Source organism: Synchiropus splendidus, chromosome 6 (assembly GCF_027744825.2).
Source record: "Synchiropus splendidus isolate RoL2022-P1 chromosome 6, RoL_Sspl_1.0, whole genome shotgun sequence".
Classification (NCBI taxonomy): Eukaryota; Metazoa; Chordata; class Actinopteri; order Syngnathiformes; family Callionymidae; genus Synchiropus; species Synchiropus splendidus.
The window spans coordinates 17,584,041-17,692,982 of NC_071339.1; the positions used below are offsets into that span (position 1 = coordinate 17,584,041).

The following is a 108,942-nucleotide window of genomic DNA, read 5'->3' on the forward strand; positions in this document are numbered from 1 at the left end:
CATGAACAACTGAAGGAGAAGAGAGAGTACTACTTTGAGTTTGGATCTCCAAATTATTAGATAGAATTTTTGTTTTTTTTAGGAGTTGACAGAATGAGGTTTTTGGAGCTGCACTTTGAGATGGAGGGGGCGCTGCGGAGACGCTTTGGGCCATCGCCAAAGTCCAGGCACAGACTCCAGGTGGCCAGCAGGACATGTGACCCCCCTGAAAGTGTCCAGGCTGCGCGGTCCCTAGTCTTCTGGGGCACAGGAACTGTCTTCCCCTGGCTGAAATGATTTGTGACATCTGATTGTCATGTGTAAGTGAAAAAAAAAAAAACGCCTGTGGCATATCCTGCATTTTTATGTAATTGTTATATAACTGAGTTGTTTTGCAAATTTTTGAAAATGGCTCTTTATATTTGCATTCTAATCTATCAACATGGTTCGTTGCACATTTTTGTGGTTTTCACAGAAAGCCAAGCTTATTTCTCAGACTTGGAGTTGATGGTTTTTGTGGGATTTTCGGTCTAAAGTTTTGAAAACGTTACTCTTCAGTCACCCTGCAGAATGGACTGGTCAACCATTTTGAGGTGTGATGCAAAGGTAAAGTCAAAAGTAATCGAGGGTAAACGCTGGATCCTGGAAGGATCAGGTTTGTTGAGTTACTGCGCTTCAAAAGAGCACCTCACTTTGGAAGTTGTCAGGAGACACAATGACGTAACTGTTGAAAATAAACTGCTAAATAAACAAAATGACTTGTCGCTTTCACGTCGAAGAGAAGGTTTCATGCCGTCAGCGGCTGCAGAATGTAACTAAACAAAGTAATCGAGTACTTTATAGGGAGTAGTCAGATGACTTTTTCAGGATAATACGTTTCGAACTCTCCAAGGGTTAAATCGAGCAAGGTTTGTTCAGTTGCAGATGAAGACGGAGACAGGGAACATCTGGATGCCGCCCTCCCCTCGGTGGCGCTCGGACTCAGCCCAGTGACATAACGTGAAGCATCTGTCTTTTCTCAAGGTGTTTTCTAGAACTTTGTGAAGCTTTGCAGGGAAGTTTAAAACAGCAGCGAGGAGTGTGGAAGCGACCATGTGACTGGCAGGATGACGTCAGCCTGAGGAGACTTATCTTATCATGACGCTCTCCAGCAACCACTGAGTGCAGTGAGATTCAATTAGAAGGAAGCAGCGGCTGCATGAGGGGAGACACAAGTCTGCAGTGGCGTCAGACGTCAGGTGGAGACTCTGAAGTGGAGTTCACCAGGAAGTCTGGTTCACATTTGGAGTCCATCCTGGGCATAATCTGACCTCTTTACACCCCCTTCCACTCAGACCCCGCCTCCGGTCCAAACCCCCCCTGCATGTCTTCATTATCAAGCGTAGGGAAAGGTAGAGCTACTTAAGCATCGATAAAAGCAGCAGAGAGTCAAAGCAGAGAGACACGTGCCGAGGAGGACACTCTTCATCAGGAGCTCTTCTGAAAAACAGGTCCCGAGCTGGTTAGATAAACCCGACAGCCGGTGCAGGAACATCAGGTGAGTCCAGCTGAGATTCACTCGTCCTGCTCTCAGGACATCATCTTGTTCTGCCTGTCAGGCGACTGCTGCTCATCATGCGGTCTGTGTCAGTGCCATCACTCCTCGTCGTAAATCTGCTCTCTGCATCTCTCAGCACTCTCCTGGAAAAGAGAGCCACTCTGTTATGATTTCTCGCTGCGTAAATAAGTCCACGGGGTCAAGAGTGAGTTGGCCGTGGTGACGCTCCACTGTTCACCACTTTCTCACGTCTCTGGTGAACGAAAGGTCGGAGCCATTGATGCTTGGCGAGCTGGTGGCTCATTGAGGCGCCGCTCGGAGGGGAGTCGCTCTGCTGCACTGGGCGGAGAGAGAAGTGTTTATTAACAACGGCAGATGCCACAGCAGAATTACGACCTGGAGTTGAAGACTTGCCGTGGTGGTTCAGAGTCATGTGTAATTTTCTGTTTGAAGGAGCACCGATTTTATATGAAAGCTCTTCCTCCTCAGGAGTTATTGAAACAGAACTCTGGGCCTTTGAAGCGTTTTACTGGCTCAGTGAGAACTTAATGAGCTGCTTCATAATAAACATGTTTGTTTGGAGACAACAAAACTTTCCAGGGAGAATGAACTTTAATCTTCACTAGTAGTTATTTAATGGGATTTACTTCATCTGAATTTCTAATTCGTTTAACATGGTGCTTGTGTGTTTATTAAAAATGTTGTTTTTAATTTAAATCAGATTTTTTTTCTGGAATACCGTCCCACTTTGGGACTGGACCATGGCTTGACTTCTTCCGCTATTTTTGTGAACGTTGTTTTGACTTAAGAGTCTCTGGGACCAGAGTGTTGTTTAGAAGTTGTTGTTGTCTGGTGAGAAAATCACCAGTTGAGCAGCAAGTCGACAGAAAAGGGAGCGCTTGAAGAAGAGAAGAAGATCGGTCGTAAACTACTGAAGACATTTTCACTTTGTTGACTTGAGAGCCAGCGCCGAATCCGAGCCGATAATCCCTGCATCAGGTGTTGCTGTAACGTCCCGCAGCGACAGATCGGATGTTTATTTCGAATTAAACCCCGACTTCATAAGAGCGTCAGTCTGCACTACCTCAGACATTTGTTCTGCAGATTCATTTATATTTGAAGAGGCAACTCTGAGCTCAGTATCATGATATGAGATGAATAATCTGACCGAATGAGCACCGTCTACTGTCCGATCTACCAATTTTAAACAAAAAAAAAAATTACATTCCAGCCCCTGGGGCTGTATCTAATCTAGTTTTTTTTTTCAATCTCTTTGTTTTTTAATGTGATAATTTAGAACGGTAAGAGAATCTTCTTCATCTTCCATTTACGCATTAAAAAGGCATTAAAGAGAGCAACGGATCCATGATCCCACTCATGTTTTATTGACACAATTAAAGTGCAGCAGCTGCTCTGTAAGTGACATGTTGCTTTTATGTATTTCTTCTGGCTGACATTAATAAGTACTATCAAGTACTAAAACCACTAGCTAATAAGAAGCAAGTATTTTTTTGTTCTCGCTAAAATGCTTGAGTCAGGAATTATCATTTCAAATTTTGTGATATATTTAAACAAAATTGTGAGTCGGAGGCCAGGAATAATAAAGCAAGGATCCGACAGCTGCATCGCATTTTGTCGGGTCTTTAACATTTAAATGCATGGAGAAGCTTGAAAGGAAAAGGCTTCAGTTTTTAAGACAGTTTTTGTCTCCGATTCGGAATAGATTTTACTGCACTTTCTAAATGAGCTGCACCACATTTCCCCTGTTGACAACTTCGACCCAGCTAGTGTGAGTTTGTTCTTGTACTTCTATCTTTGCGAGAACCTGTATGAATTTTTAATCAACAAAGTGAGGACATTTTTGCAAAGTGAGAACATTTTGGCCAGTCTTCACTTTGTCAAGTCTCATTCTGAGGGTTAAAAGTACAAAATACCTAGGTTATTATAATTGAGTTTGGTTAAGAGTGAAGTTTAGCCGTTTGTTTTAGACGGTTAGGTTTAGGGTCAGAGGCTGGAGAAAGCATGATATCAATGTATGTCACTACGATAGGAAGACAAGCATGTGTGTGTGTCTCTTCACTTTTCACCTTGTGAAAGTGTGTCATCACATTCTCACTCGTGAGTTGATGTTGGTGTATTTAGTGGTGTTTTTTCAGGTGACTTCTATTATTACTGTTATCTTTTTCATCTGTTCAGGGATGTGTGTGAGTGTACCTAAAAAGTGTTCGGCCGTGCTATTGTGTGTGTGCACGTGCTCACAGCTTGTTGTGTGTGGTGCAGTGCCCTGTGCGTTTGCATTTACCACACAAGTGCGTTCACCCTCTTGACTGCCTGCGTTGGTGTGTTGGTCTGTAACTGAGGCGTGTGTGTATTTGCCGCTTACCATATCATATTTATTTACAAAGCACCTGAAAAACAACAACACAAAATTGTCGCTAAGTGCTGTATGGAGGGTGAAAAAACATGGCCACATTAATAGGTGCAGCCTGATGTTTGTGGGTCTGCGCGTGTGATTTTAGATGAATTTTCAATTCAGTTTTGTATTTTATTTTACCCCTCCTGTCACATGTTCCAGCCAGTTTGAGCTCAAAGAACATTAGCCCAACTCATCTGTCGCGAGCCTGTGGATGAAATGGAAATATCAAAATATATAAAATATATAAAAACATTTTTAAAAATCCCGGTTCTGTAGTTTAAATGATTTATGTCCTAGGATGTTTTCAGATACATATCTTGTTTATGTCAACTTGAACATGGAGTCAAAATGACCGACCACAAAACATGTCACTTGTTTTCAGTGGTTTGAGTCTTAAAGTCTTTATTCCATGCAGAATGAAGGGCAGCGATCAACACACAGCGCTGGTGATGAGCACCGTGGAGGAGAGGGAGAACCCGGCTCCACCACCCCACCGCCGGGACGGTTTCATAGAACCGGATCTGGACTTGGTCCTGGAGAAATCTGATCCTTCACACTCTGCAGTTTATCGATCCCTCTGGGTGGAACGGAACACAGATCTGCAGCTCATGTAGAAGCGCCTGCAGAGTCAAATTCGATTTGGTCATATGAAAGAACGTGTGACCTTCGATAAGCGCAGTTGAGCCGCTCTGTGATCGCGGAGCTCCATCTGACACACACACACCGGTTTAGTCTCACAGTTGATGGTTGATAGAAGCCTGGCATCCTCCTCAGAAAGTTCATCCGGCTCTCAGATCCGCCGCTTTACAATTCCCGCTGGGCATGCACACACTTGCGCACACAATTAATGTACAACAGATTGGCTTTGCAGCTGTGTGTGGCGATGTTGTTTGGCAAGAAAGAAATTGCAACTCAGTTACTCCTCATTTCATCTGGTTGACTTGACTTGGATCCCTCCACCTGGTTCTCGTCTCCTCCCAGCCATCTCCTTCATTATGGGACAGAAGCTCAACTCCAAGTCTCACATCGGCGACAGAGCTCCTTTTTGAGCTTTGACCTTGAATATTGCTGTGAAGGTCAGGACAGGATCAGGAAGGAGAGACTCGCCTTCTGGCTCAGCTCGATCTCACCTCAATGAGGCTTGTCTTGCTTGCGCTCCCAGCCAAAAACAAGAAACCTTCATTTGTGGATGACACGAGGAGAACCAGTGTGATAAAGGAGCCTGAGCCGAAGATGGAGGAGATGGAGGAGGCATGCTGGCTCTGGCCACCCTAGATGAGAAAGTACAGTGGCGAATTACAAGTGACGGGGATTTACAACACCAAAAACCTGTTCTCACCCTGCAGATGTGACGACAAGAATCTCAGTTTCATTTTTTGCCCCCGGTTTGCGATGAGAACAAGTAAATGTGAAACAGAACCACCTTGGTTAAGTTGTGCCAGATGGGTGTCAAAAGTCTGCAGTGTCATGTAGTGGTCCAGCAACAAGACTGGAGTCATCCCTGGCCCAAGTCTCCCGGATGTTGGATCCTTCCTCTGAAACAGCTATCAGCCACTGAAGGGCTGTTATCATGGTTCTCCCATTTGTATGGGCCGGGACAACAGTGGGCCGAGAGCATTGGATGGACTATTACTCTCCGTCTCTACCTCACACAGTTCCGCCTGATGATATCTGCTCGACAACAGCTAGAACCAAGTCTTGCGGGCTCTCATATGACTCGATCATCGTTTAGTGATGCACAGCATTTAGCTAGATAGAATTGTGCCGCTAGTGACTAGATTCAAGACTCTCGGAGTCCGATCTGGCCCGCTGCTTGAATGACGCTGAAATAGAGGGATAGCAACATGGCAGCCCCTAAGCTGTGGTACGGTGAAATTCTTGTCGCAGAAATACTTTATCGCTATGAAAGATGAAATCTATTTGGACTTCAGTCGGCGAGGCTGAGCGATGAGTCCATATGTGAGTTTCCCTTTCCTTCACATGCTTCATAACTGCAGCACATACAGAATTCTAGCAGAACCATGACCCACTTGCAGACGGTAATGGACCATTTCGGGTGTGAAGCAGCTCCAGATGCCGGTCGCAGAGTCGCAGTCACCAGAGAGAACCCAGCCCTCCGCCACTGAGCCTGCAAATAAACCAAGGCCGGTTCTGATCCGCGTTTGACCCAGCGACCTCGGCTAACTCCAGCATGATGCGGAGCTTTGTCAGCGTGTCTAAAGGATCAGAGTTTCACTTTCACAAGCAGATCTGCAGGATAAGAGTTTATATTATAACAAACAAACCCATGACATCACAACCAGGTGCCCAAGCTGCAGTTTGAACCGTCGGCACACTCTAGATACCGCAGGACTCCACGCAACAGATAAGTTTACTTCCGGGACAATAGAATAAACAATAAAACAATTTTGTTTTTCAAAATCACACAATTTTAAAAGAAATGAAGACAAAGACAACTTGCTTGACAGGTATTTCAATATTTAGATATATTTTTTTAAGAATAACGGAAAAGCAAAAATATTGCTTTTAAATTGAATTAAAAATAGAATAGAATTAAAACACAATAGAATAGTACATTTGCAACTCAAAAATGTATTTCTATCTCATATAAAGAGAAAAAAAATACAATGCAAGTGTGTGTAAGTGTGTGTGTGTGAGACAGAGAGAGTAATACAGTATTGCTTAAACCTAAAGCAAGCAACATTATCTATAGATAGATAGATAGATAGATCGATAGATAGATAGCTAGATAGCTAGATGTGTAGATGTGTCTTGGTGATTTTTTTCCAGCGTCACCACATTCTCACCGGCGTGTTGCAGTGTTTGTGTATTTTGTGTGTGTTCTCCGGAGTGTGTGGCGCAGTAATGTATGTACGTTAACTTGCATTTACCACATGAATGTTTCCATCCTTTGTATGTGATTGGTGTGCAGCCTGCTTCCATTTTGTGTGTGTGTGTGTCACGTTGTGCGTTTGCTGTGTTGCTTGCACGACATGAAAAGGCGCAGTATTTTGATGAATCGATTGGATGAACTGTGAACCCTGTGGCTGCTTCATCACCAGCCCGGGTCAAAAGTTCTGACCCACTAAACGGCGACGTCATGGCGAAGACATCCAAAACAAGCGTCTTCTCCTCCCATTTGACTGGAAGCTGGAGACATCTGTGTGAGGCCAAATAGCCCAGTTTTCCACTTGTGTCAGCTCTAATGAGAGTTAAGATCCATTACTGATTGGATCTGATCTTTCCCAGGTCTGGCCCAATTTGTACTGATCACACACAGACACATGCTGTCAGAATCAGTTCTGCTGCTCAGTTCTTCACCTTGTGGTTCGAGGACGCCGCTGACCGGTTGTGCTGCGGCAGCTGTGGACCTGGTCTGCTGCTCCAGTCCGCACACTCTCTTGTCATGGTGGAGCAGAACGACAGACTTCTGGGCCTCAGATGTTGGCGGGTCGGCTGATGTTGTTAAAGCCTCATCATCATTTTGGAACTGACCAAGCTCTGGATCCAAAGAGTCGTAGGAATGTACCACCTGGTTATCTTACTCACCAGAAAGAAGAGCGGGTGACAGTGAGATGTGACCTTTGGCCACCAGGACGGGCTGTTAGACAACTAGAGAGCGTTCAGAACACTGACACGACTTGTGAGTCAGATGTGTGATCCTGGTTGTTGGTGACTGGTTTGAGACAGAAACCAGTCTCTTTAATAGAATTGCGATGTTCGACCTTTCACTTGTGAAGAGCCACGAGTCATCGGAGAGTTGTTTGTTCACTCAGTGAACAGAGAAGGTCCAACATGTTTTCAAAGGGTCCGATATTGTTTTCTGTTTCAGTCCCAGTGGCCTCAGTGATGGCATGAAGCGGTTTGTGGTTTCACACTGAAGAGAGGCAGCGGTCGGATGGGATCACTGATGCGTTCTCACTGTCTATGCTTCAGAAAGCAGTTGAGGGAAGAGGCACAAGCTCTTTTCTATGTTACGATGACCCTCACACCTGAGGTCCAAATCACCAGTGGAAGCGGAGGTTATGTTCCTGCAGATGTGGGGCAACTAGTGAGTCTGTGAATGAACCTGCTCTGTTGTGGAAAACATCCAGACAGATTTGGAGGACCAGAGGAAGATTGAGATCATCACTTCTAGGGCTCACGTCCAAGTTGTTGGTGTAAAATGAAGATGTTTGGAGGCAAGTTCTGTGAGAGAACTGGGACGTATCCAAGTTCTGACAAGACATGTTATCGTTTCAGACCGGAACCAGGAAGATTCATTTCCAGCGCCAAACTTTTCAGGCAGTTGCGTAATGATAGTGGCGTTGTAGTCGATACCACTCGGAGACCTGACTAAGAGCTGAGTACAGAAAACAACAGAGTACTGTCAGTCACATCAACACAGTTGTTTATTTCTTCTGAAAAAATCAAGAACTGGTTACGACACTGTCTCAGTCCATCAGAGTCTTGGACTTGGACTCGGTGTGCTCTGGTCTCGGTCTCCATTACAAGATTAAAGGACCAGGATCTGGAGGGCAGGAACATCAGGACCCGACAAAACGATATTACGAACTCATGACTTGCGCCTGTCCAGCTTGACAATATTAAAGATATTAAGCTCATGAAACATCCCGTCCCGGGTTAGTTTGACTCTCGGATTTCCAGACAAGCAAACACCAACCAAAACACAAACACCCACTTGAATCTTTGTTTTGGTCCAGATTCCCTCACATTCCCTGAGTCAAAGTAGCGGCTCATCCCGCCAGCGCCAGGATCCCACATGCGATCCGAGTAAGCCGCCCGGAGCGGCGCCAGTCCAGCTGAAAAAACCTTTTAATAGCCGTATGAGATAGACAACCTCCAACCTGAATCCCATTAGACTGGCCGGAGACGTGAAGCTCAAGTCACGTCTGACGCCGCAGAGTTTAGACGGAAATTGTTTAGTCTCACCAGCGAGTATAAATTGATAAAGCAAGTGAAGGTCTACAGTTACTAACAGACTTCAGGACTAGAAGACAGTGAACTTTTGTTAAACTTTCAGATAAACTCGATAAAGAAATGACAAGAGTCAATCAGAAAAACAATCAACCTTTCAAGAAAACAAAAGATTCTCTTTTGGCCTCAGTATTCTGTCACTTCAGAGAAATCTTCACACCACGAGTGGCCTCCAGTCCAGGAGCACCTCGGCCCGGTCCGCGTGTCCACATCAGGGACCACTTAACAAGCTGGTGTTTGTTATTATTAGAGGAGAGGAGCCCAGCACTGGAACTGCAGGAAGTCCACAGAAGCAGCTTCACACCCGCAGTGCCGACACACACCGGCCCAGTGGTCCGGGGGAAGTTCTCGGAACATCACGCACCGAGGAAGTGATCGGACTCGGGGAAGCGTTTGTGAGACTGCGGCGCAATTCAGGAGAGATCTCTGGCTCAGCTGCTCTCAGAAAACCTGATGAGAGGAGAAAGAGGAAGAAAAGTGTAGACCAAAAACAGACTTCATAAATAAGGCCTGTCGACAGAATAACTGCGGAGTGTGTTTGTTTGGATTTACATGCTGTAGTTTGATGTGTTGGCCGGGAGAGAAAGCAAGTGTGAAATTCCTCTCCTTCAGCTTCGTGATTCTCTGTGATGGAGAGCAGACTCGGCGGTGTGTGTGAGAGTCTGAGCGCCAGGTCATGTCAGTGAGACTAAACTGAGAAGTCTCCGAACGTCGGGTGCAGGAGGTGCTGGTGCGGAGGACAGAGCTGGAGCGATGAGGTGATGTGCCTGGCTCGGAATGTGGAGCGCAGCGAGACTCGCGCTCTGTGTGGCTGCTGACCAGACATGGTGACCACATGGAGCTCAGTGTTTAATTCCCTAGTTATTTTTCTTCTTCATATTGACTCAGCACTTTTTGTTTCCTTCTCTAGCCCTGACGATACATCTTTCCTTTTGTTCTTCACGATGTTCTTTTTCTTTCAGCGCTGCAGCTTTTATTGTTATTATTTCATTTTCTGTCAGGTGCTTTTACTTTGTATATTTGATCACTTCAAATTCCTGACATTGAAATCTTAATTTCTTTTTCTGGTGATGATTTTCTCCTTTGAAAAAAGTATAGATAATTGCGGATTCTTCTTCTCTGGGTTCTCAGTTCACGCTGTGGCCTTCAGTTCAGAGCTGATGTTCTGCTGTCCAAATCCATTGATTTTACGACTTCACGGATCAGCGCGGCGGTTTTGACGCCCTCTCCCTTCTATCGTGTCTTGACTCTGACTCAGCAAGTGGTCTTTTTTTATCTGGGTCGTAAATGATGCCCTGTCAATCCATGTCTGAATCCACAATTGGATCTCCTCTGTCACTGTAGTCGCACTTCGAATCGATAGCGCTGAAGAAGCGTGAAGCCGCCTCTCACATAAAACGTCCGCGTGTGCTTGTGGCTGCAGAAACCATGCACGCCGCCCTGCTGCTGGGCTGCCTGGTTCTGGCTGAGACGGGACTCTTCGTCGGCTCCGCTCACATGATTCCGGACGAGCGACTGGCCACCAACCGAGTGGTGGCGTCTGGCGCTGTGTCACAGAGTCTGGACACTCGTCAGCCGGCGGTGCTCATCGTTGGTGAGTCCCGCACTCTGACCCCATTCTCGCTCCCCGCTCGGCTCTGACTCCACCGTGACCCGTCTCATCTACCGGGGGCCAACTGTATTTTTAACCGTCTTTTGATGTGAATTCAATTGAAATTAAATTAAATTTTATTTTTTCCAGATTTAATCAAGTCTATTTTCAGACGGTTGGGTCTCGGTTCTGTTGTGTGATGGACATTACTTTCGTCTCCAGACCCGAGCGTTAGTTGAGTTTTGCCTTTTTCAAATTTGGGAAATTACCTGCAATGAGCAATAACTTTGTCTTGTGAAGAAAATTCATATGAATCATGCTATTATTATTAATGTGACTCACACTGAAATATGTCACACTCACATGTCATCTTTTCCCACACTGGATTCCATCAGAATAGATTTTTTTTTTTTTATCCTGTTCTGTTTTCTTTCAGGAGTTGGCGCACAAAGTCGTGTGTGTTTGTATGTTCCTTCCTTGTGGTAAATGCAACTAGTAAATCAACATTTTAAAAAGCTATGTACCGTTGTGCTGAAATGCAGAGGTGAACCTCAGATGTGAAAAAAGAAAGTTAAAGATTTCCTTTTGACAGTAAATTCTCTTTCATATACTTTTTGATGTTTCAATTTTCCAAGTGATTTTAATAAACACACAAAATCATTCTCATAATTCTCTCATGAAACTTTTTTACCTTGAGTTTTCCACTTGTCGGGAAAATGTTATATTTTGGAGCTTTTCCTCTTTCAGATCGCCCCCTGCTGGGCACTAAATTGTTTCAGTCATTTACAAGACTTTTTTTCCTCCAGAGCTGCCAAAGCCGGAGAAGAAGAAAAGGAAGAAACAGAAGAAGGTTTGTGTCAATGCCAAAAAAACAACCTGGTTTCCGCCGACTGTGTTTGCTGACTGACCCGTCGCTCTGGTGTCCAGAACAAGTCGGGCTCCAACAAGCGGCCTCTTCCTCCCGCTGACTGTGTGCCGCTGTGGGGGAGCTGCAGGTCCACCAGCAACGTCTGCTGCGACTATTGCGCCTTCTGCCACTGCCGGCTCTTCCGGACCGTCTGCTACTGTCGGATGGGGAATCCTCGCTGCTGAGCCCGGCCCGGGGAGGACCGGCGCGCCACCAGAGAACTCTTGCTTGTCGGTTTGTAACTTCCCAGAAAATTCACTGCATGAAAGCACTTTACCAGCGAGCGCAGCACCGCAGTGAATCTCCTCCGGCTGACGACGACGAGCTCACGTCGCAAATTCTTTGTTGTTCTTTCGGCTTCTCGTGTTTGCATGAATCACGTTTTGTATCAGCGCTGCTGCAAAATCCGTATATTCTATTTTTGTACGCTCCGGTGGAATAAACGTGTCCTGCACTTTGTTTTTACCAAGTCTGTTCATTTCTTCACTGCTGTCCACGGCTCAGTCATCCAGAGACTCGTAGGAGAGCTGCTTCTTTAAAATGCTGCATTCCACCTCCCTACTGCCACAACAAAACATCAGTACTACGCCTGACCATCCTTTTTCATGTCGTGTGGCACAGACACACAAGTGATGCTTCAGCTTTGTCACCGTAGACTTGGAGTACAGCAGCTGCCTCCCTCTACAGTTGGTTCCTCAGCTTGTAATGTTGCCTCTTTTCCCTCAGCAGTAACCACATTACTCGCTAAGCAACTCGCATTTAACAGTGTGAAAGACCACGCGTTGATCCATCCCGTTTTGATTCAACTGACATTTTCGACAAACCTCCCTCTAGTGTTCCATCTGTGTGGTGCAGCTAATAAAACAAAACCACTGAAAATGCTATTTTCTTCATATTGTTTTGAGAATAGTTCCAACCTGAGGGGCACTGCTTATGCGTGTCTCTTGTCTTTCTCGCTGGGCTCTGCTCCCGTTGGCCAGACAGGGTGTGCCAAGGGGCACATGTGGACCGCACAGGTCCAGATCTGTTTCACCCATCCCAGAGAGTCGCGAGCTTCTTCAACGTCAAGCACAAATGCAGCAAGACATTTGATCTCAGAATCACAGAACTCTTACTGACCCACGAGGTCCGCAGTTAGAAACCATGCGTTGAGTTCACTTCCCCACAAGGACGAAGAGCCAAGGTTGGTGCTGCACAGAAGCAGCAAGAAAGTCCCGTGTGTCTCCAACATCTGCTCCGGTGTAGCGCTAACCAGAGCAGCATGTTCTTAAAGGGCTCACAGGGTCACAGGTTCCAATCCCATGATATTCTGAACCTCGCTCCACACCAGACATGCTCCGACCATCGTCCTTTAAACTCGAGTGTCATTGGAGTCGAGGGTAGCAAACCTTGATGGCCCATTCGGGGAATTGGCTGAATGTTTGTGTAAGTGGAAACATATGTCGGCGAGATGAGGAACAGCGCCAGCCGGCTGCTTCCGTGAGCCTTTGGAGCTGCAGCAGGTACACGCACGAGTGCTGAGGCTGGTCTCCCGTTCCGTCTCCTGCTGACCAGGTGAAGGTTCTGCCGTGCTGTCCTGCTGTCCTGCTGCCTGCGTGACTCAGGTCACCTCTTAGGAGTGAGATCTGGAATGCCTGCAGTGTTTGGAGAGGGAGGTAGCATCAACCATGATTCTTCCGACAATTTGACAAAAGTTTATGGAGCACAGAGGCCCCTTTAACTGGAGCATGTCTTGCAATCAGATAGCCGAACACACAAACCGCACACAGAGGCAGTTGAGATTGAACTGATATCCAATACACCAGATGTGGAAACAAAAACACTTTCACCCGGAAGTCTTGCCTCTGCAGACAGAGAAAGCTGAAAGACAAGAACAAAGGCACGAGGAGAAACCAGAGGCTCGCGCTACTGAAAGTCAGTGAGTGAGTCAAACTCTGGTAGGTTAATAATTGCCATAACTTTAATTCACCCAAGAACCATTACAAAGGAAAATGACTGTTTTAATAGGAAAACACTGGTGCCATCTTGTGACGCAGCAACGCTAACCAAAGATGTAAAGAAGCATGGCACAGAAATTCCTTGTGGACTTTCATGTCCAAGAGTGTAGCTGAGGTTTTTCAAATGGCCGACATGCTCGGCTTTGGTTAGCCATGGGTTGATGCTCCTTTTTGTTTTGTCTCTTCCCCCATACATCTAGGCGTCAACTTCGGATGCAGAAGTAGAGGAAGCAGAAATGTCCTCCTCGGGTCAGAGGTCAGCATCTAGGGCAGTGGATCCTCACAACCAATTTCTCCTCCACCTCAGTCCTTCAGTCACCGTCATCTGTTAACAAAGTGTTGATAAAAAACTGGTCCAAGGAGGAGCCTGCGGTGCCACCTGTCATCACGTTCTTCAAGACCGAACTGCTGGCTGCAGGGATAAGCCAGCTCACATGTCAGCACGGACAAAATAAGAAGTCAATCTGAGATAGCAGCGATGATGTTAATCCGTCATCGATGGTTATATCTGATGGAAGCACAAGATGTTGATGCACACATGGTCGGATGTTGCTACAACCATCGTGACACGTCAAATTGTTTTTCCAACTTTCGACACCAAACTTAGATTTTTATCTTCAAAAAAATGTGGAAACACTCAGGGATGTTTTCGTCGCGTGGCAACATGGGTTGCTGGAGCACACTGGAGCCATGACACGTGTAAACCATCCTCTCGCTTTTGTTTTACAATCTTTCTGCCGTCTCTTATCGAAAAGACGCCAAACTGTCGAAACATCGGGTTCATATCTCCATGCCGGCGATGGAGATCAAATGTTTCTCTTCTCTTCCACTTGACAAACAGCAGCAGGGAAACGGGAAACAAAGTCGCGGACACTTCTGCGAGCGACAAGTCGAGACCTCGCCGCGGAATGAGTCAGTCTCTGCTGCTAATGTGTGTTAAGTCAACATCTTGAGATAGTAATTTTGGTTTCCATTGTTTTCTTGCATTTACAATTTAAGAAAAAGTCCAAATTCTTTTTAAAAATGTATGATTTATTTTTTCTAAATCCACACAATCTAATCATAATTCAATTATACTACTTCGCTTCCCTTATTTAACATATTTGGTAGATTTTTTTTTTTTGCATCTTGTTTTATGAGGTGACCGTGAGGGTCTCTTATTATTCAGTCTTCGAGATAAGCAGTCAGCACGGTGACTCGGCACCAGTCGGCAAAGCAGAAAATCGGGTTGATTTTTCCTCCAGACTTTTAGTTTCCAGCCTGTTGAATGTTTGTCACTGTTACTCAGAAGCCACGGTGATGTCACACTTGTTGTGAGGAGCTGGAAGAGTCCAGAACAGATGTGACGCTGGACTGGAACCAAACCTGCTTGCTCCACGACAAACATCCTGGTCCAGTTCCTGATCCATGCACTCCAGTTTCTTCACTTCTGCTTCTTGTTTTTAGCATCGTTTCTGGTTAGTCCACAGTTTGATCTCCTTCATTCACTAAGGGAGAAACAGACTGGCTCATGGGTTGACGTGGAGCGGGAGCCGGGCCTCTGAAGTCACCCTTGAATACATGCGTTGGTTCTGAGTTTGACTGTAATTATCAGGGTCTTTGAAGGTGTGAGGAGGAAGTGACCCCACGCCGCCATGCTAACAGCTCCAGCATGTTCCTCTTTATAACCAAGAACGCATCACTGGAACGTCCCCCAGACAAGCAGCAGGCGACGACTTCCTGTCGTGGTCCAGATGCACGGGGGAACGGAGAGAGCAACACAGGTCAAAGGTCATTTTGCACAGACAAGCTTTGCTTCCAATGAGTCTCACAGCAGCAGGTGGACCCTCCAGAATTCTTCGACCTGGGAGGCCTTCTTAAACAAGGGCAGATGAGGAGACAGGTGGGGGCCAACTCCTCCACCTGGTGCTCTTTAAACCAAATCACTGAAATACAACTGAACTATTCAGACGCAGCTCAACATGCTCTGTTGTTTATGTTCTTGATTTACATTTTGTGCTCAACCTGCCTTTTTCATTGTGCTTCCAAAAAAAGTCAAAGCAGTCAAAGAAACAATGTATTTTACACTTGACATCACAGAGAACATAATCAAATAAAAACAAGGTGAAATGAACCAATGTTTTGGTCACATGGTTCCAACACTCTTCATCACACGAATGAGTTTGTGTTCCTCACATCCAGAGTTCGCTGCAGCTTGGTCCCGTGTTCTGCCGCAGAGAGATGCGATCCGACAGCAGCCTGATGTTAAACCGTCCCACGCGGCTCTGAAAGCAGCATCTTGCCGTCTCATCTGCAATGAGCTGAAGAGTTTATGATGCTTCTGGTGGCGGCCCGCTGTTTTAGTATCATCCTGCAGCTTGTGTTTCGGACCGTTTCCTCGCTAGGTGCTTTACAGTTGTTTGTGTGCTCACGTGTCTTTGGGTCCCGCTGTTTCATCACCCTCCTCCCCGTTGGTCAGTCAGGATCTTCCCTCCATCCGACAGTCCCTGAAACAGACGTGAAGGACAGAATACTGATCATGCTCACAAACTCAGCCGCTCCACAACCTGCAAGTTAACATTTCCCAGCAAAAAGTCATTTCTTGACCAATGAAGCCACGGTTCTTCAAGAGCAATTGTAATTGTGTGAAACTCGCTATAAGAGGGATATGATGCTCCTCACCACAGAGACTTCACTAGAAGTTTCCATCTCAGTTGGTTCCTTCTGTCAACTAAGGATGAAGATTGACTCATCGTCATCTTCCTAGAAATGCTCTTGTGGGGACTCTGACCGCCTGTCTGGCTCACGATCGGCCGCCTCTGTCATGTGTGTCCCAGCGCTCTGAAGAAGAAGAACCTTCTCATCTCGAATGACATCATCTTGTAACAACAGAATTTTTTTTTTTTTTTTAAACGTGAAGCTCAGAACTGACACCAGTTTCTCCTGAGGTCCTGTTGTGGAGCAAAGTGGATCAGTCCTGAGGTTCTGGACCAAGCTGATAATTTTCTCAGGTATTCCAGATCACCAGCTGTTCCCCAGTCAGGCGAGCGGATGGAGCGTAAATCAAACCTGTCGGCTTCCAAATATTTGAACCTCAGTCAGCGAGATTTGCACCTTCGTCCTCCAGCAAAGAGTGACGTGGACATCTCAGAGGCTGTGGTCAGGTTGGTGGTCAGGAGCGTCAGTGGTCAGGTGACTCATAGCTGGACTCACAGAGAACAGGCCTCGTGCAAGTTTGGAGGGTTGGATGTTGCTGGAAGACATCCCGGGACGGAGGGTCTGGTCAGGTCAGGAAGAGATTTGTAGGTGAGCGGGAGGATTTAACTGTTGACTTTATTAGGGGCTGGTGAAGATCTACGAGGGCCAATGGCTGCCAGCCTTCAGGCCAGGAGTGGCTCTGGTCCAAGTCTTTGCTGTGAGCCCAAATAGGACTCTGTGTTTGGATGACAGGGCTTGAGAAGGGATCTGGTGATGCAGGTCTTTGTGGGGTCAGTTCACAAGAGCTCTGGACTGTGGAGCTGGAGCAGGGCCAGTATGCAGACGCACGCAGACGCACAGACAGCACCGACTTTTTTTTTTTTGGAAATAGAGTTTTGAAAATTAATTAGAACATTTTATGGTGATACTTTCATTTACAGTTCACTTATATCTTCTTTGGAGTTTAAATAAAATATTTTTTATTTTATGATATTTACACATGGTTTTGTTATATTTATTTTATTCAGATTTTTTTCCACTGTGTATTTTTGTGTATTTTATTTTAGTGTATATTTTTTCTATTTTTTTTTTTTTTGTAAATTTGATGAATATGACTTGCACCTGGTTCTGCTGCTGGTCGCACTTTTCGACAAATAAATATCTTTGCAATGATCACATGATTTCATGTCATTTCACATGGTTTTGGTTTGTTTACGTGTAAGTCGATTAGACCAGACCTCAAACCTGAAGACCACCACGACTCAGTCAACATGTAGAATGAACTAGCAACCGGTCACAGTGGAGGTGCAGTCCGGACTCCCAGCAGTCACACCTCCACAGCCAGCCTCACAAGGAGCCAGTCTTTATTGCAGCCTACTGACTCCTGTAGTTGGGGTCACCTACACTCATCTAAGCTCAGCCTAGATGACTGAGGTCCCACTGATCTAAGAAGGAACCGCAGTCAGGAGCTCTGTGATGGAGATCTTGGTCTGAGGACTGAACTCATGTCCTCACTCGAGAACAAACCCTTAGGGCACTGGAACGACTCCAGCAGGTCATCCTTCCACTGGTGTATACCAAATGCTTTTCTGACAAAGCCCCAGAACTGGGGGAGCTGATCCCCATCCCACTGTGACCTCTTCTCTGTTTAGAACATCTCAGACTCCAGATCCTAACCTCCCTCCCAGCCCCACCTTGACCATTCACCAGACAGCTCCACAGAATCCGCACCAGCAGAGACATAAATCCTGTCTGACTGGGTGATCAAGCACCTTCACGGCAGCTGAAGCACGTCACGTTTATGTCCCGAGACGTTTGCCTGACCCGCCGGGACTCCAACCGTCACCCATGATAGAAGTTTCCCCGAAAAACTCTACAAGTTGAAATGTAGACGTCGACTGAGCGAGGACGCTGATGAGGAGGGACAGACGAATGACATCACAGACAAGTCATGTGACCTGCAGGGCCAAGCTCAACGTAAAGGCTTTCAAACACTCGACAGTGATGATGATGGAGGTTAAATGTTGCTGGGGTGCCGACGAAGACAAGGAAGTTCGGCTTCCCCCCAGAAGCATGAGCTCACAGCAAAACAAGCCGCCGGGGTCAGAAAGTTAAACTGGCTTTAAACCTGTCAGAGAGCCTTCCCATCATGACCTGAGCGCTCGTCTGATGGCGTGACTCTGAGCGCCTCTGCTAACGGCCGGCGGCCGGCGCAGCCTTCTGATTGGTGGACGGGGAAGAGACGGAGGCAGGAAGCTAGAAGATTGATTATTACTATTGAGTCATCTGCAGTTCATTATTGGGGCGGATTACTTTGGCTAGCGAAGCATGCTAGTTTCACGAAGGGAAGGGGGGCGCTGCGCTAGTATATATAGCCTGGCCCAGCAGCGTAGCTACCATTCAGACCGCGGCGAACCATCCATGCTCTCCCCGACTCCACGATTCTTATTTAACTAAACTAAATCAGTAACTTTTTAATCTTGCGTTACACTCACGAACAGAAGCGACTATAAGTGACTCGCCGCGGCACTACGGACGCAACTGAACTGGATCTACGAAGTTCGACGCCGGGATTTGGTTGCTTTGGATCGTTGAACCCGTACTGGTGGACGTAAATCGGACGACAAAAAAAACTAACAGTTTATTAATTTCTGTATTATCAGAAAATTAAAGAAACTTTTTTTTCGTACACGAACGAGGATTCAGGTTCGGACCAGGCGAAACTGACCAAGTGACGGAAGATGAATGAGCAGAGCAGAAGCTGGCCCAAGCGTTTGTTTGGGCCCAAAAGCTTTCCACCAGCAGAACAAAAGATCGGCTGATTTACAACGGACAATTTAACACGCTTCTATTTCTGTCAGTGCCTTCATATCTGTTATTGATCGTGCGTCAACTAACAGGAACCATCTTTGTTTGAGCAGCGACGGATACACACGCGCTTCTGCCGGGAGACCCGCCGGAGGGGAGACCGAGGCAGCAGCAGCTCTGACTCACACGAGTCTCTGGTCAGTGAAGTCGCTCGTGTTGTGGGTTCAACTAGTGAATGAGACACATGAATCCTCCAATAATCAATAAGGGATCACATATAACTGTGGTGTCTCAGTCCCATCCAAACATGAAGCCAAAATGTTTCATTATTCCATATAACAATGATTTTCGCACTCTCCAACTCATGCAAAACTGAAAATCTAAACTAAAACAGTTCATGACCCTCAACTTCATCACATGACTGCAGCATTTGCTTATAGTGAAGGAAACTGTGAGCTTGACGTGTATTTATTAAAATCCTTATGGTGTGATGATGATGGACATGTTCTTTAGTCCAGGCACTTCATTCATTGTATTATTGTTACAACTAAAAATATTAGATACTAATTGTATTGAAATGAACAGGAAATCAGGAAACACATTTAGTTTAAAAAATTATTATTAGTAGTAGTAGTTTGATGAATGAATTTAATGAATGACTAATGAATAAATTTAGTGTTTAAAAGAATTTAAATATGGCATTTGTACTACAATAATAATAATAATAATAATAATAACTATAACATAATATAATAATAATAACAACAATAATAATAACAATAATATAATAATAATAATAATAATAATAATAATAATAATAATAATAATAATAATAATAATAATAAACTCTCTAATAGACAAGACAAGGTAACAGTTTTATTATTATTATTATTATTATTAGTAGTAGTAGTAGTAGTAGTAGTAGTGGAAGTAGTATTATTATTATCAACAGCAATAAGACAATAAATATGAATGAAAGTGGAACTACTTAATACTTCCATCAATAACACATAAACACATCTGTCGTTACATTATGGTGTGCGGAAGCAGAAGTTCGGAAGAATGCAGAATTAAAGATTAAAACAAAACAAATAATAATAACTTAAAAAAAAACTTTTATAAAATAAATAGTTCTGAGCGAAAGTTGAAAAGTATCTCAAAAGAAACTAAAAGTAAAAGTATTCACCACTTCATAAGGCCAATCTTCTGCTAATGTGAAAGGATGTCGGGTTGCACTTCAGACTGGGGAACATATATGTCTTCTTCACATGCGCAGCTCAACATTATAGAGGAGAGATTAGCGCCTGACCCAGCGACACCATAATTACTAACTACTAACAGCAAACCAGCGAGTAGCTAGTTTATTACTGCTTATGTGTTCCACAATCTAAAGTGTTAGAGTCATATAGCTGCTTGGAATCAAGTGCTTGAGCTGTACTTTGAGGTAAAATACAGTCTTTTATGTTTTGTTGTCTTTGTTCATATGGACTATTTGTAATGACCAGTTTGTAGAGTGTGACTTCACCTGGATGGAAACATCAGACGGAGCACTGCGACAGCTACTGTCCTGAATGGTTGAAAAGCCAATGATGGAAGTGTCTGTGTTACATGTTCACTATTTGTAACAAGGAGACAGTGGTGACAGCAGGTTTCATCATCCACAGCGCACAATCGTGAACAAAATAAAAACTGACATGAGGTAAACTATGTTCGGATTCCTGTGTTTTCCACACACAACACCAACATGGACTGAAATGACAATTTTTTTATTTTTTTTTTTGAGTCAACATGTTTCCTGTTGAAGGAAGCACACTCTATACTGTTGAGTTTTTCAACACAAAAGAAGAGGGGAGCAGTGTTCAATACACAATTTAGATTAGACAGTTGTCACTTGCATTTATTGCCGCGTCCAAAAACATGATTATTGATTGTTATAAAAGGCATCTAGCATCTAAACTGCTGAGCTTGTATTGTGTTTGTGAGTAACAGAACTGCAGCTGCAGCCAACTGAGAAGAAGAAACGGCTCAGTTCTTCTGAATGCAACTGAACACTGAATCTACAGTGTAACAAATGACTTCAGCTACAGGTTCTCTAATATCACGACAACAGTAATGATTCAAATAGATATGCCTTATTATTCTTAGATTAGAATTTGTACATTTCCACTAAAGCAGACCTCTGCCAAGCAGCTCACATGCACCATCTGTGTCCAGCTCGGATCAGGACCAGCTAAAGCTGTCCTGCTAAAGCTAGGATACGATTGAATCACTTCACTAAATCAACTCTGTGACTGTGGCGACAAAATGAGTTTCTTCAACACTATGTTCACGTTGTCAGATGAGAACACTACAGTTCCGACACCATGGGAAAACTTCCAAGCCAACGTCGTGGGGACACGGCTTAAGTGGCACTCGAGCTACTTTGGTCTTGGCGAGGCCAACACAATACTTGAAATGTGGCTGAATTCTATGCTGCGTTTTTGTGCAGTCGTGGAACGAGCTGCAAAGCAGGGGCTTTTCTCATCATCAATCATAATAGTGGAGAAACCACAAATCCATTTTATTGGAATGTTCTAGATTGTATTTCAGAGTGGATTGAACCTGCTGAGTCTCAGCTCTGTCACAGTCTCTCTGGAGACGCGGGTGATGAGTCATCCAGACCACACGACAACTTGTCCGTTGACAAACCTGGTCCTCCAAAGGTCTCCAGGCCCATGAAAACACGTTTGACACTTCACTTCTTCTAAGGACCTTTGACCTTATAGGACCAAAACACACTGACTGACTCACTGGCTCATCCCCCCATTCATTCTTTACTCTCACAGTCGGAGATGTTCTCTAGTCAGAGCGGTGTTCTTTTCTCTCCCTCTCAGTCGGCCCTGACACCTCACTCACAGGAGGCATCTCAGAACCCAGGCCGGTCCTCACAAACTGCCTCATGGCTCAGCTCTTTTCCCAACACACATGGCAGCCGAGCTCAGGAGGTTCCAGGTTTCCAGCTGCTTCCATCAACACGTGTGTGTTTATTAATGATGTTGGAGAATGTGAGGATGATGATGATGATGATAATGATGAAGGTCATAGCAGCTGCTGAGAGTGAAGCAGTGGAACGTGATCTGAAGCATCTTTCTTCTGTTACGTGGTCGTCCAGCCGGTCGGGTTTAAATTAGTCGAGTCCGAGTCAATCAGCATCAAGTTTAACCTCAGAACCACGTCGCCAGTTGGAGACGAGTCTCGGCCCCACGACGGGATCCAGCCCGTGCTACGGCCGATCACAAGAGCAGGTTCAGGTTTAACTCCTTCCCCTTCTCTCACTCTCCGTTTTATCATCCTCTCTTTCATGTTTGCTGGCCAGCTGCCTCTGAAGTCCTCCTGATCTCTCACTCCTCACCCCCTGCTCCCTCCCCAAAGCCTCTCCTTCCTCCACTTTTTCACCTCTTTTGTCACATCTTGCCTGTCGCCCTCTGACCCTTCCCTCCTCACTCTCTGGTACTTCCTGTACCCTCATCTCCTCCGTCACTCTCATCTGTCACTCCACTCACTCTCAACACTTCTTCTTCACCTTTGAAAAATCAGTCTACAGTTTTTTTTAAATCTCATTCTCCTCAACACTCACCTCCTATGGACGACTGCAGTCTTCATGCGACGTGCAACAGCTCTGAAGAAACAAGAGAGTCAGATGTTACACACGACAACTGCTATGCACAAACACGCAACAACTGATGGAAGTTATCAGGTGTACAGCCAAACATGGAGGCGTGCTGTGAGTGTTTTTTCATATAGGTGGTGATGAGAAGAGTGATGGCGTGATGAAAGAGTGATGTGTTGACGGAGTCAAAAAGTGATGTGATGATGATGACGATGACGAAGGAGCAGCAGAAGGTGACTTAAGACTGACAGTGTGTTGTTGGCAGAAAAAACATCAAACTAGAGTTCACAGTGAAACAGAGTCAGAAGAAAACAGAACAATAAAAAAACAAAGAAGAACAAAGTTCTTGTCAAAAGTCTTCAACTCTCCATTAACAATCCATCAGTCTTGTCTTCACTTGACTTCAGTGTTATGTGGGGTGTTTTTTGCGTTCATGGCCGTGGTAATATGAAGTGTCACTGAGCACCAACATCCACGATTTACACTCATACACATGATGGACAGTGATGCACGCACACAAACATACACAAACACTTATGTTTGTTTTTCTGCCCCGGTGGAGACATTGTGAGGTTTCTCATTGTCATAACCCTTTCCCCAGCCTCTCACCCTGAACCTAACCATCCAAAACACATGGCTCAACCAGGCTTAACCAGGACTCTGAACCAAACGTAAACCTAATTCTAATAACCCAGTTATTTAATTATAAGTCTTCATCCTCAAATTGAGGCTTGACCTTATGAGGTCCACCCCAAATGGTCCCCACAATGTCTTACGGCCCACACAAAGATAGTGTTTTGTCAAGAATAGAAGCCTACAATGCAGAATGAAGAAGTACACACACACACTAGAGTACATTCCACGGTGGGTCTGTGCTGAACGTTTGACCCCCAAGGACGGTGTAGATGAACACTGGGTTGCAGTTGGACTAAAACTGCAACGCTTCGGGTCAGACAGAGACGATCCTCCGTGAAATGGAGTGAATTGGAGGGCAGCTGGAGCCGGCAGGATCCAGACACAAAATCCTGGCGATTGTTCTGCTGTTGTGATGCTACTGCGGACATCGGCCGGACTCATGCTTCTGCAGCAGAGGCCGAGAATGTCCACTTACAGCGTGACCTTTGGTCAAGACGGTGACCTGCGAATGACCACTCTGACCCGGCTCAGATGCAAAGGTCAACCTGAGACACAGTTGTACTCCTGTGGCTACCTCTGTGTTCTCCCGCTCTTTTGTGAAGTGAAGCTTCATTTTCTGCGTCTGTTGCCAGCGTCCTTAGCGACCGTGTGGAGCTACAACTCTCCAATCAAAGACACCGGCTACATACATCGCTGTCGTCCAGTCGGTGCCCGTCGTCGTCATCTTCGTCCTGCGTCCAGCTGCTCTCCAGGTCTGACCTTGAGGCCTTGTCGTCGTGACACGAGTGTTCACTCAGACACGCTTTGCCGTTTGCTGCCTCTGAAACAAAAAACAAACCAGTGGAACACAGATCCTCGCTGAGACCTTCTGGAGTGGACCAGCAATCCATATAAATATCAACGTGGAGTTCTTTAACACTGTAGAAAACTCAAGTCATTTTTATTCCTGACCCCCAGAGCGGTCAGCCTTGACATAGTCTCTTCTCCAGCCCTTTCTTGGGGCATCAGTACAAGCACTGCTGGTCTCTCTGAACTCGCACAAACAAGAAGCTGACATACTTCCTCTCACGAGTCAGTGGAAAACTGCTCACTGTTGAACTTCTATGACCTTCCTCGGTGCGACTCTCATAAACTGACCTTCCACCGCTTTCATACAAGCTTTTATTCCTGGTCATATGATAGTGATATGATAATAACCTTTTCATCTCCCTTTTTATGAAGATGTTTTCTAGACCAGACAATCTTCTCCACTGGCATTTGGTGCTGGTGACCCCGGCGGTCCGAGAACTTCAGGCCCTTTTACCAGACCCTACAATGTCAAGCCTGAATTTGAAGATGAAAACTACGAGGTCATTATAATTAAGTCTCAGTTTGGTTAAGAGTCCTGGTTAAGCCATATTTTTTGGATGGTGAGGTTTAGGGTGAGTGTTTAGCCATACTTGGGAGTCTTGACAAGCCACCTTCTGGAGAGGACATTCTGCTTTGTGAGGACATTTTGGCCTGTCCTCACAAGGCTTAGAGGGTTAAAACATCAGAAAAAGTAGTTTATTAAAATTGAGCGCAGGTTTGGTTCAGAGTCCGAGTTAAGGCTAGCCATTTGTCTTGGGTCTTTCAGGTAAGGGAGAGAGGCTGGGATAATGGTTATGTCAATGGGATGTCCTCACAAAAATAGCACATGTGTATGCGTGTTGGTGTTACCTGTGTCGGTGAAGCGCGTGTCTTTTGTGATCTGCTCCAGTCGATCCAGCAGGTCTTCTATGTTTGCTTTAATCTGGGTCAGCTCACTCTTGATGGCCTGCAGCTCTGTTCTTCTCCCTGAGGCGGGAGAGACAGACAGAGCAGCCATGTCAGCACGACTCCAACAGAAGGTGGTTCAAGTCTCGTCACACAGGTCGCGACCCACATGAATCCATTTCACAGCAGTGGACGAAACCGCCACCACTGAATGATTGACTGAGGATTGAGTACATGGTATAGACTTTGTCTTCGAGACCATCAAGAACCACCCAACCCAGTATAAACAGACAGACAGGGAGGCAGGGAGGCAGTAAAGGTAGCCCCATCAAACAGCCAGAGATCCGACAAGGTTCTGCTGGTCCGATGACCTGCTTCACTTTGATCAAATCATCTTTGTTGTTGGGCCGTCTGGTCAATTGGACTCACCAGAGTGGACTTCCATCATGTGTCGGGTTCTTCCACAAAGTTGCAGTACAAGTCTGATCCTACTAAAGTAGGTCCTGCGATTTAATGGGTAGATGGCAACAAGAGGCCTGCAGTGGACATGATTCCCTCAGACGTGTAGTCATTCGCTCAGCAGTGAACCGTGAGGACCCGAGGAGCGGTGCTGTTGTTGCAAGTGATTACTCCCAGTCCTCCGATCATGGCAGGGAGCAGAGGTCAACGACGACGCTCCTTCTCAGACGGCATGAATGCACGTCTCTCTCTAGCAACGGATGATTTAAGTGGCTCTGTTCCCTCACGCTAGGATGCTAAACGTCTCCAGGTGTCTCTGGTTCTCCCATGAACCACCATGAGTGACGGAGCCGGTGCTGGACGACACTGAAGGGCTTCACTGTGAGCGGACCAGCACATTTTGATCCTACTCTGCACATCAAAGCAGGTCCACAGATGAAGAACTGAAAAACACAAGTGTGATTCCACCGTGTGAAGCTCAGCAGCCACGCTTCACTGCTCTGCTCCTCATGTGCATATGTTCATATCTCACTTCTCTTCACAGCCTTAAAAAAGTCCAATGACGAGTCAGCTGAAGAGTCACCTAAAAAGTCCATTAAAAGAGTGAATTTGAGTCATCAGTTTAAGAGTCAACTGAAGAGTCCACTGCAGAGTCAGCGGAACAGTCAAAAAGACTCAACTATGGAGCCAACAGGAGTCAAGTGAAGAGCTGACTAAATAGTTAACAGTCATCTACCTAAAGAATTAGAGTCAATTGACTCGCTCACAAGCCAAGACTTGACTAATAAATAAAGGAGACGTGATCTTCACGATAAACCTCTTCTTGATAACGTCAACCTCAAATATGCATCTCCAGTTGTGCTTAACATCCAACCACAGGTGACACAAGTGGATCTTCCGGCATCTTCTGTAAGCGTGTATGAAAGCGGAGCGCGGCGGAGGCACTTCATGGATTCTAAATTGACTCATTTGTTTTTATGCGCCTCATATTTACACCCACTAAATCAACCGGATCTTTTTAGTTCTACATTTTATCACAGAATATAATTTTTTATTGTAAAATGTACTTTTATGAGACGTGGAATGGAGCGAATGACCCGCACGACATCTGCGAATCTTTTTAACGTTTGCTTTTATGATTCCTGAAACGAGGCGCTCTAAAAAAGTCCAGTGTGATACCGTCCGGCCTCATGTGTTGCCGATATCTGTGAGTGGCAGAGCAGTAAAGAATATATACGGCGAGGTGCATCTGACTGCACTGAAAGGCGTTTGACACGGTGCAGCGGCCGTCCGCCTCAGAGGGTGAATTGCTTGATTTGTTGTGTTGGCCTGTGTAGCAATTTGGGAACTTTGCCATTTGCTTCAAAGTCTCCCATAAAGCCCAATCAACCTGCCACTCAATTTATGACAACCATAAAAAGACAGAATCAGAACCGTCAGTCACTTTATAGCGCCCGTAAAATATAATCCGAACTGTCATTTGCTTTACGGCGTCCATAAAAATCAGATCTGAACTGTCAACATCAAGAGAAAAGCCGGTCGTCAGATGAAGCGGCCGCTCAGGCCCCCAGCATGTGACGTGGCCCATGAAGCTCTGAGCGTCAAGGAACACACATGAATGACTCTGACAGACCAAACTCTCAGAGGAACAGAGCTCCCTCAGCTTACCTGAGGAGCATCTCACTCTCTGTGCGCGGTTGAAACACCACAGTAAGGGACGGATTAAAAACCACAAACGCTTTCCACTGGAGGTGAGAAACCCCGGTGCTCACAAATAAAGGCACCATGAAAATGAGGCTAAAGAGGATCTTCTGGTGATTGATGAGGAGAAGGTTTGGAGGCTGATGGATGATCAGGTAGACCTCGGCCAGTCTTCTGAGGAGCAGATGTGATTGTAAAGAAGATGAAGTGCCGGTAAATAACTCACCTCTGGGCCTGGAGCTGTTGCTGCTGCTGTTTCGGGTCAGCAGAGCGACGGGCAAGGTTCTGACCCGTCGCATCACAGGCACCGTGACACGCTTGACCGGCAGGACCCCAGGCAGAGGGGACACTTGACCACGGAAGTCAAACAACCTGAGAGATGAAGACAGGTTGCAGGTGAAACGGAGTCATATAGTCTGTTGAGTCAGTGAAGCAGACCACAGCTCTGTCCGCCACGTGAGGAAAATAAGGAGTGCTGAGCTGAGTCAAAGCTGAGGCCTCATATGCAGCATTCCAAACAGTGTATCCTTAGATGTAAGAAGAACTCATGAACCCAGTGACTCCCATCTGACATCACATAAACGTAGCATTACTTATGACTTCCACCTACATCACTGCTTCAAATGAAATTCATGCTCCCTTTTGTTTGTTTGTCTTTTGCCGTACATCTGTTAGGGATGCACTGATCCTGATCCTGGTATAGGTTATCGGCCCGATCCAGTCTCTTAAAGTGGGATCAGACATCTGTGAAAAATTGCAGATCCGGGAACCGATCCTGGCGTTGAAACTCTGTTGACGTCACACCCCGTCATCATGATAACAAGGCAGCAGCTAACAGCAGATTCAGCGTTGCTGCAGTGGAGTTTTCAGTTTCCATCCGAAAATGAGTGGATCACATCAAAGTCCTGGAATGGGTATTGGAAACATAAAAGTCAGATCGGTGCATCCCTACTTCCTGTCCATGCTCGGGGTGGTGAGGATTCTCCAACTTTCGATCTGGGAAATCTTACGTCGGGCAAAACAACAGGACGCATAAATGGGAATTTGCAAGTTCCGATCACAAATGGAGCGTACCATAACATCGCAGGATAGTAGCTAACAGCTGACTCAAGTTCACCTTCTATAAACCTCATGACCATTAAAAACCATCTGCGACTTTCAGTTCAACTAAAACACAAAGTTTTAATCTCCAGCGTGAACCAGACAGTTGAAGAGAACCGTTCTGGTCCCCCACATGTGCGGCACATTGTGAACCAATAAAAAGCTCCTGGGAAAACACGATAATTGAGTCTTCAGTTGAAGCCAGCGACTACTCTTCTGCTCTCATAATCTGAGCTTTACAGACCATTGCACCTTCATTACCAGCAGATATGCTTCAGCAGCGATGTGCTCAAAACAAACCCAAATGTCTCCGTCACACCAGTCCGTCTGAAAACTGAAACTCACTCAAGAGCATGAAACAGGTGGTCATAATGTTTTGGCTCCAACTCCGGAAGACGCTCTGACCTATTGATGTCTTGATCCCAGCATGTTGAAAAGCGAGCCGCTATAGTTGATTCAGTCCCGGTTCAGTCCGGTCTGGTTCCTGAGTCAGGAACGCTCTCCAGATGAAGATTGACCACCTGAAGTGCTACTGCCAACTCTCAGCTCAACTCTGACACTGCAGTACCACCGGCTCCATCTGAGAGCTTCTCTCTCTCACCACAGAATTATTCTGAACTGAGCGTTTGGTATTTCCTGGTGTCTGGATCAATATGCTAATATCCATTTGATGACTATACATCATAAATCAGCCCGACCTGCGCTGTATTGAATCCAGACTCTCACGCACTCTGTTCCATCCACAGTGTTCTGAGGCCATGAGAGTTGGACGGGAGCTCTGACTTTGCTGACCTACATCTTCACCAGAGGTCCAGAACCACAGTTCTATCTGGTCTCCGTTGACTGATCCAAATCCAAAAGTCCCATCAGCACCTACTGATGGAGGCAACACAAGATGTTCCAGGAACGACGCAGTCCTGGTCGTCCAATGAAGGACGTTTGACCTGAATATAACTTGGTGAATACAAACTTTCACATTTTTTATTTCGATACGAAGCTACTCAGAGATGGAAAAATACACAAAGATCCCGCTCAAGATCCCCAAATTGTCTGGAGAAGAACCCAGCTGCCCAGGAGCCAACCCAGGAGTTTACACAACAGCAACGTGACGAAGCAAGTTCATTTACAAACCAAACAAAACTGTTTCTAGAGATGAACATCTGACAGTGGGGACACAAATATTTGTGTTGTGAAAAAGCACAGAACTGAGTAACCCTGCTCTGTTTATGATTCGCAAATTAAGACAGCAGATTATATTACAGAGTGGGAATCTAATAAAGTTTGCGTACAGGAAATATATCCAGGCAGATGTTGACACTCTAAAAAAGTAAGCAAGCTCAAGGTCTCGAGGGTCAAATCTGACAGCTCCATGGCCACTCCATGGTCACTCAAAACTGGCAGTTAAATAATCTCCACACTCCCTCGAGGTTCTCCACAGTTCTAAAGCTAACAAACCCATCTGAACGATGGTGTGCACACGTTGGAGTGATCTCAGGACACAAGCCTCCAGCTTGCTTTAACCAGTGTTGCAGAGGACGGGGGGGGGTGGGTCTTTGTCAACGCCCGTCAGCAAATAGACAACAGCCGACTGAGCGCATGACACAAGAAGGTTGCGTCCTGAGGGTGGAATCGGCTCAAACTGTGATGGAAGCATAAAAAACACCCATATTTTTTACATTTGTTTTGTCAATATCAACAGTTCTTATGGTGGGTCGGGACCTAAAAGTGTGTCCCAATATTATTTTTTTATTTTTAAATCAGATTTAATTTATTAAATTTCAAGTACAATAAGTTAGGTTCACACTGACCTTCTTCATCTAATGTCTATATAATGCCAATGACTACAATGTGCTGAACAAGACAGCAGTAGAGTTAAAAAGAAATTGTCAAGAAATGGTCAGGTGAGACGTAGAAATTGACAAGGCTCATTTTTACAACCACGTCAAGATCATGCAGTCCATAGTAGAATAAAACCAAACATGTGACAGTTGAAGAGTCAAAAACAATTCTCATGAAGATAACAATAATATTTTGGCTCAACCATCTCTCGGCTTGGGCCAAGAACGGTCAGACACGGTCCAACTGCACGGTGACTCCGGTCCATTAAACTGGCTCAACAAATGTGGAGATAACATCCTGGCTCTGCCCCATGGTCTCCCCCCACCACCAGAGCCAGTGTGTCATTGTTGTTCATCACAACAAAGACAAGCAGATGAACTGCTGCCACAGTGATGTTGGCGGCAGGGTAAGTGCTACAAAGCTTTTTATTATAATATTAAGAGTCTCCCTGACTTGCCCAGAACTTGGTCCAGAACTCGGTCCAGGACTGGCGACGTCCAGGAGCCCGCGGAAAGCTTTTCTGGCAAGGAGCAGCGTAGCAGGAATGCAACCGCGATAACTAGCAGACAGAGAAAACCTCGGCGGACGATGGTCTGCGATGATTCTGAGCTCCGGGCCTGATGTGCTGTGACAGCAGCTCTTTCTCCCACAACCCCGGTGTCTGCCAAGAAACATGAGCTCCATGTGCAACACGGTTGCCAGCAAGCGGAGGATCACAGCCACATTTAAGACTTTAATAGCCTTCTTATCCTAATTCTGGAACCAAGAGTCTGCGGCCACAAACAAATAGATGCTCACCACAGTGAAACCACCGACTTCAGTTCCCACATCAGCTCTACTCGACAGGACAGGCAGGCAACACCACTTCTTCTTCATTACCGTCAACTCCTTGACTTTTTATTTGGTGCTTTAATTGTGGAATGTGGCCGAACCGCAAGATTTCTGGGTTTTCTAAATTGTTTTTTCAGGGGTGAGTCTGGTCATGAGTGTTGTGTGTTCCGAGCAATTGTGTGGGAGAACAGAGGAGATCTTCCAGGCCTCCAATGAGCAAGTTCTACCGAAGCACTGCGATGTCACTTTGCTGCAACGTCTGCAGTTCATGCCTGGATTGCAGGCTTTCACAATACTTGAACAATTAACCAGCTTTGTGGGAATTGTGTTGATGATGTGTCTCAGTTGCGTCCATTCGTCCGACAGCTTGGTGCTTCACCGTCATGTTGATAGTGCAGCGCAAAATGATGTTCTAAGTCCATATCTTTTGTTTTTCTTCAAACATTTACTGGATCCGTTTGCTTTTCATTGACCGACCTCCTGCCAGAACGTTCCACTGTACTCTAGATTGACATCTCTGAAAGCAGTGGGCTACATAACCTGACATGCTGCGTATGCGTAGTGCTGCGGCATGACAAGACAGAGCTGATGTTGCCGTGGTTACAAAAGCCCTTTGGACAGTGGAAAAAGCTCAGTTCCTTGTCAGGGACTCATACAAACAACTTAACCATCACCAGCTTCCGGGAGCCAGGATGCTGGGGTCCCTAAGCCCCTCAGCAGTAGCAGAAGCAGCTTCAGACTGAAGACCCTCACCTTCACCCTCTCTCCTCCTGCTGTGTTTATCTCTGAAGATTGACCTCCCTCGACATGCGCTGCTCTCTCTACACGGAGGTTATGGAATTTGTGGGTCTTCATATCACTTGAGAACATTGGCACTAACATTCCTGGTTCCGAGTTCATTCAGAACCAACTCTGATCATAAGCCTGGCAACTGTTTCACCATCAAATGTACTGAGCTACATATTATATAACTATATAAGAACCTATATTAACCTTCATTTAAAGGTACAACTTTCATTTATTTCAACTGTTTTTCTGCCCCCTTGTGGTTGACAGAAAGTAGTAGGCTGCAGAGTCGATCAGAAAGTAGATACAGTGATTTAGGTCTCTCATTTTGTAGATTATCTGTCAACATGTGGTCCAGCTCTGCCAGACTGCGGTGGACGACTTCTACTGGGCTGACAGCGGCAGATGATGCTGACCACCAGAAAAGACTGGGCGCTGGCTTCTCTCCTCACAGTTCTCATGACCACCCTGATATCATGTGCTCACGGGAAAAAAATGGTTTAATGACTATACGACCTGAAATCATCGGGGTTTCACCTCAGGAGGTTTAACACATGCTACGTTTCCCACTTTCTGACTGGATGGCAGGAGCTTCCAGAGTCACTTCACGCGCCGCTAGAGATTTATCTATGTGACATGCAGCGACGGTCCGCGCCTCCGTCAACTGGCATCACGCTAGCCCGCGAGCTACAAATACCCATCTCGCCAGCCCACTCAAAAAAAAGTATGAGCGTCTATTTGTGCCGTTACGGTAGCGACTCCGTAAGCTCCAGTAAAGAGTAGTTGTGTGTTACGGAGATGATAAATAGACGTTATGTATTTCAAGAAAGTGTCTTCAACGTTTTTTTAAACAAAAATACAGCTTAAACACTGTAATAATATGGATATTATTAAAAAAAGACCACAAGAGGTTAGTGAAATCTTTCACTGGATTCCTGTTCAGGGAGCTCTACTCTACTATCTCTGTGAGTTTGAAGAGTTTTTACTGTAGAATTCTGAAATAAATTAACTCTATGTATTGTAATAACATGTATATTATAAAAAAATATTTATAATAAAAACTACAAGAGGTTAGTGAAATCTTTCACTGGATTCCTGTTCAGGGAGCTCTACTCTACTATCTCTGTGAGTTTGAAGAGTTTTTACTGTAGAATTCTGAAATAAATTAACTCTATGTATTGTAATAACATGTATATTATAAAAAAATATTTATAATAAAAACTACAAGAGGTTAGTGAAATCTTTCACTGGATTCCTGTTCAGGGAGCTCTACTCTACTATCTCTGTGAGTTTGAAGAGTTTTTACTGTAGAATTCTGAAATAAATTAACTCTATGTATTGTAATAACATGTATGTTATAAAAAAATATTTATAATAAAAACTACAAGAGGTTAGTGAAATCTTTCACTGGATTCCTGTTCAGGGAGCTTTACTCTACTCTTCCTGTGAGTTTGGAGTGTTTTTACTGTAGAATTATGAAATAAATTGACTTTATGTACTGTAATAACATGTATATTATAAAAGAAATTATATAAAACAAACCAAAAGAGGTTAGTGAAATCTTTCACTGGATTCCTGTTCAGGGAGCTTTACTCTACTATTCCTGTGAGTTTGGAGTGTTTTTACTGTAGAATTCTGAAATAAATTAACTCTATGTATTGTAATAACATGTATACAATGAAAAAATTATATAAAAAAAACTACAAGAGGTTAGTGAAATCTTTCACTGGATTCCTGTTCAGGGAGCTTTACTCTACTATTCCTGTTAGTTTGGAGTGTTTTTACTGTAGAATTCTGAAATAAATTAACTCTATGTATTGTAATAACATGTATACAATGAAAAAATTATATAAAAAAAACTACAAGAGGTTAGTGAAATCTTTCACTGGATTCCTGTTCAGGGAGCTCTACTCTACTATCCCTGTGAGTTTGAAGAGTTTTTACTGTAGAATTCTGAAATAAATTGACTTTATGTACTGTAATAACATGTATACAATGAAAAAATTATATTAAAAAAACTACAAGAGGTTAGTGAAATCTTTCACTGCATTCCTGTTCAGGGTGGTCTACTCTACTATCCCTGTGAGTTTGAAGAGTTTTTACTGTAGAATTATGAAATAAATTAACTATGTATTGTAATAACAAGTATATTATGAAAAAATTATATTAAAAAAACTACATGAGGTTAGTGAAATCTTTCACTGGATTCCTGTTCAGGGAGCTCTACTCTACTATCCCTATCCTGTTTGGAGCGTTTTAATTTGTAATTACAAAATAATTACACCTTATGTCATAATAACACGTGCATAAAAAAAGGGCCTAGTGAAATGTCACTGGATTCGTAAGTGAGAGGTAAGTTGTGTTTGGGAGTAGTCATTTTTCCGTTTTTTGGAACCAACAGTGAAAACAATTAAAAAAAGTCACTGCAAGAATTGCAAAGTAAAAAGTACACAAATTCCGTGGGCGAGTAGCCAAGCACTTCCTAAACATGAATCCAGTGAAAAAAAATTGACTTGCCTCTTGTGGTTTTCTTAAATGACTTTCTTTAGTGACTCTGGTTTTCTTAAATGACTCCTAATGTGCATGTTGCTACATGACATAATGTGTTTTACAAACTCTTGAAACTCACAGGGAAAGTAGAGAATAGCACCTTGAACACGAATCCAGTGACATTTCACTAAGCCCTTTTTTTATGCACGTGTTATTATGACATAAGGTGTAATTATTTTGTAATTACAAATTAAAACGCTCCAAACAGGATAGGGATAGTAGAGTAGAGCTCCCTGAACAGGAATCCAGTGAAAGATTTCACTAACCTCATGTAGTTTTTTTAATATAATTTTTTCATAATATACTTGTTATTACAATACATAGTTAATTTATTTCATAATTCTACAGTAAAAACTCTTCAAACTCACAGGGATAGTAGAGTAGACCACCCTGAACAGGAATGCAGTGAAAGATTTCACTAACCTCTTGTAGTTTTTTTTATATAATTTTTTCATTGTATACATGTTATTACATTACATAAAGTCAATTTATTTCATAATTCTACAGTAAAAACACTCCAAACTCACATGGATAGTAGAGCAGAGCTCCCTGAACAGGAATCCAGTGAAAGATTTCACTAACCTCTTGTAGTTTTTTTTATATAATTTTTTATTAATATCCATGTTGTCAGAGTACATGAAGTCCATTTATTTCATAATTCTACAGTAAAAACACTCCAAACTCACAGAGATAGTAGAGTAGACCACCCTGAACAGGAATGCAGTGAAAGATTTCACTAACCTCTTTTGGTTTATTTTATATAATTTCTTTTATAATATACATGTTATTACAGTACATAAAGTCAATTTATTTCATAATACTACAGTAAAAACTCTTCAAACTCACAGAGATAGTAGAGTAGAGCTCCCTGAACAGGAATCCAGTGAAAGATTTCACTAACCTCTTGTAGTTTTTTTTATAAATTTTTTTTATAATATACATGTTATTACAGTACATAAAGTCAATTTATTTCAGAATTCTACAGTAAAAACTCTTCAAACTCACAGGGATAGTAGAGTAGAGCTCCCTGATCAGGAATCCGGTGAAAGATTTCACTAACCTCTTTTAGTTTATTTTATATAATTTTTTTTTCATAATATACTTGTTATTACAATACATAAAGTCAATTTATTTTATAATTCTACAGTAAAAACTCTTCAAACTCACAGGTATAGTAGAGTAGACCACCATGAACAGGAATCCAGTGAAAGATTTCACTAACCTCTTGTAGTTTTTTTAATATAATTTTTTCATTGTATACATGTTATTACAGTACATAAAGTCAATTTATTTCATAATTCTACAGTAAAAACACTCCAAACTCACAGGAATAGTTGAGTAAAGCTCCCTGAACAGGAATCCAGTGAAAGATTTAACTAACCTCTTTTGGTTTATTTTATATAATTTCTTTTATAATATACATGTTATTACAGTACATAAAGTCAATTTATTTCAGAATTCTACAGTAAAAACTCTTCAAACTTACAGGGATAGTAGAGTAGAGCTCCCTGAACAGGAATCCAGTGAAAGATTTTACTAACCTCTTGTAGTTTTTTTTATATAATTTTTGTCATTATATACATATTATTACATTACATAAAGTCAATTTATTTCATAATTCTACAGTAAAAACACTCCAAACTCACATGGATAGTAGAGCAGAGCTCCCTGAACAGGAATCCAGTGAAAGATTTCACTAACCTCTTGTAGTTTTTTTTATATAATTTTTTATTAATATCCATGTTGTCAGAGTACATGAAGTCCATTTATTTCATAATTCTACAGTAAAAACACTCCAAACTCACAGGGATAGTAGAGTAGACCACCCTGAACAGGAATGCAGTGAAAGATTTCACTAACCTCTTTTGGTTTATTTTATATAATTTCTTTTATAATATACATGTTATTACAGTACATAAAGTCAATTTATTTCATAATACTACAGTAAAAACTCTTCAAACTCACAGAGATAGTAGAGTAGAGCTCCCTGAACAGGAATCCAGTGAAAGATTTCACTAACCTCTTGTAGTTTTTTTTATAAATATTTTTTTATAATATACATGTTATTACAGTACATAAAGTCAATTTATTTCAGAATTCTACAGTAAAACCTCTTCAAACTCACCTCTTGTGGTTTTTGTAATATGTGTTCTTAATCATATTTATTTATATAATATATTTTATATAATATTTAATAATATTTATCATCTCCGTAACACACAACTACCCTTTACTGGCGCTTACGGAGTCGCTACCGTATCGGCACAAATAGACGCGCATGGTTTTTTTTTTGTGGGCTGGCGAGATGGGTATTTGTAGATCGCGGGCTAGCGTGATGCCAGTCTCCGTCAGCAGGGCGCGCTCCAGTGATGCTGTGAGGACCGGGGTTGGACGCAGCAGCAGCAGCAGCAGCAGATCCGACTCCTGCGTCATGTGTAGGCGGCAATCAGAGCATGTTTAATCTCTATCAAGACAATTGAGGTCTTTAATTTTCTGCCTAAACCAGAAACGTGTGCTGGGGAGCGTAGCGGGACACGGAATCGACGTTTTCGTTTTAGCAGGACTCAGATCAGGGATCATCTGGATGCATCGTGACTGATGCATGGCAGCTGCTGCCTCCGCTGTTAGGGAAACCACTCTGTGAGTTTGAAGCCTGCGCGGCTTCAAAGCGGGAAAAAAAACTTCAGGAAAATCACTTCAGACGTCCTCCACTGGCTGCGAGGATTTCAGGACTCATGACAACAGATGCCGACTCTGCTTTTGAACACGACGTCAGCGGTGATCAGCATCACCTGGCGCTGTCGGCCCTGTAAAAGTCGCCCGCCTGAGACCGCGGATACGAAGAGACCAGCGGAGCCGGACCAGATGCGAAGGCAGCGGGCGGATCGCTTGTAAATCGCCTGACGACGATGAAAGACGACGTCGTTGAAAAACGTCCATCAACTCAATTGACCTGCTGTTCCCTGCTCAACCACAAGGAGGCGATACAGACCTGACACGCAGTGGTGAAGCTTGGGATCCGCCACATGGGAGGCTGGTTCTCTCACGAGGTGGACTAGGCATCTGGGACTTCTCTGAGATGATGCTGGTTCTTTGACTGGCATTCAAGCCACCAAAGTTTCTGAGATGACAGCGACATCCACTGCTCTTGTCATGTCATTCCGTCTCTTGATTCTCATCCCTTGTTTTTACCAGCTGAGGAAAACACTTTAATTTTAAATGTGCACAGGTTCAACCACAGGTGGACTTACCCTTAGGCAAGCAGGGACCACAATAGGTTTCATTAAATCAATTGAATCGTGTTCTTTAATTTCAAATACTTAGAATAGCAATTTAGTCCTTCTGAGCCACCTGGCTCATATCAACAGTGCAGAAGAACCAGGAGGCTCCTCAGACAGAAAACAGCCGCACTGTGCACAGTGATTCTTTGTGTACAGTGTTGGTTTACTACTTTAGTAAACAGATTCGATTGGCCCCGTTTCTGCATTCTTCTCTCTTGTTACTTGGGGTTTCACTCACACAAACACGTTCACGTCACTGCGTAAACACACAACGACACTACTATTTTGTAAATACAAGAAAAAAGGCATTGTTTATCACTCATACTGTAGATAGAAATCACTCATCTTATTTAAACATTACACTATCATGACATCATCACATTCAGTCACATGTGTGCAGCCGCTTAGTTCACCTCAATGAGGGCCACTTCAGCAAGGGGTGTACATATATGCGAGGTGCCAGGATTTGCCTTGGGCCCTGTAAGGACTCAAGGTACTGTATATTCACACCAAATGCATTAGTCTCATCAAACACTCGATAAATGGAGCCATGTCAACCAGGCAGAGAGTATGAAACAATCAGAGCTTAGATTTTACAATGACAAGAAAAACTTTTTAAACACACTCATGAGCTGTTGCTTTAGTGGCTGGAAACCAGTGACGCCCTGGTGCGGGACAAGTGCAGCCCAGCTGTGTTTGGTTGGCAGTTTAAAAAAATACGGCGAAATCTTGTCTGTTTCCACGTATGAGTCGCATTACTGTCATGCTGAGAGCACATTCTCTACCACTCAGCAAACCTTGAGACACATGTAGGGGCGGCGGCTTAGACATCTGGAGCAGGTACAAATGCGAGCACAGAGTGGCTTGAATACAGAAGGCATTGTCATGCTGAGATGTAAATGTCATTTCTATGCTCTAGGGATGCGCGATATGGACCAAAAAAATGATCATGATAAATGCTGTCATTTCAGTGATAACTATTATCACGATAAATCCATTTTCATTCTAGTCCATGTGTTGGACACATGACAGTCTCTCTTGAAACTGTTTTATGATGAAACGTATAAGTGGAGTTTGTCTCCAACATCATTATTTGTTTATGTATAAATATGATAGTTAACTAAGTTCAGACATGAGAAGTTTCCCGTCTCTGGTAGAAGCTGCTGGTGTCTGACAGACTGCTCTGCCAGCTTTATTTAGGGGTTAAATCGAGTCGTCTGTCTGCTGTACCTCATGTCTCTTAACAGTTGACTTTAACTATGGTAGTCATATTCTATTCTCAAAATCATCAGAAACTGTCAGTCCTTCGTCTTGTGTGATGAAAAACCTTTTCACAATTCTCTCTCCTAAAATGGTTGTTTTTCTTTGCCTTATTGAAGATTTCTTATTGACCGCTTTAGAATTTGTTGATGGTCCCTAACTGATGCCGGAACGTAGCATTAGCGCTGCCTGTGAGAGTGTGTCCGCGATCAGTGAACCCTAATGGGGACGCGGAAGAGGACGCCGCCGCCGATACTGGAGCGGAGCTCAGTTCAGTATCCAACTGTTTTCACTACGGTGTTTCGCAGAGGAGCCAGCGCAGCGGGAGACCTGCATGTGTTGATGTGCACCAAAGCAGATGACTGCGTCAGAGAACCTATGAGGACCACTCCATCTAATAAACTAAACATCGATCCAGAGATTCACAGTCAACCAGTGTCATTATCAAAGGTTCCCTGTATTAAAAATAAGTTTAAAACTACAATCGTGAACCGAAGTCCACCACATTCTCCATAGCTGTCACACGCCGGTGTCGGCTGTCAAACACCGGCGAGCACGGTGCACTGTCACGGTCTCGTCATGTTCCTGTATGCAAGTCCAATGCAATAATGTTTATTATCATCGCATGCTAGTTTTTAGCGGTATATCATGGACAATAAGTTAGATGAACAAGGTTAGAAAAGTTATAGCTCATCCTTACTATGCTCTATTTTTAGTTAGACCTCAACTGACGCCCCCTCGACACCACCTGCTCCACGAGCTGGAGATCCGAACAGCATATCATCTGAATCCATTTCTTGAGTTATAACCTCTTCCCCATCAGCCCAAACATTTGGGTTATTCCGGAGCAGGTCCACATTGAGAGAGGAGGAAGTACTGACACCCAAAAACAGTCAAAAACAAGCGCAGTTGCCTGCAACACAACACAGGAGTTGTTGCTATGAGTGGAACACCTGATACTTCATCTTCAGATTTGTTAGTTTGAACTTCGTTTACCAAGCAGGGAAGATGAACAACCGAAGAGAGGGAGTGTCAGTTTGGCGGGAGAAGCACACAACACATCTGCAGAGTGGCGGGTGGTTCGACGGCAGGCCAACAAGCGGCCATCCATCTTCACCCACCGCAGCTGGAGATGATCAGCGACTCACCCTGGCTACAGATCGATAGTTTTTGGAACATCAGGTTCCACCAGAACTCTCATTCATCTATCGTCACTTCTGAACACATCTCAGCTCCATCAGAACAACCGGACCAAGTGTGGAAACTGTAGATCTCTTCATGTCTATCTCCCTCTCCTCAGCCACAGGCTCCTAACAGTCGTTTCATCCAGAGCCCAGCAGCTCTGAACGTCACTTATTGTGGTCCTTTTGTGGTCACATGTGAAACTGCATCAGAAGACTTCAGCCCCAACACACACTGTCGCTACTTCATGACGCATATGCTTCTAAACTTTCTGCTCACCTTACACAAAAATAACTTAAATCCATTAAAGAATGACATAGGAATGGCAGTGACACAGAGTAAACAACAAGACTGTACGGATCGTCCTGACAAGGAAAGGTCAAAGGTCATCAGTGTTTTCTTGCTCGACCACTGACCAGAGCATGTATACTGTAGTATGACTACGAATTTTAAACAGGCCTATAGCCAGGGTCAGTTCCGTAGTCTGAAGAGTAATGCAGAAGGCATGACCTTTGAACTTTGAACTGCCACTCAGGCTCATCCTTCATTGTGTCACTGTCATCGCTCCTTCATTCTTCACATGAATCATATTCGTGTATGACGTACTGGAGACCTGTCCAGGGTGGCCCCCGTCCCTCCCCCAGGTAGCTGGGACAGACTCCTGTTCCCAAGATGAAAAGAAAGGTTGTGTGCAAAAGAAAATGTTTGGCAGAGTGAAAGCTTCAGACTTAAGTTTGACACGTACATGAGAGACTTGTTTGTCTGACTGACGTGGAATGACCTGTAATGACCTGAGCTGAGTCAGAAACATGACGGAGTGTCAACATTCCCGACAGGAAAGAAGGACGGCGAGAGGTTATCTGTTACTGTTTCTGAGGATCCTGCAGCTTCCAGCTGCTAGCCTTTGGATCCGAAGAGAAGCGGCCCTGTGCTAACCTGACGGCTGGTCGAACCCTCGCGTGGGTGCTCTTCTGCAAAGCTCTGACTTTGATGGATGACCGTGTCTTGCTTTCATCTCTTGTTCGCCTCAAGAATCCGTCTTGTCACACTTCCATCGCCTAATTTTCACGTCATGTTGCGCCGCCATAAATCTCAGAGCGGAATTCAAACCGGCTCCACCACCAGCGACACGTGGAAGCAATAACTTCCCAGAGCATCGGAGTCTATCCTGCTTTGCTTCTATGCTGAGCGACTAATGGCGTCATGTGACTTAGAGAGCGAATACAAGTGGCGGCAGGACAGGATGAACATGGACTCAACAGAGTCTCTGATGGATCTGCTGCCAAAGGAGGCGCAAGCAGGGCGCCAAGGCTCCATCTGCTCTGGCTGAGCAGCTCGTGTTGCCATTTACTCACCTGTCATAGAGCTCCTCTCTGTAGTAGTCCAGCTCGTACCCGCTGAGGGGAGAAGAGCAGGCACTTCAGGAATGATGAATAGTAAAAATTCGGATTTTTTCCAGTCAGCATATTTAATAATAACAGAAGTTAAATGTATCGGTTTCATAAAACAAATAAATTATTATTAAAATATAATCACTTATTCAGAATAAACTCTATTTTTCAGTTCTCAGTTGTGTTTTTGGAAGTCAGGAGTTTGAAGTGATGACATGCTGCAAGAGCATGTGTGTGTTCACTACGTAACTGGTTTTTACGGAATAGGCACAATCCCGACAATAAAAAGGGGTAAAATATAATATAATAATAGTATAAAATTAATTCAACACATGTTATTAGAGATGAAAGTTAGTTTTCTAATTCAAGTGTGAGTGACACTGAAGTCAGACTCTCTTAGAAATCACCTGTAGACAGAAGCCACGGGTCTCTTCAGGCTCATGGCGCGAGTCGGCCTCGGCTCTCCCGCCATGTTGACGTCTGTGAGGACAGATAAGGTGGCTATGAGTGCAGTTTGAACTTCCTCGAGCTGCCAGCTGCGCTGATACTGCGCCTCTCCACAAGATGGAAGCATCGAGCCGTCGAAGACGCACTGTGGCTTCACCTCAGAAGTGCCTTTAGAATAGCTGTTCCTCGAGTTTTACTCCAAGTTACAGCGAGACACGTTAAAAAAACGCTCAAGGACACACACAAAAACATTACACTTAACTTAAATACACACAATGATGGGCACACTTTTAAATATGCACTCATATAATGATATACTAACACACTAACTCACTGTAACACACACAAAAATTCACTTAAATAAAGACACACGGACATTTTTCTATAGAAAATCCCTATTCATTTGTGAAAAACTGTAGCTACCGACACTACCGCCAGGCTATTTGCAGAAACAAATTGCAGAAAATGTATTTGTTTCAAATGTGTCCAGAAAGCAATATGGCAAAATATATCAAGATTTATTAATTTATTTACTTACTTTGAATAACTGTTTGGATTTTATCACTTCTCTTTTGCATAATTTTATTGTAGTTTTGAGTTTCCAGACAAATCCTTAGCATTCTTTGCCTGAACTTGCTTCATAAAAACAATGACTCTTTCTCTCTTCACATTTTGAACATTGCGACAAGGATCCCTCCCTCCATGGTTCTGTGGTGAAAGTGTGTGCTCAAGTTAGAGGCGCATCAGGTTTGAAAAGAGCTGGAAGTTGCGCGTGTGACCAGCTTCTTCACTGAGAATGTGTGGGAAGAGGAGCGCCGCGCTCCACAGCAGCTGTGACAGTTTCAAACATATTCACTAAAATACGAAACAAATAAATCACACATTCAAACACCAAAACACATTCACACTCACTAACATAGACACAACACACTCAAACGCCAACACTCATACTCAAACAGGCACAGACAAAGACACACTTTTATATTCTGATACTGAATTACTGACAAAAGAAAATCAATGTGCAGGATATTGAACGGTTGTTTGGGTCTGTGAGGTGAGTCAGTATTGCATGTGTCTTTGCCATACACACACTCACTCACCCAGCGCCTGTCCGGCCAACACCCGGCCGTTCTCGCCCATCACGGCGCCACAGGCGTGCCGCTCGCTGGCGTACTGGACAAAGGCATATCCCTTGTGCACAGAGCAGCCCAGCACTCGGCCATACTTGGAGAAGACGCCCTCCACATCCGACTTGTTCACCGCCGCCGTGTTCAGGTTCCCGATGAACACCCTGGAGTTGATGGACTTGGGATCCGTCTTGTTGGTCACGTTGCTGGTCTGGACTTTGAGTGACATGATGGATGGGTGGCAGGCAGGAGAGATGAATCTGGAGAGGAGATAAGATGTTCTGTCATGTAGACAAGCTTGTATGAGTCTCATCAAGTCAGGATGAAGGTGTGAGTCACATAACCAAGTCTGGATTAACATATTCATATCATAAACCTGTTCAACTCTGACTCCAACAGTTTGATAGCTGACTGTAACTGGAAGGATGTTCATCAGCAGCTCCCTGCAGAAACATCTCAGTGACTCACTTGTGTTGAGATGAGACAAACAATGCAGGTTTCTTTTAAAACGTTGGGACCCACTCAATAAAGGTGCTATTAAAGTTTTATAATCAAATCTTTTTGTCTTTCTTCAAGTTGTTTTTTCTTCTGTGAAGTCTTTTGTGATATGTTCCCTCACTGCACCTTCAAGTTTCCATACTCAGATGAAGCTGTTTCTTGCAGCAGTTATTCTACTCAACAGCAGGAACCTTCAGGGACCTATATGGGTCGTAGAAGATGGCAAGGGAAAGTCAAACTGATCTGAGGATCTGGTGCGACTCCACACTTGAGCCTCTTTGATTTTTGAGTTCCATTTGACCAGTGATTCTTAACCATAGGGCCGGGGCCCATGGTTGGGCCGCGAGCGCCCCCTAGAGAGCTGCAAGTTTTTTGTTTCACATCTAGGGGCCGTGAGGGCACGAGATGCTCGGTTTTAATGCACATGCCACATATGGTGGCAGTAGTGAGTCACTGAATTGACTTGACAGCTGCAAATCTTTGAGTTACCTATGAAGAAAAGAAAACAATGATAAAGACAGTGACGGCGACAGTAAAAACTGTTCACCTGAAATTAATTCGACCTAACATTTTATGGAAATACTTTCATTTACACTTTATTTATCTTCTTTAGACTTTATTTATGAAATAGAAAATATTTAATATATTTTGTTCAGAATCTTTTTCATGACGTACAGTTTTTCCGAATTTTTCAAAAATTTGCATCAAGATTTTTTTTTTCCATGATCAGTATCTTTGCACTAATCACATGGTTTCATGTCATTTCACAAGGTTTTGGTCCCTGAGTTCAGAAAGGTTAAGAACCCCTGCATTAGATGACACCATATATGCGGCACTTAATAAGTCCTGAGAGTGTGTGTGACAGAGAGAGAGAGAGAGAGAGAGAGATGGGGGCTTCAGGAAACAGCTTTCTTTGGCAGAAAGGGATCAAGTCAACTGTGAACACAAGCACACACACTTCTGAGTTTTGGGCAGAACAAACTGATTAGAGCAGTAGATGCCCTGCAGCAAGACTGCAGGCGCTCACATCTACACACCACACAAGCCGTCGAGTTCAGGAGGAAGTCACACAGAAGACTTGAGAGTCAACATACCAAGTTAAACACACACACTCTGGCACACATTCACACTTCAACACACACTGGAAGCACAAGCACACACATGTTTCGCTATTTTTGTGAGGACCATAACCCTTTCCCCAGCCTCTCACCGTAAACCTAACCGTCCAGAACAAATGGCTAACCTTAACCAGGACTCTGAACCAAACTACTTTTGCTGAGGGTTTAACCCTCTATACCAATGTTTTATCAACCAGACTAGTGTGCTGAGAAACTGTCAAGTGAGCTGTGGGAAGAAGAAGCCTGGCAAATGCGCAAGTTCATGTTGACCTAAATGAGCTAACAGCTATCTCCCTTCAAAACTTTATTGACCCTCGTGGACTGTCAACGTTTGTTTTCATTGTTTAAAAGTTGGTTAAAAACTAAATGCAGAACCAAATAAATGCACTCACAAATGCAGAGAGAGAAAGAATGACTGTTGTTATCAAGCAAGTTGAGGCAAAGAATGTTAAAGATTTATCTGGAAATTCTCGAAACTAGACTAGAATCATGCAAAAGAGATTGTCATTAAATGAAAACAGTTATGTAAAATAAATAAATAAATCATGATTTTTTTTTTTTTTTTTTTGCAATATTGCTCACCCCTTTCTGGAAACACTTTAAACAATTTGTTCCTGCAAATAACATGACAAATCCAGAGTGTCAGCTCCAATTTTTTTTTTAAAAGGGATATTCTGCCAAATAACATTTGGTGGAGCGCCGTGGCTTTTAAAAGTTTGAAAAAGACACTGCTCTAAGCCTTGTGAAGACAGGCCAAAATTTTCTCACAAGAAGGTGGCTTGTCGAGATTTGGTACTCAAAAAACATGCCCATATATGCACACTTTCCAACCCACACACTAACACAGTTTTTCAACCTTTTCCGAAAAAAATCCTGAGGCATACCACCAAAGGAACCTCAGCCAAAGCACACTTTCCCATAGAAAATCCCAATTCATTTGTGAAAAACTGTAGCTACAGACACTCGGTTGTTAAGTTGCCAGGCTATTTGCATAAACAAATTGCAGAAAATGTATTTGTTTCAAATGTGTCCAGAAAGGGGTGGGCAATATTTATTTATTTACTTACTTTAAATAACTGTTTGGATTTTATCACTTCTCTTTTGCATGATGATTTCCAGAAAAATCTTCTTCTTTGCCTGAACTTCACAAAAACAATGATTCTTTCTCTCTTCACATTTTGGAGCGCGGAAGCTGAAGAGAGCCGGAGTTCCGTCCCCCATCATGTGCACCTTCTACAGAGGCACGATTGAGAGCGTTCTGACCAGCTGCATCACAGTGTGGTTCGTCTCTTGTACCTTCGCCGGCCGCAAGACCCTGCAGCGCGTGGTGAAGACTGCTGAGAAGATCATCGGGGTCCCTCTTCCATCCCTCCTGGACATCTACAAGACTCGCCTCACTCGGAGAGCCCTGAGGATCGCAGGAGACCCCACCCACCCGTCGCACCGCCTCTTCACGCTGCTACCATCAGGGCGAAGGTTCCAGAGTCACCGCGCACGAACTAGCAGACTGAGAGTCAGCTTCATCCACCAGGCTGTCATGATGCTGAACTCCCTTCCTACTCTGCCCCCGGGTCTGCACCAGGCACTTTTGGCTCCATCCACAGGGGCAGAGGATGTTGCCATGCTGCCATGAGCTAGGTGCTCCTCCCGGTGGTTGATGGACTGATGTGACGATTTTGTTGCATGTATCCTGCTGTCTGTGATCTTTATGTTCGTCTGTGATTGTATGTCGTGTCCAGGTCTGTGAGAACAGATATTTCATCCATGCTATATGTCTCGTACTGTAGCATATTTGACAATAAAGTTACCTTACCTTACCTTACCTTACCTTATTAATTTTGTTGTGTTTAGTTTTTCACCAACTTTCAAACCACATAGCAAACTTTGACAGTCCATGAGTATCAATGAAGTTTTGAAGTGAGACGTCATGTTAGCTGTTAGCTCTGTTAGCTCTGTTAGCTCTGCGGCGCAGACAGTCTTTTGCATCGCGGGTGCGACAAGGATCCCTCCCTCCATGGTTCTGAGGTGAAAGTATATGGTCAAGTTAGAGGCGGATCAGGTTTAAAAACAGCAGGAAGTTGCGCATGTGAGCGGCTTCTTCGTTCGTGTGTGGGAAGAGGAGCGCCGCGCTCCACCGCAGCGCTGCTTTGACTGACAGACAGATCAGCGCATCAACACACTGGAGCTGTCATCATATTGCCCACCTCTATCTCCGGACAGATGAGGTGAAACTGGATCATTTTCCCAGCGCACACCTGACACTCTCTGCCGCAGGACACCGGTTGAAAAACACACACAGAGACACAAGTAGCTACCGCTCTATCGTGTCAGCATCACGCTGTAATGTTTGAACTGAAGACTTGAGGGTTGTCACTGACTGGCTGAAGACTGATGCTGCTAAACGTCGAAGCCTGCTAACAGACTTTCATTGCGACGTGTGTAGCGATCATGTTCGTAAAAGCAGAGATGCAGAATCGGCTCTGTCTCAGTCAGTCGATCAAGACACCATGATTGGACGGAGTGATGGCTCCTCGAAGACATTGTGGCGGAGGAAAGTTGGTGACAGAGCACGTGAGTGCTGATCCCAGTGGACGGCGGCCTCACTGTTGACTCCCCCTCACATTAGCCCACAGCGCCACAGGTGGGCCATAAATCACGGCCACACAGACCAGCAGCCACTAATAGAGACAGATCGTCTCCCTCCAACTGCATTAATGAACTGTTGTTCTGGAGCCGGTCGATACTGTGTTCCGTTCCACAGTCACTTCTCGGGCCTGACTCATTTCCAATGACACCCGGCTTCACCTGACTCTAGAGGGACGCTGACCTCTGCAGCTATCGGATCACCTGCTCTCACTGAAGGCCCAGTGTTCTACTGTGGTGACAGACACAAGTGACAGCAGTGACCACAACACAAGTACCAACACAGAGAGTCAAAGCTCACAGTGTTGTGTTGTGAAGGTCTCGGAAGAAGAGAAGTGAAACTCTGTTTTTCTTCCAGGATCAATCAGCAAACCAACACTTCTCCACTGGCTCCGCTCCATCCTCTGCTCCACACCCACCAGAGTTCTCCAGGTCTCGAGTCGTTTCGCCTCCTTCCTCTTCCACATTTTCAATTCTTCATCATCTTCTTCCTCCTCTCCATCACACATTTTACCTCCTTGTTTACCAGATGATGAACGACTGGCTGCACCACTCATCCATCTACTGGGCAGCCTCATCTATCCTTCCACTGCCTGTACACACGCGCAAACACACACACATGCTTGTGTCTCTATCCTTATGAGGACCTCTCAATGCCGTAACCCTTTCCCCAGCCTCTCACCCTAAACCTAACCATCCAAAACAAAAGGCCAAACTTAACCAAGACTCTGAACCAAGCTTACACCCCATTATAATGACCTTCTTATTTTGAAGTCTTCAACCTCCAATTGAGTCATAACCTCGTGGGGTCCTGCAAAATGTCCCCACAAAGTCATACGGTCCATACAAGGAGGTGTCTTGTGAAGAACTGGTCCCCACAATAATTAAGTACTGTAATTTGAATTGTATGTTCTCCACAACACACTCTCCCTCACACACGCACGTACACACACACACACTGTCTCTACACTCACTGTCACACACACATAACTGCCTCTGATTAAAGATCCTCTGGAGAAAATCAATAGCTCCTTCATTACTGCCTCGTCTCTCGCTCTCTCCCATCTTTCTTGTTCCCTCTGCCTCTTCCTTCACTCCCCCCACCTTCCTTCCACGTCCCCTCAGCTCCCCGCCTCAGCTCCAGCAAGTGTTTGAGACAAGACTGAGTTCACAGGACACAGAAACACAGATCATGACTCAAGAGGGAAAACACCATCAGCGTACAAAGGCATGGATCTCTTAAAGTCACATGATCTAGTAGCGCTGAAGCAGTCAGCCCGATGATCTTCCGTTACATCTGGCTGTTATCACATGACCTCAGCTGCATCGTCCACCCACCCTTAAACTCACCCCAGGACGTTGTGTGCAACCACAGCCGAGCTGTGGCAGGAAGAGCTTATGACTTAGTTATTTATGGTGTGAGGAAACAGACAACAGCAGAAGGCCTCCTGAGACAACAGCGATATTCTTTCAGGAAGCTTTTTTTGTTGCACAATAAAGACCCTCCACTGCACTCATGACGGGAGCCATGGGAGCATTACCTGCTGCAACTGTCCCAACCGTCCGGCTAAATGGGGTGCAGGCTTTTAGCTGGGATTTTGAAACAGGGCGTTCAAAACTTCGCTCCAACCCATAACCCCCGCCCCTAATCCCACCCCCTCCCGACACACCACCACACAACGACTGACAACTAACCACTTGCTTTGTAAAAAACAAAGCTGTAAACATCTATTTGTAGCAAAATAACTTGATGAACAACAAATAAAGAAGCCTCTGAGTCAAATAACAACAGACATGAAGTCAGGAACTGTTGCCACAGTAACACTTTGAGATGCAGGGGTCCCCTGGGCAACTGTTGCTCTTGGCTGACCCTGATTAATTTTAAAAATATATAATAATAATGAACATTTTTATAATATATTTTCCCTTACTACAAGCCATTGTGTGTACATCCTTGTGTCTACATCTTTTTTCGTATATTTATGCAGGGTAAGCAGTGATGTTTTCATTCAACCAACACATATATAAAGGCTTGTTGCTTGATTCAATCAATAGAACTACTCGAATTTTGATGCCTGTTAAGCTATTTTGTTCTCATTCTGAAAGGGCTGTGTGTTCGTCCGGGATGTAGTGGCGCGGGGAGAGGAGTGCCAAACATTCCTCCCATTAGAAAGCAATGACTTAGTTTTGTGAACGATTGTTGAAAGCTTGGAACTTATCTGAGGTTTCTTCCTGTCATCAGCGTGAGACCATCAATAGCAGCGTGCTTCCATGCCGCGAGTGTTGCGACTCGCAAGATGTGGATCACAGTTGCCAAAACACAGTTGCAAAAGGTTTGAGAATCTGTGAATTTAGGGCGTCCTGCTGAGGAAACAGGTCGTCTGGTTTCAAGTGCTGGAAGGCGTCCATTTCTTCATGTTTTGGAGGTTTAGACGACGCCACACATCACACACAGCAGGACAACACAAGAAGAAACTGCAGATGTAGAGGTAATGCAGGTACGTTTCAATTGAAGCCTACACAGTCTCTCACAGGGAACAGTTCCACCAGCCATCACAGTGCTTAGCTATGATTCTCATGATGGTGTTCAAAAATGACACTCAAGGTTTCACTGGAGTTATCAATGAACACAACACAATAGACAAAACACTCTGCTCATGCATCACACACACACACACACACAGACAGGCACACACTCACACACACAGCTGCAAAGCCCAAGAACACAGACCAATCAGAAAAAGTGGGAAGATGCTGACTCAGCAGGATGAAGTTGGAGCTGAAACATGATTATCTCTCGCTACCATCCAGTGTGGCTTCTGTGTGCAGGTTATATCAGCTTTGGGCACAGAAACCTTGTAGTGCAGATACCACCTAAATCTCCCAACAAGCACCTGAGACATAAATCTGAGGAATGAGAGGAAACCAGAGTCGCAAGCTTTTAGAAACAGGGTGTCCCAATTTTGTAGTTGGTGATCATGCAAGGTGCTGCGGCAGCCATGTCCCCACGGTATAAGCCCTGTAGAGGGAAGCCCCTTCTTGCGATATGTGAATATTGGATAATCACAAGATCTTGGCCCAAAAACAAATATGGCGCCAGCAATGTCAAAGCCTTGGGTCCAGGAAGACATGAGAATCAGCCAATTTCGATCTAATTCAGCAAAATGACTGGGGAGAAACCGCCTCTTCAATGAAACCAGTATGATGGCACTACAATGGGGGCACCATACAGGCACTGATGACTGGAAATCTAGGGCATCCTGCTGAAAAAACAGGGCGTCCAATTTGTCATGTTTTTCAGTTTAAGCCATGGCCAGGACGCCCTAACACCTCTCAAGCTAAAAGCCTGCAGTGGCATGTCAGGCCAGCAGAAATGACTGTAGTGTTCAGGTTGTTGTGTCGTGCCATCACCTATCGACATCGACAAGACCCACAATGGTAAGTGCTCCTGACGCTCTCCACAGACAGCACTACTAACTTTGCCATCAGTCTAAGCACTATAAATAAGCCACAGTAAGCCATGCAGTGTAGGGAGCTGAGCTATAGAGGAGGCAGAGGAAGAGGAGGTGAAGAAGCCAGATGAGGAGAACAAGGACATAGAAGTGAAGTTCGAGGACAGACTAGGAGGAGCGAGTGGAGGACAGGGAAGAGGAGAGATAAGAGTAAGAAACAAAATACACAATGACCTCAGCGCTACAGTCGTGGAGCATGTTATCAACCATGGAAAGACCCTGAGAGAAGCGGCCACTTGGGTTCAGCCTAACTTGGGTCATTACACTATAACAAGCATGAGATGAGAACTGGTCACTTTGCACAAAGTTATTCTGCTGAGAAACACAACAGCGCATGTAGAAATACAGAAATCCTTGCATTACAGAATTGCTAGACGTCCAGATGCAGGAGGCGGAGGAAGAGCACTCACTGCAGAACAAGATGCCCATGTAGTGTGAGCGTTGCTGTATTAGCCTGGGAACTTGCCCACAACTGAATCCCAATGAAACAAATCCGCAGAGTCCCTTGTGAAATAAAAAAAAGAACAATGAAAGTGCAACAACTTGGCCCGCAACAATCATTTTAAGAATGGATTCATCGGTCGATTATTCAATATCAGAACTGATTGCAAACAAATTTGGTAACAGACTTCACAAAGTGCATTATCAAGGAGCTTCTTGAATGTAACAATTCAAAACTGAATTAAATAACTGAATTAATGAATGACTTAATAGATTAACACCATGAACATATTTGTGTGTTTCGCTTCTTCCAAATATAGACTTGTGTGCAGAAAGACGTATATTTTTGTGTATATGAGAAGAATGATGACTAAAAATATAGTGGCAGATGGACAACAGACACATACACACATACAAATCAAAAAAGGTCGTTTCATTTTATTGATTTATGATTTCGTTTTATTGGATCGAGTCATGACTGTGACTGTGCATGAGGAGAGTCACTGGTGTCTCCAAACTGATCAGCTACAGTGTGCCACACTGCTTATGCTGACAAAGATTCGACTGAGATTTCAGATCATTTAATCAAGTCAATGTAACGTGAGTTAGTTTGAATCCGAAATACAGTGTATGAAGGCGGTTGTTTGATGTATTCACCTTGATACCACACGCACACGCGGCCCGCATCAGGCTTCACAGGAATACATTTCAGAGTCAGAACTGTTGTGATATTTGCTTGTTGGGAAAGTTTAAAAAAACATTGACAATTTTGAAGTGAAAACCGCTGAGTATGAGAACAACTGCTTGAGCTCAAATGGCTCTATGAATACAGAACTCAAGAGCTAAGTCCGCTCCTGCACTTCCACCACATGTCAGCAATGAGTTCGACCTCACTGCAGGATTAAATGCATCATTAAATCAGTCAAACATGTGTTATAGCATGTTTTAGACTAGCCTCTGCAGCGGCCTTGCAACTTTGCCGCACAGTATAGTAGTCACGCCACACAACGAATCGACCAAATTTCTTGCCAACACTGACTGGAATAAGTGCACACAGTAGTGCTGAGTGTAGTGCGACCCAAATATTTCGGGGAAAAAAATGAATGAGCATCAATTCTTGAACTTTGGATCCCTGTATGTTTACAGAACTATGACAAAAGCATGACATCAAACTGCCTACACCATGTGCACAGAGAAAGCAAAAGCCAGACGTGTGTTTTATCCATACCATCAGTGTGTAGTTGGCACGTTGTGTTCTTTTTAATTTGATGGCTTGTGTCAAGTGTTGGAGACAAAAATACCAGCTGTACAGAGGTTTGAAGTAGAGATATGATTGGTGACCGATCGATCGGAGCTTTCCTAGTTTGAAGAATTCAGATAGGTTTGCGAGCATTTGAAAGAGAACTACAATGTGTTGCTGGTTAGGTGAAGGGTTTTTTGTTTGTGTGCAGAGTTTAGCAAAAATAGTTACCAGAAGTTGGCTTAAACTATATGTACCACTGGTCATGAAACGTTCCCTCCTGTCACACTGCAGAAACTTAAACTCTTGGCTTCTGTTCACTGTTTATCCCTACAGCCATGTTTACTTCCATGACAATCACAACCACCATAGAGAGAACAAGCGATGGTGTGTGTGTACATATGCGCCAGAGGATGTGCGCACGCGCGTGTAATACAGAATATACGTGTGTGCTAGTGTACATGTATTCTTGTATGGACCAATATTTGACAAGACACTGATCTCATAAGGACATTTAGGCCGGTCCACATAGTCAAAATAACTGGGTCATTATAATTGGGTTCAAGTTTGGTTCAGAGTCCTGGTTAAAGCCACTTGTTTTGGATGGTTAGGCTGAGGGTGAGAGGCTGGGAAAAGCATTACAGCAAAAGGATGTCCTCATAAGAATAGAGATACAAGGATATGTGAATGTGTGTGCATGACAAGATGTGAGTATGTGCGTGTTTGAGAGAGGATGTTAGTGTGAGTGCATGTTACTGGGTGATAGGGTGTTGTGTGTGTCACTATGTGCGTATACGTTAAAAACAACTGAGTATCTGGTCGGCCACAGCAAACGCGTTTGGACGCCTGAAGAAGGTCAGCGTTCCGGATCGTGCCGCCTGTGTCCGACTCAGTGAACAATGCGAATATCTTCTCCACATTGCAGTAAGTCAGGAGAGCAGGACACAAGGGCGTCTGAACACAGCCAGTTAAAACCAAAAAGCAAGGCGGAGACAAGCAAGACCAGGACAGTCTGATGCTCTCAGTGACTCTCACTTGGGACTAAGAGCAAACTGTTTGTGTCATTTTGTGTATCATGGAGTCATCAATCAAAACCAAAACAAGCATGATCCGGGTCGCCCCAGGGATGCTAGTGTCTGTTGTTACCAGGCAACAAATAAGCAGCTCAAGATGCACCAAACTCCTCCGTCCATAGATTTTTATACGCCTCACGTTCATTTTTCACTACTTTTTTTCTCCTGGTAAAGCGTTCATCTTCCTATTACCACTGTATCGATCCTGATAAACCCACAGCACCACCTGAGAGTGTCACCACTGCGATCATCATGTGGGTTGAGGGGCAGTATGGAGCATCTAAAGCAACAACAACATCTCACCACACTTTACCTTCTGCGTCAGTCACCAAGTCAGTGAACACTCAAGTGTTCTCTTCCTCACTCAAGTGTGTGCGCGCCTGTGCAAGTGAGCGAGTGAATGCTTGAGTGTGTTTGTGCATGTGCAAGTGTGTGTGTGTCTCAGTGTTTGTCTGCATGTTTCATCAACTCCAGCTCTCCACAGCTATAAGTGCTTTCTTATTTGCTGACATGTTGACAACGCACTTGAGTTGGCATTTGTGTGAATGCCTTCCATTTAAAGAGAACCAAACGATGCTTTTCAGTCGCTACTTTAACAGCTTCTTCAGATCTGCTGCTCAAATAGAGCCTTTGAAATAGTGAGTCCCTTTGCTAACCTGGACGTTGATTCACAGGGCTGGAGAAGGGGCATCCGTGAACAGATGAACAATGGCGATGAAGAGCAGGGCAGCACTTTGCCACATTTTGAGAGCGTCTATAACTAGAATAGAGTGACTCTGTGAAATGTTTCAAGTGCGTTTTCTTGGAACACTGGGACAGAGGCAGATGATCACATGACCTCACCCATCTTTGTCTGATGTTCAGTGTTTTGCTTCTGTCAACTGACTCATGCTCCTCTAGTCCACAGCTGCTCCAATACAAGGTCTGTTCTCATCAGCATCGCTTGAGTCGTGACCTTGACCACACAGAACAAAAGCACCACATCCGATATGAAGCTCGAGTGTTGTTTTAAACGGAGGAGCAGACTGTGACTTCGCCACCTCCTTCAGATCCGCTCATGGATCTTATGCTTGACCTCGACATGAATAATTCACCGCAGTGGCTCCTGAGAGAAGAAACCTGAAGAGTTTCAGGCTGCATCATTTTAATTGGCTCATTGATGCTCGTCATTTCAAGCGTTTTCGCTGGACGATCTTTGACCTTTGAGATGCCTCCAAACTGGTTCACTGGTCACTCGGGAGGACGACAAGCGTGTGCATTCGTGAGGGCTAAACATCGCTAACATCTTGCAGGGTGCACAGGAACACTTTGGAGCATGATGGTGCAGCAGAGGGCGAGTCCATGTCACAGGTTTGACTCGTGCACACCAGACAGCACAGTGCTTTCAAAAGTAGCTCCAAAGCCAGGACAGCACGGACCCCTGATGGTTAGTCACCAGTCTCCGACATGAGAACTTCATCAACAGCTGAAGCTCCTGCAGACAGCTTTGAGAGATGTTACACATGTACTTTCTTTCATTACATCCAGTTGGCTGCTTCACGTCAGCTCCGATCACTGCTGAGTCAGTTTTTAATTTCTTACGCTGTCAGACGTGTTTGTAAATCCACATCCCGTGTTTCAGTTGGGATTCAACCGGAGCAACCGACGAAGGAAAATGAGCTGGAGTTATTCAAGGACTACACGTTGGAATCTTTTAAAAGTAACTTTCTGGAGGCAGCTTTCACTGCAACCTGACGACCCTGTCAATAAAGTCACCAGAAGAGGAGCGCACGGTTCGGAAACTCGCTTCACTGAATTCCATTGGATGCCGCTTGCGGTATATTAGCCACATCAGTGTGGCTCTCCTCCTGACTGACCATCACCGCGACTGAAACACACAGCCGTTTGAGGAGTTTAAAAACGCAATTGAGACGTTATTACATGTAGGACGCCACAACTTCCGTTTTGTGTTCTGTTTCCTGGTTAATGGCACACGGCTGAAGTTAAGGATCTCATCGGCGTCATCCGCTCTTAAGCACCTGGACTCCAGCAACATGTGCCAGATCAACTCATCCCTGGTGCCTAACTTGGTGAGATTTTTGTTCTTGCTGTTCATTGTGTTCTGTCTCTGTTTATAGATTTAAGTTTGTTTGATCTCCTGGTTCGGAGATGCTTTCTGTTTTGACTCTTAATCTTGCCTATGGACTTCTCCTGGATTGATGACACTCTACTTTTTTGGACATTTTGAATTAGCTTTGTTTTCTCCTGGTTCTTTGACGCCTTCTCTTCTGGTCATATTGCTGTGTAATATTAAAGGTTGTACTCGCTCTGCATCTTGCCACCTGTAAATTCCTCATCACTTCCCGCTCTGCTCCTCGCCTTCTGTAACAAGAATTTTGGCTCACTATTTAGCATGGTGTCAATGACACAGACTGTGTTCGGTCAGTCTCATTTTGGGGTTCAATTGTGGCTCTTCACATTCATTCTTGAAAAAGGCGGCGTCCTCCTTGACTGACATTGTCCGTTACAGATCAATACATGACAAAAACAAAAACAGTGGGGTCCCTCTGATGCTACAGAGCTGGGGAGAACCCTGACTAGTATAACTATTACTACACAAAAAATGTAGGCCTCATCACCTATGTCCAGATGTGGAGATAGCACATGGGCTATTGCCACCACTTTGGCCAGTTACGCGCTCAGAAACACATTCTGTTGCCGATATATTGTCCTCCAAATTATTGGCGATAAATATGGGGTGGTTGACACAACATGTTTTTGAAACATGCAAAAGAAACCAGAAAATCTAAGCCAGAGAACCGCTCTGGACAGATTTTAATTTTGATAGTGACGACAATATGACTAAAAGTTCCCCATCTTCAACGTGTGGTGGAACGTGCTGGCTCCTCTGCACTCATGACAGAAGCCATGTGCCACCAGAAAGGTCGAGTCATCTCACGTTTCCTTGAAGAGTCTTCTGCTGCCTCCACGCCTCACTTTGTGGATCAAATTTAATCGTGTCATTTCCCCGCACGAACCAGATTGAGCTGTCTATATTCACAATGACCCCAGCGCTCCGTGGTGCTCATTATTCTGGGCTCTGTGGCACCTCGATTATGCACGAGTTCATGGGAGGCTGCGACCTTCAGCGAATGAAGTGCCATAGATTATGGAGCGACAAGCTGAAGCAGCAAGTCGCATTCTTAAGGACAAACCGCTGTTTTTCAACCCCGCTGACACAGTGTTTCACAGGTATTAGCGGAACAATCGCAGCGCAATCTGCATGCTTGCCAAGTGTTTCCATAAGCACACCGACAACCAGATGCTGATGATGAAAATGAACATGACCAGTTCTCCACCAAACATTGAAAAGTCAAAGAACTTTTTTTTAATAAAAGAAAAATAATCTTGTTCTTTGCAAGTTGAGCCCAGGTTGGTAATCGAGGACTTCCTGCACTGCTGGTACTCACATTCTCCACTGACAAAAATCACTGTACGGTGATCAATGATGGTGAATACACAGGATACATCATACAATTTTGGCCAAAACAACAAGCATCTTCCTGTCTTTCTTTCCTTCAAGGTTTTGTTCTCTCCTCTGCTGATTGCAAGCACAAATGCCTCGAAGACGGAGCAGTCGTGAGAATGTGACTTTCCCATGCGAACGGTACAACTCTCCTTCTTCTCTCTGGAACTTCTTTAGTTCCTGGTTTAGATTATTTATAAAACTCAGTATTAGTCTTTGTCGTTTCACATTGCCCTATTTTGAATTCGCTCTGTTCTGTCAACTGCGTATCGACCTTTTAATTCCAGTCTTCGTGTGGCACAGGCCATTCTTATATAAACCTGAACGACTTACACCCGAGGTCACAGAGGGCCACAGTCACACACTTCCATTCCAGCTCTTCACTCCTCTGACCCCAGCGAACCCATTAGCTACAGCTATCACACACTGATGAATACATCATCGCGTGTGCGCCGGTGTGTCTGTGTAATGGCCAGTGACACCTCATATGCTGTGTGATTTGTGAGGCTGGTTTCAGAGGAAGCGATTCTGGTCCAGATTAAACAGTAACTCTGGGGTGACACAGCCGTGCCTCAAGCATGGAAGAGCCACCACACACAGAAATTTCACCAGGACGTGGGTGGTGAAGGCAGGCAGCTACAAATGAGCAGCAAAGCTTGTCGACTGCAGCAAAAAAAATATTCTTCCAATGAGAATTCTCAACAATTTCCTTAAATAAAGATGTCAACCTGATGTAAGCAATGTGCTGGCAAGCATTAGCATGTTAGCACAAGCAGTATGAATGTAAAAAAAGAAGCTGAATCAAAAGACAACAAAATTATTATTGCAGGTGTAATCCAGTTGCACTAGAGTGTTTTTATTTGTGACAGTTTGAAAATTACAGGGTTCCCCCAAGCACTTCTCCCAGGAATTCTTCTCAGTGTAGCAGGTATCTCCAATCTCATTCATATTTAACACATTTAAACAAAGTGGAAGCATCGAAACAAGCAGAAAACACATGGTGGACTTGAACGTGAAAATTTCACAGAAAAATCCCAAAAGACACATCTGAATGACTGCAGTCTGTTGCTCGCGGAACTGAAGTTAAGCATTCCATCAGTACACGTGAAGAAACGGACCACATGGAGAGATGGGTTGAGCATTATGGGCCGCCACAGTTTTAAAAAGTCCTGATGGACCCTGCACTTCACTACATGTTGAATAAGACGGTGGAAAACACCTCTAACACTGGAAAATCTAAGCTTAGGGGTGAAACTTCAGAGTAGTGGGTACATACCCCACTGACGCACCGCACAGAACCCTGACTTCAGCAGTGTAGAAGCCCCTTACAAAAACCTTACACTGAGCAAGTCTGCCTCACAATAATGCGCTACCTTGTCATCAGTCGCTCAGGAGGACTGTTACGAACATCCTGTCTTCTTCTTCTGTCTTTGTTCCTCACTGAAGTGTTTGGTTTCACTTGACTCCAGTGAGGAAACTTCAGTTCTCCACAGCATCATGCCACAGTGTTGTTGGTTTGAAGCCTATTCTGATCTTCTCTCGACTCGTGAGAAGGTCTGAAGATGAAATATTAATAGTAACAAATAGCATCACATTAATTCATCCTGACAACACAAGGTCACAACCTGCTCCTTGTTTATGATTCCTGGATAGAAACAGGATCTAAAACAGCTTTGCAGAATAACATCAAGACGGAGTTGTCTGAAATGTCAATCATGTTTAACAGTTTCCAAAAATATAAGTACAGGCATGTGCAGAGAATGTTGGGCTGAAACTAAAATAGTAGTGAGGGGTTGGTGGTGATGACATGAGAATCATGGCGTATGTCTCCAACATCATCATTTGTTTATGTTTACTTTTCACAGCTAACTGAGTATAGAGATATAGAGAGTATAGAGAACCAGGTTGTGTCTGACAGACTGCAATGCCAGCTTTATTTTGGGGTTGAATTTAGCTGTCCCCCCGAGAGTTATTATTTAATCTGGACCAGAATCACGGCCCCGAATGTAAGTCATGTCTCATGTCTAACATGCTGGAGAGTGTGGCATCATGGTCTTGTCGTATTCATGTATGCAAGTCCAATAGTTACTGTAACTATGAACGCATCTGGACACATTTCCTAGATGCTATTGAAGAAATATTAGAAATATTGTGAATAAATCATTTCGTCATATTCTATTCTCGAAATCATTATCCTTTGTCTGTTATGTTCCGTTTGTTTCTCGTGCTTTTATTTTGTTGCTTCCTGTCTGGTTCTGTGTTTCCTTTTCCTTTCTTTCCTCCAGCTTCCCGAGCAACACGGCTGGCATTCATCAGATTATCAAGCTTTTCTGGATTTCAACACCTCGTTGCCAGCTCATGTTGCCAGATGGTTGCTTCACGTCCTCACGGTAAACTCCTTCGACTCTCGTGCTCCTGATTATCAAAATACTGTGCGCACTTGACGATTTATCAGCTGCCTCCTTAGTTTACTCTCGTTCCTCAGTTTTTCTGTTTATCGCTTCTTGCTGCTTGTTCTTTCCGTTTCTTCGCGTTATAGTTAGTCCTTGTGTGTGTGCGTGTGTGTGGATCCACCGCAGAGCGCTTTCCGTTATTTGGGCCTCTTGAGCAATCACCGAGTGTGTTTTCCATTGTTCCCCTTAGTCCGGCTTAATCTTAGCCACCTATTTTCTGTTTCAGGTTTTTCCCTGCCCCTGTTCGTGATCCTAACGCCGCGTTTTAGTGTTGATGCCCTTGGTTCATTGTTCCAGTTCGTCTTTTGTGTTTATTTATACATTGTCAATTGTTGAACTACCCACGCTCTCCGGAGTCATCTGTAAACCTGCACCAATGCAGCTACTGGATTCAATCTCCTTGACAAGCCATGACGCAGTGTTTCATTGGCATCTTTAAAGATTTCATTGACACTTTGACCAAATCAGAATTTGCTGATGGTCCCTAACTGATGGTTGTAGCATTAGCGCTGCCCGTGAGAGTGTGTCCACGATCAGTGAACCCTAATCAGGGACACGGAATAGGACACCGCCGCCAATACTGCGGCGGATGTCGGTTGAATATCCAACTATTTTCAACACAGTGTTTTGCCAAGCGTCAGCGCAGCGGGAGATCCAGCATGTGTTGATAGGAACTAAGGCTGACACCCGTGTCAGAAAACCTATTAGGATCACTCGATCAAATAAAACAAACACCGAACCAGAGAGTCAGAGTGGACCAATGTCATGATAAAAAGTTTCCCTGTATTAAAAATAAGTTTAAAACTACGATCAAGAACCAAAGTCTAGCGAACACTCCACACCTGTGACACACTGGTGGCGGAGTTGGAGAGTGCGGCATCATTGTCTTGTCATATTCATGTAAGCAAGTCCAATGCAGCGAATGTGCTGTGTTATTGAAATCATTGCGAGTTGCAAAATTCTGATTGCTGGGATTGTTTTTGGCCATATATCATGTACGATGAGTTATCAAACATCCCTAACGTGACACTGTCAATACCAATGTTATTAACTGTGGTCATCGTGTTGCCTTCTTCTCTCACTATTTTTTTAAAAGTTTCAAGACCATCACAAGCACCTGTTATCCACTATGCGGTAGTTATAAACTTGCTAGCAGGCTCGGAGAGTGAGGACACCCACGTGTCAACAACCAAACACTGACAGTATCTGCCCGGGTCATGACGAAGAAATACACGGCCCCTTCGGCATCTTTGGTCCTAGTAGTAGTATCACACTTTTTTCAGAGAATGTCTAAATAACTAGACAAATGAGTAGAAAAGTGGCCATTTACAAAACCACCCCAAACCAAGGCAACATATTAATCATAGCGTAGTCAACATGCGTGACTTTTTTTTTTTAGTTTCATCAAAAAATATTGCAGCTGGACGACTCTGCTTTGGCAGCCGTTTTGGAGTAGCCGGGTGTTGCAACTTAATTGTCAGTTGTTCGCCATATAAAAGAGGAAATACTTTGAGGATTCATTCAAACTAAAGGTGAGAATATCGACGGGGAAGAGACAAGGAGCATTCAGCCTGTAATTGAGGACATCGATCGTGCCTGTCTCTCACTTTCCTTGGTAGAATTTCACTGGCTCAGCGAAAGGCACTAATAATTCTGCACTGATGAAGAGCTCTCACCGGATATCACCTCAGCAATGACGGCCCTATTTCTGAACCGAGATGACGCTCAGGCACTTCATAGAAAATCTATATGATGGACCCATCACCTCACACACATACACTTGCCGTGATAGATGCTGAGCCCTCTGAGCTTTTTTTACTGAAGCAGGAAGTGTGCGAGCAGCGATGTCCACATGAATATTAACCCATTCTCTCTCATTCAGTGGAGTGAAAATGAAACTGATGCAACGTGACCTTCAGTCACAGTTAGGAGACGTGCATCAGTTTGGTGGATCATCTGGAGATAGATCAAAGAGTTGAAACACATTAGTCTGGTAGAAGTTGGATCCTCATCAGTCACATGACAACACAGACAACAGACAAGTTAGAGGGCTCTGTCTCCCACCCTTCACTGCACAGGAATAAAAGATAAATATATTTAAAAAAACACAATATTTTATCTTTTAAACTTAAAATTGTGCCTTAAAGAAACACAGTTTGCTCATCATTGGAAATAATGGTTCAAAAATACACACTTAAATGAATATATATGTGTTGATCACTAAAATTAGATTCATCATTTTTGTCAAGATATCAGCTCACATCCAATTAAATAGAGTTATGATGTCTCATTTTAAGTAGCTCTCAGTGATCTCAATGTTTGGCAGGGTATTTTAAAGATCACATCAGATTCCATTCAATTCAGTGAGAGAGTGGGGGGTACTGCCAACAACAAATTTTCAAAACTGTATTTTGGACACTCAACCAGTTGGTTCTCAGCACGATGTCTGCCCCAATTTAATCATGTGACCACATGTCTGAGATACACGTGCAGCAATGTTGGTGTCAAGTTCAGATTTCCTTGTATCAAGAGTAATTGTAAAACAACTTTGGATTGGAATACTAAAAACACTTGTAACCACAGAGATTTATCCGAAATCCAATCCTAATATCCAAGATATTTTAGTTATCGTTAAGTTATAAGATGTTAAATATGTTTTTCAAGACCTTAAAACTGCCTCATCTCTGAAATACGCTCAATATGATTGACAGTTCCTGCAGTGTGGTTGCAACAGCCTGACTGAGGGGAATCCTATCACTCCAGTTCAGTGTGACCAAGAGACAGGCGGCTCCAGATGATGAATCTACACAGTGTTTGTCATCCTGGAGGAAGTCCAGGGGTGCTGGGAGCTGGGGTGGGGGCCGTGTTTGGGAAAGAACATATGAAGACGCAGGAAACGGCGTGGAAACACATGGCCAGAGCCGAGTTGTGTGATTCTCCCTTTAGCGGGTGAGAGGGAGATACGGACGACACACACCAGGAGGTGGCAGGTCACCCAACAACCATGAGATGCTCATCAACAGTGAACCAGAAGGGAACATCTAACATGTTTGTCTGACTGGATGAGAACTCATTTTTTCTCCTCAAGTTACATTCAAACTTTCCTGAGATCAATGAAAACATCTTCACTTCGCTGATGCTCACAAAACTACACATCATTTCCTGGAGAGTCAAACTCGTCGGCCCTCTTCCATGGTGAGTACAGATTCATGGGTTTGTGAAGTTTTCATGAGCATTTTAATGCATGTTTAATTCAGCAGCAGCAGCTTCTGTCACCTGCACGCACGCTGGAAACATCTCAGAGCCCGTGAGGCTTCCACGGTGACAGCGTCTCTCCTGGTAGGTTTTTGTCAAGCCTTTCTACATGGCGCTCTTTTGCGCTCGCCATCAAAGATTTATGCTCGGCTTTAGCCTCATTCCCCGCCCACAAGCAAAACACAAGCTAGGGCGATGCAAAGACGTTGAATTATTTGTCTTCTGATGAGCAAGGAGCTGTCCCATCTTCACTGGTTGGAATCAGTCAACCAAACCTCTGAGCAGCATGCAGCTCATACAGCTGCTGACCTGGGCTTCTATCAGACCAAGTAAGGGGAAGCCGTGGTTCCACAAAGGTGTGAGCATCTGCAATATTCAGTCTAATTCAGTGAAATTACCAAAGAGAGAACACCTTTTTCACAGAAACCAATGTGATGGCGCAACAATCGGAAACTTAGGGCATCCAATTTCTCATGTTCTGAAAATAAGAGCTTTGTGTCCTCAGTCAAAACTCAGTGGCACAACGTGGTCGAGGGCGTTTGATTTGGCTGTTCCAGATGGAGAAACTATGTGTGAGGGTCGGGTGGTGGACACCCTCTGAAAAAAACCTAAACAAACGTTCCTAGTTCATGTTTCATATCTATATGTGTGTGTGTGTGTGTGTGTGTGTGTGTGTGTGTGTGTGTGTGTGTGTGTGTGTATTTTAAAGATATATATATCTATATATATGCCCGAGACTCGCCTCATCCCTGTCCCAGCTCCAGCGCACAACAGGACATCAACAGGAGAGCGAGCACCTCCCCTGTGACACTCTACCATGGTCCAGTGCGGAGACAGGAAAGGTTTTGCACCTCAATATGAAGAAAAAACACTCAGTAAATGTAGCTAACAGGACATTGGTCCGTGCACGTTATGTTTTTTCCGGCTTTTTTCGGGGGCGTTCGAGTTCTGTTTTTTTGTTCGAAATCAGAAGCAAAAAAAACGAAATTTTCGTCTGGGACGTTCGAAAACCGAGGTTCCACTGTGTGTGTGTGTGTATATATATACATACATATACATATATATACATATACATATATACATGCATATATACACACACACACATATATATATATATATATCCTTGGTCATGCTTATCCCGCAGTTCAGTGAGAAGAAGGAACCAAGACTGTCAGGAAACCAGATCGAGAGGCTTCGAGGACTCCCTGAACAGCATCTCTAAGTGTTACGCCTTGTGGGTGTTGATGTCAGCTGTAAGTGTTGCCTCAACCCCTCATCCCACATGCAGTGAATGTTCAGCATAGGATGTAAAAAGGATCTGAGGAGCTCCTGCTGTGGCTCCTGCACAGAGAGGAGAGTGAAACCTCGGGATCATCGCGCCTAAATACGGGGTCACATGACGGATTTTGGGTTGTAAATGAACAAATTAATCCCGACTTAACTCTGAAAAGCTTTCAAGAGGAGTGAGCCACTAACACGATGAGACCTGACAGCGACATGATCGGAGATAAATTAGAAATGAGACGACTCAGCAGGAGCAGTAAGAGCAGCGGAGGGTTGACGCACGGGTGTCCAGTGGTTTCTGCTGAATCAGGGCAGCAGGAGAGTTTGGAAATATAAATGACTTTCATTGCATGCACGCGTGCACACACACGTTAGTATTCTTATCCCTGTGGGGACATTGGGAGGTTTCTCATTGCCATAACCCTTTCCCCAGCCTCCCCCCCTAAACCTAACCATCCAAAACACATGGCTCACCTTCACCAGGACTGTGAACCAAACTGAAACCTAACTACTGTGACACTGGCGACCGGAAAAAGGTCATAACGTCCCCACAAGGATAGTGTTTTCTCAAGAATTGGACCCCATAAGGCAGTATAAACAAGCCCACACACATACGTTTCGCTATTTTTGTGAGGACCTCTCATTGACATTATGCTTTCCCCATGTCATCCTTGCTTTAACCATTCAAAACAAACGGCTTATCTTAACCATAACTCTAAACCGAACTTACACCCTTTGTAAGTCATTTCACTGACGTTTAAACCCTCTGAATGGTCTCTGAATATCCAGGAGCTAAACTTAATTATAATGACCGAGTTATTTTTAAGCTCTCATCCTCAAACTGAGGCTTGAGCTTGTGGGGTCCGGCAAATGGGCCGCCCGAAGGCATGAAGGCCCCACAAGGGGGTGTTTTCCCAAAATTGGACCTCACTAGGATATATATGCTTAAAGACATACACATATATGAACAGACACTGGTGAGCAGGGCGTCTGTGCAGACAATGGCATTACTGAGAGTTTACCTATTCTTATTTTTTTGGAAGATTGCGGCTGAGAAAAATGCCGACAAAGTCGACATACAAGTCATCTCATCAGTAAAAAAGCAGAGGCCCAGTGCAGCAGCAGATTCATCAGTCGTGCTTCATCTAACAAGAACAGACACAAGTGGCTGCTAAGGTTTGACAACAATGCAGATCAAGAGGTCGAGCAAGTGAGTTCATTTGTAAGTGTGATCAGTTTTCACCTTAGATGAGCTGGCACATCTATGCGAACGCCATTTTTTTCTTTTTTCTCAAGTAACTCACACACTAAAGTCACTATTTTTCAAAATTCATCCCACCAACTTCCTAAGTAATAACACTGAACAACTGTATAGAAAATACATTTAAAGCGGAATATATAACAAATAAACAATACAAAAGGCAAAGTGTTTGATATAAAATAAATAACATTTATTCCCTTTTCAATGAACAGATCAAACATACACTCTAAATTGATGACTTGTTGAAAACCAGAATGTTGCCTTATAGCCTGACAGACCGCTCCTCTTTTCATCGACTGCATGTCCTGGGAATGAGGATCTGGGCTCCAGGTGTGCTATTAGCTGCTGAAAGCTCTGGTCTTCAACAACAGAACATGGCTGCTCATCCAAAATGATAAACTCCATTAGCACTCATTATGTATGAATATAAATAGCATCTTACGATGGCCGATCGATTGGTGCAGTCCAAAACGTAATGCACTGTGGGCTTATCGATCAACAACTCTCCAGCTCTCTGCAAAGTTTGTTCGATAAAGTTGGTCTGTTGAACTCCGATCATGGGGCAAACATACTGTGTTACTGCTGCCACATGCATTCCCACAGCCGCTTCGGAGAAAACCCAGTGATTTGAATTTTCACATTTGAAAATTTGAAAAAAAGCCAAGGATTCCGGGTCTCTGAAGTGACAAAGGAGCGCCGGATTGCATGGATAGCAGCCTTCAGACACTCAAACATCACTTTTGCACTTAGCACATGTTGGTGTGTTCACAGCATTTCCAGGCTGGGAAGTTTGAAAACAACAATATGGGAATCAAATTGTGTGTTGCTGTTTCATACATACGATGTAGCAATGCCACTCTCATTTTGCTTTTTTACATGTTTCACTTTTCGCATTTGCGAGATGAGAGTAAACTAGAGAACTGCTCTTCCCTCATCATAGATCAATTTGGAGTATATTTAATGCTCTTCCCTGATTGTTTACATATCTCTTCTTTGTGACATCTCCTGAACTGTTTGTGTTTTCTGCCATCATCTTCGTGAACTCATCACAATCCTGTTTGCATATGGATGAAAATGACACTGTTAACAGTTTTAGCATCACACTGCAGCATCGCAGAGGTAAAAATGTTTTATTATCTTAATATATATCAAATGCCAAACCTTCAGAGTTGCAAATTTGCAACTTAGTTTTGAGGCTAATGTTTTTACTGTTGTCAGGAGTTCACGGTTTCCTGACTCCCCTCTGCGGTCTTGCGCTGACCTCTAGTTGCCTTCTCTAAATAATGCACAATCAACAAGGTGATAGTAAAAAAAACAGCAAACTGAGCTTTAGTATCGGGTCAAAAGAATATCGGTATCTGCAGACATCCAAATTCAAGTGTCAGGATCGGAAGTCCAAGAATGTGGATCGATGCATCCTGACATACAAACAGCCACCTGCTAACTCTCTGTCTGTGTGAAGACCAAATTATTGTGTGAAAACTCTTGAAGCTTTAGCATGACAGGGCGTCACACACAGTGAGCAGGACGTGCAGTTGTGCGCGCACACGTCTACTTGAAGTGTGTGGACTAAAAATAAAATATTTCTTTTGTTTTTTTACATATCCATACATATCGTCCAAGGCAATGGTTGTTCACCAGAGTTTTCTGTGGATACATTGCATTGAGACAACAGCAGGTACACTAGGTCTGAGCCACTCAGGTACCAACCTTGATGTTACATGAATAAGTTAATTTTATTATTTTTCTTAATCATAGCTACAGAAGACCTCTATTACAAGAAGACACTCTACAACAAACTTTTATTTTACTGAACGACATCTACCGTTGTTTACATTGACCGTTATCTTAAAATATTTTGTCGACTAAAACTAGGCGAAGACTAAATTTTGATTAGAAAATTGGGACATTAAATTAAAAATCAACCGCAATGCCTTCTGTCAGTAATGTTTTGGGGTTAAATTGTGAGAGTGATGATCCGTCAGCGCCATAAGCCCTTGGTGACTAATTTCTAGTCATGGCAACTCTACGGTGAACATAGCTATTGAGTAGCTTTATATCAAAATTCAATTTTAGTCAAGTTATTCTGAGCAAAATGGTTGCTTTGCTCAAAACGCTCTATTTCAAATAGTCAATAATGTCATGGGCAACAAAAACAGCCGACTCACTTACACACTCCAGTTAATCCCAGGGAAGTCATAACTGACACACACAGCCGAAAACACTGCGTTCCAGATATCGAAGTCGGAAAAGATGAGAGTGATGCCCACAGAAGCTGTTCTCACGGATACCGTGACTGTAGACAAGCAATGTATTGACCAATATGCACTCAGTTGCAACAATACAATTTGCCAGATGGAGAGGAAACACAAATGCACTTGTTTATTTTTGAGTTCTAATTTATTGAAAACTTTAATTTCTGTCTTACGTCAGCGGATGCCCTCAGGGATTATGGATTTATGGTGGTGAGGATTTTCCTCTACTTTCCAACATGGAAATCCTACATCTGGTGACGTCACCAGAGGGAGTAAATGAGAATATTCCCAGTTCCCAGCACAACTGGAGAACATCATGTCTTCCGACGGGAGACACTGATTTGAGGAGGGGTGTGTTCAGCATTTAAGATGTTCTTGTTGAAATCTACTTTTGATCCTCACACACACCTCCACACCTTCAATCAAGAACTCTCATCCACATGGTACAGTCACTTCAGGATGCCTTTAAAGCTCCACACTTCTGCATTTGACTCAAAGCACAGTCCCAACAGAGGAGTTCCATGACCTCACAGGTGTATAACAGACACAAACAATCACGTCTCCACACCGAGCAGAACCATTGCAACACCAACATTCAACTCGGGAGCACATGTTAGAGTCGCATGCAGAAGCACAGGTGACACGGCGGAAGGAGCAGCTGACCACGCTCTTACCTTCGATGCAGAGACGGCAGTGCAGCAGCTGGAGGAGCGCGGAGCATCGGCGCGCTCGGAGAGTGAGGAGGCGGATACTGACGCTCCAGCAGCCGGAGGTGGAGTGAACCACGGTGACCCGGCAGGGAGGGGTGAGTGACGGGGAGCGCTGGAGACTGGACGAGGCACCTGTGGATGTTTCCATTTCCAACTACCTCGAGCATCACGACCTTTTGCTTTTAGGTGTCTCTCCTCCTCATCATCAGCTCTCCTTTCCTTCTAGCTGGGTGAGGCACAAAGGTCTTTCCTCACCTTGCAACACCTCACAGGTGATGAAAATACCAACTCCAGAAATGCAATGATTTCTCGTTTTGGTAACTTCTCTGCACCGTCCTGAATTCAACAAGTGCTACGTTTTAATGTATCGTCTCGCCGAGCGCCGGGAACCTGAAAATAAAATAAATTAAACACAATCAAATAATGTTTAATGTGACTCACAATAAAACATGAATGATCCGGTGTGCATTTGCACATACTTCGCTCCGCTCAACAAGGGTGCAAACTTCTTAATAATTTTGTACGAACACTCAGCAAACAGCACTCTGATGTACTAAACAAATATAACGCATGTAATCAAAATAATACATACCAAATTACACAAACTTCACTTCCGGTTACTGCTCCCGCTCACAACTAGACACTACTGTGTCAGTGCCGGTCACTTAGAGCTTGGATCACTTAAAAACCAAGAATCAAAGACACACACATACCTCCTCAACAGGGAAAAAAATAGAAAAACCTTGGAGAATGCAGCAATCATTCTGTCAAAAGGACAACTGAAAAACATTTGATGGGACACGTCACAGTTATGTGAGTCCCTTGAGACTTTGCGAAGTCCGTGAAATATTTACATATTGGCCACTTGTAGCGGGACTCCGTGACAGAGAGCACTGCATTTATGAAAGTTTCCACTCAGGATGTTTACAAACGTTTCAGGTTCAATTCGGTAACAAATGCTGCATCCGACTCCAAAATGGATTCAGTTGTTTCTGTCTCAGTGTAAACCACACCTAAGAAAGGCTGTTCATCTAGCTCACTGAAATTAAAGATTATTTCCTGGGCATTATTTCTCAGCGTTCCGAATGTCATGCTCAGACCGGCAGGTGTTGCTAAGCGCAACTGCGCGAACAGCTGCTGAGGAACCAACGGTGTCACTTTTATGAGCCCAGAAAACTCTTTGTGCTCCATCAAGTGCTGGAGCTTTAAATGCCGTGTTTAATTTTAAGGCGCTTCCCTGTGCAGCATTCTCCAAGATGCAAATTTTACATGACCGACTGAAAGCACCTTCACAGCAGACATGCTACTGAGTGAGCAGCGAGTAGAGAGGAGTGGACGCATCACAACCACCGACCGATGGTGACCGATTGATCAGTGCATCAATCCCTACTTTAAAGTGGCACTCAAAGTTCAGGGAGCCTATGGACTCAGACACAAACTGTCCATGGGGAGAAGCTCAACCTAATCTGGGTCCAACTCCAGACACTCCACAGTGAGGAGGGAAGAAACTCAGTTGCTCTGTCAAAGTTAGGATTCTGCAGAATGTGTTGGGATGCTGGGGAGGTTTTTGGGATGAATAATGGAGTCACAGATCAGAAGAGCGATATTCTCTCTCTTCAATGAGGCTTGGGTTGCATCAGCAGGTTTTGGACTCCTGGTCATAACCATGTTTCATCAGACCGACCAAGCTCAGAGGCCTCCATCTGTTCCTGGTTCTCCAGAGACACTCAGACATCACCAAGGAGATCCTCTCTCTCACTGAAACTCTGGAACACATATCCATGATGAGGGCAGCCAACAGAAGCAGACGGCAGTAATTGCTTTGATGGAACCAGCGAGCAGCACAGTGTTGTGCGGGAGCAGCTCTGAGAGCAAAGTGACACAGATCGTATGACAGCCATTCACCAGAGGCGACCCAGTTTCACAGGTACAGGCTCGGGAAGGGCATCCAAATGTCCACCATCATCATCCTCATTGTCTTCATTGCCATCATCTTCACACATGTATCTGTGTGTTCTATCTTTGTGGGAACCTCTCATTGACACAATACTTTCCCCAGCCTGTCACCCTTAACTTAACCATCCAAAACAAATGGCTTAACTTAACCAGGACTCAAACTGAAACCCAATTAAAATGACCCAGTTATTTTGATGTCTTCACCCTCAAAACTCTATGTGGACTGCCAAAATGTCCTCATAAGATCAGTGTCCTGTCGAAGACTGGTCCACACAAGAGTGTCAAGTGTCTGTGTGTTTCTTCAACCTCCTCTCTCTCCACCAGTGGTGGCATTGGTTCCTCCTATCTCCCTCCACATATTTCATCCTCTGCTGAAGGCCGTCTGACATCGTCACATTGTAAACAGTAGCTGTTTCACCAGCGACTTATACTTATTTTTTATGTGTGTGCTGTCCAGCAACATTTGAGCTACACAGTGAGTGTGAGGCTGAAGCCTGAACCTGTAGTCAATATCGCTATGGCTTTTATGCGGTGTGAACGACTGGAGAGTGAAACTCTCCATCCTCCGAGGCCATCACATCAAGGGGCTCCTCTGCTTTATCTACTGAAGATCCCTTTTTGAAGACCTTTTACGTGACTTCTCTTCCGATGAGTCTCTCTGCATTGGAGTTCTACAAAAACATTTCAAGGTGCAGCCATATTAGTAAAAGCTGGAGCTCTGAGGACAATACAGCGTGGTGACCATCCTGGTCTTCTGTGAAGAGATCTGAAGTGTTGGTGGAGCTCATGTACGGCATCAAAAGACCTCAGATGTTTTCCCTACCTCACCTCCATGTTAGCACGGCTGCACACGTTGGTTCATCCCTGCAGTGATCAAAGTCCCAGAGAGACCAGCGAGGCTTGTTAGCACCTTGTTTTACAGTCGTCAGCTCCACTTCAAACACAGAAGGGTAATTAGCACGTTCTCACCGCTGCAGGCGACGCGCGGAGAGAGTTTGATTCTAGCTCCAGATCTGAACCGTCAGCATCTTTTTCCCCTCTGTGAATGACACGTGAATGAGGAGGGCCGGGCCCGAGCCAGGACTTTCTTGGGAGATGACCCGCAGAGGAGCTGGAGTTAGTGTGGACCTCTTTAGTTCAGCTGCTGCCCCCACGACCTGACCTCAGGGAGAAGGGGGGCGATGGAAGGATTCCTCAGTCCACTGGTGTCCCTCGGCAGGGCAGCTACTTGGGAACACAAGGCACACTCTTCAGACAGTGACAGTGGGTGCTCACATAGATGAGCTCCAGTGAAGTCAGAAGACAAATGAGAAGTTTGAGTCACTATTAGAGTGAAAATGAATTGGAACTGACTACAACTGTGTCAACACGAGCCATTTCCTGTCATTGTCTGCATGGATTCCACACCTTTTAAGCTCGGAGTCATGATCCTGCACTCCCCCCCACGCTGCTACATCAGAGCAATCCAAAGCGAATGTCCCAGAGGGGCTGATGGATCGTGTGATGGTGGCACTGAGGTTCCCTTGGAGCAATAACGTGTCCATTAATGAGGTTCAGAAGGCTACTAAAGTCTGAGCTGAGGATCAGACCAAGGGCTAGCAGGGTCGGCGAGCTGTACCGGCCACCAACAGAGACAACACAAATCCCGTTTGACTTTCTTGTGATGAACAGGAACAAAGAAAGACCAAAGAAGAGGCCAGAAAATATAGTTGAATGAGGGAGGAAACTAAGAAGCATGAAACTGAAGGCCAGTGCCACAATCATTGTTCAGAGCTCCAATTGACATTCATTGTGTTCCAGCGGCTTCTGGATCTTCTGTTCTTTGCCATACTATCTCATCAGGACACTTGTGTGATCCTAGCTTCTGAAGTGTCCATGAGCCAGACCCTTTCACATGTGGTGTTCACCTAACAGCCCCACCTGGGAGTAGATGATGCTATCATCTACCTGCTGAACCGGGTCTACACTCACCTGGACCAGCCTGCCAGCTCGGTGAGAATCATGTTCTTTGATTTCTCCACCGCCTTTGAAACCATCAGGCCAGCTCTGCTGGGAGTGAAACCGACGGAGATGCTGGTCGATGCCCCCCTTGTGTCCTGGATTATGGACTACCTGATGGGTAGACCACAGTACGTGCACCTGCAGGGCTGTGTGTCGGACACAGTAGTTAGTAATACTGGGGCACCACAGGGAACTGTTCTCTCTCCCTTCTTCTTCACTATTTACGCTACGGACTTCAACTATCGGTCGGAGACTTGCCACCTTCAGAAGTTCTCTGCCATAGTTGAATGTATCAGCAAGGGTGAGGAGACTGAGTACAGGGCTGTGGTGGAGGACTTTGCTGCTTGCTGTGAGCTGAACCATCTGCAGCTCAATGTGGCTGGTGGTGGACCTATGACCCCCGTTTCCATCCGGGGAGTCAATGTGGATATGGTCGAGGACTATAAATATTTTGGGGTCCTCATAGACAATAAACTGGACTGGGCTCAGAACACTGAGGCCCTTTACAAAAACGGACAGAGTCGTTTCAGCTTCTTGACGAGACTTAGGTCCTTCAACGTCTGCGGGACAGTACATGAGGATGTTGCATGAGTCGGTAGTGTCCAGTGCAATTCTGTTTGCTGTGGTTTGCTGGGGCAACCTTTTAACGGTGGTGGACACTAACAGACTCAACAGACTCATCTGCAAAACTGGTGATGTGGTGGGGGAGAAATGGGACTCCTTGGAGACAGTTATGGAGAGAAGGATGCACCTGAGCATCCTGGACAACATCACCTACCCCCTCCATCAGCTCCTGGTCCAATACAGTAGCACATGGACCACCAGACTGAGACTACCCATCTCAAAGACTGAGCTCCACAGGAGGTCCTTTCTTCCTGTGGCAATAAAAATGTACAATTCATCTCTGAAAAAATTACAATGAAGGATTCTTTGGCACGTTTTGCTGTTCACTCTGTCCTTGAATCTGCATTTTCTTGCACCTTGTTTCTAAGCTCTTTTGTATTGCTTTTTGCACTTTGTAATATGATTTCTTTTTCATTTTATTGTGATATGTTGTGTACAGAGCATGTTACGAACTGAATTTCCCTTGGGATTAATAAAGTTTTCTGAATTTGATTCTGATTCTGATCCTGATGAGCTGCAGCTTCAGCTTCCTGCCTGCAGATGAGAGCCAGAAAATATGTCGTAGTATTCAAGAATGAAGTTGAAAACCATTGTTGCAGCAGGACGGCGTGTTGTTCTTCATCAATGTCAGGTGAGGCTGGGACTCAGTGATTCCAATATTCCACTTTGTTCTGACCTTGTGCGCATGCAGGAGTCACAGTTGAGTCATTCTAAAATGTCCATATTTAAATGAGGATAAGTCTGCAGTGTGGTTGGACCACTCTTTTTGACGAGAGCCTGCATCTTCACCTGAAGACATTATTCAAGTCCACACAGAAGAGAAGAATTTTAGGAAAATGTCATTTTTATGCAAGTGTGTGCGTGTCCTTTTATCGCTATACTTGAAAGTTAACTGAAATGTCAGACCTGAAATGGAAGTCACCTGACATTAAGCTTCAGCTGTGACTTGTCGACTCCGGCTGCTATGACTCGTATGAGCAACAGATCAAATGCGAGAAAAGTCTAATGTGTGTCAAACTATAGCCAGTGGCAGAAATCGTGTTTCAAGGAAACGATAAAAAGAGGCAAAAAGCTCGAGACAAACGTTCAAAGAAAGTTCAGCTTCCTGGGGATGAAAGTCAAAAGGATGTGATGTCACCATGTTGACATCGATCCGTCTCAGAAGCTGCCAAACTCAGGAGACTGACAAGATGGGTGACACTGCATGGAGACACGGACGAAGCTCTTCTGGCAGGAGAGATGAGCTTGATATCTTTTCTTTTGAAGTGACGTTGAAGACTGTAGAGACAAACATGGATCGGTTTCGCAAACGTCCAGAGAAGTTAATTTGGTTTTCAACACCGATGTAGATAATAAGAGACATGAGGGCCTGCGCTGAACCTGGGAGACTTTTATTTGGACTCAATGTTTTTTTTTTTGGACAATGGTTGTAGTAGAAGTTGTGCTGTACTGTCGCGATGTCTGACCAGTTCAGTGAGTCACAGATATAAATGTGAATCTTCATTATTCAGGTGAAAACGTCATACAGACTGAATCACAAACTATATTATGGAACTCATTTTTTATCATTGGTAGCTACTAATGTGGAGGTAGTGTCATTATCCCTGAATAAGTGGCCTTGTATAGCACTTTTCAATGCAATATATCAAATAAAAATGCATAGCCTATGACACCATGACAGCACTTACAGAGGTTACAGAATGCAAAACCATTTAAAACACGCAGCAAGGAACCGAGTCTGGACTGAAGAAAGATGACATGGTATGACCGCTCTCTAGTGGTCGACTACCAGTATTGTTTCAAAAACCAAATCTCAGCGCCAGACTCTAAAACAGGTCTCTCGTCAACGCCAGCGATTCAAGACACGTGACGAGTAGAAATAGCGCAGTCACATAAGAAGAGCGCTGAACCATCATGTCAGGACCAAGTGACCGTCAGGAGCGGACCGTGACACAATCATGAACAATTTTGCCAGCTGTTATACAGCAGACCCAGGACTGGTTGATGAAAACGATTAAAGGCATGAAAGTCTTTAGGTAAGCAGCGGACCGCACATGGAAAAAGTGGACGCGAGGAGGACCCTCGAATGACAGTTTCATAACAATACCCCAGATCCGCCAGTAGATGGAGACTTTGGCCCATTTTAATTTCATTGAGCTCCGACTTTTCCGAATTGAAATGCAGAGCAAAACATAAGGTACATGCTCGGTTCTCTCGGTTGTCACGGACAGGTCGTTTTCGCAATTCTCCTTGGTTTTGTAACGAAAATAACGCAGTGTTGCGTAAAGATTCTTCTATCAAGTTCACCAGAACATCCTATCTGAATCACTTCCACTTAAGGTAAACTGTTTCCAAAATAAGATGAAGTTGCTACGGTTTGCGATTAAGCGTCGAGAGAATTCGAGAGCCCTGAAATGGTTCGATTTAATTTGCCTGAAGGAACCGAACTCTCCCATTTTATATTTTCTTTGTTTTTAATACTGCTATTTTTCAAATATCACAAAATAAATTACTCCATTCATTTACTAAATCATGTAACCCTTTCAAACCTGACACCTTGAAGTAGCGATGCGATGAATAAAACGTAGAGCTTAATATTAACAAACGTGGGACAATTAACCTTTTCAGAGAATATTGTGTGTTAATGAGTGAACAAATAGAATAAAATCGAAAGATCTTCGCAGAATTTCGCGAGATTATGAAACAGACTGTGAAGTAAATGTTTTACATCTGTAATGGTCATTAATAGCAAAGAATGTGAGAAAAACCCAAAATATTTTCATAAATTTTTTTTCAGTTTAAGGCATTTGAAAACGTTTATACTGAAGAACAGCACCGGAAGCAGGTTGTGCCGCATTTACTTACTTTTGACTTTATATCCGGTCAACAGCCTCCTCCAGTCAAAGGAAGAGAAGATGGCGGCGCTGCGAGCTGTGGCTCTGTCGGGGAGTGGGAGAGCGCTCCTCGGCGCTCCCAAAACCGTCAAGACCCCCAGGGTAGGCGGCCAGACTGAGCCCAAACGCGAGCATTGTCGCGCGGGTGTTTAAAGTCTCCGGTTTGGTCGACGTTGTGTCTCCGAGCAGCGGCTAACGTTAGCCTGTCAGTCGGTTACACAAGGTCACTCGTGTCCGGCGTTTGGTTCGAAACACGAACAGCGTTGAAACTTGTATCAGTGTTTAAGTGTCGGTTTAATGCATGTACAAATCAGTCCAATAGTGGTGTCGTGTTTTGTCGCGAAACCTTATCCGGGTCCAATAGGGTAACCATGCTAGTCGCTGGCTAACCGCGTTGTCGTGTCAACCACCCGGCACCGCTCATGTAACGTGTTTTCACTCTGGAGAAGCATCGAACCGGCTCAGGTTACTGTGTTTACAAGTGAAGTCGGGTTTGTTAGAGTTAAAGTTTGTGTCCTACAAATCTGAATGTTACCAAAGTAGCTTGTGTGTTGTTAGCCTGCTAGCTTCAAGGACTTCCTGCAGTTTGTTGGTGAACTCGTTGTCTGTGATTGTCGGTCTTGTTGGGACTTCGTGCGTGATGTTCGTTACATGAAGAGATCGTTATGCTTGCCTTGTGTATATGTTTTTTCTTTTTTGCTGCACATGACTCTTAGGTTGCAGTGTAAGATTTGAAAGATAAAAGTTGATCTTCTCACGCTCGTATACTGGAGTCAACACCTGGCAGAAGTGGTCCAAGTCTGGACCTGGACCCACTGCTTGTTGTAGCTGTTGTGTTGTCAGCTGCTGCTCCCTCACCAGTGTTACATCAATTGTTATTGGTCTTATAACTACAGGAAATAATAGATATTCAGAGGTGTCAATCAACAAAGATCAGGCCTAGCTGCTGCTCAACTTTGTTTCAATTTTGTCTCTCACTGTGGTTCCTCTGCAGGCCAACATGTCCTTCACTAGCCTGCCCCGCAGCCAGAAGGTCGCCCTCACCACACTTGGTGTGGTGGCAGCTGGAGGTGCTGGGTTGGCGCTGGCTCTTCACCAGTCTGTTAAAGCCTCTGACCTGGAGCTTCACCCCCCTCACTACCCCTGGAGCCATGCGGGACCTCTATCTTCCCTGGACCATGCCAGGTGAGGCGCCAGAGCTTTTCAAGTTCTGTCAATCGAAAACTCTTGAGCCTCGTTTTGTGAGGAGAAGTTAAATTAAATAATCCAAATAAACAGTACTTGAATTAAAGGAGAAGGTGTTGGCGGATGGCATCCTCCCTGAACAGAACACGGTCTAAATCATCCCCCGGTAAAACTCCTAATCACCCTTTCCAATCCGTCCAATTTTTACAGTAAGGGTTACGTTTGATAATTTTGTATTTATTAGGTTAGAAAATGAGTAGGAGAATTATTTGAAGGCTAGTTTCACATTCTTGGCGTCAGTCAACACTCGTAAGTGACACCACACTGCTCGGTCCTCGCTGAAACACCAGGAGCCTCACGTACAAAAGGTGCATACTCGCTAAAAGATGCTGTATAAACGAATCCACGGTGAATGTACAGAGAGTGAAAAATGTATGAAATGTTCAGTGCTTCACACCAACTTCCATGTGCACATTAGAGGCAGAAGAACAATGACCTATAATTCAAGAGCCACATGTTTGTCACCACTTTGAGATGACAAGAAACATCATGCAACTTAAATGTGATGCACAAACACAATGAACCTACATTGTGAGGTTCTTCAACAGACCATCCATCCACCCATACATGCTTTAGCATGTATAGAGTTTAGAGTGAAAGGTTTGATTTATCATCTCTTTTTGGAGAGCTCATATCTTGTTACAAAATTGAAAAATCCATCTTTTTTACATTCAGACTGGTATTGAAGAGTCCAAAACTAATGTCCACCTGTGCATACTTTGCTGACTCCACTGCAAGTCCATTGTTGAAAGAGAAGTGGACTGAAAGACTGCACTGAAAAATGAATTTCCTGATGTCCTCTTGTCTGCAGCATCCGCAGAGGTTACCAGGTCTACAAGCAGGTCTGTTCTGCCTGCCACAGTATGGAGTATTTGGCCTTCAGGAACCTGGTGGGAGTTTCACACACAGAAGAAGAAGTGAAGGCCATTGCCGAGGAGGTGACGTATCTGTGATCATACTTCAACGTCTCACCAGCTAACTCTGGACAAGCTGCAGCAAATGCCTCAGGGTCTTTGTATTGGGTCAAGAGATGATCAGTCTCACCACAGTGAGTGACCAAAAGGAAGCAGCTTTGTCCCCTCCACAAAAATGTTGAAGAATGCTATCAGCCACCAGAGACTTGTAGTCAGAGGTAGTGGTTCAGCATCTTCTGAGGTTTCCAGAGTCTCTGGCACAGTAACACCTCAGGGTTTTTCCCAAAGCGATTGGCCGGAGAAAGGTTGACTGTATAGCAGGTGATGATGTTGCTGTTCTCTGTCCAGGTGGAAGTGGTAGATGGACCTGATGAGTCTGGCGAGATGTTCACCCGTCCAGGAAAACTGTCGGACTATTTCCCCAAGCCATATCCCAACCCTGAAGCTGCTCGTGTAGCCAACAACGGCGCGCTGCCTCCTGACCTCAGCTACATCGTCAACGCCAGGTGCGTCTCCGTCCGACTCCACTGAGGTGACTCCTTCTGACACGACTCTTATTTTCTGCTAGACATGGCGGCGAAGACTATGTCTTCAGTCTACTCACTGGCTACTGTGAGCCCCCTGCTGGGGTGTCAGTCAGAGAGGGACTCTACTACAACCCCTACTTCCCTGGCCAGGCAATCGGGATGGCCCCTCCCATCTACAATGAGATCCTGGAGTATGATGACGGTAGGTCCAAACTTGTGAACCTGAAGACGAACAAGATCAGTTCAGTGTCCCTCTGGAAACCTCATTACGGTCAGTGAGGAACAGGAGGAAGCTTCACGATGAGGGCAAGAACTGTAGTGTCTTCTATAAAGGTTTGGGAGAGGAGGTCCTGGTCCATGGTGACTCTGGTCGTGTTTTTTGTTGTTTTTGGTGGGGTGGAAGAACTTGTCTAAGAGTGAGAGATGCTTCGCTAGGGATCCACCAGAACCTTATGAGAACTTGTGTCTTCATGGTGGTTTAGGGGCTTTTCACACTGTAGGTTCTGTCTCAGGTGGCCTGAGTTCGATGCGCCCCCTACCTCGCACCTCTGCGCGATGTCCCTTTTTTCCTCCTCAGCTGGTGGCGCTCTGCGCAAAATTGCTGGTTCATGACCCACGACGAAGCACGTCTCAAGGAAGTTGTCATCATGCGCGACAACCTATTTACCAACATCAGCCTGACTACTTTATTTCTGTCAATTCTTAGTACGAGTTGTCCTCACCTCCAGACCTTCGCCATGCCTGCAACAGAATGTGGCGTTTCACAGCCAAAACTAAACATGAAATAGTGTTGTCATGTTTAGCTTTCAAGGAAATAGTGGAAACAAGCTGAGTAATACGGAGCGTCTTAATTGATCCACACTGCTCTCACAACACATTGAACAGTGAGAGAGATTACTGACGATTGAGAAGGTTTTAGTCAGTTAAGTCCAGATCCAGACGTCGGAAATGATCAATGAAGAGTCTGATGATCTTCAGTAACTTGGGAAAAATCAGCATCTTTCCTCCTCGCAGTCCTGCTCATGCAGACATTCACATCACAGCAGTGAAAACAGTTAGTGTAGAGCGGGCATTATTCATTTAAGCAAATCTGTCTGTCAATAAAATCAGGTGTTTATCAGCCTAATAAAGGTGAAAACATATGAGTTATCAAACATCTGCACAGATCGTGTGTCCCCGATCTCTGCCCTGTGTTGCGCTTCCGCTCCCGAGCACAATTTTCCTGCAGCTGCTCGCCTCAGTGTTCTGGGAGTTTGAGAAGTTGTTTTTAAACAATGTTGTCCGCCCAGACAGTGATTAGACTCTTTACTTCTCTGCATCTATCATGTTCATGTGGAGTCGCGCTGTAGTTTCCAGCATCTAGCGCCGAGTCGCCTGATGAGATAAGCTCAACCACTGCTGAGTTTCCCGAGACAAAGTGCAGGTCTCCAGCCGGGATCAACTCTGCGGCCAAAACCCGACTCTCTTGTGTTCACATCTCGGATTTCTGAGCCAAAAGAGCTTTGTCTTGAGATAGAACCTGCAGTGTGAACGCGCCCTTAGACTCAAATCTGGTGTCTTCCTCAGGAACTCCGGCCACCATGAGTCAGGTTGCTAAAGATGTCTGCACCTTCCTGAGGTGGGCTGCCGAGCCTGAGCATGACCAACGCAAACGCATGGGACTTAAGGTGAGACACATATACCCACACATACACGGCCTTTAGTGTCTGACCCGAGTCTCGGTCCACAGCTCCTGATGGGTGCCGCCGTCCTCATCCCGCTCACCTACTACTTGAAGAGACATCGGTGGTCGGTGCTCAAGAGCAGGAAGATTGCCTACAGACCCCCCAAATAAAGACCCCCGTCCACATTGCCCATCACCACTGACCATATGTAAAGACTGACCCATTCCTGGTGCGCCCCCTAGTGGTTTTCAATCTTGTAAAATCTGCTTATTTTGGTTTTAATTGTTTTATCATGAAAAGCCTTTGTTGTCCACGTAGAGTCGAAAAATCAAGAGGCGATGGTCCACTACTGTCACAACCTGAACCCTGCAGCACTAGAGGGGCGGAGCCTTGACAACGCGGTCCGTCTTTACATCCGGTCGGTGGCCAAAACTCCTCAGTGTTGTGTTCAAGGACCCCACAGCACTGACATTGACAAACACGCTCGCCTTTTAAATCTGTTGCGAAGGCTTTTTCTTGGCTGCTCATGTATCGGATGTTCTGGGGTGTTCTTGGGCACATGGTAACTGAACACAAGCCCAGTGCTGCAGGAGGTGGACTGACGCGGTGGAGTCATGGTGGTCTCCTGTTTTACTGTATAAATAAATTATCTCGAAGCGAACCCTGTGTCCACTCACTGCAGAACCACACCTCAGTCAGCTGAGTCCCAGGGTTTTTGGAAAGAATGCCATACAAATATTTGCTAGAAGGATGGAAGAGAATCACCATTGAGGGAGATGACTTCCTGACCAGACTTCATCCTCTGCAGCCATGATCCTGCAGGAATGCCGTCCAGCTAATCCGTGTTGTGATGCTGATGAGGCTCGTCCAGGGAAGCAGCAGGAGGAATCTGATAAGGTGCTAACGAGGCAGATGCAAACCCTTAGCACACTTGTTTGTATGTCCTGGGATGATAAAGGGAGGATGGGATGAAGGATAATCCCAGATTAGTCCTGATATAATTGGTCCTCAGCAGTGGTGGGAGCAAAGAGCCAAGACAGTGAGTTAGGAAGGAGTTTGTCATTTGGAGCCATCAGCAATGATTGGAATCTGAAAGGAAATATTTGGTCTCCAAACACTGTGATCAGTCAGATGAAATTCCAAATTTTATATAATTTCATTGAAATCATCTTTAATATTACAGCAAAATCATGACAACATTAAAGATGTTTTTGCGATAAAAGTTGCCACTAGTGTGAACTGAAAACTCATGGTGTGAAAATGCTAGAATAATACATTTTATAAAATCTGGTTATCAAAAGCCAGAGATTTTCAAAGGAAGCTACATATTTTTGGATGTTTCAAGATTGAAAATGAAGTTGGAACTTTACAGGTTAAGATGCTGAATTAAACTTCACCATCCCTGTTTGTCATTGAATGAAATAAGTGCGATGTGACTAGCAGTTGAACGCTGACGTCTACGATGCAGCAGGTCGTCACTCATTTATTTAATCGTTCATTTACTCTGTGGTGCAGAGGGAGAAACAGGATTACAGGAGGAGCCTGAGTTCTAATCTCATCTCCACAACAACAGTTTTCAGTTTCCTGCTGTTTCAGGACAAAAGTCAGTCACTTGCAGATTATTTGCAGCGCGCTCTTTGTCCTGGACACCGCAGGGGTCGCTGACCTCACCGGGCTGGGATATAAACCCACGCACCTCTGGTCCCGGCTGCTGCGTTCGCTGACTGACGTCTCACCTTCGTCCTCCTCATGGCTCCCAGCGTAACTCACAATTTTTCCATCCGGCATATTTTGGAGCTGGAGGGATGCGAGTTGCCACTGCACCGGCCCTGGACAGGTGAGCTGCCTCTGACGGACAGTCATATGGTCCACGCAACTAACTTCTGTCTAGTTTTATTTCTAACATCCAGTCTGTTGCACATGATGACGAGTCTTACGTTTTTTCTTCCCATTTTTGGCATCAAAAGATTCTTTTTTTTTTTTTAATGATTAGAACAGCACAGTAATAGAAATAGCTTTTTATGAGAGTGTTTTGAATCTCACTTTTTGACATTTTTTTGCCATATTTGTTATTAAATCTTATCATTTAAGTGTTTGATCGTCACTTTGGTGTTCTAATTCATTTTTAACATGTTACAGATTACTTTTTTAGTTTTTAGTCTTACTCCGTTTTTACATTGTGTTTTTACTTACATTTTATTTTTATTTTTAAGTACAAGTTGTGTCCACAAGTTTTTGTTCATGGTTTTTTTTGGTTCACAGCCTGTGAACATCAATGGACAGCTTGATTTCTTTAACTGAATTGTTTTTAAATGAACTGAAATGGAAGAATTTAAGCTGACAATGTGATGACCAAACTTTTGATGACACAGAAGTTCAACTCTCACCAAAATGCTGCCAACCTGCTCATCATCATCAGAGCTCACACAGGCCCGGCTGGAGTGTGGGTCGCAGGCCTAGAACCTCCTTCACTTGCAGTCAGGTGGGATATTCATTATCAAGTCCTGATAGATGAAACCTGGTGATCAGAGAACCAACCAGCCTCTCTCTTTCATCCAGGTAAATGTTCTAGAAACAGTCTTCCGCGTCAACTGTTACCCGGGAATCCAACTCAGAGAGCAGCTGGCAGAGAGACTGGAGCTGGAGGAGGACAGAGTACAGGTAACACCTTAGACTCACTCTCACACACTCCTGCACCCTCAGTGTTGCAAATACACCTGTGAGAAGTTGCTGAGGTCATCACTTTCCTGTCCAGATCTGGTTCCAGAACCGTCGTGCCAAACACAGACGCTCTCTCAGAGAGGCTCGACTCCAACTTCTGCAGTCAACGGTGTCTGGTGGTCCACGTGGGGTCAAGGGTCAAGTCACAGCAGACGCTAGCGAGGAAGAAGAGCAGAGACTCTCCTCACATCTCCATCACAAGGATGATGAAAGCTGAGCTTGTTCAGTTGTAAATCTGTATTTATTCTGTTCCTAATGTTGGTTCCTCATGTCACCGGAGGCGTCTAGGGTTCCAACCCCGGGATGTGAGGCCTTGAGCATGGTCTTCTGAGCACCATACTGACAGATGTTGTTTACACATTCACTTGTGTTGTTTAAATGATCATGATCATTGGTGACTCACTTCACTTTCGACGGACAGCTGTGACTCCGCCCACACGCCTGCCGACTTGTTCATTCATAACGTCCGTGTCCTGTCAATATTAAAGCATTTTTGACTAAATTGAATCGCCATTGGCCTGAGGTGGACCAAATGCAAACATTTCAATTCTGCACAAGTTTGTGGTGTTGATACTTATGTTCGTTTAATCGTTTTCACATAAATAAATTTGATTTTTTTTTAAAAACCTTGATGTTCTTCATCCATTTTGACTCATTTAAACACCCCAATATGATGACGATAAGAAGAATAACAACGCTTCTTAGTTTAATAACCCCAAAGACCACATTAGTTTGAACACATTTAAACAATATAGAACTGGGAGTCATTTATGAAATTAAAAAAAAATGAATGGCAAGATCGAACATTGTCCGCAGACCTCTTCAAACCGACAATCGTGAGGATTTATTTTGAATCAACTCGGATTATGCGAAAGTGCGAGCGCCATCTGTACTGTATTTGGGTTCACGGTTGCCATCCAATCAGCGCGCAGGGAGATCGCGGCGACCTCTGATTGGTCTGCGTCGCCCGCGTGTGTCCCGGAAGTGGAGGCAAAGGACTGATGTGTGTCTGTCGGAGAGGTTTGACTCTGGAACTGAATATTCAGCTGGAAAATGGACACGCTGAACAAATTGAAGCAGTTTGACGCGTATCCCAAAACTCTGGAGGATTTCCGAGTGAAGACGTGGGGAGGAGCGACAGGTGCGTCTTTAATTTGTCCCCAGAAGATGCTGCCATTCAGCGGACAGAGGCTGTTAGCTCCTCAGCTAATAACAATGCTAGCTGCCTCTTTCCACATACAGCCCTTAACTGTCACATTTACCTCTCCATTCTCTGTCAACATGTTCTGGTTCATAGTTGTCTCATCGCCTTGTTTGTTCCTGTGTGAAACCGCATTGTTTCAAATGTTTTAATGTCTTATCTTATCTAAAAAAAATCTATTTTTCTTCCAATACGTTGCCGATTTTAAGGGTGAGTCATGTTTGTCTGTGGTTCAGCTCAATTTGTGAAATACTTTATCTGTCTGAATAGCCATGAATTGATGATGAATTAAACCAGCAGTACGATTTAGTTTGATCTGCTGTTGTACAGCTTATAAGAGGAGCCTGTTGAGTTCACGGACATCTACAGTCTGAGGAGGTATAATATACCGGGAAAAACAACGTTTTTCTATCTCCTAATAAGCTGTTAATGATGCAAAATACTGTGTAAATTGAATAATATGGTTGTTCACAACTCAAATCTGATATTGTTTGAAACCGAGACAAGTTAAGCATTAATTTCCTTTGTTTAACTGTGCTTAAATGCACATTATATATGTTTCATTTGCATTCAAAGTACCTTTTATTACCATAAAAAGATCACTCAAGAACTATAGATTTAGTTTTTAAATTTTTTCTGATTGATATTAATTTTTGCAAAACACTTCTGTCTGTGCAGTCACCATCATCAGCGGCGTCATCATGTTGATTCTCTTCATATCTGAGCTGCAGTATTACCTGACCAAGGAGGTGAGTATGTCCTGGCTTTGGCAAACAGTTTGACAACTAAAAGAGGCCATTCCTTACTATTCACTCACAAAGCCTAGGCTTTGTACTTCTGGGTCAAAATGTTTTGATTTTAAATAATAGTTAAAATCTGAAGGCATTACAAGGCACACATTATATAATGTGAAAAAACAAATGAATGAACAATTTGAGGAGGGGGCTACTCAGACATTTTAATTTTAGTATGTGAAGCATGAGGGAGAGGAGAACGTTCATTCTTAAGCCATAATCCTCCGTTTTTAGCCACAGTTTCCTGCTCAAGAGTTCTGATTCTCCTGTTGAACCAGTAGAACTAGTCTGATCCGCAAACGCTGTAGCACAGGTACACTCATCCTTGGCTTTCGTTCTTCAGCCTTCTGGCTGAAAAGACAGTGTCAATGATCAGGGAACATGGTTCCTCATTAGAGCTGAGCCACGAAGCATATGTCTGTCACTGTGTTGTTATTGCTTCACCCTCAGTGCGTTGTCTCAGGCTCCTGTCTTTTTCCAGTGTAGCAAAGCAAATATAGCGGTTATATAGAGATATGTTTTGTGAGTCATCAATTAGTGGCTGTGGAAGAGCTTGGTTCGTTCAATAGCTTAAGAGAAAATGTTTAATTTCTTCAAAGAGAAAAATCTTTTTTCAGTCATCAACAACTGACTTTTCTGAATGAAAGCATGTGTTTGCTGTGTTGCCTTCAGGTCCACCCGGAGCTCTACGTGGACACGTCTCGAGGTGACAAGTTGAAGATAAACATTGACGTCATCTTCCCTCACATGCCCTGCGCCTGTGAGTACTGTCCCGAGTGCTGCGTGTAGCATCCCAGGCTAAATGACGGTCGGACACTGTAACTGAATTATCAAGAAGTTTATTTTTGACTAGATTGTCTTTATTCTTGATTCTACACAAACAAAGCCAAGAGAGTCAGTGACACTGTAACTGAACCGATTCATCCCGACACCAAACCAGCTTGCAAAATCGTTCGAAGTTCGAAGCACGAGTGCGAGAGAAGACATGCTCTCCCGAACACTCCATTGAGACATTTCAGATGAATGAGGGAACCCGGAAGTGGTGTGCACTTGAGCAACTTTTTAAAAATAAGAGTCTTGTTTTCAACTCATTTTTAAACCTTAACTAAAAACTCTATAACTAAAAAAACAGTATACTTATGTAAAGATCGAGTCCGCTACACTGCGGGCGACTCCCAACACAAGATCTTACCCCTCTGTTGTGGTCCAGATCTAAGCATAGATGCCATGGACGTGGCTGGGGAGCAGCAGCTGGACGTGGAGCACAATCTGTTCAAGCAGAGGCTGGACAAAGACCTCAACCCCGTAACCACTGAGGCGGAGAAACATGGTAAACTGCAACTCTGTTACCATTTGACTATTGATGAGGTGCCGCTTGACTCTAAGAAGTATCCTCATTGTGGATGAGAACAGATGATGTTTATAGGTGTTTAGAGTTGGATGACTGAATAATAGACCAAGAAATACACTCAACCAAAGAAGAGGTAGCGGAGGGAAAAACCTGTTATATGCAGATGATGGTGATCATTCTCTCTTTAGAACTTGGTAAAGCCGACGATGGTCAAGTGTTTGACCCGAGTACATTGGACCCAAACAGATGTGAGAGCTGCTACGGAGCTGAGACCGATGACCTCAAGTGAGTGGATGCACACACACGTCATGTTTTTATGTTTTGTGGGAGCATTTCATTGACTGGCAAAAGGTCCCCACAAATGCCATAAGGTCCGCACAGTAGCTACACAATGTCTCTCACACACACACGTTTGTATTGCTGTCCCCTTGGGGACATTGGGAGGTTTCTCATTGCAATAACCCTTTCCCCAGCCTCTCATCCTAAACCTAACTATCCAAAACAAATGGCTAACCTTAACCAGGACTCTGAACTAAACTTAAACCTAATAATAATGGCCCAGTTGTTTTGAACTCTATATCCTGAAATTGAGGTTTAGAACTTAGTCCCTACAAGCACATAAGGTCCCCATGAGGATAGTGTGTTGTCAGAAGTTGGTCTCCACGAGGCAGTATCAATAAGCCCACACACCGATACTTATTTTTATCAGGACCTACGTCTCATTGCCATAATGCTTTCCTCAGCCTCTCTCCCTTAACTTAACCATCCAAACTAACCTTGCGCCCAATAATAATAAACTACTTTTAGTCCTTTTTTTAACCCTCTAAACCTTGTGAGGACGGGCCAAAATGTCCTCACAAGAAGGTGGCTTCTCTTAGTACTCACAAGTGTGGCAAAACATGAACACACACACACACACACACACAGAAACAAACACCAACATAGACCTGCCATCTGCCTGCAGGTGTTGCAACACGTGTGATGACGTGAGGGAAGCGTACCGGCGGCGAGGCTGGGCCTTCAAGAGCGCAGACACCATCGAGCAGTGTAAGAGAGAGGGTTTCACGCAGAAGATGCAGGAGCAGAAGAACGAGGGCTGTCAGGTCTACGGCTTCCTGGAGGTCAACAAGGTGAATATCTTCATTAGATCTGCAATAATACTGTATCTATTTCTCTTCCTGCTTGTTATTGTGAAACGTTGACCGTCAATAGTTTCCTGACTGACATGACCTGAAATACAGTATTTCGTGTTCAAGCAGCTGTGGAGAATGAAATGTTTTTGCTAGAAAAGACTTGATCTGATGAAAGTAGTTCCTCCACAAACACAAAGAATTCACCCTGAAGTCAAACTTCACAGTGGTTTGCCATCGGCCAGTGCAGGTTCATGCTACAGTGTTTCTGGTGGTACTTGGGGATAGAGGGTTTGTTGTTTGGCAGCTCGAGCAGCACCAGGACGTGCTTCATCACTCTGACTGTGTTGGCCCCTTTCAGGTGGCAGGAAACTTTCACTTTGCGCCGGGGAAAAGTTTCCAGCAGTCTCATGTGCACGGTAAGACCTGACTCATCCTGCCTCTCCACAAATAACCACCAACACTCTTTGAACACGTTGTCCTGCCGAGCTGCCCGCTTCGATACGACCGCTTAATCTGAACAAAAAATAATTCTTCCTTTATCCCTCTTAGAGCTGCAGGATTGATCGGTTTACACTCTGCAGCGATTTAATCCTGCAGCCCGCAAGACTAACGTCAAACATTGCGCTCCAAAAATATGGATGGCTGTTTGACAAAGTTGTGTTATCTAAAAGAAAAATATTCATTTATGAGCCAAGTCTTTTTATACTGGTGTGATGGTGAGGAGGAGCATGGAGTTCATAATGGTCCATAGACCTCCAGCAAGAGATTGTTCTCACTTCTGTCAGTTTCTTATCTAGGAGTGGGACTTCATCAAAAAGTGAATGTAATTCATTCGTTTAATTAATCTCATTTTAATATTTGACTCCAGAATGATCAAGTGTAAGATGAATCTGCATGCATGAGCTGAAACAGTATAGTGGAATTGCTTCAGGAATTAGGGCGCTTTGCTGCAGTTTTGTGTTTTTTAAATTGTCTTTTCCATCGGTCAGATCATTCATTCTCGTACACGTGTTCAGATATTGTTGGTGCTGTCTGTTTCCATCTCTCATTCGTTGTTCATTTTCACAACCACACTCCTCTACAAGCCTCTCAGTTCATTGATCACATGCTTGAGGCGCTCAGCCGAGACACACAGACTCCGTCATGTCAGGCTGTTCACACTTCAAACCAATCCTGCTGGTAACTGAGCTAATGACAGACAGCAGAGGTGAGTGGCGCAGCTCACTGTCATCTCGCACGTGTCATCAGCGCCGCATTAGAAGCATGAAACCACCCGTCGTTCTGTTCACCTCTGTCTCTGCGACGGGGCTACTTTACTGAAACTCTCCTCTCTTCTTTCCTCAGTGCACGCTGTAGAAAGTAAGTCTACCTGAAGGATTTTTCTCATTTCATGTTAGGATGAGCTCCCACCCCCTCGTCCTGCTCCCCGCTCCCTGAAGTACCATCCTCACTAATATTGCTACCAAATATTCATGTTACTCGCTGGACTCTCAAGATTCTTACGTTTTACTTCAGAAACATTGGAAAGTGGCAGTTTGATCTTCATCTTTTTACCAAACAACAATGTAAAAAACTTCAGGTCAGACTCGTGAGGACTGTCTCGATCAGACGATAGTTGGCCTTTTATCATTTTACTTTGATCCGAAAGGTTCTGCACGTTTACTGCCTAAAGTGACGACTCTTCCTCACGGTTCTGATGACCCTCCTTATCTTTCAGTTGCTGGTGGCTCTCTCTCTCTCTACACACACGCACACACACACACCTCCTAAATGTAGTTGAAACTATTAACTTAACTTTTTGTGCTTTCAGTTCACGACCTGCAGAGTTTTGGCTTAGACAATGTGAGTATCCGTTACTTTCTACATTTGCGCCCTCTGTTCCACTGCTAGGTAGTGACTACTGGGTCTATCAAAACCTTCAGTCATTGTTGGTTTGGACCAGACAACCTCCAGAAGGACCTTTGCTTTTGTTTTAAGATGATTCTCAGTCGGCTCTTCTCCCTCAGATCAACATGACCCATCTGATAAAGCATCTGTCGTTCGGAAAGGACTACCCCGGGATTGTGAACCCTCTGGACGGGACGAATGTAGCAGCTCCACAAGGTGAGTCCCGTCGCAAGTCGACGTCAAGTCAGATTTTGAATCTAGTGTCGCCTGAGGACCACAAGGTGGAGGAGTGAGAGTGTGTAGTCAATGGGGCTCAGTGAGAGATTTAACAGGCTGGCTTGAAAGTGGGCAAAAATAATGGGTTTTGAAAAGATCTGATCCTTCATGGATCTGATTCTCTGATCTAGCCAGAGCATCATGGAAGCCCATCAAGAGAAAAAAAATAACTTTTTAGTTTCTAAACAAAATGGCAACAGCTTCAATCAAGTCACGATCAGAAGTTTATGAAGTTTTGTGTCGTACTCCTCTCTGGAAGCTTTTGATCTCTTTCAGAGTGAGATGAGGACAACATACAACAGCTTGCTGCGCCTCTCTACTAAAGTCTCCTAGTTTAAGTTTCCTAATTTAGATCCATTTAATGAAACTCTTAAATTCATTGTTCTACATCGAGTGGCGAACATCCACCCAGCTGCTGTTCATCAGAAACATGTCGAACTGTTGACAAACTTTATTGACAAAACTGGGCGACAGTGAGAGAGAGCTGAGCGGGTTGTTTTGGCTGGTAAAGTCCCATAGCTGTATATGCGTGAGGAAGGCTGTCGTCCTCTTCTTCAGCAGCGAATTCCCATGCCGATGGCCATGAAAGTCCCGAAAGTTCCTCCACTTTGCATCATGGTCTTACCAACGCCTCCCATCAGCTCCCGGCCACGCATCCCGATCCTGGAGGGCAAGGAGGAGACATGTTTGGGATTAGTGAGGGAATAGAGATGGATGTCAGAAGACTAGTCTGTGTGGGAGTCAGTCTTTAAAAAAAGCACCTTCAATCACATCAGCACTAAATTCTGAAATGTTCTACAAGTTAGGTTTTTGTCCTCCTGTCGCTCAGTTGTGGCTTCAAACATCCATGCTGTATTTACCTACTACCATTGAGCTTAAGTCACAGCATGAGAGTTGTTTTCCTTCACAAGTTGTGTGAGCCCACTCTGAGTCTGGATCCAACTGTGGTGAAGACTCCTGACACGACGATATGTTTAAAAATATCTGCATATAAAGGGATAAATCTTAAGGTTCGTGGGGTCATTCGAGTCATGGTCACAGCCATGTCACACCTCCGATCCAGGGGTATAGATCATATCCAGACTTAACCCTATTCTTCCTGACTTTTCCAGGATCTGGAAGTTGATTTTAATGTCTCATTTTTTCCCAGGCTGGAGTTGTTTATTCTGTGGTGTCAGTTATCAGTTATGCAAAAATACTCTTTGAATATGCTGTTAAAGCTGTGAATCAAAAATGGGGTTGGTCAGAAGTAGCCATTGGAAGACCTTGGTTTTCTAGCCTGCGATCTATCATGGTCCCACACTTCTCTCTCTCTCTCTCTCAACTTCATGTATTCAAGCTCCCCATACTCACAGCCTTTGCATCGACTATGTTCCTGTCCGACCTCAATAGTCGTAACCTGCCATTATACACAGAATCTCACACACGAGAGACTCAACATCATCATACCTCTGACAGTAAACTCAGGGTCTGGATACAAAGTTGAACAGTCTGAAAAAGCCTGTCGATACCTGAGACAGGAGAACGTTCCAAACATGGCGCCAGCAGCCATTCCTACCGCAAACCCCATCATGAAGCCCATCTTGACCCGGTCAAAGCAGTTGGGCTGCGTCTGCCCGTATGGACCCACCGCTACTGGCATCTGAAGCAGATAAAGCAGGTCCCAGATTAAATGTTTGGTGATTTACGTGTGACCAACATGTGAGATGACAGTGGCCTGGGCAGATCAGCCCTGCTGTGTGCAGGTGTGTCACACTGTGAAACAGTTCACCAATTGAAAAGGGGACACGCTTCGAAATCTGGACCATCTGACGTGATCTTGAACCAGGTTTTAAAAAGTCACTCTTTGAAAAGTGTTTAACTATAGGGTATGTGCGTCTCCTCACGTGTTCTGTAATAGACTCGGACTCGTGTTTAATTACACTGACTCGAATGTGTGACATTTCACCGCCGCAGTTCGTGGTTTAACATTAGCACGTTAGCTAACGTCGCCCGTGGCCTTGACCGACAAACGCCACAGACTACATGAAGAGCCCTAAAAATACACTTGTGGTAAAAGACTCGTCTCACCTCGACGTGTGTTTGGGCGGTAAAGGTATATAGTCCGTCTCAGTGACTTAGTAGTCAAAAGTGTTTCTGAGCGCAGCTGCGTTTAAATTCTCCTCGACCATAACCGCGACGCGGAAGAGGAGCGGAAGTGACGACAAGGTGCTGCAAACGATAACGGTGCACCAGCGCCGTCGTGTGGCACGTTTCTAGAACTACAGTTCACTCTCGACTCCCGCGTTTTCCTCGTTGCGAAACTGTTCCTGTTGTGTATTTATGATTTTTGTTGTCTCCGCAGCTTCAATGATGTACCAGTACTTTGTCAAAATAGTTCCCACCATTTACATGAAAACCGATGGAGAGGTGAGTGTGCAACACCTGTGAAGTGAAATTTTATTAACAAGAAAAACAAGAAAAAAAAAGCCAACAAATGATGTGCAACTAAAAATACTACTGATTTGATGAAATGTTTAGTTTTACTGGGAAAATACCACTACAGGTGAGAAAGGGAGGGAAAACATGAGTGAAAACAGATATGTGGATGAAAATGTCACATGCTTTTGTGTTTTTAATGGCGATATCACACTGTCTTAGGTAGTAAAAACCAACCAGTTCTCGGTGACCAGACATGAGAAAGTTGCCAACGGTCTGATCGGAGACCAGGGTCTGCCGGGGGTCTTTGTCCTGTACGAGCTGTCGCCCATGATGGTCAAGTTCACGGAGAAACACAGGTGGGACCCCGGGACTCAGCTGTGATGTTGCCCAGCTCGCTGACCTTTCACCTCCTTTGGCTCTGTCAGGTCCTTCACTCACTTCCTGACTGGTGTGTGCGCCATCATCGGGGGCGTCTTCACTGGTGAGTGACAGCCCTCTGGAGCGTCATCTTTGCAGTTGTTTTCATGAGCATCGGCGGGTGAGTGTGAGCCCACCGTGTCTGACTCTGTCCATGTCCTCGACAGTCGCCGGCCTCATCGATGCGCTCATCTACCACTCGGCGCGAGCCATCCAGAAGAAGATAGAGCTGGGGAAAGCCTCCTAACAGCGCCCCCAGCTGGACCCCCTGTGCAAATACAGACCGCGACACGCACACAGAGACTCCACGAGGACGAACTGGGTCTGTCGGGATCGAACACTGAACTTTTTCAAGACTCTTTTTTTGTTGTTGTTGCTGGAAAGCTCAGCAGGGGATGAACTCACCACTGTGAGGGGACGGGACTCCCTCAAGAACAGGCTTCACCCGACTCTCTGGTCGACTCAACATGGAACCAGACAAACATCATGACCAGAATCATGACCTATCCGACTATACTTTCTATTCGTAATCATCCTCTGGGGAAACCCACTGCAATCTTTCCTGAGGTAAAGAAAAAAAAAAACTTGACCACCGCTCATATTAGGAAGTAGAGACACCGGACATGTGGCAGTAGACTGGTGTCACCTCCTCCACAACGAACCCTGCTGTATTCCTTCATTGTTGCTCTTGTTTGACTCAACTATCATGCAAGATGCCAGACATTATGACCACCCGGCTGACCACACCCCTTCACCACATTTGTTATTCTCTTTATTTCCACATATTCCCTCCGAACCCTCTCTTTTGTTTGCCTGTTAAGTTTGTGTTGTTTTAACTCTGCACCACAAACTCAGTCACGACCCGTGAAGCAACCAGTGCCGACCTCAGCTACAAAAGCGCTGCGGGGATCTAATGTGAATCACAAACTTTATCGACAAGCCGTGAGCTAAAAGTGAGTCTGCGGGAGCGATTCAGTGTGGAAGCACATTCGGCTGCAGAACGGACACTTTTAAGTTTTTGTTTTAAATTGAAGTCTGATTGAAAGGTTTGTTGGTGGGTGATTTTGTCTGTGTGTGTGTGTGTGTGTGTGTGTGTGAGAGAGAGAGAGAGAGAATATGTGTGAGAAATATGTATTTATATTTTGATTGTCTCTGTTTTTCTAAATGACAATAAATAAATGTTGAACAAATGTGTGTGCTTATCCTGTTTTTTTCAGACGGTCACTCTGGCCTTTCTGTACAATAATGTCTTCTAGTTCAGTGATTTTTAACCATTGTGCATTTTTTATGTTATGATATTTAGACATGGTTTTATTTTACTATTTATTTTATTCAGATTTTTTTTCCAGTTTTCTCAACAGTTTGTGTCAAGTGTATTTTTTGTAAATTTGATGAATATGACTTGCGCCTGCTTCTGCTGTTGGTTGGACTTTTCGAAGACAGATATCTATATGCAAAGATCACATGGTTTCGGTTTGTTTACGTGTAAGTAGATTAAATACGGTTATTGATTAGAAATGAACTCAAGATCAAACTCGAAATCAAAAAGGTCAAGAGCCCCTGATCTAGGTGAAAAAATACTGGAAGGTAGATGACGCGTTCCACATGATGCCTCAAGATGGCGCCAGCCAACTTTGCTTCAACACTGAGGAGCGCCTGCATTGGCAGAACGGGACGGTCCTGGACAAACAGCGAGGTGCGTAATGTGACGTCATGCTGTCACGGACAGAGAGTTCGTAAGTTCGTAAATACAATTTGAAACAGAAAAAAAAAATTCATATTATTAACTATTAATTTTCACGCTGAACTGAAAACTTTTTTTTTAATCATTCGTATTCAAACCTTAGTAACAGGGCATCAAAACATAATTTTCACTTTTTTTTCGAATTCAATTTGGGTTTTTTTGTATTGAAATCTCCATCTCTTACACGTCTCTTTTTCTATTCAAAGATATCCCTCCACAGAAGAGCAAGTACGGCTCCAAGTACTGGTTTCGAACTGAAGCTGCAGCGACTCTTTGTTCTCTTGGAACCTTGATGAATGAAAACGTTCCCACTCACGTCTTTATTTAATGCTTCTGCTTCTGGTCAAGTCAGACGTTCAGATTGTTTTGGTGGTTCAGACACTATGGTGAGTCACGGTCGCGTCTCGCTCGTCTTCCTCAACAGCCAACTGAACCCAGGAAAGATCCTGACGTCCAGTGCCACTGACTCACTGGGCTTCTGCTTCTGTCGCCTCGGGGAAGTCCAAACATTGGGAACACAAGGGCTAAAAAGCCGATATTGCCTACATTGATTTGAAAGTAAAGAGCAGTATCTTAATATAAAAAAAGCTGTAGTTGTAGGTGTAGGTCATGTCATAGCTCTCCCACACGGGGGCAGCACTTGATCGGTTTGGGGGGTATAACCCGCCAGTCGTGTTCTGTATGTTGAAAAGGTTGAAAAGAGTAAAAAGTCCATCCACAGCTTCTGAACCGTAGCCACTCGTCCTCTGTTCGCTCCACCCTGCACATCAAACCCCACCAAACACAACGCAGAGTACCGGCGGGTGCAGCGTCGTCGAGGCCGCAGACCAGCATAGAAGTTTGGGTTACATCTTTGGTGCCGTGACCCCTTGATGGTGGATGTCGTGAGACAAACTTTTAAGACTTTTCTCTTTTTAATCTGTTGTCGACATTGAGGAGTAGTGAGATGTGCTAACTTTTGACAACGTAACTGCAAATGGTGCTGTTATACTGATGAGGGGTTAGAAAGTGTTTCAGAAGAAGATACTGCAGTGTGACATTTGCTTGAATTGTTGGTACCACAATTGTCATATATTATAGCACATAACATGTCTAATTGGGAAACAGAACACTCATATGTAGTGGACATCCCTGGTCAACCTTTCCCAGAAGAAACGGAGGGAATGAGGGAAATCAGCAACACCCAAAGTGCATGTCCAGAGCCAGTGGCGTGGCTCAGGCCTTATCATCTGCCCCCCACAAGTCCTGAATTCCACCAAACGCCTCAGAACACTCCTCATCTGGCTCCTCTGCAGTCAACTCCACCACCTCCAGACCTCTCAAGACATTACAGTCATCAGGACGCAACTCATCTAGCATCACTGGATTACAACCATCCTGCTCCCTGGCCTGATCAAGCGCAGCCATTCTCCACTCCAGCGTATCAAACGCAATCTGGACCCCACCGCATACAGTCAGTCCCTGGTGCCAGGATGGCAAATACAGTGCCCCAAGTCTTTTATCCAGGGCACAAAGAGACAATGGCACCACAGCCCTCCAGGGTGGCAAATCCCCAAATTGCATACAGGGGTTTCCTGCAGACTCATCAGGTGAAAAATGTGCAAATGTTCAGTGGTAACGCTGACAGTAGGATTCTGGTGGAGGACTGGATCAGAGATATGCAGTATCTTCTAGATGCTATAGAACTTCCCTCACATCTGCGCTTCCCAACTGTAGTGCGACACCTGAGCGGGGAGGCCAGGAAGTTGGTTTTGAACCTGCCGGTGCATGAGCAGAATCCAGCCAGAGCCTTTGAGGAGTTGAGGGCCGAATACAGCGAGGGACAAAGCTCCCTGGATCCACTGGCTGATTTCTACGAACGCAGCCAGCGACCAGATGAATCGGCATGTTCATATGCAATAAGTCTTGAGGCTACACTGCGTGCTGTTGAAGAGGATGAAAGAGGTGGCCGTCCTTTTCCTGACAGAGACAACAAGCTGACCAGGCAGTTTCTACGAGGACTGGCAGACGAGGAAGTGTATATGCGAATCTCACCTATGAAGCCCAGATTGTTGACTTTCAAAGAGCTGCAGGAAGAGCTGAGAACCCTGAGCCGGGAGACTAAGACGTTTCAGTCCAGACACAGTCCGAAAAAGATGTTCGCTCAAGTTCATGTGGCTGGACATCTGGCTGACATAAAGGAAACTGAGACGTCCACAGAGTTAACAGAGTTAACGGAGATTGTGAAGAAGCTGGCCTTGAATCAGGAAGAGCAGATGAAAAAGCTGTTCCAATTGGAATCCAAGATACAGCTCCCGGATGCCCTGCCTTCTCCAACGCCATCACAGGCTCGTGGTCAAGCACTTCGGAGCAGAGAGGTAGTGTGTTACAGATGTGGTCGGGTTGGGCATATAGCAAGAGTGTGTAGGTCAGTTCTGTTAAATACTGATCACATGCAGGCTCCTCCGCTAGTGCCTACACAGTCATTGACGCCTGCCGACGGTGGGGCGACATCCCCGCCACCTCAGCATTTAAACCACTAGGATCCATGGTTACTGGGGCAACCATGGATACAAAGCAAGTCCCCCCACCCAAAGAGAAGGCCAGCAAAGAGACTGCTCCCTTGGTAGGTCCTCGAAATGAGGGCGAGGTTCTGATAAATGGGTTGAAGTGCCGTGCTCTCATTGATTCTGGTTCTCAGATCACCAGCATTACTCACAGCTACTGGTGCAGTCATCCTTCACTAAAAACTCAAAAACCTCAATCATCTAACATTCCCATAGAAGGTGCTGGAGGTCAGACCGTCCCTCATCATGGTGTCCTGAACATCAGCTTAGAAGTGTTGGGCAAGAAATTTCCCAGTGTTCCTGCATTTATTGTACCTGACTCTGAGTACAGGTCTTCTGTCCCTCTGCTGGTGGGAACCAATGTCATCCGTGCATCCAGGGAGCAGCTTATAGTGTCTTACGGTCAGCAGTTTCTCCATCGAGTGAAGGAAGACCATCCAGAATGGTATACGGCTCTCCGGCAGGTGGGCGACATGGAGGAGCAAGATACACGTGAGATTGTGGGCCCGCTAGTGTACACTGGCAGGAACATTAAAGTCCCAGGGGCAACAGAAATGGATCTGCGTTGCAGGATTCGAGCTGGGCCACAGAGAAAGTCTTACACTGCCCTGATTGAGGGTCACAGCTCATATAGTCTCCCCCAAGGTCTGCTAGTAGCCCGAGTTGTCGCCGATGTGAAAGGAGGCATGGCCCCCGTCAGGGTGATGAATTTATCCCAACGTACCATTACGCTGAGGCCACACACTCACATTGGCCAAGTGTCTCTGATTAACAGGGTGATCGAGTCTCACCCTGCTCAGGTGGAAGCAAAGGATGGTGGGAAGAGTAAAAGTTTCAACCAGGTTCTCGTGGCCAGTGGGGTGGACCTAACTGAAGCTGCAGTTGAAGATGACAGCCAGCGGGTTCTTCTGAAGGAGTTGTTGGAGAAAAATTCACACGTTTTTTCACAACATCCAACGGACTATGGTCACACGAGTACTGTGCAGCACGAGATCCCCCTGGTGGACTCCAGACCTTTTAGGCTGCCTTATCGGAGAATCCCACCCTCACAGTGGCAAGATGTCAGAAAAATGTTGATGGAGATGGAGGCTGGAGGAGTCATCAGACCAAGCAAGCGTCCCTATGCATCTCCAGTCGTGATTGCTGCTAAGAAAGATGGTTCCCTGAGGTTGTGTGTAGATTACAGAAAATTGAACTCCTACAGCACGAGAGACGCATTTCCCCTGCCGAGAATAGAGGAAGCTTTGGAGGCTCTGGGACAGGCCCGGTACTTCTCTACTCTCGATCTTACCTCTGGATATTGGCAGGTGGAAGTGGCGGAGCAGGACAAACACAAAACGGCGTTCAGCACTCCAATGGGTCTGTTTGAAGCTAACAGGATGCCTTTTGGCCTGCAAAATGCTCCCTCTACCTTTCAGCGACTCATGACCTGTTGTTTCGGCGACATCAACTACACTCAGCTCCTCATTTATTTAGATGACATCGTAGTGTTTTCTAAAACATTCGAGGAGCACCTTGAACGACTGCAGCTAGTCTTTGATCGACTCAAGAACCATGGTTTGAAATTAAAACCATCAAAATGTCACCTGCTGAGAAAAGAAGTGCAGTATTTGGGGCACGTGGTGTCATCTGAAGGAGTGAGAACTGACCCAGAGAAGATCAGAAGAGTGAACGACTGGGAGAGACCTAAGAGCAAGAGAGAATTGCTGCAGTTTCTGGGTTTTGTCGGCTACTACCGCCGTTATGTGCAGGATTTCTCTGCCATAGCTGCTCCATTATACCGCCTCACCACAGGTGATCCTAGAAAGAAAAAGAGAGGACGAAAGAGAGGTGCTGGCCCAGACCCACCATTTATTTGGACAGATGAGTGTGATTCAGCTTTTCTTACTCTGAAACAAAAGTTGGTGACTGCTCCTGTGCTCTGCTACCCCGACTACAGTTTACCGTTTGTCCTGCAAACTGACGCCTCAGGTGAGGGCCTGGGGGCAGTGCTGGCACAAGTACAAGATGGGAAAGAAAGAGTTGTGGCCTATGCAAGCAGAGGGTTGAGTCCTGCAGAGACCAGATATGCTGCACATAAGTTGGAGTTCCTGGCTTTAAAATGGGCGGTAACTGAGAAATTTTACGACCATCTCTATGGCCGCAAATTCACAGTCCAAACTGACAATAATCCCCTCAAATATGTGATGACATCCTCAAAGTTGGATGCCACTGGTCAAAGATGGGTGTCCCAGCTTGCAGCCTTTGATTTCAACATCCAGTACAGGAGGGGGCGGAGCAACACAAATGCAGATGCTTTGTCACGCATGTCACCGCGAGAGGTCACCCAGGTCCTGAGGTGCTGCCCGCACACCGTCTATGATGTGGGTACAGAGGGAAGGGAGCCACCTACACAAGTTCCATTAGAGGCTGAAACTAGCCAGAAAGTGGATCTGGATGAGAGATACTGTGGAGTCGGCACTGACTCTCTCCCTGCTCTGACAAAACAGGAAATCCGTGAAAGTCAGGGACAAGATCCGGTGATTGGCCCGGTTTTACACTTCAAGAGTAGAAACCAGAAACCATGCCGTCAGGAGAGAACCGCAGGGGGAGAGCAGGTGCTCCTTCTGTTAAAAGAGTGGAGGAGGTTGGTGATTAAAGATGGTCTCTTGTACAGGAACATCAACGACTGCCAAAGAGGACCTACATGTCAACTGGTGCTACCTGAGAGTCTGAAAACGTTTGTCAAAACTGCACTTCACAATGATTGTGGACATTTGGGATTCGAACGAACACTGCAGACGATAAGAGAGAGGTTCTACTGGCCCAAGATGTTCCATGATGTAAAAATGTGGTGCGAGCAATGTGAGAGATGTTGTTTGAGGAAGACTCCCACGGCAGGTCACAGAGCCCCCCTGGTCAGCATCCACAGTGGTGCACCAATGGAGCTGATTTGTGTGGACTTTCTAACCCTGGAAAAATCCAAAGGTGGTATAGAAAATGTGCTGGTGGTGACTGACCATTTTTCTCGCTTCGCACAAGCGTACCCAACCAAAGACCAAAAGGCCCAAACAGTGGCCAGGGTGTTGTGGAAAAACTTCTTTTGCCAGTTTGGCTTTCCTGCTAAACTGCATGCCGACCAAGGGAGAAATTTTGAAAGCGCAGTGGTGAAGGAGTTATGTAAATGCACTGGCATAAGAAAGACTCGCACGACCCCTTATCACCCTCAAGGTAATGGCACTACCGAGAGGTTCAACAGAACTCTGATGAACATGCTGGGAACTCTGGAGCCTCACTTGAAGACACGGTGGCATGAACATGTTCAGGCAATGACACATGCTTACAACTGTAGCAAGCATGACTCGACTGGGTTCACACCATATTTCCTGATGTTTGGCAGACATCCCAGACTTCCTGTCGATCTAGTGTTTGGTCTTGGGAGCAAAGATGAACCTTGTGAGTACCATGAGTATGTCCAGACTCTACATGACTCGCTGTCACAAGCCTATGCAGTGGCCAATCGGATGTCAAGGATTGCAAAGGAGCAGCAGAAGAAATACTATGACTTGAAAGCTGAGAGTCATGAGTTCAGTCCGGGTGATCGTGTCCTGGTAAAAGTGTGCCATGTGGAAGGCCGACAAAAACTCGGCGACAAGTGGGAGTCCTGTCCCTATAGTGTTGTGAAGAAACAACCTGGTGTTCCAGTGTATGTTGTGAGAAAGGAGGGCCAGGAGTCAGAGAGAGTGGTCCATGGTAACCTGCTCACACAATGTATGTTCCTACCAGTGGAGGATGGCACTCACCTGGAGACCGAGGAGGTAAACCTGGCAGAAGAAGTCACAGAGGCAAGACTTGACGAGGAAGTAAGAAGTGATGTGAGACAAGAGGTTAATGAGCCACTGACGAAAGATGACGATGAAAATGAGGATATAGATTCGACGGAAACAGAAGGATCGGCCGAAGAAGAGTGTGTGACAGCAAGATCCTCCTATGATGTCACACCCATGAGAAGAAATCCAAACCGAAATCGTCGTGCTCCAAAGAGGTTGATCTGTGAGCGCCAAATTGTGGAAGTCGCTGACCAATTGAAGATTCAGAGAGGTTTGGAGTTGTGGCAGAAATTTAAGGGCAGAAATGCTGCAACACGGGGTTCAGAGTAGTTTGGACGCATGTTGCTGTTTTTTGTTGTTTACACGTTCCTATATTTTGCATGACACATTACTGCTTGGGCGACTGACACGAGTCAAGGTTTCTTTTGTTGCGTTCTATTTAGGAGAGTTGTGTGTGTGTGTTAGAAGGTTTCCTAACATTCTGATTGACTCGGAAGTCAACAATTAAAGAAGGGGTGAATGTAGGTGTAGGTCATGTCATAGCTCTCCCACACGGGGGCAGCACTTGATCGGTTTGGGGGGTATAACCCGCCAGTCGTGTTCTGTATGTTGAAAAGGTTGAAAAGAGTAAAAAGTCCATCCACAGCTTCTGAACCGTAGCCACTCGTCCTCTGTTCGCTCCACCCTGCACATCAAACCCCACCAAACACAACGCAGAGTACCGGCGGGTGCAGCGTCGTCGAGGCCGCAGACCAGCATAGAAGTTTGGGTTACATAGTCAACACACAAACTCATTCCAACAGTGATGGCAGGAGGCCGCAGCGTAGCCGGGGTCAGACTGAGGAAGAGGGATCCCTTACACCGTCTCATTTATCGGCTTTATCGGCTAAGTGTTTTCACCTGCGTGCTTGTCCCAGACTTGCACTGGGTTTAGAGGTCATAGTGACTGGTCCTGACGCTCCTTTGATTCACAGTGGAACAATGAAGTAGCAGCCAAATTAAAAATATCTCAAATATCTCATATCTTCTGCATCATTGAGAGGAAGTGGTGCGGCGGCCTCCTGCTCAGACGACGTGACTCAGGCAAGTGGGACTTTTCCAAAACTTCTATTTCAGAATGAAGAAGCTGAGGAGGGAAAAACCGCCGCTCAACATCCTGACGAACTGCAGATGCTCCTCCCTGCACGCACCTGTGAACATGCTGCCCTCTGTGGCCCGTTTGGGGAACTGCAACGCAAATATCCGATGTATCTGCGTGCAACACTGACTGTTCGTGTGTGTTGATGTTTGTGTGGTGTATCTGATAGCAGCGACTGTGTTTACATCCGTGGAAACACATGGGTGAGCTGTGTGTGTGTGTGACAAGTCACGTTTTGCTTTTTGAGGAATTTATTTGGCCAGTCCTCACAGGGTTTAGAGGGTTAAAACATCAGTAAAAGTACTTGTACTTAGGTTTCAGTTTGCTCCAGAGTCCTGGTTCAGATTAGTCAATTGTTTTGGATGTTTAAGTTTATGGTGAGAGGCTGGGGAAAGGGTTATAGCAGTGAGGGGTCCTCACAGAAATAGCAAAACATGTGTGCGTCTGTGTGTGTGTGTGTGTCTCACAGGCCATCTCAGTCCTGATTCTGATCAGAGAAACATGAAGAAGATTCCAGCTGTTCCTACATTCTTGCGTCCACATATCACGTGTGTGTGTGTTTGCGCCACGTCAGCTGCCTCTCTGCTCCGAGCTACTGCCTGTGTGTGTCGGTGCAGAGTGTGCGACAGCTCTGATTCCTGAACTCGTCCACACCAGTCGGTTTCACTTCTCAGTTTCCCCATTAATGTGTAATCTGATGTCTCCTCCAGAGCTTATTTGAATTCACTGGATCAGAAGTGATCATTCTCATAGTAAAAGGCATTTTTATTGGTCAATCCAGGCATTGGATTATTGGTCGATCTTAGGAAGACCTTCATCTCTTAGGTGAGCAGAGCAGCAGAGAGGCTGAGTGCAGGTGCTGATCCACAGTCAGGGTTACTACAAATCTTAGGGCTCCTCTCTATCATCTATCGCTGTGGAATTCCCTCCCTCCTGGTGACGTGACCAACAGCTGTTCTTCAGAAACAACCCTGATTCTGCAAAGGTTCCCGGAGAGAGAGGGAGGTCCGCAGGTTGTTGGATCGTGGCCCAGTCATGGAGAGACTAGCACAGCGGGAATGTGCGAGTGGCTCTGCCAAATATGGAGCCGACAAGTGTGTGTCTTCACATCATCAGCGGTCTGAAGGAGCTCTCTGAGAACTGAAATCATTTATTGTGAGTGGAAAGTCCTCGGAGACCCAGTTGTCCTGATCTCCCCCCTCCTTAACTTCATCTTCCTCCTCTCTCTCCTGAAGTCTTCTTGTTTCATGAACGCCTCGCAGTAGTCAACTATAGAAATTGTCATTGCTCTGAAACTTGGTCTTCGCTCTCACATGTTTCCCACGTGTGTGTGTGTGCCAGTGGGGACACTTGTGTGTGTGTGTGTGTAAGAGTGTACATGTGCATGATGCTGTCTGTCATTATAGCTGGGTTTCAGTTTGGTTCAGAGTCCTGGTTAAAGTTAGTCAGTTGTTTTGGATGGTGAGGTTTAGGGTGAGAGGCTGGGGAAAGGGTTATGGCAATGAGAGCTGACTTCAACAAGGCAAATCTGAGTGAGGAGCTTCCCAGGTACAGGCAGGTTGTAAAGTGTCCCACCAGAGAGCAGAGCGTGCTGGATCACTGTTACTCAGCGCTCCGCAACTCTTATACCGCCCTCCCTCGAGCTGCACTGGGACTCTCTGACCACTTGTTGGTTCATCTTGTTCCCACATACAAGCAGAAGCTGAAGCTGGCAAAGCCTGTTGTGAGGAGCATGAAGATCTGGACAAGTGAAGCTAAAGAGGAGCTGCAGTCTTGCATGGAGACCACAGACTGGGAGGTGTTCAGGGCAGCGACCAATAATCTGGATGAATATACAGACACTGTGACTTCATGGATCAGCTACTGTGAAGAGTGCATAGTTCCAACGCGCACCAAGGTGAGTTATGCAAATGACAAACCTTGGTTCACAACTAAACTCAACCAGATCAGACGGGAGAAGGAGGCAGCTCGCAAGAGTGGGGACAGGAACTGCTACAAAGAGCTGAAGTATCGGTTTCAGAGGGAGCTGAAGAAAGCTAAGGCCGCATACTCTGACAAACTCACGCAGCAGTTCTCAGCCAATGACACGGCTGCGGTGTGGAGAGGGTTCAAGGTGCTCACTAACTACAAGCCACGTGCCCCCCACAGTCTGAACAACCTCGCTCTTGCACAGGACCTGAACAACTTCTATTGTCGCTTTGAGCAGCCATTTTGCACCAACACCTCTGTGGTCTCTCCAGCACCGTGTTCCACTTTACAACAAAGGACTGTGCTGTCTCTTAGTGACACAACTAAGACCAACGATGTCACTGAGACAGCAAAGATCACAGTCACCATTGATGAGCCACCCCCTCACCTTCCCCCTCGTCCTCTTTCTCTTGACATCATGGAGCAAGACGTGGTCACTCAGGCTGAACCTTCGGAAGGCGGCAGGTCCGGACAGAGTTTCCCCTGCCATCCTGAAGCATTGTGCTGCTGAGCTGGCTCCAGTGTTCACGGACATCTTCAATGCTTCCTTGGTGTCCTGTCATGTTCCTGCCTGCTTTAAGTCCTCCACTATCATTCCTGTTCCCAAGAAGGCCAGGATCACAGGACTGAATGACTACAGACCGGTGGCACTGACGTCTGTGGTCATGAAGTCCTTTGAGCGCCTGGTTCTCTGTCACCTGAAATCTATCACTGCTTCTCACCTGGACTCATTGCAGTTTGCCTACAGAGCCAACAGGTCTGTGGACGATGCAGTGAACCAGGCCCTTCATTTCGTTCTGGAGCATCTGGACTGCCCAGGAACCTATGCCAGGATCCTGTTTGTGGACTTCAGCTCTGCCTTTAACACAATTCTTCCAGCTCTGCTTGAAGACAAGCTTCGCCAGCTCAACATGGCTGACTCCCTCTGTAGATGGATTACAGACTTCCTGACCACCCGAAGAAGGTGATCGGTTGCAGCCTGCCACCTCTTCAGGACCTGTATGCCTCTAGGACCCAGAGACGTGCAGGTGGGATCAGAGCCGACTCTTCTCACCCTGGTCATGGGCTGTTTGTTCCTCTTCCCTCTGGCAGGAGGCTACGGTCCATCCAGACCAGAACCTCCCGTCACAGGAACAGCTTCTTTCCCTCGGCCGTCAGACTGTTAAATTCGTGAACAGCCTTGTTGTTATGTTATTCTATTTATTTTATTTTATTTGTTTTTTGTTGCACTTTATGTGGGCTCCCCACTGACCATGGCAATAAATCTCATTCTGATTCTGATTCTGATTCTGATTCAAAAATGGCACAACAAACCTGCCTGCGTGTGTGTGGGGGAGTATGTTTGACCCTAAATTCTGGTGAGACAGTGAACAAGAGACATGACTCCACGCGTTCAATATTGTCGTGAATGAAAATGTGCAAGTGACACAAACACACTTCTCCATTCACTTAAGTGACAGGATGAAAAGGAGGAAGAGGAAGAGGCCTCATGCTTCCTCTTGGTCTCATTGGTGAACTTTCGTGTCGCAAGCGTGTTCTCTCTGACGGTTCTCTCATTCACGTGGACCTCACAGCTGCCAGAGAGGAAGCCCCGGTCTCAGCTGCAGCTCTCCTCTGAGTCTCAGACGACTGAGCTCTTCTTCACAGGCCTCTCCGGACGGTCCTCACGAAGAGACGGTAGCAGTCACGTGGTCCAGCAAGTTGGAGTCACGGCTCGCCCTGTGGTGACTCTGGCAGGAGGTCACAGAGATCTCAGAAGGACTGATCCACTTCTGTGGTTGCACTCTGGACAAGCTGCTGTTGTTGTCAGACACACGCTCCTCACACTCGCTCGCTGGTCACATGTCTGACTTCCGGCGCGTGCGGTCAGACAGAAGCTCTGGGACATCCTGCTGATTGTCACATGACTCCGTGTGGAACATTCCAGCCAGCGAATCCCTGATGGTGCAGAGCTGCGAGGCCAGGTCCCAGAGACAAGTGGGCGTGGCCTGAGTTGTCAATGACCGCTGGTTGCTACGGCAGCACACGCACCTTCTGAAGACGCCTGGAACACACTCACACGCACTCCAACGTCTCTCCACCTCTGAAGAAGTCATGAGGCATGTTTATCTGTGTGAGCGCCAGCAGGAAGTGATCAGATCTCCTGTTGCGGGACACGTCCAACTTCCATCATCAATGGCCTTTTGTCTTCTGTGTGTCAGGGTGTGTGCGTGTTAAAGGGAGTGTGCTGGGGCTGATAGTGACCACAGGGATGAACAGTTGTTTCTGGTTTCCATTGATTGTCAGACAGGATTCACTTATCAGTCCCCAACACACACACACACACAACTGATTTTCTGTGTTGACTCTGGTCGTAGATGCAATTCAGGTGTTTGTTGTGTGTTCACACGGCAGTTGCTCCACAGTGAAACCGTCTTCATCGCAGGACCCAGTAGCCCAGCACTCCTGCGAGGGAATGCTCCTCAGATGCCGACCTCTGAACTCTGACTGGATGACCTCTGCAACTCTGGAGGTCTGAGGAGAAAGCGCAGCCCCTGCCTTTGTCTGTGGCAGAACTGTGGCGAGGCGCTTGGATGAGACCACAACACACACTCTGGCCACATCAGGCTGGGTTCCCTCAGCCGGAGCGAGTCCTCGCTTCAAGGAAAAACTCCACCCAAACCAGCGTGCGGCCGCAGGAGGTCCAGGAGGAGCTCAAAAGAGCCCGGCTCACTCCTCTGAACCCTCAACAGGCTTCAGACAATTCATTGAGTGGGAAGAAACCAGAGTGCTGACAACTCCACTCCACCGTCTGCCCTCCCCTCACCTGAGAACCGAACCATCTCAGCTAAAAACAGAAAGTTCTGGTCACAGATGGGTTTGGATTCTTCTGGTTCATTCTTGCAAAATGACTGGTTCCAGTCTCACCAGAGAGTAATGACAGGCTCGCACACACACACACACACACACACACACACACACACGCGTGGGTGTAAATACACTGCTGTGTTCTGCTGAGTAAAACCGTCCAGGCTTAAACACTACTGAGGCGTTTAATGTTTCTGGTTCGTCTGCAGTCAAGTGGACCAGAACCAGAGCGGACATCTGCAATGCCAGGGCCCAAAGGGGAACTCACAGCCTTTGACACCTCAGTTCAGCATGGAGCATTCCACTTGTGTTCACACACTGTGAAACAGAAGGTTTTTTTTGCATTGTCTATACTTGTACAGCACCATCTACTGGTCACAGTCAGTGTGAGCTTTATGAGATAAGCTGTTAGAGACTTGAAGCAGACTGGGTTGGCCTGCTCTTTGGTCCAGGCACACCAACTCACAGATGCATTGAGAGTGAGTCCCGAGAGGAGCTCCGTCATCTGAGACTCAAAGTAGAGCTTAAGATCAGCGATTCAAACTAAGCCTCCCACTCGATGTGGTCAGCTTGAATCAGAACCAGATGGAGAAATCCCTTCTCAACATCTCAGAGGTGAGGTCACGAAGTCTCCTGCCCTGGCACTGGGCTCCAACTGGCCTGAGAACCCTTAACCCTCCATGTGATTCTCGCTGGATCTAAAAGAGTCCGTGGATGATTTACACTCTGAAATTCATCCACTGCTAAACATAGCTGCTGACGACAAACCGCCTTGGTGGGGGCTAATTCAAGGAGTCAGTCGGTCAGCAGGTGCCTGCGTCTAGCACCGGTACCGGGGTCCAAATAAGGACAGTCAAATTCTCAGGGAGAAGAATTAGCAGGGAGTTCAGTGGGCCACTGCGACAGTCACTGGCTTGACCTCTGACACCATGTGTCAGCATTTCTAAACCAGCAGAGTCACTGTTGGAGTAAGTTGCTGGAGTTAGGATGGTCACTTGACTGACGTCAGACAGACAACACTGTCGAACATGGAATTACACTCAGTGTAAGGCACCTGATGCCATGAATGTGTGCGGACTGTATTGTTTTCAGGGTCAAACTTGAGATTATGTGCAGAAATAATAAGCGACGATATCAATGACAGGAAAACATTCAGTGGAGCAACTGGATTCTAATTTAATATCACAGTGTTTTCCAGTCACAGTTGTCCAGGTACTGACCACTGCAGCCACAGCAGAGCTGTGAGGTGGCTCTGATGCCGTGCATCTTCTGGAAATAGCTCTGATAATTCTATGACGGGCAAATCCCAGAAATGAGCGGTGACTCAGTGACTCGTGAGTGAGTCAGGAGTGAACCAGGCCAGTCCGCCTGTAGGTGGCACATTAACCCACTTCCCTCCCTCCGCTGGAACATGGAGCTCGGAATCTCGCAGCTGCTGGATCGCTCGCAGAATCGGGCTCTGGCGCGCGCACAAAGGCGCATGCGCGCTGCGTCTTGCGGTCTCCACTGTTCGATAACGGATGCATGGTCAAAACTAGGAATCGGCCACGGGAGGTGGGCGCGTGCGCGTGCGCGTGAGAGCCGCTGGGCTCTTCTTTCAAGATTTCTCGCAGCGCTGTGTGAGGTCACGTGAGGGCGACTGAGGAGCTCGGATTGGTCGACGCGTCCCGCACGTGTAGTCCGGCGTCCCGACCCGTTATGTAACGTGAGACAGGAGGAACAAGAAGGGGGTGTAGTGAAGGGGGGTCGGGTCAATAATAACAATAGTAATATGTCCAATTATTATTAGTAATGACGCAATGCTTGTATTAATAGAATTAATACTTAAGTTGCCCCCTCAAATATACTGTAAACAAAAACACGGTCTGTGTTTTCTGGACGCTAATCGCATGTTTTCTTGTATCAGCTTAAATGTTTTTAATGTCAAGGTTCTGCCTTAAGCAGACATTTTTTTCCATTTCATTTCGGCCTCCAAAACTCTCATTGTCCTTATTAAAAACTCGGCAGAACAGTCGGGGCTTCACATTCCTGCACGGTCAGTGTACACTCATGTGGTTATAGTACTACCACTGCCGCTGCTCTCCCTGCAGTAACTGTTTTCATGAAAAAAAATATAATAAATTTGATTCTGATTCTGAAAGAACTTATCTATGAATGTAAGTTTCACGTGTTTCGACTGTTTAACTGTTTTTTGTCCCGCATTTCAGAACATAGTATGTTTTTTTTCCACGTGTCTAGACCCAAAAAGAATGTATTTTAAACCATAAACAATGACTAGACTCCTGCGTGGTACTGGTGAGTGCAGGGTTTAGGAGCGGAGTAGTAGCAGCTGTAACGTGAGAGTGGAGCGGGCTGGATGGTGAAACCCTGTTGCAATCACTGGAACTGGAGTACAACGTGGCTGATCGGGGTCAGTACGTCTGTCCCACAGTGCTGCAGTTAAAGGTACAAACTTCCACCGAGACTTGGTTCATGCGTCACAACCAGCGCCTGGTCCCTGAACGCAACATTCGCTTTCTTCTGATTGAAAAATATCATAAAAAGGTGTTCATAATGGAGTCGTTGTGTGTTTCGACGCGGAGAGACCGAGCGAGCGAGACAGACAGCTGGGCGGACAGACAGGCAGTGAGACACCCGGCTTCTCGTCTCAGTCCACGTGTGTTTCTGTTCTAACGTTTACCCGCCATAGTTTTCCTGGAATTCGGGAATGGCACTATATCACTCCGCCGGCGAGACGACATAGTCCCAGTTTCC

General features: G+C 45.0%; 6 protein-coding genes across 8 annotated transcripts; 4 read left to right on the forward strand and 2 right to left on the reverse strand.

The window, feature by feature from the left end:
• Positions 1-1,358: 1,358 nt before the first annotated feature.
• asip1 (agouti signaling protein 1) lies at positions 1,359-11,872 on the forward strand. The gene is made up of 4 exons (XM_053868784.1): positions 1,359-1,516; positions 10,333-10,503; positions 11,307-11,350; positions 11,428-11,872. The coding sequence occupies exons 2-4, from the start codon at positions 10,338-10,340 to the stop codon at positions 11,590-11,592; spliced, it is 375 nt and encodes a 124-aa protein (XP_053724759.1). The 5' UTR covers positions 1,359-1,516; positions 10,333-10,337; the 3' UTR covers positions 11,593-11,872.
• Positions 11,873-14,981: 3,109 nt separating this feature from the next.
• Positions 14,982-68,158, reverse strand: raly (RALY heterogeneous nuclear ribonucleoprotein). 2 transcript variants are annotated; one of them, XM_053868198.1, is made up of 9 exons: positions 68,075-68,158; positions 42,836-43,122; positions 41,696-41,768; positions 41,253-41,294; positions 27,294-27,439; positions 24,872-24,988; positions 23,863-23,993; positions 22,505-22,546; positions 14,982-15,890 (listed from the first exon to the last, which is right to left on the reverse strand). In XM_053868198.1, exons 1-8 carry the CDS (start codon positions 68,119-68,121, stop codon positions 22,508-22,510), a joined length of 882 nt encoding a protein of 293 aa, XP_053724173.1. In that variant the 5' UTR covers positions 68,122-68,158; the 3' UTR covers positions 14,982-15,890; positions 22,505-22,507. The 2 variants fall into 2 exon arrangements, with proteins under 2 accessions (XP_053724173.1, XP_053724175.1); XM_053868200.1 differs by lacking the exon at positions 68,075-68,158 and adding an exon at positions 46,683-46,799.
• A 7,405-nt stretch (positions 68,159-75,563) lies between these two features.
• On the forward strand, positions 75,564-80,590 carry LOC128760766 (cytochrome c1, heme protein, mitochondrial). Its single transcript, XM_053868420.1, has 7 exons — positions 75,564-75,687; positions 76,580-76,770; positions 77,642-77,768; positions 78,093-78,250; positions 78,313-78,473; positions 79,838-79,938; positions 80,001-80,590. The coding sequence occupies exons 1-7, from the start codon at positions 75,607-75,609 to the stop codon at positions 80,103-80,105; spliced, it is 924 nt and encodes a 307-aa protein (XP_053724395.1). The 5' UTR covers positions 75,564-75,606; the 3' UTR covers positions 80,106-80,590.
• A 1,087-nt stretch (positions 80,591-81,677) lies between these two features.
• Positions 81,678-83,099, forward strand: LOC128761089 (homeobox expressed in ES cells 1-like). The gene is made up of 4 exons (XM_053868995.1): positions 81,678-81,772; positions 82,308-82,417; positions 82,495-82,596; positions 82,691-83,099. Exons 1-4 carry the CDS (start codon positions 81,685-81,687, stop codon positions 82,871-82,873), a joined length of 483 nt encoding a protein of 160 aa, XP_053724970.1. The 5' UTR covers positions 81,678-81,684; the 3' UTR covers positions 82,874-83,099.
• A 544-nt stretch (positions 83,100-83,643) lies between these two features.
• ergic3 (ERGIC and golgi 3) lies at positions 83,644-93,312 on the forward strand. Of its 2 annotated transcripts, XM_053868653.1 has the most exons (14): positions 83,704-83,797; positions 84,536-84,606; positions 85,324-85,411; positions 85,862-85,981; positions 86,191-86,287; positions 86,967-87,132; positions 87,494-87,551; positions 88,480-88,494; positions 88,946-88,977; positions 89,142-89,238; positions 91,643-91,707; positions 91,939-92,075; positions 92,145-92,200; positions 92,304-93,312. In XM_053868653.1, exons 1-14 carry the CDS (start codon positions 83,710-83,712, stop codon positions 92,381-92,383), a joined length of 1,170 nt encoding a protein of 389 aa, XP_053724628.1. In that variant the 5' UTR covers positions 83,704-83,709; the 3' UTR covers positions 92,384-93,312. The 2 variants fall into 2 exon arrangements, with proteins under 2 accessions (XP_053724627.1, XP_053724628.1); XM_053868652.1 differs by lacking the exon at positions 88,480-88,494 and having other exon boundaries at positions 83,644-83,797; positions 92,304-93,310.
• Positions 89,735-91,529, reverse strand: romo1 (reactive oxygen species modulator 1). The gene is made up of 3 exons (XM_053868654.1): positions 91,369-91,529; positions 90,810-90,940; positions 89,735-89,961 (listed from the first exon to the last, which is right to left on the reverse strand). The coding sequence occupies exons 2-3, from the start codon at positions 90,938-90,940 to the stop codon at positions 89,853-89,855; spliced, it is 240 nt and encodes a 79-aa protein (XP_053724629.1). The 5' UTR covers positions 91,369-91,529; the 3' UTR covers positions 89,735-89,852.
• Positions 93,313-108,942: the final 15,630 nt, after the last annotated feature.

Bases quoted from the DNA above. Each gene is read 5' to 3' on its own strand.
- LOC128760766 (XM_053868420.1), top strand. From the start codon at position 75,607: ATGGCGGCGCTGCGAGCTGTGGCTCTGTCGGGGAGTGGGAGAGCGCTC. The intron at 78,251-78,312 runs GTGCGTCTCCGT...ATTTTCTGCTAG, and splicing joins AGCTACATCGTCAACGCCAG to ACATGGCGGCGAAGACTATG. The intron at 78,474-79,837 runs GTAGGTCCAAAC...TGTCTTCCTCAG, and splicing joins GATCCTGGAGTATGATGACG to GAACTCCGGCCACCATGAGT.
- LOC128761089 (XM_053868995.1), top strand. From the start codon at position 81,685: ATGGCTCCCAGCGTAACTCACAATTTTTCCATCCGGCATATTTTGGAG. The intron at 81,773-82,307 runs GTGAGCTGCCTC...TTGATGACACAG, and splicing joins ACTGCACCGGCCCTGGACAG to AAGTTCAACTCTCACCAAAA. The intron at 82,597-82,690 runs GTAACACCTTAG...TTTCCTGTCCAG, and splicing joins TGGAGGAGGACAGAGTACAG to ATCTGGTTCCAGAACCGTCG.
- ergic3 (XM_053868653.1), top strand. From the start codon at position 83,710: ATGGACACGCTGAACAAATTGAAGCAGTTTGACGCGTATCCCAAAACT. The intron at 87,133-87,493 runs GTGAATATCTTC...GGCCCCTTTCAG, and splicing joins GCTTCCTGGAGGTCAACAAG to GTGGCAGGAAACTTTCACTT. The intron at 88,978-89,141 runs GTGAGTATCCGT...CTTCTCCCTCAG, and splicing joins AGAGTTTTGGCTTAGACAAT to ATCAACATGACCCATCTGAT.
- raly (XM_053868198.1), bottom strand. From the start codon at position 68,121: ATGCTCCGCGCTCCTCCAGCTGCTGCACTGCCGTCTCTGCATCGAAG. The intron at 41,295-41,695 runs GTGATTTCTAAG...TTCTCCCCTCAG, and splicing joins CCCGTGGCTTCTGTCTACAG to CGGGTACGAGCTGGACTACT. The intron at 27,440-41,252 runs GTGAGTAAATGG...TTCATCTCTCAG, and splicing joins AGAGAGGAGCTCTATGACAG to GTTGTTTGACTTCCGTGGTC.
- asip1 (XM_053868784.1), top strand. From the start codon at position 10,338: ATGCACGCCGCCCTGCTGCTGGGCTGCCTGGTTCTGGCTGAGACGGGA. The intron at 10,504-11,306 runs GTGAGTCCCGCA...TTTTTCCTCCAG, and splicing joins GCCGGCGGTGCTCATCGTTG to AGCTGCCAAAGCCGGAGAAG. The intron at 11,351-11,427 runs GTTTGTGTCAAT...TCTGGTGTCCAG, and splicing joins AAAGGAAGAAACAGAAGAAG to AACAAGTCGGGCTCCAACAA.
- romo1 (XM_053868654.1), bottom strand. From the start codon at position 90,940: ATGCCAGTAGCGGTGGGTCCATACGGGCAGACGCAGCCCAACTGCTTT. The intron at 89,962-90,809 runs GTATCGACAGGC...CTTGCCCTCCAG, and splicing joins GGAACGTTCTCCTGTCTCAG to GATCGGGATGCGTGGCCGGG.